Source organism: Haemaphysalis longicornis, unplaced genomic scaffold (genome assembly GCF_048455015.1).
Source record: "Haemaphysalis longicornis isolate Haplotype H1 unplaced genomic scaffold, Haemaphysalis longicornis Haplotype H1 scaffold_2, whole genome shotgun sequence".
NCBI classification, from domain to species: Eukaryota; Metazoa; Arthropoda; class Arachnida; order Ixodida; family Ixodidae; genus Haemaphysalis; species Haemaphysalis longicornis.
This window is the reverse complement of record NW_027526295.1, coordinates 254624117-254734118: the sequence shown is the minus strand read 5'-3', so window position 1 is coordinate 254734118 and position 110002 is coordinate 254624117. Positions and strand designations below refer to the sequence as shown.

At 48.0% G+C, this 110002-nt stretch overlaps 1 protein-coding gene and 1 pseudogene across 1 annotated transcript; both read left to right on the top strand.

The window, feature by feature from the left end:
* Window positions 1-10873: 10873 nt before the first annotated feature.
* Window positions 10874-90246, top strand: LOC144168598 (chitinase-3-like protein 1). Its single transcript, XM_077697548.1, has 7 exons — window positions 10874-10962; window positions 35203-35334; window positions 38512-38809; window positions 39194-39338; window positions 51547-51671; window positions 80719-80878; window positions 90118-90246. Exons 3-7 carry the CDS (start codon window positions 38535-38537, stop codon window positions 90244-90246), a joined length of 834 nt encoding a protein of 277 aa, XP_077553674.1. The 5' UTR covers window positions 10874-10962; window positions 35203-35334; window positions 38512-38534.
* LOC144170954 (uncharacterized) lies at window positions 68240-70829 on the top strand (annotated as a pseudogene).
* Window positions 90247-110002: the final 19756 nt, after the last annotated feature.

Here is a 110002-nt window from a genome sequence, read left to right as displayed (position 1 = left end):
GCTTATGCCGAACAACGTCGGAACGTTTGTTTGGTTTTACATAGACTCAATACAAAAAGAAATCCGCTTTAGACGAACAGCCTTGCACGTACTCTCGGCTAAGACGAACAACTTTCGGGATGACAACCACTGCTGGCGATTCTGGGTAGCGAACACAACTGTCTTGGTGGGACGCGGCGGGACATTCACGTGACCAGAGGGAAAGAAAAGAAATAAAAAAAAAACACAGCGCGAAGCCAATTCGCGCCACAAATGAAAGAAGGGAGCGAGAAAAAATACACGCGGGTAAAGCTACCACTTCTTCCACCCTCCATACCGCGGAGCCAGCGGCGAAGCAAGGAAAAAAACAGTGAGGTGATTATTGTGGCCGCTCTGCTCTGGAGGAGAGAGGCGCGAAACTAGGAGGATAAAAAAGTAATAAAAAGCGACGACGGAAACTTCCTGTTTGCGAACGTAGCAGCTCTCCAGACCATTGCCATTTCTCAGCGGGAGATGTGAGTTCGCGTTGCGAATCCCACCGTGTCACCGCCGAGATAGCAAGGAGTTCTCTCTGTGTCTGCTGCGTTGCCACTTGAGGTAGTGGTTGTACGCTCTCCTTCGGCGCTTGGACTGGATAAAACCACTAAAGAGCACTTGAAGACAGTCTTCTATCAAGTTGCGCCCTCAAATAAATGCTTTGTTGCCTTTTTCCTCCATTGTATGTCTGCTTCAAAAACTATCTTTAAGCAAGATATTTTCATGTACTTGGGCGTGTTGCAGATTATTTTTCTTTTGGGGAGGGGGGACGGCTTCTGATAAGACGAACAAGTTATCATGGTCCCTTCGAGTTAGTCTTAACGGGAGCTCACTGTATTGTTTCTGACATTTTTACTTTGCGAATAAAATCACGTTTTGTCCTTCTCTCGCCACGTTTTCTCGCGCTGTTCCACGAATGAGTGCATACCAACTAGCCCAGTTCTCTAACTTGAGAATCTTTCGAATAACCAGTGGACGATTCAGCGTACCATTGCCACTCAAGGCCTCTTACGCGTACATTAGAAACATAAAAGTTGTAAAATAGTTCGGGCCGCGTGACACCTGAACGTGATGACACGTGAGTAGAACAGTTGCACACCAGCCGCGCAGAACCATGATTCTGATGAAGCTGTGGCGTGCGCCAGTCTGCTTGCTGGCATAGTCAGAGGAATACGAATAAAACTACGGCAAATAGTGACGCACACACTGTGTAGTAGAACAGAAGCCATTCGAAGTGATTCACGCCAAAAGACAAAGAAACGAAAGCCAAGAAGCATGTAGCGGAAAAGAAGGTGTTGCAAGTAACGCCAGGCTATCGCCTTCAAAGAATATAGTCAGACTTAAGTATCCCAAAATATATTTTTTTTCTGCTTCATGTTATCATCCCACGTATCTGCATGCTGACTTTCATTAAGACGAAAGCCAGTCTTCGACGTCATGGTCGTCTGTGCCACTGAATGTCACCGGGTCACGCTGGCGAATCATCCCGCAGCAGATGACAGATGATGGCACATTCGCGACGCTGGTTGTCTCGCGTCCCCAAGCATGGCAGGAGCAGTGAGGAACGAGTTGCAAACCCTTTTTTTTTCTTTTTATTCACTGCACAAGCCCAACCTCCTCCAGACAGCAGCACGTGCCCAGCGCCGCACGCACGGCAAGCAATTCCTAGGAGTGAGGAGTGTGCAAAACAAGACCGAACGGGATACCTCCAAAGGCTTAAATAGGGGCCACCCACCCTTTCACATTCACATGCATCGCTACCGCTGCAACAAACTGATCAATCAAACTAGTCCTGTTGCACCCCTTATCCCAGAATTCCACACACATATGGGAGCTGCCTCTTATGCCTGTGCTACACGGTGACTTTCAATTTAGAGTTAATCGCTTACTTCCAAATGCACCTGATAGATAGTGAACACCCCACTCAATAAATTACTGGATCGAAGGCCTTCGGAAGGCCTTTGAAACTTCAGGGTAGCGCGGTTATTACTCACTGTGCCCTCCACCCTTGTCCGCATCAATCCGTGAGGGGAGGGGAGACCTTCCCGCAGAGGCAGTCCCCGCGCAGTCCCCGGCAGTTCCCGGCAATCCCTGCGGCAGCGCCGCCACTCGACAACAAAAAAGTGATCTCTCTCTCTCTCTCTCTCTCTCTCTCTCTCTCTCTCTCTCTCTCTCTCTCTGCTGCCGTCAGTCTCGACTCACCACGTCCGCGCAGTGAATGAATGGCTGAGTGCCTGGGGTCTTGCGAAGAAGAAAATTCTGTACAGTATCTAATATATTACAGCCAGAATTGTAACAACAAAGCTATGATGTTGTAAACGATAACTTGAACGATATCTGCCCTCTCTGACGCCTTTCAATGCGATGAAAACTACACAAAAATAAAGTTTTATGCGGAGGTACATTGAGCAACAAGTAAAGCAGCAGCAGGAGAAAGATTGCAGCAGATGTCACACGCTCGAGCTCCGGACGTTACTCGGCTCGCCGCTAGTATTCCGCAGTTTGCCGGTTACACTTCAGTTCAAGTTATCAGCACTGAAAAGACGCATTTAACTTTTGTAACGGAATGTACCGAAAGAGAGCGATAAATGAAGTTGCAGTGCCATTTAATGTGAAAAAAAGCAGCAGCCTTCGAGCTCGCGCGTGCGTGTACGCGCCAGTTACACCGCACGGCTGGCATGGACGAAATACCAATCGGCGGTACTTTTTTGAAACGCCCGCTATCAGAATTGTTACAAGCCAAGCCAAGCTTGGCGACGTGCGGATTCTTTGAGGCGTGGCGCTGTGGCTATTTTTCGGCTGAATACAGCTTCTGCGTCAATTTTCTCACACCGACCATTTCTATAGAAATAGTCGGTGTGAGAAATGGTGTGAGCCCTTCGACCTAACGGGCGAAAGTGCATTCTGTAACGCTTTAAAATTTATGGTCATTTTTTACGTCCACCTCCCCTCGCGGGAACCCTGGTGTGATGCGACGCTGAGGGGGTTCAAGCGAATGCTGAGAGCAACCGTCGACCGAAAGGCCGCCGGAGAGCGGCACACCGGTTCTATTCTAGGCACTATATATGCGCAGCGCGCCCGAAGGAGAGGAAACCGCGGAGAGAGAGAGTACTGCACATGCGCAGCACCGCGCGCAGCGCCGCTCACCGGCGGAGTGAGAGCGCGCTGGGCCGCACACGCTCTCACCTGGGCACGCGCCGGCGCCAGTGCGTCTGCCGTGGCTATGACGCAACACAATCCAACACAGTCCACTTTAATCCAATCCAATCCAATCCAATCCAATCCAAGCCAAGCCAAGCCAAGCCAAGCCAAGCCAAGCCAATCTAATCCAATCCAACGCCCCTCGCGAGAGAGTGTTCGCTATCGGAGAGGAGAGCGGGAGAGTGGCTGCGGACAACGGACGCAAGCCGCGGACAACAACGGACGCACGCAGGAAGGACAGGGCCGCCGACAAGAGATGCTCTGACCGTCGCATCTAAAACGGGCGCGAGAAAACAAACAAATAAAGCAGACCATTCGAGTGCTTAAAGCCGAAATTTTCTGCTGCGTTAAAAAACCATTGCTTTAAACGAGCTTTTTCCGAAGGAGCACTTATATTTATTGTGCGTGGTTGGGAATGCCAGTTGTGGACTTGATGTATCACGTCAGTTATTTATTACTTCAAACTGATGCACGTATCTCATTTTATGCAACAATTTCCTCTGTACCAACTATCTTTCCCGTAGTGAAAAGAAGTTATCCAAGGGCACATGGCCTTCCAGAGGGGCCGGGTACAATGGCGTGGAATAATAGCCCTTGTCTCGGGAATCGGAAGTTTCATAAACTTATTTTGTCTGTTTTAAGGGTAATATGAGCGTTAATTACAGGCTACTTTTTACCGAGAAAGGCTACAAACACATTACGTTGCGCCGACGTGCTTCTCGTTTTCAGTTCGTCCTCATTCGGAAAGACACTCCGTGATGTTCTTTCTGTCCCTGCAAACGAATGCCAAGAGCGGAGAAAGCTATCTTGAAAACGGTAGATTGCACAGACATTACAAATGTTAAAAACAGCGCAAGGAACATGATCTTCTACTTACACAGCCACTTCCAAATTTTGTATCGAATATGCGTTCAATCCATGGCAGTATAGAACAAAAATGACATGAGCATGTCACGCTTGATGTAAAGTTGATTCTGAGGAAAAAAAAGGGCAGCGTTGAAAAGGTTCTACCTGACGCGAACGATACCCCAGTGGCTCAAGTTCCCACCATAATTTGTATACATTAGTGTCATTACCCAGTGGTATATTCGCCCGAAATGCATCTGCATTCCACTTTAGTAGTTAATAAGTTTAGTTTTACTCCACATAGGTCAATGGCAGTGCTCTTTGGCCAGCATGAGTTCTGGTGCAGCGCGTGGTTTTGTGGCCAACTTCACCCAATCGCCATTTATCGCGTTAGGTTTTTATCCAGATAAAAAAAATTGTATTTACAGAGCTAGAGGTTTCTGCAGGCGCGCTTCATTTCGGTCACCTAAATACGGTTTCTGCTTCTGCCTTCATAAATACTGCGCTAGGACACGGTTGATCTGCTATTTACGAATTATTAGGAAGTGTCTGATAATGATTTGTACTAGAAGAATGGAATTGGTTTTAGACTGTCTTTATGCTCATCAGCTTAAAATCATTGGTACCGAATGCATTAACCTTGCAGGCAATTTTTCTTTGATTTGATCTAAGCGGGCACTTACCCTATTTACTCTGCCCTAATAATGCGTTCCATGTCAAACGCTCATGAGTAAAAGCGTTTGTCAACTATAGCTAGATCCACGTAACACGAAAAACTAAAGAACGCCGACAATGCGTAGTTCACAAAAATATTTCCCCAGCGCCTGTCAGCTCTTGAAGAACGTGCATAATGTATTCGCCGAAAATAGACCCTGCGAAATATGGTTCTAAATGTGCGAGTCAAGCAATAACATTGAATTAAAACACGTAATACTAAGTTTACAAAAGAGCAGTTGCGCTTTGCTGATGCCACGCTGATGGTTATGCCAAATTATGATTGATTGATTGATTGAAGAACAAGTAACACGGTTTTAAGCGGCTTTTAGGCGGTTTGAAAAGTGTTTAAATTTGTCCTAATAACAGTGATTAATAATTTTTTACTACTGTAAGTGGCCAAGATAGCGGGGTGGCTATTCTTGACCAATGGATGCTTCAAATTTCGCCCGTCCTCGCTTTAGCTATCTGATAACCTTGTAAGGCATGGCAGACAGACGCGCAAACTCGGGAGACTGCCGTGCTATAAGTAGCACAACAGCTTCAAATTTTTTTAAATGTCTTTAGCATTTATAGAAGCTGTCTCCTCGCCTTCCGGGAAGTTTCGCCTTTAGAACGCACAAAAAGCAAGTGCCGAGCTTTGAAGATGACATCAATTACTATAAGGCCACGTGCTTAAAAACAGCCCGTCTGTGTTGACGAAGCCGACGCCATGATCTGCCGGCTTGTGTGCACAAGCCGGCAGATCACTCTCTTTCGTGACAGCACCGGTCTGGAAACGCCTGCGCACACCCGTTAACTCGGTGGCGCCAACGTCATAATGATTACTTTGCTGTAAAGGCGTAGAAGTACATCAATACCTCCCACTATTAGAAGCTGAGCAAAGATTCCAAATTGCACGCTACAGTATGCAGTAAAGCAAAATGTTCAACCATTGTTCATATGTGTTCCCACTGTGACGCCACCAGAAATGACGGCGGAGTTGCTGTGTTTAGTGAATCCGCATTTGATGTGCAAATAAGTTACTCTAAGGCTGAAGAAATACAAATTTAAATTTTGGGGCTTTGTGCACTAAGGCGGCACCTTGACTGTTAGGTGTACCGTAGTGAACGGCTACGGATTAATTTACAGGGGACATCTTGAACGGGCAGAGAAACATCGCCGCACGGAAGTTTTCGGTTTGTACCTCCATAGAGATTTTCCGCGTGTTGGTGGTGGGGTGTGGGTGGGGGGGTGGGGGGGGGGGGTACAAAATTTGTTCACACGAAGCTGAGGAGAAAGAGGCGTCGGCTGGGTGCACCGACACACTGGAGTCCCTTAGTCGCCGGCCAAAAGCCCGTGGTATGGCCAGCAGGATCGCATACTCTTACACTTGTCGGCCCGAGATGAGCAGCATAGCCTACCATTGCTCTGATGTAGTAAGGGGCACGGAAATAGCATAATAGGGGGGGGGGGAGGGGTTGTTAGCATATATAGAGTTTCATACAATAATAGCTAGACAGGAATCTGGCGCTGCGATTGTCCGCCGTGATGGAGGTGATGGGTAGTTGTCGATTCGTATTGGCACTCGGCGGTTCCGCGAAAAGTACTATGGATTAGATCGTGCAACCAGTTTTGTTTTCGTCGTGGTCTCGCATGAACGCGTTTGCCTATGCGGGGTGTCGGAACCAGCGTTCAAAAATACGTTTCCCCTTGAACTGAATCTCACACACGCGCTGACGCCACCTTGAGTGCAAATGTTTTATAATCAAAGTTCCAATTCGGGTGGATTATCAGTTCATTGCGGCACAGCGAGCACAAAAGATAAATGACGGCGCTGTATTCGCGAAGTTGCCCCGCGAATTAGAGGTTTCGGCGCCGCTCATTCGTCACGCCAATGTATTTTCAAAGCTCACGTAGGTTGCGAACTGCTTAGAACAGCCACACTTTTCGTGCGAACGCCGGCTCTTACGGTGTGGACCAGCTATGGTGCCTAGAAGTTCTAGCCACCATAGACCAGCGGTACCAGCGCCTGAGATTGTTGTTGTTGGAATCCTTTATTTCAAAGGGAAGGCCATCCGGCCATAAGGGGGAAGAGGCAGGGAGGAGTAGCCGAGTAGCACAAATGGTGGGTCCTTGAACGCCATGGAAGAGATCACTGCCGTCCGCAGAGCCAGGCTAAGGTTATTCGGATCGTGTGAGTGCAGTCAAATCAACTGTTACGACCGGGGTAGGCCCCGGTTTACACTAATCTCGAGAGACCACTCTCTAGGCTGAACTCTCCGAGGACTGTAAGAAAATTAGCATCTTCGAAAGGGGGTCGTCTTGAGAGTAATCACGTGGCAAAGCGTTGACAAGTATTGGGCGGTACAAGGAAAATGCGGCGCAGTGCCAGATTAAGTGGTTGAGGGTGGCGAACACTGACGTTTCACAACAGGGGCGGTAAGGAGGTGGCGATATTGCCGGGTGAATTCATTTTCTTATAATGTGTGGTGTGAGGGCTGCGTTCGCAATATTTTTCTTGATTTCGCAGAGCGAGGCATCGGAGGAGCCAGAGCCAGGTAGCCAGCGGGAGTAACGGACGCAAGGCGTACCTTCCGAGCATGGCGTGCGCGGTCGAGTTGAAGGCGAGGGTCAGGAGAGGGGCGCGACACGTCGTCATCAGGGGAGGGGTACTAGTGATACACTCCCTTGCTGCATCGTGTGCAGCCTGGTTTCCCCCATCCGAGCCCGTGTGACCCGGCACCCATGCCAATCGGGCAGTCGTCCCATTGCGAGCCAGAATGGTGATCCCTTGTTGGATTTCGTGCACAGTTGGGTGATCACTGGATGGCTTGCGGGGTTCTTGAAGTGCCTGACGGGAGTCCGTGAGGATCCGAAAACGTGGAGGGGGCGGCGTTGCAATACCGTATATAGGTCACGAGATCCAATGCGTTGAGGATGCTGTGAAGTTCTGCTTCCAAGGGAGACGAGTGATGCCCTGGCCGAATGCCAGGCCAGACCCATATGGGAAGGCGAAAGGCTGGCGTCCGTGTAAATGTCCACTTCATCTGGCAATTTTGTCGCAAGGACGCGCTGAAGGGCTTTCTCACGGGCAACTGGTCGGGTACGGGAGATACGAGTTCGCTGATGGGCCACTGTGAAAGGCGGGAGTGACCAGGGGGTGCCGGGGTGAAGCCGAGGGAAGCGTCGGAAGAATGCGCAAGTCCCAGGTGGAGAGTGCAGCTCTCTGGCGTTAGTGTCCGCCGAAGGTCATGTTGTCTGAGAGTTTCCGCGAAGAGCTCTTCCATGGGAGGCATAGGAGCAGCCAGTTCAAGAGCATCGATGCGGGTATGCCTGGGAAGTTCAGTGATGGTGCGGAGCATGGCCCGATAAAGAACTGCTAAATGTTTCTTATGAGTCGAGGATAAACTGTAGGCCGGAGCGCCATAAGTGAGACGACCGACCGCTACCGCCCGACAGAGCGTGAGGCACGCCGATTGGTGAGCACCGCCAAATTTGTTTGAGAGGAGAGAGATTAAGTGGAGCATTGGCTTCCAATTTTTCCGCAGTTGACTTATCCACTGTCGAACGCTGTTGTGGCTGGCGAGGGGGATGCCGAGCAAGCGGATATGACCACAGTGGGAGGAAATTGGTGTGTCGCCGATGTAAATTGTATGATGTATACTAGTGGGTGGGTGGTGCTGACCTTGGACCAGGGGAAATTTGGTCTTCTCGGGTGCTAACTCAAGGCCGAGAGTTGGAAGAGTAGTGCAAAGGCTATTCACCGCCGCCTACAATTCTGTTGCCATGCCCTCCGTGCAGTCATAGTCGGCGGCCTCAACCCATACTGTGACGTCGTCGGCATAGATGGCAAAACAAACTGCAGTGTCCCGTTCTAGTTTGCGGGCGACGCGTGCCATGGCCAAATTGAAAAGTACGGGTCCAAGGACAGCACCCTGTGGAATGCCCCTATCTAGATAACAGGTCCTGGGGCTCCATCCTGGATGCGTGCTGTGGAGTCGAATCGGTCGATTTTCTAAAAAATTCCTGATCCAGTTTTGGGTCCTTTGGCTTGGAAAGGCTATAGCGAGCTCTTCAAGGATCGCTGGCTGACTAACATTGTCAAAGGCTTTTCGCACGTCGAACGTGAGGACATAATCTGGATTACCAACTCGTGACGCGCGGTTCAGAACGCGTCGTAGTAACCAAAGGCCATCGTGAGTACCGAGGTGAGGACGGAAGCCAGTCTGGGACGAATGGAACCACGGGCGTACATATTCCAAATAATACTGAAGGCGGTTGTTGATCAAGCGTTCAATAAGTTTACAGATGGTGGGTGTAAGATAAATAGGCCGGAGGTTAGCCAGCACAGAAGGGTCTTTGTTTGGCTTAGGTATTGGGTCAACCAGTGTCAGTTTGAGTTCACACGGAACGTCACCAGAGGCCCAGTAAGTGTTAATCATGTTTAGCAGTACTAAGTGTGCAGACTCATCCAAGTTACGGAGCTGATGCCATGTCACGCCATCATGACCAGGGGCGGAGCGACGTTTGCACTGGTGAAGAGCTGCCGTAAACTCGCCCATGGGGAATGGGACGTCGAGATCCTTATCCACGTCCGGAACCGTGTTGACCGGCAGCGGAGGGTGGGGGATGCTAGAGGCACGAGGGAAAAAAGTCGTTATCAGTCGATGTGCTACGTCCGCTGGTGGGTACCGGAGAGTGAGGGAAGCGAATAGCGTAGGTTTTTTCTTGGGCTTGCCTGACAAGCTCCGAAACGTGCTCCACAGCTTGCAAAGGCCTCTTTCTTTACCGAGCTTAGCACAGAGACTATGCCAATGCTCGTTGGAAAGGGAGTGCTGGTATTGTCGGATGATCGGGTAATGGCGACAAATGCGGATCAGGTCTCGGTGACGTTTGCCGTTTGCTTAGATAGCGAGTCGTGAGGGTTTGCACGCGCTTCCAGAGGTTGGTAAGATGAGCGTCCAGTGCGGGTGTTGAAGAGTCGCATAAAATTTCCTCCGTAGCGTGTGCTTTCGCAGAGTGCACGGCAGCAGTAAACTGCGGTAGGGTTGCATTCTGAGAGATACGGAGGGTGGTTCGAAAAGTTTGCCAATCAATGTGCGAAAGATATTGGCGAGTGCAGAAGCGCTTCCCTCGGAGAGTAAGAATAGGATAATGATCACTACCCCAAGTGGTGGTATAGGAGCTCCACGTGCGAATCCCTCCTGTAGTAGCAATGGTTAGGTCAGGCGAAGTACTTTCCTGCCGTCGATGAAGACTCACACGGGTGGCTAACGTAGGGTCATTAAGAAGAGAGAGACCGCAATCGTCAATCGCCGCCTCAAGGAACGAGCCTCGACCATCCGTAGTCATATCCCCATGTAGTGCTTTTCGCATTAAAGTCCCCGCCGATGATAACTGGAGTGTGGGGATACTGCAAGACAAGATGGCGTAACCAATTATAGTTGATAGATTTCTGAGAGCCGGTGACTGGGCTGTAATACACAGAAGCTGCGAGTAGTGGTTTCCCATCAGGCAGGCGCACCTGCACTATAACCACTTCGTGATCCTTGGAGCATTGGCCCGGGACAGACATCTTGCAGCAACCAAGGTCTGACCGCATTAAAACAGCCGCTTGTTCACTCATCAAACGATCATTCATGTTCGGTTTTCAGATTGTCCCTTCCATGCATCGGTCTACAACAACATTGGCTGCGTTTCCACGATGGATAATCATGCAGCTGGTATGGAGACAACACAAGAACCCAGTGATCAAGAAAACGGTTGAACAGAAAAGTATACGGTACAGCCCTATTGAAAACTCAACAAAATTGCCTTCCAGGAGGTAACGGCGCAGCTCTCAGACTCGATTAGCCCCGTTGCAGCAGTATGCACGCAGGCTCAGCAAAACATTCCGTCACAGTGATTTCATGTCGTCGCTATTCAAACTATGTACGCACCATTCGTTTCTGTTTCCAACTAATATTTTGAATTGTTTGTATTTATTTTGCTTTAGATGTAGTAAAGCTGTTTCTGGCGCCTATGTGTTTATGTTACATTATTGTCTTTTTATGTAGCTACGCTGACCTAATTAACCTGATGGGCTACACCTGTTCCAAACGTACAGAAATTACACCAAGCACAACAGTCTATTGTTCATAAATGAAGAACTGAACATTCGCTTAAAATGAACAAGACAAGGAATTATCTGTGACGTCTTACGTGGTAAGTTCTCTTTTTTTACTTCCAGATTGCTGGGCGACGTTGGCTAAAAGCTGGGTGTCGAACCGAAAAAAACACCATTTCTGTTACGGTCCGGGTTCGGCTTCGGGTGAATTCATTTCGTTCCGATTTAGTTTCGGTTGGACTACATCACGTACTGAACCCGTTCGCGAACCGGTTCGGAAGCCTGACTCGGCTCGCGAACCGTTTCGATTAGTCGTATTATTAGCGATTAGAAATAAAATGTTCAGTACTTTAAAGCGACAACAAAAACAAAATACGTACAAACATTGAAAATACAGCTTTCCTACAACACCAATTGCGCAGTTTGAAAGACAACTTTAGGCAATATTACCCGCCACGGTGGCTCAGTGGCTAAGGCGTTGCGCTGCTGAGCACGAGGTCGCGGGTTCAATTCCCGGCCGCGCCGGCCGCTTTTCTGATGGAGGCGAAAAGCAAAAACGCCCGTGTGTACGAGATTTCGGCGCACGTTAAAGATCCCCAGGTGGTCAAAATTAATCCGGAGCCCTCCACTACGGCGCGCCTCATCGCCTGCGTTGCGTCGGCGCGTTAAACTCTACAATAATACTTTTGGCAATATTGCCAGATATTAGGGAAAACACATCAAGCAGTGGCGACTCACCAGCCATTCTCTCGCCTCGCACTTACGCCGTCCCAGGCACTGTTTGCGTCTTTTCACTAGAGATGGTAGATGTTTGTTTGGTAGATATTTCAATTTGGGCTAAAATTTGTGTAAAGCTCATTTTGCACGCGTAGTTGGATATAAAATTTGTCTGCAGGAAAACGCTTTCCCTTTCTAAAAGAAACCAAAACGGGATCCGGCCACACCCTCGTTGGACGAATTGCACGAAATTATAAGTTTCACACCTCTTCAAAAGAAACTATTGTAGCTATCCCCACACATTCCTTTTATTGCTGTTACTTTCAATACTTTAAAATTATATGAGGCATTTTTCGGGCTTGCAAGGGAATGTTTTTCTAATACAAATTACGAACATGACATTTTTGAAAACTGCAGAAATGTCACGTCGCGATTTCTGCTTCTAAACAAGCTAGGAAGTTCGCTTTTTTGTAGTTATATTCATCCATCAATTTCTATATTACAGCAAAATAGCGACAGTTCAAACTCGAAGTGACCCCAGGATTTAATTTGAATTATCAGACATTCTCAAAAGTACGACCCGGGGCATCATACTTTTGTAGTAATGAAACACACATACATTTATTAAAACAATATTCGCACACAGTACTGCAGTGCTATTCCCACTATGAAAAGAATCACAAATGGATGACTCTTCGTCTTTGCACGAGAGTTCAAAGCAAAGTTTTCATTTTTTTCTGAATCCATGCACAAGCGGTTATTGGCGCGCGCGGTTTAGCTTTGAATTGTGTACTCAGGTAATCGGCTTTCTTTGGGAGTGTTAGTGATATGCGGATGCAAATGTGCAGCTGGACGTGGCAAATGCCGCAGATATTTTCCGGGAAAGACAAGCGAAAAGTAAAAAGTGACCGTATTTACGCAAGGGAGCAGTTAGAAATAAGTGGCTTTCAAATACATTGAAAACGTAGCGGGCCAACTGAAATTTAGAAATTTGTTTGAATTAATCGAAAGTTTGAATTATTAGAGTTTTAATTAACGCGAGTCTACTGTATTTGTGCCAGTTTTAGTTGATGTTGAAAAAATATGGCTGAATTTCAAAATGCGCTGCATTACAGATAAGCCGCGCATTTTGCTCTAAATAAAAAACCAATAGAGAAAAAGTTTCGTTTTTTTTTTCAAACTTTAACAAATCAAACCCGATAGTTGTTTATTACAGGCCCCTAAAGCACGCTGCATAATTTGTGCAGTTTAGTAGCTACAAATAACAAAATATGACCTTGTTAGCAGTATTGAGGAGGCTGTATTGAGGTATGAGAGAACCTTCTGACGTCAACGTGAGACGAGAAATTCCCTGTACAAACTTCTCCGCCCTACGCACCCCAAGACACTAACGAGTATTTTAGGCACTTCAGGCAATTGCTTGCTTAGAGTCAGAAATGATGTTCATTCCTCGGTTGTTATTTTCTCATAGCCTGACTTCCGGGAGAATGGCTCCGGTTTCCACCTCCGCGATGCTCATGGTTGTCATATTGAGGCCGTCCTGCACGTTGCCTTGGTAGTCCACTACGACAGCTGTAGAGTTGGAGTGAACTCCCAGACTTGCATCTGTGTATACGATGCTGGTAATTATAATTCCTCCTCAGATATTGAATTCTCGCCTGTCTTCTGTCGTTTTGGAGCTTAGGGTCCCTATTCTTGGGCAGTGGGAGCATTTTGATTTGCTGCGTTACTCTGGGAGGAGGTCGGCCATTTCCTCAAGGATCTTTCTCTGGGGGGGGGGGAGACGAACCGTCCGGTCCCAGTGCGGACAAGTCGTTCTTTTTGTCACGAGAGTAGCGAGTCCCTCATCGCCTCGAATGTGTTGAATATGCCCAATTTATAGAGTTTTTTGTTTGCGATATGTATGGGCAGACCTAGAGCGGTTTTGTATGCCGACCTGATCATAGTGTTCAGTCTCTCTTCTTGTTTCTATCATATCGTATGACATATGGCAGACTGTATGAGATTCTGCTCATGGTGAGTGCGATTTACTTGCGCTTACTAGGCTTATTCAGCAAGTATTTTTTCAGCGGGAGTAACACATCCTGTGGGTATACGCATGCTCGTATCCCGACCACCGGATGAGGTATCAAAGTATTTTTCTCCAGGTGCTTGACCAGGCGCTTAAGTATAATTCTTTCCATGACTTTTCAGAGGCATGCTGTCAGTGATATTGGTCTGAGGTTTCCAATTTCTTCGCGTTTTCCGGGTTTCTGGACAAAGATTACTGTTGCGTCTTTTCATTGTTTGAAAAGGACTCCAGTCTCCAACGTATCGTTCATCACTTTGAGTAGAAGCTCATGGTCCGTATTATTGAGGTTTTTCAGTAGCACATTAGACATTTGGTCCGGGCCTGGAGCTGTGTGGCACCTGGTCTCTATATTTGCCTGGATTAATTATATCGGCTACCATTAATGTATTCATTTTTTCTAACCTTCATAATATTTGTAGGTTGTAAGATCTTTTGGTGGAACGTACGTTTTTGCCACATAGTGCATCAAGCCTCCAGGCTTGTCATACTGGGCCGCCACAGTGTCTATGCGCTTGACCACTTTCGTTCTCGAGACCTCGGGTTGCAACAAATGTCTCATTAGCGACCAAGCACGTTTAAATGCAGAGTATCATTGAGATTGCTGCTTATCGTGTGACAATTGTTTCGAGTGAGTTGAGCGGCGGATTGTATTTTTATGTTAATGTCGGCTATCTCTTTCTGAGCTTTCGGTTATGCTTATTTCTTTTCCATCGTTTCGTCATGCTTTGTCTCGCCTCCAACATGAACATGTGGTGAGAGTAGCTGGCAGAATAAGTAACTGGAAATAGTCTTTCCTACATATGTATCTAAAAGAAAGCTACGTGTTTTACTGATATAAGCGCAGTAACATAGTAACATAAGACTTTAATAATCATATTTTTTGTCGTATCTGTGACGGGAAATGACAACTTATCTGGGCCCCAAGTGCGGGTTTAGCCAACAACGCCACTGAATACAGCTAAAACACAACATAGCAAATCCAACCAGAGCGCCAGCTTCTTTTCTTGGCAGGGTTGAACGGCTCAGATTTCCGGCGCAATTTTGCTGTCGCGTGTTTATGGGTCTTAGGGCGCACCGGTGACCACGGCATGAATGAATGAATGAATGAATGAATGAATGAATGAATGAATGAATGAATGAATGAATGAGGAGATCCGCGCCTTCTGGTGGGTTCTGGAGGATGCTCCTTTCTGCCACCGGAGCGGCGGGCAAGAAGGAGCCGCCGGGCACCAGCGTCGTATTCGGCCAGGAGAGCATAGCAACAGCCCCCAAAAAGCTACAGAGCGGCAAATAAAGCTTGGCCTTAAAAACCCTGCGAATTCGCTTACAATAAAGTTCTCTCTCTCGCTCTCTCTCTCTCTCGCTCTCTCTCTCGCTACATATGGGGAGGATAGCCTGGTTGTTGACAAGTGAGCCTGTCAATCAACCACAGTCTATTTACGCTTTTATAAATATTTCCTCTACATGACCATTAAGTGGTGAAATTACAAACCAAAATAAGCAAATCTCAAATGTTTACACGCGACAGGACGTACACTTTGACGTTCGACATTGTTTTTTTCCGGGCTTAGAAAATTTGCATGCACCAACCCCAACCTGTAAAAACAACGCAGTGAATTCTTGTCTTGTTGAACGTTAGGTTTCCTCAAAATACGTACACATGCTACTCTGGAGCTTCGTCCGCGCCGCATTCATTTACGCGATCCTGTTGGAGAAAGTAACAAATGGTGAACTCTCTATTTCGGGTAAGCCTGCACCTCGATCCATATTTTTGCGTTGATTACAATTGGCAGAAAATAACAGCCTTTGTCTTTCAAACAAATCTGCGTATTTGCCAGTACTGTGGTGAGATGTGATGTGAATTGCAGATGCTTTGACCGGCAATCCTACCCAAGAGTACTTAATTTCTGCGATCCATCTGTTAAGGAAAATTTGCTATAATGAAATCAGTAGAATCTCATCGAAAAAATAAGGGTAGTTCCCGGAGTTTGTGCGAGTATGTTCTTTCCTTATGCCTCACGGGTTTGTTCATTAAATGGGCTCGAAGAAGTTGGTGTGGTTAACTTAACCTTGCGAATTTAGCCCCCACTTGATCCACCTCACCGTTTTAGTAATGCAGTGGGCAACAACTTCGCGCTATTCACATACGATTCTTTTTTCTCCATGTCCGGAAGTTTATTTTTATTTAAAGACCTACTGCAGGCTAGAGGCCCAAGCAGAAGTGGCACAAAGGGCAGGGGCATAGTGCAAAGGACAAGCAAAGGGCACAAAACATAATAAGTAAAGGCTCGTTAATTCAAACTCGAAGAAAGCCATAATTTTTTGCGAATTAAGCGAAGGTTGAAATTAGCGGGCGGGCACTGTAATGAATGGAAATCACGCAACACTGCGCGGGCAGAAGACAAAGAAGGCACCTCTGGACACGTTATCGCGAATTAGACGCTACTGCAGATTTGTGGCAGATTATTCCGTAAATAATGCTTCGTAAATAATAATGGCATGCGCCGGAGCACTGGCACCGGTAGCGCGGCACCCTCTGTAGAGCCGAGATAAGCTGTTGCAGGAGCCTAGCGCACGCGCCACGCCGTTGTTGTTGTTGTTTTTTCTTGCTTTGCATCTCTAGTACATTTGGTTTGGTTTGGATTTGCAGCACATTGTAATCACTCTGGGCCGAATTCTTCCGCGAGGAGTGATGGAAACCAGGGGATTCCAGTTCGAATAACCGTTCTAGATACCGACGCGTTCGAATTATCAGCAGTTTTCCCCCATTGAAATGTACAGGGCTGTGCCGGGATTAGGGCGGGAGTCTGAATTAACCGAAAGCTGGAATTAACTGAGTTTTAATTAACGAGTTTTTACTGTACTGCATGCGGCAGTATCCTCAGTAAGCTTCAATGCAATTGTGACGCTATCCGTTTCTCCTGCATTCAACTACTCGCGTACACAGCAGTCGTACAGAGTGGAAAAAGCAAATCTTTCTGCCACAATTTGTCCTGAACTTTTTCCCGTTAGGTGCTATATTGCACGTAGTCAAAGAGAAGGTTTTAAATTTATTCCCTTAACATTACGGGCCGCGTACAACGATGAAGAAGCCCAACAAACCCTGTGCAGCTAGGCAGGGGTATGATGCGATGCCTTTCGGAGTCTACAGAGGAATACGGCCACTACTCATGTTAAGTCTCGCTTCGTTGAACTAAACAGGAGATGCCGAGGGACCAGCGAATGGTCTCATGGCAACACCACCGTTGGGCGTAAAAACAACGCAAACTGTGCAAATCTTCCGCCCTCTTCTCCGACTTCTTTAGCGCTGGTGACCGAATCCGCAGAAGCATTACGTTAAATGACTGAGTCCGCAACTGTCTAACTACATCAATGGCGTTATTCGTAAGTCTATCCCTGTGATAGCCCTGTAATTGGGGCTGCAAGGCAAATTTTAGTTCTCAGAGACTGGAAGAGCCTGTGGCAGGGCCGACGAGATCCTATTAAACGCTTGTGCGATGACTGCAGTCTCACCAAACGAACCAGGAAGAAGGTGGCTACTTGGGCGAGTTAGTGTACCACATGGTGAGAAAAGTGCCAGAAAACGGACACTAGAAAAGGCGAAACGAAACCAGCGGTACAAACCCGAATTTCAACTCCAGGGAGTAGCAAAGCGCGTTCCTCTAATAGCGTACATGCATGACCAACGTTACTACCCATGATGCCCCGGTGTGCCAGTGTATACCTATGGGTATAACACATTGTGTTATGCGTTACTTCTCATAATTGGTTCAACCGGGAATTGTGCACAAATAAGAATTGCCGCCAGCTGTAAATATAAAGGGTTACTACCGGAGTCTTCTGGTTAAAGAAAACAGCTCATTAGAACACCCACAAAACAAATTGTGCGACAGAGATGTGCTAAAACGACTGCACAGTGATTTTCCGAGCGTGCAATTTTCCGTTTTTCTGGAAATTTTCGACTGTAATTTTGGTCAAAATTAAAAAAAAAGAGAATCGTTAATAGATATGGGGAATTTTAGGAGTCGTAGAGTAAAAACAAAAAAGTCAGTAAAACAGACCTCGCATCGTTTATTACTTTTTATTTTAAAACTTTCCTGATTCGCTTCGTCGGATTAATGTTCGTTTATCCGCAATCGCGTCGCCACAAGCCACAGACATCTAAGACCGCTTCCAATCCCGTTAATAAAACAGAAGGGAGCATAGATACATTGTGCTAGACCTACAGGAAAAACACTCCTTGAGAAAAGCTAGTAAATCGAAAGGCGGCGGCGGCTGAATGGCTAAAGCCTATTAGCATGTATTCCTGTGCAATTTAAAAAAATGAGTGCCCTTATACCCGGTGAAAAAGAAAAATTACACCATCTTCCCGCAAAGCAACCCTGAGTAGTAAGCGAAGCAGCCATGGGGTCGACTGAAGTTCCCATTAGTTTTCAGTTCGTCGTTTCCGTTGAGGTTCAGCTTCGCGTGCCTTCGTTGTATCAGTAGCTTCTTGACGTAGTTTGAATGAGTGAAGGACATTAGGCACGTTCGTAGCACATGCTCCTGTCTCTGTTTCTAGCGCAGTGGGAAGAGCGCCACGTACCTCCCGTTGCGGCCAGAGAGTCGTGGGATCGAAACCGGGCGCCGCCTAACTATTTCTTTTTATAATGGACTGCGCTGACGTCAGCCCAAATGCTGACGGGGCTGAAGAGACGCGCATGCGCAGTAGAGTGCGGACGGCGGACAACGAGGGAGGGAGGGACACAGCCCCGAGCATGAGATGCTTCGCATCTAAAAGGATGACCTGCGAAGCTGGACACAGCCACGGAGTGCACGAAACAGAAAACGTTTCTTTGTAATTTGCGAGTGAGCATGCTTCCTATGCAATTAGCTGTATGAAACTTAAAAGGACGAGAGCTTTATTCTAGCGGACAAACATGAAGCTGTCTGTTTCACTCCAGCGTCGTAGGCATCTTACTGTTTGTGTAACGCACCGACCCAATCCGCTGGGTTACCGAGAGGACACTGGACAGGTCGCAATGGGCCGTTTAACGTCCACGTTTAAACCCCCCGCCAGCACAACGGACTTGTCATGAGTAACGGCATGAAAAATATAGCTGCGCGTGGATGCCCCCCCCCCTCCTCCACCTAACCCGTGCGCGCATAAACCGGAAGCTGGTTATGTGCACGTGCGTTGAAGTGATAGATACCGGCGAAAATGTCGCTCTGCAAGCTCTTTAATCTGAAAAAAGTCAGCGCCTTTTCACTCTGTGAAGGAAAATGACCAGCAAAGCCGTGGTGCCGAGCCTCAATGTCAGCGACAATATGCTTTGACCGGGTCGCAGTCAAGGAGTGCACGCGCGTGTTTGTAATTTGGGATTGAGCATACTTCCTAGTTAATTACCTGAACGAAACTTTGAAGAAGTAGAGTTTTGTTCTGGCGTACAATCACGGGACTGTCCGTTTCCCTCCCGTAGAAGCCCATGTAGTGACAGCAGACGAGAATTCCATATGTACAACTTCACTGGGAACTATGTAATTTTGCAAAGTGAATGAAACTCGGCGTAATGTTAGAGCCGTCTTGACGGCCAATTGTCATACAGTTTGTTTTAGAATGGTTGCAATAAAAAAAAGGGTTAGATCCAATTTCTCTAATCATACTCCTTCTGTAGATGGACGTGCTTCACTGTGCAACACTTAGTGTGGGAAAGTCATCGCACAAGCACCAAGGTTACAACGATCCCGTTACAGTCGGCTTCACCTCTAAACACAAGTGCTTTGGTGTGAAGGCATTTATTTAGGCGAGATACGATGTCCTATATAAGATGTCCTATATTAAAAGATAAAGAACATAGGATATTATTTTTATTTTTTATGAGTTTTTCTATACGTTGAAGGTGTAGCGCAGTTTTACGATCCCGAGGATTTGAATGGACGCCCAAACGTGGCGCTACGCTCGCGTGCGATTCTTGTCTACATCGCTATGTTGCCGAAGACGATCTGCTGGAACCTAGCCATAGACAGCTGGAACCTAGCCATAGACGGCGTTCCTAGCCGGCAAGTTCCTGTTCATCCCGGGGGGTGCGGGTGTGGGGTAAGGGGGGTAAGGGGGGAGTGGGATTCAGGGGGAAACGGCGGCGGCAGCGGCTTTCTGTTTTCGCGCCCATTCTGGCTTTTGCTCGCGCCGACGCTTCTTCAATTTTCTCTTTTCTCCGAACGACATTCGTCCGTCCCATAGCAAGTTAAAACCTTGAAGGCCTCGAGCTTTAATCTAGCGGACAAACATGAGACAGCCCGTTTTCCTCCTCCGTCGTAAATATGTTACTGTCTATGTAACACACCAACCCAGAACCAAACCACTCGATTACGGAGGACCGCTGACAGGGCGCATTGAGCCATGAGACTTCAAAGTTTAAATCTCCCGCCTGGATAACGGGCATGTGGTCGGTAGCGCCATGATGGCCAGCTGTGCGTGTACGCCCCCTCCTTCCGTCACCAACCCGTGCACGCATAAGCCGGCAACCGGTGACGGGCGCGTACACAGGCGTGAAATACACCGGCAAAACTGTTGCTGGGGGCGTCTTTCAAGCTGAAGAAGAATTATGGGCTCATGCCCGCATTCCAACAGGGAAAGTTGCTCTTCAGCTGGGAGGGATTCGCGGCTACTCGGCGAAATGAATTTGAGGCGGCAGCTTCGCTGTTGTTTCGGTCGTTTTTACGCATATTCGGACGTCTGTCGATTCTCCGCGGTAAACTGGCAACACCGCTACCGCCGTTGTCAGCCGATTTCGCAACTTGTGAAAAGGTCATTGGTGGTGGCGAGGAGTTAGACATATACTGCTTCGCAGTAAAAATCCCATTGTAAAGGATAGCAGACAGGTTGTAGTCATACCTTACATTCACAACCTGTCCCGCCGCTTAAAAAGAGTGAACGCCGGGGGAATGTCAGCGTGGTGTTTTCGGCTCCCAAGAAAATCTATACCCTGTGCAAGCAGGTCCATTAAAGAAAGAACGAATAATAAACACGCTTGTTCTGAGAACCACAAAAAAAACGCTTCATTATTATACCGAAGGGGTTGTCTACTCAATACGCTTAACTCGTCGCGATAATTAATACGTCGGCCAAACAGGCAGATGATGTAACCATAAGCTTCACGAGCACCATAACACCGTACACGACCCATTGAGTCGACACCTCGGTATTCATTGCCGAAACTGCGGGTTGCACCCCTAGAGTTCGCGCACCAAGATCCTGGCTAGACACCACATTAAGATAATAGAGGCGGCCGAGATTGCCAGGCAGCAAGATCACTGCGTAAGTTCCCCGTCCTTGGCCCTTCCGGAAAAAGACATTTTTACGATTGTGGTTCAGTACCAGGGATCGCATGACAAGCTTCCACGAGATCACGAAGGCCTACAGGATGGCCAGACGAACGCTACTGCCGCCCTGCAAAGGGCTCAGCCGGGACCAGGCCGTCATATACAGGCAACTACAAACAAGAACGATCCCGAGCCCAGCGCTCAAGCACAAGATGTACCCAGAAGCACACCCCGACGACAAGTGTAGGGTGTGTCGAAAGGAAGTAGCAACACTCGAACACATAGTTTGGGACTGCATCAATTTCCCAACGGAGTCAGTATCATGGAAGTTACCGCCGGCGATGGAAGAAGCAACGCGGCAAGGAAACCAAGGCCTACAAATCGAGGCCGTCCAGCGGGTCATCGTGGCACTGGCTCGGCAGGAGTCCGGCGGGCCGGGAACGGCTAGCAGGGCTCCGGCTGCGGTTGGGGTCAGGAAGACGACGTAGGCCACGTCTGAAGTCTGCAAGCAGACTTAACTGCGGGATCAATAAACGTTTTTCCAATCCAATCCAATTTTACGGCAATCTTTCACGCGTTCATGATTATCTCCGCAACTGTCCTCAGCTGATTCAGAATGTGCCACGGGTTGTTTTTCATGATTTCCCGCATATGAGCCCCATGTTTTGCTCTCCAAGAAATGTTGTCGAAGGTCAGCGCTCCTGGAGTGCCCTTCTTCCTTCGCCCTTCGTGTCTCTGCGCTGTTTGTTGTTGACATAAAGCAACAAGCCCAAGAAATTCTTAAAAACAGTTTTAAGGGCGAAGCCCCGTGGGGGCTCGGGCTTTCGGCGTCGCCTGTTGTAGTCGTCGTTTCATGTAGTCACGGTACTAAAACATCGGGACACTCGTTTTCCAACGTCTCGCACTACAACGCTTCGGGCTTCAAATACTCGAGAGGTTTACAGCAAAGCTGCATACCTCTACACCCAACGATTTCATCTCCATGGGCAAAAATGACAAGACGCTAAGAATACGCTTAAGCACTGCATGCTTCGCCCCTCTAATGAACCCATACTGTTAGCGAACTTTCACCCCTCCCCAGATTTCACTTTAGTGGAGATGGCCCGTGATTTTGTTTTCTTCCTTTTTGTTGGTGCTGACCATTCTGTCAACTCTTACCTATTTCACGTCTTAGCTTGCAACGTTGCCCCTAATGCACCCGGCTTGTCATTTAATCTATAGAGTGTTTTCCTATCTTTGCATGACAACCTGAAATTTTTATGTTTGAAACCCTAGTTTTACTGCCATCTTCAAAGAAAAAACGATATACCCTGTACAACCACGGGCACTGGAAAATTATTGATCTGAATTCATTTGTTTTGCCGAACTGCTGGTATCTTCCCATATTTAGGAGAAATTTCCCGTTCTTGGAAACAGAGGTCTCGTTATAAAGAAAAAGGTTATGATTACCATGTCACTTTTATGGGCTGGAAATGGGTTCAGTCATAGCATTTTCATTTTATTACTACTTTAAAAACTATATCGCAAGGTTTATATTTTATAAAAGCGGTGTCAAAACACCTCCAAAATATTCTAAGCGCTGCATCTCTCCTTCCCTGTTCTCCTCGCCTACGTTCTCCTCGCCCATCTTAACACGTCAAAACACAAAAACAAAAAAAAACAGAACAGTGTTAGTTTGTTGAGAAAAAGGGCTTTTCTGGGCCCCATATGTACACGTATTTTTGTGCAGATATTACAGTCAACGAAAGAACTAACCCTCAGACATTATAAAGCAGGAAAATGAGCATTGTTTCGGCGCACAAATTTAATTTTTTACCAGTGATGTATAATACCCCCGAAAATTGTTTCTGGCTACGCCAAAGAGATTGTTCCTAAATTACGGAAGAGGATAGTAAATTTTTGCGTGATTAGTGCCATGCAACAACAAGAAACTTGAATATCTCTCAAACATTGAAGGAATTGACGACACTCTTCTAAAAGTGCATGGAAGGGGTCGTAACCTAAATCAGACTCAATTCTTCTTGAAAGACAATTAGCGCCGTGAAATCCCAGCCACAATTTGGGCGTAAGTTTTCATGATTTCTACTCCTCGCTCCGATATGCGCGTGTTGTCAGGTGCTCCGATGTGCAAAAATCGTATGCGAGGCATTTGGGCGTTAATTGCCATCAACCGTAATTGTCAATGTGAAAAGGTGTCCTTTACAACAATTCGTGACGTACAACACCTTCCAAGAAATCATTTTGACGGGAGCATTCAGAATGCTTGCATGATAAACTTTGTTATGGGGGACTTCGAACTTTAACGAACGTTCAGTGAGCTTCGAATGGCACCCCGACAAATAATGTACGCGTTTGTTTACCGTTTATGCATCTTTCACGGCCATAATTTAATGGACTACAAGTGAGCCTGTGTAGATGTCAGCTTTATGTGCAAAACATGGATAAAATATTGACGAGATTCCTCCCAGGGTTTTTCAGGGAATACGACTCCTATAATTTATATAACGCTTAAAGACCCCTACTTAGAGGGGTGATTATTTTTGTTTGGCAAAATAGCATCATTAGTATGAGCAGACATCCGCGATATACTTTTAAGGCCGAGGCAACAATAGACTAAGCAAAAATAATGACAAGAGGCCGGATTGTTAGGCATAAAAAAGCGCGTTTTAGGAGCCAAAAATAGGCAAACAAAACAACGTTGTAGGCCTCCAGCGTCGCAAATTTGGGCACCATATATTTTTACATAAATTCCAATAATTTCTAACACAGACGTGCGTTACCTGTACCTGCAATAGAAAAACAAAAAGTTTTATTATTTATGATGGCACAAAGGCGTCAACAGGTGAACATCGCCGTTCAATTGCCCCATAAACCGCTGGACTAATGGAAATTTATTGGCTTCATTTAACAAACACATTGCTCCCATTCAGGTTCAATGGCCACTGTCGCTTGCTGCGTCGCCCATAGTTAAACAGGCATAAAAAGAATACTTGAGAGCTGGGAATACTGATTTAAAAAAAAGTAGTGCCCTTCCTCTTTGTGAGTAAGGATGACCTGTAACACTAGGCACACCACGGAGTGCACAGAACGAGACACGTTTGCTGGTAATTTGCGATTGAGCATGCTTTCCAGCCAATTAGCTCAATGAAACTTAGAAGAAGCCCAGATTTATTCTCAAGGACAAACATCGAGCTGTCTGTTTTCCTCCTGCGTCATATGCATCTTACTGTTTGTATACCACACTGACCCAATCCGCTAGTTTACTGAGAGGACATCGGACAGGTCGCATTGGGCCGTTTGACGTCCACGTTTAAACCTCCCGCCAGCACAACAGACATGCCATCACTGAGGGCATGAAACCTATAGCTGCGCGTGTTCAGCCCTCAACCCCCCTCCCAAACCATATACACCTAAACCGGCAAACGGTTATGTGGGAGTGCTTAGTAGGGAAAGACACCGTCAAAAGTGTCGCTCTGAAAGCCCTTTACGCTGAACAAGTAAAATGGGCTCACATAGGCATTACAAGCGGGCAAGTTGCTTTCATGCGGTAGGGATTTGCAGCTACTCGACGAGCTGGAACTTGAGGCGGAAACGGAGGCGGCCGCGGCTTTGTTTTCGCGCCCATTTCCGCTTCTGTTCGGGCCGATGATTCTTCAATTGGCTGCAACACAGATTGTAGGTGGGCCAGTTGGTACATAACTGAGTCACAAACAGCGCAGGAACAGGACGATAGGAGGACCAGAAAAACACGGCGCTGAATAACAACTGATGTTTATTGTCCTTAACAGGCAATAAATATGAAAAGACAAAAACACGTCACATACTAATCTAGGAGTAACAAATACGAAAACAATAATACAAGTAAAAAAGTCAAAAATTAAAAATAAAACTAAAAACAAAATCTTCTATGGCACAGTAATCTGCACTACTGTTATGTCTGCAGCAATCTGTACAATTTAAATCCGAGCGTCCTCACAATGTCCCCTAGCTACCAAGATAGTCAATTTCTTTCCCTGTAAGGGCGACGGAGGGTGGGCTGATGCAATCCTGCTTACGGGTGTGAATTTCTCAGGCTTCTCTAATCTCCCGCCGCAGCCTGTCCTGATACCTGGACTTCCCCTTTTCAGGTTTTGTACCTTACGCCTAACGTAATATGTTCGGTTTTAACATCTCACACCGACACCCAGTCACAAAATTGGTCACTGAACGCCAAGCAGCAGTATCGATTCGCGCCGTACACCCCAAACAGAAAAGTTAGGCCTAAGGAGTGCACCCGCGAGAGTTGCTGTAAGAGGAAGAGGAATAGACTTTATTGAAGCCATAAAGGACTTCGGGTGATCAACCTGAGCTGTTCCCTACGTCCAGGGTCCCATTGGTCCTGCACGCCTCATGCGCTAAGCATTAAACAATTTCTTGGGTCGTATAGGGTCACACCACATTCAGTGACAGGTCTTTCTCCAGCTTTTTTGCTGCATGGACTTCAGCCTCGTTCCAAAGTGGATATTAGCAACTTCAGGATACGTAAAAAGGCAGCAGAATCGGACAATTTCCTGCCTCATGTTCGGAATCAAGTCTTCACGAAGCAGCATAAAGCTAAACAGTACTTTGACAGAAGGAAAGGTGCGCAGCAGACCCGCATAAAGGTGGGAGATGTCGTGAAAGTACAATTCCGTAAGCAAGGATTTCTGAAGTATAGTAAGCCGTTGACAGTGCAAGCTCAGGTTGCACCTTTCACCTTTAAGCTCAGTGATGGAAAGATCTGGAACGCTTCGAAACTCACAGTCGTTCCGAAAGGAATTGAGGTTGGCTCGGCACCGTATTCCTTTGACAATGTTGAACTCTCGTCGAGGCATAAAGAGTTTTTGTACTCTTTGTATAACTTGGACATTTGTGACAGTCAGTCCCCTAGTCTACAGTTGTCAGAAGGGACAAGCCCCAGGGTTCAGACAGACCCTGATCTGTCGGAGGTTTCTACCAGTGCAAGGTCTGAATCCGTTGTCCCTCGGGAACCATTAGAATGTCAGGAAGAAAATAGTGAACAAATAGATCCAAATAACCATGTAGACAAAACAAGGGAAAATGAGGGGGCGTCTGGATCGTCAAATAATGCAAGTTCAACGTCTACGCGTCCGCGCCGTAAGACTAAGCAGCCTCAGTGGCTTCGCGAATATGTGCAGTAGGGGGTATACGTACGGTTCATGCTTTGCGTCATGTTGGACGTGTCATGTCTGTGTTGAATCGTATATCATCATTGAAAATGTTTTTTAGACGGGTTTTTTTTGGGACTTATAGAACTGTCGTGAGCGACTGATAGCCTGTTGTGTGAGTCAAGTGAAAGGAAGATGCAGACATTCTTCAAAGCACGGGAGAATGATGTGGAGTGTGCATTTAAGATGCTGTATGTATTTCGCAGAGTGTGCGAACTTCTTTTGCACGGGGAGATGATGTGGTGTAGTGGCGCCCTCTAGTGGAGCGCCCGCTCACTGTGTGTGCTTGGTTGTATGAATTGTAACTAGATGTCGTTGCTGTGGACGCACGTGATGGGTCACGTGCGTATGCGTCTCGGTGCCGTCTTGTTGAACAATAAACGTTCTCTTTGGGTTCTGGTCTTGGTACGAGCAGGCCGCACTCTTTCTTCTTGGGCTTGTGCGTGGGCCCGGCGGCCGTCCCTCGCTCCCGTCGCCGCCGAGGCCGCTCGCCGTCGCCCACGACACAACACTCACACTAACGCGTAACACTTCAAGCTGGACGCAACAGTAGCGCGTATCCTCTTTTTCGCCTCACGGCGTTATTTAAGCACCGCAGCTGTACGAGCGGCCACGGCTGATTGTTCGTCCTACTCCATCGCACGCGGCACATGGCTCTGCGCGCACGTCGCCTTCCTTTGTCGCCCGCATTTATCGCTGATGCGGCAGCGGCGTCCTCGCCTTCCTCCGCCAGGTGGCGGAACGGGTCCCGCCTCCCGCGCGCTTCTCCGTTCCCTCATCGCCTACTACTACTACTAAGTGGTTCAAGAGAAAAGGAAAGGAAATGCACTGGGGATATTATTGAGCACAGCTGGGGGCTCACCTGCATACACCCCAGTGCGGGGGGGGGGGAGGAGGGGTATATAAAGATTAGAGGAGAAAGGTGGTGATAAAGGGATAGGTAGGCGAGCAACAAGAGCGAGGAGCCTCGACGTGAATCTTCGTGAAGCAGCAGCAATGGCGCGTCCAGCAGACTATTGTCTATAGGCGCTGGGCAAGTCCTCTAGCCTCCAAGTAGGCCAGCAGGAGGCGGAAGACGTCACGGCGGATGCCGTCGGGGCCTGCTGGGTGTAGCAGGCTGTCCAGGCGCTGGTGGGGCAGCCCAAGACGCTGGAGCGAAGTCTGCAGCACTCCCCGGTGTGCCGCAAACTCCGGGCAGGAGCAAAGCAGGTGCTCCAGCGTCTCAGGCTCGGGACAGTGGGCACAGGTGGGGCAGGAGCGGCGGCCTTGGCGGTGCAGTCGGGCTGCCACATCACAGCAATTCAGCCGCAGCCGGAGCAGCAGGCTGCGGACGTTCCTGCTCAGACGCCCCGGGAGGACCCGAGGGGCCTGGCCACTCACCACACGGCAGTCTGGGTGCATGGCGAGGGCCACTTGGGCGAGCTGCTGGCGTGCAGCGTCGAATGCTGTGACGTCTCGGGAGACAGGGGTGACTGGCTGGTGGGCACCCTTGGCCAGGGCGTCGGCCGCGTCGTTCCCCGGGATCCCCATGTGGGACGGCAGCCACTGCAGGCGGACGTCGCAGCCGCCAGAGGCAACCGCATGCAGCTTGGCCGCCAGCGATGTCTCTACATGGCCGCAGGAGCTGGACGGCTGGTCTGCCTTCCGCAGTCGTATCAGAGCTGGCCGGGAGTCCGTCAGGACCAGGGCCTGGCTGTCCTGGTCCGCCCGTTCAAGCAGCAGGTCCGCAGCCAGGTGCAGGCCGGCCAGCTCCGCAGTGGTCGACGACGCGGGGAAGGGCAGGCGGCACGTTCGGATGGCGCCCAGTGCAGGAGCCGTGCAGGCAGCTGCCGCGGGGCCCGTGTGGGGCAGCACCGAGCCGTCCGTGTAGATATGTAGGCGTCCGCTGGCGCCCTCGTGCAGCAGGGCAGCCACCTCCTGGTAGATGGCCGCGTGTGGGGTGGTCCGCTTGCTGCGTACCCCGGGGAGCTTGGCGGCGATCTGCAGGGCCTCTCCCGTGCCAGGCAGAGGCGGCTCCAGACGGGGCCGCTGCGGCACCACGATGTCTCCTTGTAGAGCCGCAGCAGCGTGCCCATCTGCGAGTTGGGCCGGCCACGGAACCGCTGCAGCAGGGCGGCCCCATCCAGGGACTTCTGCAGCCGGTCGATGTGGCGCAGACCCGTCTGGAGGGCCCGCATCTCGACGGTCCAAGTGACCGCCTCAGTGTAGGTGCCCGCCACGGGAGAATACCTGGGGAGGCCCAGACAGAGCTGGATGGCCCGGCGCTGGTCCAGCTCCAGTTCCCCCCACCGGCGGCGCTTTAGCGTCACCAGCGGCAACGCGTACAGCACGGCCGACGTGGCCATGCTGTTGTAGATACGCAGCGCCACCTGATGGGAGCACCCGTTGCCACGGGCCAGCAGCTGCCGTACTCCATGCAGCACCCCGGCGGCAGCACGTCGCTGTTGGGCCCGCACGGCTGGGGTCCAGGTCAGCCGGCAGTCCACCAGGAGGCCCAGGTAGGTGACTTGGAGGCGCCATGGGAGGGGCTTGCCATTCAGGACAAACTCCGGCGTTTGGCGGCGGGCGGTCTTCCCGGAGGGGGGCCGCATGAAGGCTTGTGTCTTTGCCTCGGACAGCACCAGGCCGCGGCTTGCCAGGAAAGCCGCGACCGAGTCAAGTGCCGTCTGCAGGCACGCCTTCACGCGCCTGCTCTCCCCGGTGGGCCCTTGCGTCCAGATGGCGATGTCATCAGCATAGACCAGTATCCCATATAGGAATGCCGTAAACGACACCCAAAACTATTGCCCATGGGACGTCACTTGAATTCACACACGTGGCTTTGCAAAGAAGGAAACCGAAGATTTCTAGCCGTTACCTGGAATTTGCGGGGGCGGCGCCCCGAACTCAGCAGCGTCGGCTACGGCAGGTCTAGAGCGGCGGACGCCTCCGCTCCAGCCCGACCGTGCGTCGGCAGAAAGAAAAGGGGCAGGAGCGTCTATTAAAGGGTGAGACAGCGGAACCTAGCCACCCTGCTATGCTAGCTCGTGGCTACATCCCCCCGTGGCACAAGCGCAGACACCGAAACAATTCGGCATGTGAGCTTAGCGATTCTCATTTATACTGATTTAATATTTCGAGAATTCCGAGAAAGCTAAGGGAACTTATAATCGCTATTTATCACAGCCAGTTGTTCATTTAGTCTTTTTTAATACCTGTTAAAACACAACCCAATCGGTATTCACCAATTTAAAAAACTGAGTTCGATTTGTGGCAAGCAGTGCGCCAAAGGTAGCGTTGCTCTAGCGGCCAGATGTCTGTATGTGGTCTCTACATTTTGTTTTTCCGCCCTGAAAATCAATACTTAACGTATGTTTGCCGTACGACCAATTAATTCCGTCGGGTGTGGGTTACCGTGGAGGTTCTGTCGAACACGATAATCAAGCCGTGCGAAGGAAGAGCGCAATGTACGGGAAGCTGCGCCGCCCAAAACAGCTGTCGCTACAGCGGGCGACAAAGCTGACGGCATGTTCCCGCCGACGCGCCCGCTAGCACATCAGGATGGCTAGTTTTCGGTGTCTCACATTTCGAAAGACGCCCCTCTCTTTTTTTTCTGCCCACGCACGGCCGTTCTAGAGCGGCGGTGTATGTCGCTCTAGCCCGGCGTGGCCGACGCTTCTGCGTTCGGGAAGCCGTTCCCGCGAATCCCACGTAACGGCTGACAGAATCTCTGGTTTGACTCTTTGTAGAGCCACGTGTGTGAATCCCAGTGACGTCGCATTGGCAATTGTTGTGGGTGTCATTTACAGCTTTGCTTTCCAACTACCTTCACAGCATGAATTGGAGTCAATTTTTTTGGATTGTTACAGTCGGTGACAAACCAACTAACCACGACACGGATTTACAAGATTTGTCGTTCCTCTGTATCATCCTGCCTCTCCCCCCGCCTCTTATCTTCGACACAACAGAAGGATTAGCACACCGGCAACAACGGCGACGGAAGCGCGGTACCGCTGCGCTGCTGCTCGCCCCGAGGAGCCAGCGGACTAGTGAAGACGCCTCGATCGTTTCGTCGGAAGTCTCTTTACTGCAGCGTCGTGGGGTCCACCACAAAAACGACTTGAAGATGGATACACGAAAACCTCAAGTAAACTTTGCGATTCCGCCATGAAGCCCGGTAGAGGCCGCTTGAGTCTACAGGTCGAGCAGACAAGACAACAGAGGTCGACTCCAAACGATTCGGCCCATTACCTAAGCCAGTGGTTCTCAGCCATGACTCAACCGAGGACCCCTTTCGGGCTTGAAAAATTGATGGGGGACCCCACGATGAAATAAATGCCGATCGGTGTCATAGTGTCCAACAATTTGAACTTGTAGCTTACCCCCCACCCCCCCACACACACACACAACGCGCACACACTGGCTCGATGCCCACCTTTTGTGCTTGACTTCTATGACGATGCGCGCCACAATGTTAAACAATGTGCTATTGAATCTAAAAGTCGTCTTAACACCTATATGCCGCCTTTTTGTGTCTGTTTTTTTTTTCTCATAGCTGGCGTGTTGCGCAAAACGCCGATGTTAAGTATGCGCTACGCAGAAAAACTAAACGTACATGTCACGCGGCGAAGCCACCTTTTGGCACTGCGAGCCAGTTCTGGCAAAATGAGGGAAAGAATGGCAGGGGGGAAAGTTTTTGATGAGGCTTTGCGGACCCCTAAAATGCTCTCGAGGACCCCCTGGGGTCCACGGACCCCCATATGAGAACCACTGACCTAAGCGAGCAACTGCTTCAGTGCCTCCAGGCCATCATCGTATAAGGTTGTCATAGAGCTCGGAGCTAGCTTCAACATATTGCCAAACCGGTTGCTTCAAACGGCCGTGGACACATATCTGAACGTCCCAAGCTTCGTGGTTCTGCCGCGCACATCCCTGCTGTAAGGTCCACTCGCGTGGTCAGCGGCCAGACGCCCTCGCCTTGCGATTGAAATGATAGAACCCCACCACTCTGTCTGGAGGCGCAGAACTGTTAATACGACGCTGTTGCCGTGGTCAACTCGCTGCGGCCCGTTCGAGAGACAGCTTTTCGAGGTGGGGAGAATGCCGCGGGGATACGCTCCTTGGCGAAGGCAGGCCACCCCGCAAAGTCCCTAGGATTGTGTGTGTGGCGTATAAACAATGGATAATGATTGTCGTCAGGCGGCCGCAGAAGCGGCCTCTTTTGCAACGAGATTCCTCTGTCGCGCATCACCGTAGGAACGGTTGTCTTTCGCTAGCCGTCCCCTTTCTCCTGACACTTTGGAGGCGGTATGCATTCCCGCCACCACGTGCTTGCTCATCTGCTCGTGTAACGCACAGGCTTTTCGCCCATAAGCGGTGGCGCCTAATTGATTATGCGGCTGATGGCTGAGTGACAGCTGTCGGCGTGAATTTTTCCCTCCCCTACGCTTGCACGGAGGCTGGAGGGGATCGCCCGAAAGAGAGAAATACGGAGTTGTTATAAGGCCGAACTTGGCCAAGAGACAGCGTTTTTGTTTGAGCGCTCAGCTACGTTGCAGCGACGTTGGGATTTGTGTGTGTGTGTGTGTGTGTGTGTGTGTGTGTGTGTGTGTGTGCGTGTGTGCGTGTGTGCGTGTGCGTGTGCGTGTGTGTGTGTGTGTGTGTGTGTGTGTGTGTGTGTGTGTGTGTGTGTGTGTGTGTGTGTGTGTGTGTGTGTGTGTGTGTGTGTGTGTGTGTGTGTGTGTGTGATAAAGAGAGGGAGAGGAAGTGTGTGTTGAACGGGTAATATTTACGGGTAATAATTACACGGTGTTGGGACTGGGGCATCCCACCGCTGGTACCACCGTTGGGAATGAGCTCTCTCACCGCAGCCTCCGACTGTTGGGAATGACTATCCCAGGGCGGTCGCCAAGGTTGTGACTCGCCTTCCTGCTCGTCACCGAGGTTGGGAATCAGCCATCCCGACGCTGTCTCCGCTGTTGCGACTGGCCACCCGAGCGCAGTCACCGGCGTAGCGATGTTGCCTTGCTCCGTCCGCTATCGACGCGGCGCAGAGCCGAGCGAAGAAGTTCTCGAGCCGACGAAAACTTAAAGTAACATTTATATACAGTATGTACAAGGTAAGCAAACGTTACATAACTCGCACAAAGGCGACAGCACCCCTTTACTCGGTGCTTCCGAAGAGACTGGTGCCGGAGAGAAGCCGCCGAGGAATGCCGCCGATGAGAGCCTCCGGGCTTCTTTTATAGCCCGGGAGTTCGTTGTGGCCCCAAGAAGTTCGAAATGCTCCAATCAGGGCTCTCGCTGCCTGAAGTTTGAATTCCGACGAATGGTAGCGAAGCGGTGAGTCAGCTGCGCCGCCAATGGGGAAAGGGAGAGCGATGCCGCCGCCGTCTCCGTGACCTCGCCTCCGGGCGTAGCGACATGCCCTTGTTTGGGTCGTTCTCCGCTGAGAGATTCGGCCGCGCCGCAGCGTTTCGAGATGCAGGAGTCGGCCGCGCCGCAGCGTTTCGAGATGCAGGATTCGGCCGCGCCGCAGCGACGAAAGGGAGAGGCGTGACTCAGCCTCGCTGTCGGCGCGTCGCCTCGTGCAACGCCTTTGGGCCAGGCGCTCTGGCACAACAACGGCGAAGTTTTTCTTCTCAACAGAGGGCACAGATCCCGCCGCGGAGGGGGGGGGGAAGGGGGAGGGGGGGAATGGTAGAACAATAAAAGGAAGGGCAGTGAAAGGGTAATGAAATAATAGGAAGGGCAATGAAATAACAGGCAATTAACAGACTGTATACACACTATATGCATGCACACAGACTACACACAGAATATATATACATATTCTGAACGCACACACACACAATCAAAAACGCAAAAACGGAAACCGGGTGGGTGGGTGGGTGGGTGGATTTAGCTTTTTGACAATTCAGGGGCGGGTGTTCAGACCCAACTCCTTGAGCCATCTCATTAGGAGCCTGAAGGCCTCTCGGTGCATGCAGCATGAGGGACCCCCGATGAGGCAGGATGTCCTCTGCGGTACTCGATGGTAGCTCTAGCCGTTAGTACCCAGACACAAGTTTTTGGCGGTCACCAAGATACGTGGGACGGGTGCAGAGAATGTGCTCCAATGCCTCAGGGTCCCCGCAGTGCGCACAGGTGGGTGAGGCCTTGCGTACCTGCCTGTAGAGGCGTACTGCTGTGTTAAAGCAGCCAGTGCGAACCCGGTGGGCGAGGGACCGCTTCGTTTGTGCTATATCCCACGAGTGGGAAGGAGCCGCGGGACCTCACCGGTGGCCACTCGCCTGCAAGGGTGGCGTGTGGCCACCTTTCGCCTGATGACATCCCTGGCCACATCAGAGTGCACCAGGGACGTGCAGACTGGAACCATGGGGGAGTCGTGGGCTGCTTTGGACAGTTCACCTGCAGCCTCGTTCCCCGGTGTGCCAACATGGGGAGAAAGACACTGCAAGCGGAGGCTGCGGTCTTCTTCCAGCAGGTTGCGCAGGTTGGCAACGAGGGACAGCTCGAGGTGGCTGCCTCCCTCCATGGCACATATGCCTCCCTCAGACGGAGGAGCGCCGGCAGGGAGTCGCAGAAGATGGTGGCCGCTGGAGGTGGGTCCTCTAGCAGCATGTCCCCGGCCAAGTGTAGGTCTTCCAGCTCGGCCGCGGTTGAGCTGGTGTGGAACGGCAGTCGGCATTGCCGGGGGTCTCCTCTGGCTCGGACAGAGCAGGCGGCAGCAACTCAGCCCTATGGGGGCGCGGTCTCCGTTAAGGGTTAGGTGAGTGGAGTAGACGTCTGTCCGCTCCTCAATTCAGCCATCTGGCCAAAAGATGCAAGAATTCCTTGAATGCGAAGTTTACAGAGCCAAACCCATTCCGAACCACTAAAGCTGGAAGCGTATTTTATGCTTGTCTACCTTGTGGGGCAAAAAAAAAACACATATATTTAAGGCAAAACATCAATACACAACTGGTACTCGCACTGCATTTTAAATGAATAAATCTGGGTTTGATTTTTTATGGTTGGAAAGAAAATAAAATCATTGAAAACCCAATTTTAACCCTAAATACAAAAAGAGCTCGCACAAGCCTGGGCCTTGTGGCAGTGTTCCACGATGAACGTTAACAAATGGTTCTAGTAGATGGCGCGAGCAGCGGAAAGCCGAAAATTGCATTGACTTTACCAAACCTCCTCTGTGTATACAGTGGGAGAATTGAAAGGGAGGGAAAGAGCGTGACAGGTGCCCGGTCGAGAAAAGAGTGGCATTTGCGTGGGAGAAGCGTAGAGGACCACCGTCTTTCAAAGAAATTTGCAGCGAAGTGAGCATAAATTAAGGCGACCATTTTTTAAACAAATTACTGCGCAAGAATTTCCAATAGTAGCCCCGAAGTCCTCGGGCAAAAATTTTACTCTACATCGTGTATGCGATATACACGCATAAGATTTGCATGATTGTGACAGTAATGCACGCAAAGGTAATGCACGCGGAAGCACGCTGTGAGGTGGGTAATTTCGTCTTTTCTTTCCCGGCCCGGCAGCGCAGACAGCGCTTCTCACGGGCGAAAGTGGGTGCCGAAGCAAAGACGAAGTGCGAAGCGGGAAAAGAGACGTCATGGCGTTGACTGGGCCGCACATACTCACATATGTGACTAACCTCAAACTAGACCTAATTAGAGCAGGCTGCCCGTGCAGACCACAGCAGGCCGCTGGAGTATTATGGATGAGCGTTTTGCGCACCTTACAAATGCTTTTATGTAAGCCCATTTATGCATTTTTTTGCATCTTAAAGGGCTACACGAGTGGATTTGTCCAACTTTTATTGTTTTCTACGTTGTGGAGTTCAGAAAATGTGACCCGCTATATAACATTCAGTGCATTCCCGGAGCCTAAGTTTTGCCTGAAAATCTACAAAAAAAAAGAAAAAGAAAACGCCATGCGCCTTCTGGCGGCGTCGTTTTAAACCAAAGCGATCGCTTAACATTTATTTCAAGCATGGTTTTATGATACCGTATAGGCCCCGAGATTCCTATGTTCATTATTAGTTTTCACGAACTTTTTTGCTATTTCAGCGACCAATAACCCCTCAAACTGCCGGGAACTACTAGTCCAGGACACTTGTCCTTACAATGATACCCAGGAAAATGAGGAAGGAGACTACGTGGACGACGGAGGGAAAGACGGGACAGAAGACGAGGTAAAAGGTAAATGACACTTCTGAAGTGAATTGAATTGAAGTGAATTGAAGGAGGATGTTCTTGGGGCCTTCACGCAGTGAGAGCCATCGTTAGTCTAGAACGTAAACTGCGCACTCTGGATTTTAACCGGAAATAACAAATAAGACCATGTATATTACTTTATTCAGCGGCATTTTAAAGGCCAGATTTTTAACAAGAAAAAATATTGCACGAGTTTTAGGCGCTCGTACGCATTACAATGACCGAAGCTTATACTACCCCTTAGCTATTTATTGTATGAGACGGGAAACGTAACAGCACATATCACTTTCCCCAAAATTACGTGTGGAAATGCCGGCAATGATACGTGCGATTCAAGCTTCGTTATTTCTACCAGTTCTCTTTTTACAAAACTATTACATTTTAGCGGTTCCTAGGTACATCGAGGTTGGGGCTGTAACCTTCGCTGTAATAGAATCTGTGCAGGGGCAACAGCGTAAATACGCACCTTGCGCTCTTGTCTTTGTGCAGATCATATTTCTTACTCAAATCTTCCGCCGGGCCTTGTCGATCGCCGAATTCGTACATTCGGTTACGCTGATTTTTTATTCTAAATCCTCGCTGTGAAGCCGCCCTGAGGCGATTTCTTAAACTATACACAATGTTCTGCGTCTTTTCCTGTGACCTTGTATGTGTTTTTATTTGTTTTTTGTCGGCACATATAATAAAAGAACAAATACGCGCAAGCCTATGATCATACACCACATGCACAATCTATCGCATAAATTAGAACGAAATAGTGGCAGAACGCGTCGATGATCAGGTTGCATTCTCAGCCACTAATAATGAGGCAGGAGCACAATGAACGCAAAGCTGCTTGTACAATCACCGCAACAAACAGGATTCATGTATGAAGCAGAGAAAAACTCAGAAGTTGGAAAGGACGGCCTATAAATAATAAACTACTGGAACATGCGAGCCATGTTCACCGAGGTTCAGGGGGCGACAGGGTCATAACTGCCCCTGCCATACGTTGGTTGTACGCTCCTGTTGTACGCTAACTGGTTGTACGCTAACTGATGATTGTGGGATAAAAACAGAGAACAAGTGGCACATGAAACCATCAGAAAACATTGTTTATTAGCGCAGGTACAACGCACACGGAAAAGGTGACAATGGCGGATTCATAGCAACAAATAGTACAAGCCCAACAAGTTCTTTGAGAGATCAACGTAGCAATCGGAACTGCACAAGAACTTAAGTTTTTTTGAAGCTGTGAGCCAATACTTCTCCACGGAATAAATTTGCATGCCTAATTGCGAGAAAAATGGTGTCACGCAGCCGCAATAGTTGCCTATATCGTTAAGCACTACCAATTATTTCTAAACAAGGTGTCAGTTTCTATATAATTCTGCAAGATGTTCCGGCATGCACATGTATTACAAATGTCCGTTTATTTTGAACATTGTAATGATGGTTCCTAAACCATATACATTATGTTCTTCGTAGAATCAAACGAATTGTAATCCAGCTCCGGTGTACCCCTTCCCAGCGGTGTTTGTTCTTTTATTTTTGCTGTTTGTCCTCGGTTGTGTTTTTCTTCTTGCGCCATGGTGAATACATGCAAGTTGATATTGAGTGTTTTCGAACGTACCCACATCATGCATATTTCTCGTAAAAGAAGGGCCTTTTACAACAACCTATAATAATTGTAATGTATATGCCTGCTCTTTACAGTTACCGCCCCTGTAATAACATGGTGTGTTGTCATATTAAAACACAGGAACGATGAACACAGAGCGAATGCGGGAATACAATTTATCTCAATGAACATAAGATTCATTTTATATCGGATACACACTCTGGAAAGAGAGAGAGAGAGAGAAAACTCGCAATTAAAAGACAGAGTTTTTCACGGCGTTTAAAATCAGTTACATGGTTTTCTGCCGAGTGTTGGGGAGTACGAAAACGGGATATAGAAATATGTGGACCGGTAGAGAAAAGAAAAGAATAATGGCGTGTGCTTAGTTATGATAGGAATCTAACTTGATTTTTTGAATATGGGTAAGAGTATTTGCTCTTTCAAAATTTGGCCCTTGCCGTTGACAAAAAAATAACAAATAATGACGAGCACTGCGCCGCTTCGATACACAAATTCATCGTCCTAGAAATTAATCTAAACTGGAGGTCGTAGGAGGGTTAGTATGTATAGTACTTGTACAAGTTAAACATCGCTTACAACAAGACAAAGAGAATAAGGATGCAAAACAAGTGCTGTCTGCAAATTGAAGGACCTAATTGGAAACCCTCAACGACAAACAAAGTGGTGGAGAGAACACGATACGTGAAATGTCATATGGCGCGTCCAGGTGGCGTATTTCTTCTAGGGCGCAGCCGTTTGGCGGCCGTCTCTGGGCTGAGCCGCGTTGTCGGTGTAGCCGAGGGAACGATGGCAAGACCAACAAGGGTAAGAAAACGTGAACGATGAAAGAAAGCAAAGGAGGAGAGTGTTGCGAAATCGGGAGGGGAGGGCGGTTCGCCGTGGCGGCACGAGACAGCGCCGTCCGAAAGAGTGCGGTGGAGGAGAATAGGGGGCAGTATGCGCTGCCCGCACGAGGCCCTTGACGGCAAGACGCTTGGCGAGAACGTGAGGGGCGCGTGCGTCTGACTATGATGTGCATTCGGTTAAGGTGTAGCCCGCGGTACCTTCCTCAGACGCACTTTGCGCCGCCGACGCAGAGGCTCCTCATCGCTGCCATCGATAGAACCCACAAGTGATAGCTGCCTCAGCGCACTGTTGCTGCGCCCAAATACCGCATTGTAGGGAGTATATACTCGCCTGCCAATTTTTTTTAACTTGACATTTAGAAGTCAGCGTGGAGTGCTGCATCTTATCCTTCATCCCGCCGTATTCACTGTTTTTAAGTGGCATGTGACGGGTGTTAGTCCTAGAATCTCACCGCTGTGAAGACAGCCTGATTCCTAGTAATGTCAACCACACATTCCGATCAAATATGTTTGTCTGTTCCTACAGACGAACAAGTAGCGTAGTAGGGGTACTGGCACTCTTCCGGAAACGAAACTGCAGCCCTTTTTGTTTTAGGCGGTCTACATTATTACATTTTATGTGTGCCATGAGGCTAAAGCCTAAATTTTCGCGCAGTTTCTCACAGACTACAACCGGTGTTGTATTCCATGTTGCAGGGTTCAAGCCTGGTGTGCGGCGTATGTGCTATTTAACGCTGCCTTATTATTTTAATCTCACCAATGAGACCGCGTACTTGTGCACGCATCTTATAGTCGGATTCGTGAAGACGCTGGAGAATGGCACGCTGACGATGGTGCGGACTTCGGACCTTAACCAGTACAAAGCTCTTCTTAAACTCAGGAATTGCAACCCCGAACTGAAGGTCCTTGTAACGACGGGAATCAACAACCACAATAACAACAACGGCTCGTCAAAATTCAGCCAATTGGTCAACACGACGGATGGCCGGCGCAAGTACGCTCTTTTGTGTTCTTCTTTTGTTCATTCAAGGATAAACTCCGGGCGGACGAGGTGTTTGGCGAAAGTTGGCTGCGCCGGTGCCACTATTGCGTGAATTTAATGTAGCACTTCCCTTAAAAAATGCTTTAGGCAAATACCCCTCTCGGGCATATTTCCACGAAGCAGATTTCAACATGTGCCCCCATCAGCTAGATGTTCATGTTGCCCTGAAGCTGCTTATGCTGGTATAGACGGGTTTGTTCAAAAGCTCATGTAAAACTAATACCATGCCTTAGAAAATCTTCTACTAATAATAATGACCGATACTGACGATAACTAGAGAATGTCGGAGTGCACACATTTTCCTCCGCAGCCATCATGAAGTTTTTTCTTTGACAGCTTTGTTAACTCATCTGTGACGTTTGTTCGGGAACACGGATTTGACGGTCTGGACGTAGACTGGGAGTACCCTGGACACTATTTGAATAACCCTGTTACAAAAAATGCTTCCGAAGACAAAGAAAACTACGTCCTTCTTCTCCAGGTGATTCGTCGTAAATTTCTTACGTTGTGTATTTTACGGCGTTTTTCATAGCCTATTTTGTGCCATTTATTTTTATTTCAGGCAGCCTGCACGCAACAGGCTTAAAAATATTGGACAGGTAAAAGGTATTGCGAGACGATAGTGCGTGTTTACAGCGAACGTCTACATTAAGGATTTAACACTTCGTATGAGTTAGTTTTCGATTAAAAAAATCGGATGATGTTAGCACGAAGCTTTTTCAGCGTGCCAGTACATGTGAGAGCAAGCTAAGAACACAGCCTTCGTTTACTCCCAAGTGGCCCCTCAAAACGTTAGGCTTTAGATAACGACGGTGCAATTGCTGATTATGACGTCTGCGGCATTGAGTGCTTTAAGCTTGTTTGAACTCACTGCGGTTTCCTACATACAACAAACTTTCCACAAATGGCTATTTGTTAGTTGATCTGCATACAAAGTAGAAGCGTTGTAGGGAACCGGCGCTTCCTTCCTAGCAAACGAGAGCATAAAAATCATCCTTAGTTATATAACACAGTTAGTACGTTAAAGGCTTGTTATTCACGACATGTCGTACCTGCACAGCCTTCTATTTTCTCCTTTTAGGCCCAGGCATAAGTGCACGCATTAAAAGATTCGAAGCTCACTATTATTAATTCAAAGATTTACTACTTTCGTCCAGCGGTTTCACCGCGAATGCGGAAGTCCACCTTTTCACCGCCGACACGCCCCTTGCGACACACCCCTCAAAGCGCATCGCGTGATTCCCAGGGCCCGCTTTCGCTGCTGCGCACAATGCCCTGTTTTCAGTCATTCTGCTCCACCATGTGCAGCGGTGGCCGCGGTGGTTGCGGCCGATCAGCTGATCGGCAGCCGATCACTCCCGCAGCGTCCCACGCATGCGCCGCCAAGTCGTCTCGGGCTACGTGACTCGTCTTGCACCGCGTTCGTCGTGAATGAAAGCGAGGCCTCGCCTTCTTCTGTGAGCGTTGCACGGGGGCGAACGGCTTTGAGCCATGGTCGGCAATACAGCTTGGTCAACGGTTAACCAAGCAAAACCGTGACTCAACCAGACAAGGCCAAGCTTTTGCTTTGCATATCCAAGGTGCGCTGAGCTAAGCCGCAGCCATTTTTGTTGGGGATCCCTAGTAAACCTACTCCGTTAAATTTCTTCGGGAATCCCCACTTTTTAGCCTTCAGGAGTAGACACAATGCATTTTTTTTTTCAATTTAACATGCACTGATGAGCTATATAAATTTTCATGAGTGTAGAGTCAGGGATTCCGGTAGAGCAGACATGTCGGTTACATTTACCACGATAGACAAAGAATTCTTCAATGACTGAACTTCGTTGCTGAGCATTGTTGGCATGCCTACAACGTTGTGATTTTGCGACACGTGATAGACGCAGACCATTTTGGCCTCTCTATCGAAAACGAACTTGTAGCGTAGTGGGTTAAAGGGACCCTGAATAGGCTTCCTGGCTTTAAGGCATGAAACTTTCACTCTTTTCTCGTGCCTCGAAGCTCTACATGTGGATGCTACGAAGTGATAAGCTCGGAACTAGTCAACTTATAAAGGCCCTTGTCAGGACCCTTGCACTCCGAGATACGCGCCGTCATACAGTTTTATAATAGCATACGCAGCCGCACGCAAACAGTTAACGCAGACATACTGAACGAGAGTGCGAAGCTGGGCGCGTCGGTAGGAATCCATTAATAAAAACAGCGCAAAGGACGGGGCACGAGTGAAAACAGACAGGGACGGGCGCTGACTGACGACTGAAACTTAATGAAAGAAACAGACATATAAAGGGAAATACAATGCATGGGGAAAACAAGAATGACAACATCATGAAAAACTAAGATTGATGTTCCGTGGTATCAGCCACGACGGTCACACCACCTAAACAGTTAATCTCTTTAGCATGCAGAGCGATTGATGGCATGCTGACACAAGAGTCCCCCATTTTGTAGATAGTAAACGCCTCCGAAATTTCACGTGAGCGCTGGTCCGGGTATCTGCTCACTATCGAGGTGCGGTCGAGCTTCGGTAAGCATTTATGCTTACCGCAAGGGATTGCCAGATTGCTACCCTGAAACTTCTTGAGCAACTTTGCATGCTCGCGTAGGCGGTCATTATTACAACGCCCGTCTGCCCTACGTACGACTTGTCGCAGGACAGAGGTACGTTGCACACAACACCTTTCCTGCATCCCGTGTAGGCATTTGTAAGCCTAACCCATTGCGGAAAGAAAAAATGCTCACCGAAGCTCGACCGCACCTCGATAGTGAGCAGATACCCGGACCAGCGCTCACGTGAAATTTCGGAGGCGTTTACTATCTACAAAATGAGGGACTCTTGTGTCAGCATGCCATCAATTGCTCTGCATGCTAAAGAGATTAACTATTTAGGTGGTGTGACTGTCGTGGCTGATACCACGGAACAGCAATCTTAGTTTTTCATAATGTTGTCATTCTTGTTTTCCACATGCATTGTATTTCCCTTTATATGTCTGTTTCTTTCATTAAACTTCAGTCGTCAGTCAGCGCCCGTTCTTGTCTGTTTTCACTCGTGTCCCGTCCTTTGCGCTGTTTTAGGGGCGAAGCTCCTTAAGGCGTGGGTCTGTCCATCCTCGACGTATGTATGTAGCCACCTCTAGTTTAGTTCTTGGATTGTTTACTAGATGGCGGTGCTTGTATATGATGAAAAGATGCGCTTGGATTGTTTACTAGATGGCGTGGCTACCTCTAGTTTAGTTCTTGGATTGTTTACTAGATGGCGGGGAGCGTTGTAATAAAATCCGTTCGCTGTTGGCGCGCGCTCGGAGTCGCCCGATGGATAAGGCTGCAGATGTGCGAGCCCGCGAGGCAGAAGCGCTCCGTGAAGCTGCGCGACGCCGCCGCCAAGATCCTGCCGTACGAGAGCGGGATGCCGAAGCGTGTCGTCTGGCTGCGCGACGACGCCGCCAAGATCCCAGCGTTCGAGAACGAGAGGCCCAAGCGTCACGGCAACGGCGCGAGGACCCTGCCGTACGCGAAGCGGCACGGCTGCGGCGCGAAGAGGATCTCCAAAACGTCAGAGAACGGGAAGCGGCGAGAAAGCGCGCGTATCGGCAGGCAGACCCCGATGCAGTGAGAGCTCGTGAGGCGTCTGCAAAACGCATCAGGCGAGCTCAGCCCCAAGGTGCCGACGCGCGGTTTAAGCGAGACTTTCTAGACGTTACGTTCGGACACAGATGTAGTGGGCGAACTTTCACTGAAGAGTCACGGTTTTACCGATGATTTCCCCTCAGGAGCTTCGCCCACTCATCATCATTCACCCCGTGGATATGCTGTGAATTTTTTTATTAATGGTTAGCAGAGCGTTTTAGAATAACGAACGCAGCCGTACGCAAACACTTAGCGAACGCTATATTTTTGCGTTGTTCCCACTGCGCATGCGCCGTACGTTAAGACGCTTCTGCGTTTAGCGGACGGAAGAATAGCGGATGCTATTTCAGCAAAATAGCTTGCGCACGTGAGGCCGCCGCTTGCGTTTTGCAACATAGCGGCAAGTACCGCGACAACCATCCACGGTTCTGCTCTTCTGTTGACAGTAATTTGCTTCCGATGGACCAAGTTCTTTGCTCCTGTGTTCTGATATACGTCGAGTGGTTAGCACGGCGCCCTCGCGCAGCTCTGTATCGTCGTAACATCGCTGACTGTCCAAACGAAGCTTGCAGCCAAGCCAGCGACAGAAGCTGTGCGTCCGTGCGTGTGCGTGCGCATGTGCGTGCGCGTGTGCGCATGCGCGTGCGCGCGCACACACACAAACACACACACGTGTGCGTGTGCGTACGTGTTTGTGCGCGCGTGCGTGTGTATGTGTGTGTGCGTGTGGGTGTGTGCGTGCGTCTGCGCGTGTGCGTGTGTGTGTGTGCGTGTGTGTGCATGCGCGCGAGCGTGCGCGCGTGTGTACGAGCGTGTGTGCGCGCGTGCGCGTGCGCGTGCGTGCGTGCGTGCGTGCGTGTGCGTGCGTGCGTGTGCGTCTGCGTGTGCGTGTGCGTGTGTGTGTGTGTGTGTGAAGCGCGCGCGTGCGTGTACGTGCGCGTGCGTGCGTGTGTGTGTGCGTGTGTGTGTGTGTTGTGGACGCGTTCGCTTCGCGATGAAATGCGACGTTGTGCTTCTTCGGGTGGATAGTGCTTCCCATACTCTGGATTATCTTTCTCGAGCGACGTACGACTCAACCTCGCATCGGGTATGGGAAGCGTGCGTGATTATTAAAAACCGCGCGCGAGGTGAGTGCCGAATTTACGACGAGCAGGAGGAGCAACCGATTCCCTGTCAATCGCGGTTCAGACTTGCAACGCATGTTGTGACGTTGTGTTCGTTCGAAACTCATCTCTGGATTGTTTTGAAGTTCAATAAAATGTATGCGTCAAACCCGGGCATTCGGTTCAGGGCGTTCTCTGCGATTCTACGAAAGAAGTGCCACGGGTCTTTAACGATCTCTTTATGGAACGTACTCAGGTTACAGATATTCATGTCGTGTTATGGCCGTGTTGCATTCAATACTAACGGGAAAGCGGTTGTTTACACTTGTTGGGGTAGTCGTAAAATTTCCAAGCACTCCGGCACTCCGCTGGCAGATCAGCCGGCGATTCATTTCGCAAAACAGTCGACAGATGGCGCCGTAGGCATTAGCGTGTCGCTACACAAAACAGATGAGACGCTCTCCTAAAACTCCTCTAGCGGTGTTTACGTAGCGTGACGCAAAAATTGAGCGTTTACCGTACGCAAAGCCAACAAACGCTGTACTAAAACTCCCTAACATACGCTATGTCTTTGCGTCGTTCTCACTGTGCATGCGCAGCACGCTACGCTGGTTTTGCATTTTGCGTTTAGTGGACGTAAGAAGAGTGGACGCTATTTCATCAAAACAGCGTGCGTACTGCTTACCCGATGCGGCTTGCGTATCTGTTTTCTAAATGGCAGCAAGTAGCGTGACGACCCAACGCAGTTCTGCTTTCCTGTGAACCGTAATTTGCTTCTGACTGACCAAGTTATTTGTTCCTGGGCTTTTAAATACGTCGTGTGGTTTTCACGTCGCCCGTGCGCAGTGCGATATCACCGTGACATCGCTGACTGTCCAAATAAAGCTTTGCAGCCGCGCCCGCGACCGAAGAAGTGTGTGACTGTGCCTTGTCGGACGCGTTCGCCTCGCGATGAAATGATTTATTGATTGTGGGTTTGAACGCGCCGACGCTACACAGGCGATGAGGCGCGCCGTTGGGGAGGGCTCCGGAATAATTTTGACCACCTGCGGATTTTTAACGTGCGCCGAAATCTTGAACACCCGGGCGTTTTTGTTTTCGCCTCCACCAGAAAAACGATCGCCGCTACCGGTAATCGAACCCCGGTCCTTGGGCTCAGCAGCACAACGCCATAGCCACTGAGCCACCACGGCAGGTACGATGAAATGCGACGTTGTGCTTCCGCGGGTGGACTGTGCTTACCATGCTCGAGATTATCTATATATTATAAAAAAAACATGGGCGAATAGCCGGCAATTCGCCCATGTTTTTTTTTGCGTAAGCACGATGTAAACAATCAGTGACGTGCTGCACCTATAGCTATGACGACATGCACTGTAATTTGACAAGTCGCTCATAAAGATCGCTACCAAGGTATCGAATATTGTGCAAGAAAGATATAAAAATTGGGCCCATCTCCCCGCGAGGGGGACTCGAGTAAATGCGTCGCATTGGGGGTGGGTGTATTGCGTTAACGTTTAGTGTTTGGGGAGTTGGTGGTAGTGAATGCGTTATATCAGCAGCTTCTTGACGTAGTTTGAATGAGTCAAGGATATAAGGCGCGTTCGTAGCCTCCCATTCTGTGTCGGCTTTGTGGCGCAGTGGGTAGAGCACCATGTACATTGCGTTCCGCCCGCACGGTCGAGGGATCGAAACCAGGCGCCGGATAGTATTTTTTTACATAGTGTAGGGGGAGGGGTGCGGACTACGACTACGGACTTCAACGCGGGTGACATCGTGAGTTACTGAAATGCTCTGCATTTAAAACACTTGGCATGTACTATAAACATCAAGACGGTAGCTGAGGCTGACAAGAAAAACACATTTATGGATGTCAATTTGGCGTCAACACCACAAGGCAATCGAGTAACGTTAATCCAAAAGCGAGCGAAAGGCGGATGTCGAGCTAAAGAACATCACACAATTTTTTTACCGTATCTATTTATTTATTTCAATCGCTTCTAGTAACATAGCTGGGCTCTCTGCTTCAATGCAAGCTTTGTTGCGTTATCACCTTCCCTGCCGCCACCGCCGCCACGCCATCGTCTGCTGCTATGTTAAAAGGTTATGGCGTGATCAAAGAAAAAGACGGCCGCGACATGGCCGCGACCATCGCTTCCATGACGCATAAGAGCAGCGAAGCGCTGCGCCTGATAACCACGGAGCGCGCCGATGTCGCCGATTCACTCATTCGTCAAGCTCGACTTCAATCAGCGCTGTAATGAATTAAATAGTCACTTTTCTTTGTTATTTTTCTCTTTAGTTCGATCATGTGACCCAGCAGCTTACTAGAAGAGTATGGACAAATGCCGTGCACTGGGTTCTTTTTGTCATGGAGAGGCTTGTGCTGCCCTCTTATGTTGCGGTTATGCCAAACAAATAATTTTTATTTTTTTGCCAAACATAAAAGCAAAATACTGCACGTTATTTGTATGCTCCATGATCGCTTATTTAGAAGCAGTTGAAACTATAATTTGTTTCGGTAGGAAACATGCTTTAAACAGCGCGCATGCGGAACTGCGCCTGCTGCAAATTGCCGCACATTTCGCGGCGCCGTAAGCCGGGGCAATATTTTCCCCTATTTTGCTTGTATTTTGCGACAAAAACAGACGCCATTTTCAAGCTGTTACGTAGCATTACGTCACTTTTACGCAGGCTGAAGTTGCCAATGCATGACGTAATCGTTCCCGCCAACTGTTTAAATTACGTCACGCCTTCTCAGCCAATCACAGAGGGGGTGTGTATTACAAGCAGTATTGTTGTTGAATAGCAAAGACAGGCTTACGTTGTCATGTCCGCTGCATTTAGTCTGGTTTTTCATTGCCGGCCAAGAATTATGCGCCTTTCGTAACGAGAAATAAGGCAAACTTTAGAAGTGGTGTCCGTAAACGACATGAAACGTCAAAATGACGAAAGCACACACAACCGCTTTGTCAACCGGAAGCACGTGAACAAAATTGAAAGCCAATCAGAAAAGAGTTCCGGCAAATTGTCAGAATTGCCGGCAATTTGTGCAGTCGAGAATAGGGCCCCAGATAAGCTAGCATGGCTACTGCGCTCGCGTTATTTCAGCGTCGTGTTTTGTTGTTTATTTGTTTATTTGATACCCACAGCGCCATAAGGCATTACAGTGGGGGGAATACAACATGATTACAAGACAGAACACAAGCTCAATTTGCAGTAAGTACAGTACAGCCTAACCAGCTACTAGCAAGTACACTCAATACACAATGCAACGCAGATTGACAAAAATGTACGAAAAAATCTAGCGGGTAACATATAGTAAGGCGAAAACAAATACAATATTTATACAGCACAACAAAACACCCGTCATCAACTGAACAATTCAACAGACTCTAACAAAGGAAAAAATGAATCACTACCAACAGCGACAATGATCGCTGAAGGCAACCGATTCCACGGGAAAGCCGTTATAGGGAAAAAAGAATTACTGAACGCTGCTGCTTTATATCGGTACTCCCGCACTTTGTAAATGTGATCGACTCGTCCAGACACGTAATGAGGTGGAAAGATGTCGTGTATAAAGCAACGCGCAAGTTTTCAATCGTTTGTGCGCTTGTTCGGGTAGCTTATATACTTTTCCGATGTATGAGGCATGCCGAAGCCGCAAGAGAACCATAGTTATGCGCCCGTATGCCAGACAGGCTACGTTTTCGTGAAGGGGGCACCGAAGACCTATTTGTTTGGTGTACCAAAAGATGAAGCGCGCCGGGCGCTCTAGGAAAAGAACCTGCACCGAGCCGACAAGCCCTTGGACGACACCAGCGCAGTGTGCGAGTTGCATTTCGAACCACTTTTTATGTGAGCAAGGACTACGTGCACATTATCTAAAGGCATAAGTAAGGATACCGCGTGGGAAGCCTACTCTATGTGCTGATGCCGCGCGACGATCTTGTCAAATCTGCCGGCATAGGCATATTTCTTTCCTCGCAGCCAAGATAATGAGCTTTTACGTCCCTAAGCGACTTCACTTTTATGTCAAAGGCCTAGAGAGTGACAAGGCTGGAAAGCGTCAGAAGGCGAAACACCTGAAGCTGAGCCGCTGCTCTTAATCTGAATTGTACAGGAAAGCGCCAGAAGGTGCAACACTTCAAACCGCAGCTGCTGCTCTTGACCTGAATCGTACCATGGCCGATCTCGCGAGCGCGTCCAGACCAGCCGTGATTGTACATGAGTTTACTTTCTTGTAATAAATACTTTATGTATTATCTTTGCAACAACCCGGTGTTGCCTTCAATAATTAACCGTGTTTTGTAAGGGGCATGTCTATTTAAAAACAAAAAAATCGCGTTCCATCTTCACTAACGTGAAACCGGAGGAGGAGCAAAGCATGCAGTTTATAAGCGTATTCAAAGAATGTACGTCTCTCTCTCTCTCTCTTGCCGCACGGCGCGCGTAGATTGAGCTCCGGAGAATCGCCGGCGGGAGGACCAATCGCTTCTTCAATTCACGCTCTTCCTCCAAACGGAACAAGTAATATTGTCCCACCTCGTCGTTACAAGTGAGCTAATTGCCGTTCATCCGGGAGGGATTCGCAGCTGCGCGACTTGTACATGAGGCGACATTTGTTGCGGCAGCGGTTTTCCTTGCTTTTGCCGCTATTCACGCTTCATTTCGGGCCGACCCTTCTTCAATTACCGCTCTTCCTCCAAGAGAACGACACGCGTGCGCTCCATGCCGAGGTGAACCTTGAAGGCCTGGTGCTTTATTCTAGCGTACAAACATGTAACTGCCCGTTTCCCTCCCTCTTCGTAGGCATCGCACTCTCCGTGTAGCATACCAACCTAGGGCCATACCGGTAGATTACGGAGGACAGCTGACAGGGCGTATTGAGCCATGAGACTTCCAAGTTTAAATATTTCATCAGCACAACGGGCATGTCATCGGTAGCGCCGTGAAGACCAGCTGTACGTGCATGCCACCCTCCTTCCACCCCAACCCATCCGCGAATAAACCGGAAACCGGGGATGGACGCATACTTCGGCGTGAAATACACCGGCGAAAATGTCGCTCGGAAAGCCTTTCAATGTGAAGAATAATTATGGGCTGACGCCGGCGTTCCAACCTGGCAAGAGGGATTTTCAACCGAGAATGCTTTGCACCTACTTGGCTAAGTAGACTTTGAGGCGGCAACTGCAGCGGCGGCTATCGGTAGTTTTTACGCCTATTCGAGCTTTTGTGTATTCTCCGCAATCATCTTATAACGGCGCTACCGTCGTTGTTAGCCGTTTTGCGCAACTTGTGAAAGAGGCGTCGGTGGTGGCGAGGGAATAACAGTTGCGAAACAGGGGTCGGCGGTGGCAAGGGAAGCCCCGAAGCGGCGCCGAGTACAGCGGCTTCACCGGAATGAAAAGTGGGGGGTTAGACATATACTACTTCGCAGTAATAAGAAACTTTAACGATCTAAAAAGCCCATATTGGCACGAACATCAAAATGGGCATTTATAGGCACAATTAGGTATTTCTTAAAAAGTTTCAGTTCCCTTAATGCATGCTTAAATGCCGAATAGGCTTGATACGAACCCGATAAAAAAATTCCATTTTGCGTAAACTTCACGCCTCTTGTAATAAGGTTAAAGCCGAAATATTGGCTTCTGTTCCAATTCTTTCCAATTCTTTTTCCATGTTCCCCCCCTCCCAAAAATAAAAAGAATAACCTGGGGAACAACACCCGCTCCAGCAACGCTATGGCAGGTTGTTCCAGTTGTCTTGTTCAGCTCATCAAAATATGGAACGAATTCTTAAAAATGCGTCTTATGTAAATATTTCCTACACTCTTCCAAATACTGCCGTGAGAAATTCACTACAATACTTCCAAATGTCCGATACAAGCGTGCGCGTTGGCTAAAAAAGGGAGTGTTATTTCATAAAGGTAGCATTTCGCATGCTAAGCTTTTCAACTCCAGCAACAACACTTCCAAAATAGTTTAGAAAACGCTTAAGACATTTTTCCGTAATGCGTTTTCAGCAATTGCTGCTTATCAAGTAACCTCGGTCCTGATGGCTTTGATCTCTGTAAAAATTCAGAAACTTTTCTCGTACACATAATGTTTTGCTCAAAGGGTAGATATTACGCCGCTACAAAAATTCCAAAATACAAAAGTCACGACCTTTTTATTTCCTCGTCGTGAGAGTTTTGCGACCTATAGAAGGGCTGCACATGCTCCTCCCTTTATATTCGTATCTTGTTTTTGTAATTAGTTAACTGGTGGCGGGAGAGGGTGGTAGCTTTACAAGGTGTGCCTGATATCGCTCCGCCTGATCAGAACTTCTCAAACTATTCACGATAAATGACTATAATTCACGTACGTGGGACTGTGTCCTTTAGAAACTGAATGAGTAGGCGCAATATTTCTATCAAGTGTTCCAGTGTTCATTAGGAAATACGATGTCCTCCAAAGAGGCATGCAAGGCGGCTCTCTTTCGCAGTTTTAATGCGTAGCATTCTTGGCCGATTATCCACACAGCCAGGACCATGTAACCTCCTGCATTTTCACAAAAATGCAGATTTCGCAAAAGTCCCGCCTGTAATCGTTATAATAGCGCAAATGGTGCTAATTGGTCGAACAAAATTTTGAAAAACAAAGAATAAGAAAAATATAAAATAATTACGGGAAATGGCGGACCGTGTAACGCCCAAAAAGGCAGATTTTACGCAACTTGCAAATGTAATCGTTATAGTAACGTAAATGGAGATAATTGGTGGAACAAAATTTTGAAAAACTACAAAAATAGAAATTATAAAATAATTACGGAAAACTGCAAAACGTATAACGACCTGCATTTCCCCAATATTGCAGATTTCGCGGAAGCTCCAAATATAATTACAACAGCGTAAATGGGGATAATTGGTCGAAGAAAATTATGAAAAACTAAGAAATTTAAAAAATATTAAGCAATTACGAAAAATGGGAGACCATAGAATGCCTTGCATTTCCACAGTTTAACGCAGATTTAGCGAATGTTCCACTTCTAATGGTTATAGTAACGTAAATGAAAATAATTGGTACGATTTGGCTGTAAAAAACTCACTCAAGACAAGCGGCGTAAGAATGCTATGCATTAGTGGATAATTCTCTGATTTTCTGAAGAATTTTTTAAAATAAAACTAACCACTTCATCGCATGCTGCGGGGCAGCCGATGAAAAGATGGTCACCTACGACGTCATCTGGTTCACCACATCTTGGACCCGTGAGCGATGAGACTAGTTTCAGCTTGAGACCCCACGCCGGTGTTATGTTGAATTAGTCCGGATGCGCCAGCAAAGGCGTTCTGCCGTTTTAATTGCTTTGCTAACGCAAGGTTTGTATCGTAAGCAACAAATAATTTTAAATTTTGAGTAATAATTGTTATTAACATGTTCCGTTTGTCTGAAGCAACTTTCGAAATAACGAGTATATAAAATCGCTATCTGGCCAGCTTGTTAGCAGCGTCGTTTCCTAGTATGTGTGTGAAGGGAGCCACTGAAAGCAAGACGTTGAGGCTGTTTTCATTCACGTTTTGGAAAAGTATTAGACAAGTTGGAAAGTGCGATTTACGCGAATCCCGTGCTGCATTATAGTTGCGGCTTGGCTCAGAGGCCGTTAGAAAAGCCGGGCGCTGCACTCGAATCTTTTTTAAGGCCGTGGCAATCGCAATGCACTCCGATTTTGTGAACGACGTCATATGGTTGAGGCGATCTCAGCCCAAAGCAAACAATAATGCATTGACAACTCCGCATTGAGGGGAGCTTGACAACACTCTTTGATGGTTAATTACAATGCGGCTAAACGATAGGGAAGAAATACTGATAATTTAGCACTCTGATAAACTGCTTTGACAGTACTCGTCCTCTTTGTTGGTTAAGGCGATTTTTACTTAACAGGCGATTTTTACTAACCCAAATTTCTTTTGTGCAGGAACTACAGGCAGCTTTTACGAACAATTCAGATCCGGGATACTGCAAGGACCTGCTGCTGTCGGTGGCTGTCTCAGCCACGAAGAGGCACATAGACGACGGCTTCGACATATACAATATCTCACAGTAAGCTTGAGCAACATTAATGTCGTTTCAAGTTGCGTTCTTTTTGTTCCAAGTAATCCCTGCTAAATAAAAAAAGGCTCAGACTGTACTAGTACTACACCCGAGACTCGTGAGTAAACGCAGACTTGATTTCGTTGAGTAGAAGTGTATTGCCAAAAACAAACGGCTCAAACTCATGTATACCATTATTTTGTTGTTAATTTCGCGGACTCACGTGTTCGCCTCAGAAGTCGGAGATCCTCTTCTTCAGACCCACCGCAGCCAGTCGAAGGCCGAGAAATGATCCGGATATACAGGTTCAGTTACAGGGAAGATGCATTCCTCGAACAGAGTGTATGCGTATTCTCGGTCTCCGCATACAGGAAACGGGAACCAATACGGTCATAATACGGGCCCTGCAAAACACGGCTACTCAAATTAGTAGGCTAATTGCAAGAATAGCCAACAGACACCATGGGCTCAAAGAGGGCAACATCCTACGTCTCGTGCATGGTTTCATTATAAGCAGAATTACCTATGTCACCCCGTACCTCAAGCTCACTCGAACAGAGAAAGAAAAAGTTGAGCGTATTATACGCAAAGCCATCAAGTTAGCAGTGGGAATCCCAATCTCGGCCTCTAATGAACGACTGATGGAGATGGGCATACACAACACCCTAGACGAACTCGTCGAAGCCCAGCGCACAGCACAGTACAACAGACTAGCCGCAAGCGCCACCGGAAGAGCCATCTTAGATCTTCTCCGCATCTCCTATGCAGACCAACACGGAACAAAAATTTTGCTTGGGGACGAGTTACGCGCGCACCTCAGTGTGGCCCCTTTACCTAAAAATATGCATCCGGAGCATCATCAAGAGAGACGGCTGGCCCGAGCCACGGCACTTCACAAGCAGTACCACTCCAACTCAGAAGTCTGCTACGTTGACGCGGCGGACTACCCCAGACGAAGAGCGGCAGTGGCTGTTGTAGTAAACCAGCAGGGCAATACAGTCGCATCATGCTCCGTCACAGAGGCTAATCCCGAAATTGGGGAAGAAGTAGCCATCGCTCTGGCCGTTGCGGGCACGTCGGCCACGACCATTATCTCCGACTCCAAGACCGCTGTGCGAAATTATTTACGAGGGAGAATATCCAAAGCTGCAGCCAAGATAATTCAAAGCAAACCAATCCTGCCCTCACGACATATCCGTTTGATATGGACACCAGCACACTCGTCTCTCCCGGGAAACGAGATGGCACATGAAGCGGCCCGAGGATTAAGCTACCAGGCCGACCTCCAAGATAACGTGCCGTCATCGACGGGGGGGGGGACAAGCTGGCTACATATCAAGAAATTACCCAGCATTATAGATTAGGCCGGCGTACACTTCCAGCGGCTCATCGTACACTTAGCAGAAGGCAATCGGTTGCATGGCGCAGGGTACAATCGAACACCTTCCCACACCCCGCCCTGTGCCACCGAAACTTTCCAGAAATATACACAGATAATTGCAAGTGGTGCGGTGCCGCAGCCGCCACGCTCCAACACATGGTTTGGCGTGTCCCAGTAAACCGGAGACACCACATGTACGCATTACGAGGCACGAGCAATGGGAGGCCGCGCTGCTTAGCTCCCAACCCGACGTCCAAACAGCAGTCGTCCAGCTGGCGGAAGACGCCGCCAGTGCCCATGGGTTCCTGACCGCCGTCTGAAGGGACGAGGACACTGACACTCCGAAGCAGTGACTCCGTCTTAACAGAGACGACTATAATAAAGTTTTTTCATCATCATCATCATCATCATCATCATCATCATCATCATCGTCATTCCCCTTTAATTACGCTGGTCAAATAAGAAGGCGCCTTAACATTCGCAAGGTTCCGGGAAGCTCAGAACCTTCACAAGTACTACTCCAGCGAATACTTAGCTTTTGTGTGTTATAGAAGGCCGAACGACTGTTTGGGGGTCTTACCAGGCTTATCCAGAACGTCAACCTGGCGTAAAATAGTTTTACCTTCACATTTTACCATGCCTCTTTAAAGGTTTTAGCTAGTCCGGAAAAAGGTTAGGGAACTATCTGACGCAGATTCGTTCTGGGTACACAGGCAAGATTAATTTGGTTCGTTTACTAATTAGTAACCGAGGACAAATGGGTCCTGCTCGTTCTCTTGAGCGTGTACACTAGACTCAGCCTAAATACCTATTTATTAAGCGTCGTTCAATACGCATCTTCGGGTGCGTGCTGTTCTGTGGGTATGAAACACTGCGTTAGGCTTCAGAATAAGCGCACAGGTTTCTAGTGGTAAACGCGACATTCGGTTCCCAGATAAGTACAAGCCTGGCAATGCCTCTACCCACCCAGCCGCCATCTACTGGTTTGCTTGAAGCATTTCTGGTATTATTTTTACCAACTGCTAAAGCTAATAAGGCTGGGGGTAGAATAGCGGAGATCTACGCGAACAGCCGTGTTTCCAGCCTGGGGGAGCCAGTATGTTCTGACACGATTAGACATTTTTCTTTAACTTTGAAATGTTCTGTTTGGTCACTTCAACAAGTTCTTTTTGTAAATAAGGGTGGTTTAGAACCTCTCAAGCCCGTTAAGTGACGGAGCGCGACACATTTACGTTCGTTTGATTCACGTTCTTAATCCAGCGGACGAGCGGCATAAAAATGGAACGCATTAGTAGACCATTCTCTGAGTTTCTGCAGAATATTTTTTTCACTTCATCGACCTTACTCAGCTCAATCGCTTTATAAACAAAACAAAGAAACTGAAGCCGCATTCTTCAGGGCGCAAATAGTGATGCAGATCAGTTTTCCCTTCGTGATTGACCTCTGACGACTCGTCGGCGGTTCGGCAAGCCCAGCAGTGCGCGCAGTTATGCCAATACGCAAGAGTAAGCATCATAGGAAACGTCACAGGAAATTGGTAAGGAGGATTCAGAAAGGAGAATAGCACATTCGACTTTATTTTTCTACTAAATAAATTCACGTGTACTACCCAGTGACCAGCTCAAGATCTTCACTGACGTCAGTCGGGTTAGCGAAATATTGGGCCGCCTCGTTGGTTAGCTCATTTCCCCGGAGAGCGGGCCGGTGTCTAAACCAGCCAAACGATTCGAGAGGGGCAAAAAACTTTATTTAGTTGAAAGAATTAGGGCACGGTGGGCGCGACTCCGAGGGTTACGACGACTTCAGCCACTTGAGTCACGAGCTCCTTCTGGAGCATGGGGGTCCTAACGGCCCAGCGCCTCCATCCACTGGTCAGAGGAATTAATGGGAACAAATGGGTCTTCTTCTCAAGCTCTCATTTGGTGTAGGACGTTGCGCTTTCCCCTCAGCGGTAGAAGAGTGAGGATTGGTAGAGGGAAAGCTGGACATGATGAAGGACGGTTCCGTAGGGTAGAGATTCCGTTTCCAATTCCACGTTTGTTGCCCTGTGTTAGAGAGAAGCGCTTCAGAAGGGGCGCCTTAAAAGCACAGTTTGTTTAGACCTCGGTAAAAGGACTTTTCCTCTCCATCATATATGTGGAGCAGAATTAAAAGGATTTCGCTTTTAACCATGCGCCCGCCGTCGGGGTAATATGTCGTGAAGAAGGTTCCACGTTTTTGGTGTGTTCATTTGATTGCCCATGCGATTGCATAGGGTTTCCCATTGATGGTTGGTGTTATACGTAGCATGGGCTTCGATGTACTTATTCAGGCGAGCCAGGCGACGAAGGAGAGAACAATTGTGCTTTTGCTTCTGGGGGTGTTTCTAGATGCTTTCCTTCGCTTACCGAATCTGCCAAAAGTTGGCTTCCACTAGGAACACGTGTGTGGTGAGGACAAAGTCTTCTTCGATGTCCTGTACCCAAGCATCGAGGTCGTCAATGTCTGGAGTAGCTGCCTGCACTACGCTAGTTGCACATTTGATAAACATTGTGTCTTTCAACCATGGCTTTTGTGATCCGTGCTGTTAGAGTAGTTTAAAGAATATAATGGCCGCTACCAAGCCTTCTGAAGTGGTTTGGTAGATGTGGCATCCGCAACATTCTTAACGAAAGTTAGTTCGGGTGTCGGGTCACGCTGGACGCTGTTGGCTCTCCTAGTGAGATATGCGGGGTCCATAAGTAAGTGAGACATAGAGACTGTGTATTGTCCCACAGCATTCGCCCTCTCTTCGTGTGTCTAGAGAGAGAGAGAGAGAGAGAGAGAGAGAGTAATTTATTGAATGGGAGGAAAACACAGAGAGGTCGGCCTGATCGTATAGTCACTGACCTGCTACTCTGTGGGGGGAGGGGGAAAAGAGAATTGGTGGAAAGGGTTACAAGTATGATGATAGACATAGAGTTGATAGTATAAGTATATACAAAATGCCTATGCCATGTACAGGACATGTTCAATAGTTTACCACAACGGGATTGAGCTACAATCTCGCTGCCAAAGCGCTACTTTTCAAGAAGGCCAGCACTGCCTTAAAGGCCTTGTTTGAATACTGCGGGTCTGGCCAGGGCCCCAGCAGGACGTCCTCAGATAATTCCCGATTGTCTAACCGGGCCAACTACGTGGCTAAAATTCCACGGTAATGCGCGTATCAGGGATAGTTGCACAGAACATGTTCAATAGCCTCCGGAATGTGACACGATTCACAATCAGGGTCACTCGAACCACCTGTAACGTGTTGATAGCGATGAGTGAAAGCTACGCCGAGCCGCAGTCGAGGAACAGCGACGAGTAGCTTCGCTGAGTCCCTGGGGCATCCGAAACCTGCAATCTGGGTCCAAGTCGATGGGGCCTTCTGTGGTGGTGGTCAGGGTTGGCCCAGTAATTCAACGTCGCGTCGCGGAGTACAGCGGGGAGAAGAGCGTTCATGTCTGGTCTTGCGAAGGGAAGGCGCACGACTACTGCGCCTGCTGAAGCCTTTTTCGCCTCCGCCTCACCTCATTCATTGCCCGCCAACCCACAGTGGTCTGGAACCCCCTGAATCGTCAAAACATGCTCTTGCTGCACCGCAAAAGAGCGTAGCTCTACCACTTCTACAGCAAGTGCATAATAAGGTCCTTGCCTCATAACACCATTGAGGACCTGGGGCGCTGGCTTGGAGTCACAAACCAGAGTCCAGGCTTGAGGTGGTTCACAAGAGACTAAACGAATCGCCCCCGGATGGCTACCAATTCTGTAGCAGTAGAGGTTGTCGTGTGGTCGAGTGTGAAACGTCGGGTTACTCCCAGGCTTAGGATCAGCACAGCCGCGGTTGACCTGGACTTGGCCACAGAACCATCGGTATAGAGGTGTATATTTCTGGTATATAAGCTTGTAAACAACGCTAAAGTCAACTGTTTAGTTTGAGGGCAAACAGGACTTCTTGATAACTCCCGGTATAGACAGGCGGATTGACGGTCTTGATAGCAGCCACAGAGGATTCTGTGAAACCACCATTGGGGCGTAACCAGAGGGAATTATGCGTTAGCGACGCGAAACTGCTCCCGCAAAACTGCTTCTGGAGCACGTAGCGGAAAGAATCGACGATGGTTGGCGTTCATGCCTCGTCAGACATCGGAGGTAGACGCGGAGTGGTTCGCACGAAAGGAGGGCATCCATCGGATAGACACGTACCTCAGCAATTGTACCCACAGTAGAAGTACATCGTGCTATACCCAAGCAGACCCGTAGGGGGGCTTGTGTTTGCATGCTTTCCAATGTGCGTAGGGATGAAGTAGGCAAGCTGGGGATGACTGGAACGCTATAACCAAGCTAACCCAAAAAAAAAGAGTTCGGTATGACTGCAGAAGGGCGCCGTCGGATGTGCCCCATCTCATTCGTGTCACAAAACGGAGAATGCGCACAAAGCTTCCAAGTTTATCGTTAGCATCGTGACATGTTTTGCCCATGACATCCCGCGGTCCACAACAACGCCCAGAAATCTGTGCTGCATAACGTACGGTATTAAAGTGTCATCAATGGTGATGGGGTATTGTACCATTGACTTTATGGTAAAGGGAGGAATAGCTCATTTTGCTGGAGACAAGCTCAAGCCTTGACGCTGCAAGTAACGAGACGTTATCTTTGCAGCTCGCTGTAGACGCGCTCGCAACTGTGGTCGAGTTACACCAGAAGTTACTCTGACACACATAAAGAGAATTTATTAAACACAGGTTACAGCTAGGACCCGCTGTAGTTAGCTACTACACGGGTCGACAGAGCACAGGATTTACGTAATGTGCCACAGAGGAAAAGGAAGTGAAGATCACGGAAGTTCACAAAACAACTAGTCCACCGCACCGAAGGTCCTTTACAATAGTGTCCGAGGCACGAGACTCATACACCATAGTTCACGCGTGGGAGTGAACATAAAAACAACAGCAGTTCACACGCATCCCTTCTATGTCCGTACAGAGATGCATGCGCAGCCAGGCTGCCTAAACTGCGCCTTGGCCTCAAACATACAACTCCTTTCAGCACGCAAGTTTAACCTTATCAATAAGGCACGACACACCATTGCACGGTGTTATTGGCAACCTTGATGAAGCGAGTAGACCAACGCATGAGAAAAGATTCTTCACCCAGCGCCGCCAGCTCATGCTGCAGATGCTCTATGGCCATTTTTCGAACACGCCACAACAGGGGATACATGGTACGCTGTGGTCGTGCCTGCAAGGCGGCTACACCTCGCTGGCGCCACACAACAAAGGCACCCACACACAGCAGAAAGCTGACAAATGGGTCTTTTGATTTCGTGCGGGCTCCCAGCCTAAGCTCAAACATTCTGCTGAGTAAAACCCAGAATGTGGCGGCCACACGACACTCAAAAAGAGCATGCTCTAGCGTCTCAGTGCGTCCGCATTGCGGGCACCGGGCAGAGCGAACCACACCAAATGCTGCAAGGCGGTCACACGTCGGCAGGGCCCTCCAGCCCCGCAGCCACCCGAAATCACGAACGTCTGCAGGAAGCACCGCTGACGTTAACTGTTGCCAGCGGGCCCCGCGAGACTTCTCTTTTTGCCGATCATTCAGTTGCCCAATAGCCAATTTCTCGCATATATCAGTCGCAGATGAGGCTCTAATATCCAAATCTGGGTTGGCCGACTGAAAGCCTCTAAGTGTTTTAGCAACGTACCTATAGAAAGCTGGCGGCTGCACGGCTGTAGGTCCGGTAATGGGCTCATCATAAAACAACAAGCGAGCAGTACCCAAGAAGTAGCGAAGCAGAGCCTGCCCCGGGTACTCATCATCATCTACTAGTTCCCACACACCGCGTAACGCTAGAACACTTGACATCGTGTTCAGGCATGGCAAGCTAAAACCCCCCATGCTGCGGGGCAGACGCAGCAAAGCGCGCGCAACTGACTCGGTCTTGCTAGCCCAGAAAAATGACCCGAATTTTGTGGCCAGCCGACGAGTTATATCACGAGGTGGTCGAGCTACCCTCGCCACGTAAAAGAACGCCGCTGACACGCACGACTTAATGATATAGCTCCTCTCAGAGAGAGACAGCTTGAAAGTCGACGCTATGTTTATACGTTTGTCAGCCGTGTCTAACAAACCCTTCCACGTCTCACGAGCAACTTCTCCAGAGCCATGGAAGACTACACTTAGCACCCGGACTTTCCTCACCCACTGTACGTCTCCAGCAAGGTCACTGGCAAGCGACCCAAATCGTAGCGCTCTGCTTTTGCCCTTATTCAGCCGGGATCCAGACAGCTCACCATACTCCAAAAAAAGCCGTGTAAACGCTCGGTAGCTGTCCTCATCCCGAGAAAAAAGGACACATCGTCCGCATATGCAGAGACCTTAATCTGACCTTGACCGGGCAGCGGGAAGCCGCGGATGGAAGGACACGCTGCCACGCGACGCAGAAGGGGGTCCAGGCATAGGGCAAAGAGCGAGGGGGACCAGGGACAACCCTGCCTGATCCCGCGCGTAACTGTGAAGCGCTCACTGAGGCGGCCATTGACAAGCAGCCGGGCGGTCACGTTCGAGTAAGCTAGCCGAAGGCAAGATATATACTCCGACGGGAAACCGTAGAGACCTAAGACACCGAGCATGTAGCGGTGCTCCACTCTGTCGAAAGCTTTCGCCTGATCGACCGATATGAAACAACCGGAAATGCCGGTTCTCGATGCGAAGTCAAATAGGTCGCGGGTCAGGGCTAAGGATGAAAAAATTGACCGGCCCGGCACGCTGCACGTTTGCGCGCAGCTTAGTATGCACGGGAGTACATGGCTCATTCGGCGGGCTAAAATGGACGCAACAATCTTATAATCAGTGTTGAGGAGCGTGATAGGCCTGTAGGCACCTGGGTCCGAAGGGCTCCCTCCTGGCTTCGCTATCAGTACGACACGACCCTCGCGAAAGGATTCCGGCCGCTCTCCATGAAGAAGAAAGCCGTTCACCATGGCGAGAAGCGCGCCCCCAACAACGGAAAAAAAAGTCTTGTAGAACCTTGCAGGGATGCCGTCAGGGCCCGCCGCTGATGCGCCGTTTAGGCGTCTGACGCAATCGTGCAGCTCCTCTTGCGAAACCGGCGCACAAAGCCTGCTCGCCATGTCATGGGGTACCTGGGGCAGCGCTCCACAAAAAGACGCTAGGCGTTCCTCAAAGAATTCATCCCGCAACGTATTCTCTGAGGTGAGAAGGCGAGAAAAATGGGCCGTGAACACCTCACAAATGTCGTCGCTATTAGCACTTTTTGAGCCGTCCGGCAACATAACCTCTGGCACTTGAGCCAATCCTGGTCCGTCAAGGGAGCCTGATTTGACGTACCGTAACACGGATGAGTCTGAAACTGGCCGGCCTAGAAACTGGGCACGACTAGCAGCGCGAGAGGACTGCCGTAACAGATGTTCATATCGCGCCCTCAATGCATTGACGTAGTCACGCATGGTGAAGGTTAAAGCGCCACCCCTTTTGACGATCCGAAGCCTCCACAGTGTATCGTTGAGCGCGGCCGTGATGCGGCCTTTACGCGCTCTCCCCTCCCGGACCAACACCTCGCGCCAGCCGGACTTTAACTCATCCCACGGTAGTGAGTTCGTAGAGTCGCGGCGCGGTGAACGAAGCGCATCCCTTAACGCGGCTACACTGACCTCATCTGTCAGCAAACTCTCGTCCATCCGTCACATCTGCTGACGTGGCATACAGTCGCCAAGGTTTAGAGTTGCTAAGACTGGCCTGTGATCGGAGATACGCGGAGTGCCCGCAGGAAAAGAGAGAACATCACAGCGCTCAAGATAATGGCTGAGCTCCGGCGGGAAGTAGAACTTATCCAACCGGCTGCACGATCGTCCCCTTTCCCACGTGGCGGCAAACCTTTCACCATGCAGCTGCACCCACGCGTCGCGGAGTTGGAACTGGCTTACAAGATCCTTTAGTGCCCGCGCGCCGACATAAGGTTTACCCTGTCCAGGACCACACACATCTCGCTGGGGATCGAGAACACAGTTAAAGTCCCCCACTAAAAAGGTGGGGTAGGGCTCCAACATGAATGCATCTAGAGATGCAAAAAACGCCGATGAATCGGAGTGTCGCGCCGGTGCATAAGAGATAGATAGATAGAACTTTATTCGAGCCCTTGAGGTCACCGTTGAGGCGGCCTCCGACGGGGTGGTCCCTTATTCACAGGGCCCATAAACGGCCAACACCTCCAGGCCCCGGGCCACTAGGGCCGCGTGGGTCGTTGCGGTGGGGCTGGACCGTAGGATCTCCCATCGCTCTTTGGGGGAAGGGGGTAGGGGGGTGGTGGTTGGGAATGGGATTTGTGGGATGGGGGCTTTGAGTGACGTACACTCTGCGATGACGTGTCGCAAGGTGCCTTTTTCTTGGCGACAGAAGGGGCATGTATCTTCATATTGTTGTGGGAACATGGTGTGTAGTAATTTTGGGTGGGCCAGCGACTCCGCTTGAATTCTTCTTAATATTGTCTGTTCTTTCCGTGTAAGTGTACAATGGGGTGCCGGCAGTGTGCGCCTGTCCTCCCTGTACATCTCTGTTATCGCTTTGAAGCTAGTGACGGGAGTCGGGTCGTCTTCTCCTCCACTCGCCTCCTCTTGTGCCCGGCGTGCCATCTCTCGGGCGTAGTAGTCGGCAATTGTGTTGCCGATTAATGAGGAGTGAGCGGGTGTCCATACGATCTCGACTACCCTTTCTGGTGGCTCTCTCTTATTCATAATGTGTGCTGCCAAGGAGGAGATCGTGCCCTTCCGGTAGCTGCTGTAGGCCTTCTTGCTGTCAGTGACAACGACTTCGACGCCGGGTTGAAGCAGCGCTAGTGCCATGGCCACTTCTTCCGCTGTGGTTGGGTCTCGTGTCCTCGTAGATGCCGTGGTAATTAGTCTGTTTCGAGACGTTACGGCCACTGCTGCTCTGTCGCTTCCCTGTAGTAGGGATGCGTCCGTGTACAAGACGTGAGGGTTGTCGCCGAATCTCCTCTCCAGAGCTGCTGTTCGCGCCTTTCTTCTTCCCTCGTCCTCTCCCGGCGTCATATTACGTGGAAGGGGCTTCGACGTGATTTTTGCTCGCCAGTGTTCTGGTATGAGGCCCGGTGTTGGCATCAGCTCGATCTTCCATCCGATCTTCTGGAGGACCCTTCTGCCGTGTTCGGTGCAGCTGAGTCGCATCCTCTGGTTGGACAGGTGGGCTTCCACAAGCTCGTCCACGGTGTTGTGGACTCCCATTTCATGCAGCCGTTTGGTGGACGTGTAGATGGGGAGTCCCAGGGCTTGCTTCGTTGCCTTTCTTATGAGTATGTCTAGTCCTTCCCTCTGTGTCTTCGTTAGTTGCAGGTACGGTGCTGAATAGGTGATTCGCGAGATGACGAAAGCCTGAACAAGGCGGATTGCGTCGTCTTCTTTGATGCCGCGATTCCTGTTGGCTACCCGTCTCAGCATACCCAGTACCTGTTCCGTGGTGGTTCTGATCTTGGCAAGGGCTGCGTCCGCTTTACCGTCGGTCCTCAGTATGAGCCCCAGTATACGGCATTGTTGGGTGGGCTTTATCTCGATTCCGTCTATTTGAACAGTGATTTGACTCCTGGTCTTCTTGTTAGCACCCGGCTGAACTACTAAGAGCTCGGATTTTTGGGGGGCGCAGCTCAGGCCGCACGACTTAGCGTACTCATGCACCGTCTTCGCTGCTTGCTGCAATGTTTCTTCTATCCACCCCTCAGACCCTGCTCTGTTCGTCCATACCGTGATATCGTCAGCGTAAAATGCATGGTCGATTCCTTCAATCTGTTCCAATAGTCGTGGCAAGGGCAGGAGAGCGAGATTGAACAGTAGAGGTGACATCACCGATCCCTGGGGTGTACCGCGCTCGCCCAGTCTTATGGGGTCCGACTTGGTTCCTCCTATCGCCAATGTTGCCGTTCTGCCCGTTAGAAAGTTTCTGACATAGTGGAAGGTCCTGCCTCCGCATCTCGTTGTGTTAAGGTTCCGTAACACGCTGGCGTGGGTTACGTTATCAAACGCTCCCTTGAGATCTAAAGCTAGGATGGCCCTTGGTCCGGTTCTCGTAGCTTGTTTGACCACCAGCTCGTGCAGCTGGATCATGATGTCCTGTGTTCCGAGATGTTTTCGAAACCCGTACATGGTGGCCGGCATTTGTCTCGTGGCCTCGAGATGTTGTTGGAGGCGTCGCAAGACCATGCGTTCCATTACCTTGCCGACGCAGGATGTCAGCGATATCGGCCTAAGGTTGTCCACCGACGGGGGTTTCCCAGGTTTCGGTATAAATCTAACTTCAGCTTCTTTCCATTCGTCCGGCAACGTCGAGGTCTTCCAGGCAATATTGATATACCGTAAGAGTTCGTTTGCTGTTTTACCACACATGTTAGCTAGGAGCTTGTACGTAATGTTGTCCGTGCCGGGGGCGCTTTTCTTGTTGCTGTCGTCGATAGCCGCCCATAACTCTGCGATAGTGAATGGGCGATCTAACTCTTCGTTTTCGGGTCCCTCGTATTCCTCGGGTGGGGGGTGAATTCCTTTCTCGGTTTGCAAGTACTTCTTTTTAAGTGCTTTCAGGAGTTTACGTTCCCTGCCTTTATACGTGTTTAGTACCTTGGTCAAGTTTCGATTCGTTGTTGTTTTACTTTGCGTTGGGTCAATTAGATGTCTGAGTAGCTTCCACGTTTTACCGGTAGATAATTGTCCTTGAAGGCCCTCACACATCTTGTGCCATTTTTCTCTGCATAGCTTGGCGGCATATTCTGCTATCTGTTTGTTTAGTAGCGCAATGCGTCGTGCCAGCTTTCTATTCCGTCGTTGACGCTTCCACCTGCGCGTCAGCGAGCGTCTGGCTGCCCACATGTTGGAAAGCTTCGCGTCAACGAACGGTGTGTCTGTTGTTGTTATGATCTCCTGTGTAAATTTCCGAAGTGCTTCCCGTTGTCTTTTGGCCCATTCCGCATATGGCTCTATGGGATGTTCGGCTTCTGCCTCCACTTCTTGCGTGGCGCAACGCTCCTGGGTATGTTTCCTCATCTTGTCCCAATCTGTGACTCTTGCTTTTCCTAGCTCTGCTTTGTATTTGGGTCCGTGTATATCGATGTTAATGATCTTGTGGTCGGAGCCTAGGTCGACGTCGTCACACTTCCATTCCATCTCGAGCGTTCCCGACATCCATGTTAGGTCTGGCGTAGTGTCATTGGTGACACTGTTGCCGGTTCGAGTTGGCACTCCAGGTTCGTTGAGAAGTGTGAGGTTATGCTTCTCCATCGCCTGTATAAGAGCTTTGCCCCTCTTGGACGCGAGCTTGTAACCCCACATCGGGTGTGGTGCATTGAAATCACCTAGGACTAGGAGCGGTCTGTCTTTCGCTAGTTGCTTCGCGTCCCCCACTATTGCATCAAAGTCGTATGGATGCTTAGCACCCGGTCTGCAGTAGATGTTCAGTATAAATATGTTTCTTGTGCTTCCTATGTCTCTTGCGTGTATCTCCACGAGTGTGTGATCACATCCGCGTTGTGCCGTGATGTGTTGCGTTGCCGCCACGGTGTTTCGTACGAGGATTGCTGTGCTCTTCTCTGTTGGGTCCGTATATGTTATATATCCTGGCAAACGTGGCTTTACTTTTGTTTCCTGTAATGTTATGATGACTGGGTGCATAAACAACCACGGCACGCACACGACGATCTAGGAGCAGAAAATTTACTGCAAGCACGCGCCCGTCAAAGCCAAACGTGCAGTGAGCCTTGCGACGAAGGCTCTCGCGCAAGAAAACAACTCCTACCCCCGAAGCTACCCGATCAGTCAATGCAAAAAACGCCTCCACTGAAAACCGCTCGCGAAAAGCCAACACATCGCGCGGCGAGCGGAAATTACATTCCTGCAGGAAGAGAACGTCAACGTTTTGCGCACGTGCATAATGCATTATCTCTCTCTGTTTGTCAAAGCTTCGAAAACCTTGGGCATTCAGTGAAAGAAAATGTACCAGCATGATGGTATTAATGCGCTAGTGAATGTTGACGCTCCCTCCTACATTTCGCTGTCCTCAGAGGACACTTCAACACACAATTTCTTAGTGTCATCCGCGTCACCTGAGTCCGCGGAGGAAGGCAGGGTCCGCTTGGACGCGTCGGGCCAATCCAGGATGGATGGGGAGCGCAGTAGGTCAGCCACCTGGCTGACAGGATTGACTAGGCGGGGGTCCTTGATCTTGGGCGGAAACAGAACACTGGTGCTGGGCGTAAGAAGGCCCGCGGCAGAGGGCTTTGACGCGAGTGCTGTCTTGGCACTGGTTCCGGGCTTGTTTTTCTCCTTTCGTCGGCTGCTGCGCGAGCCGCTGGAGGTTCCAGAAAGAACGGTGTTTTTGACCGGCGCATGCCCTTGCTCGCGCTGAGGATGCTCTGCGGTGTCGCTGCTCTCGGTAGAGCTGAGACTCGTGAAGAGGGAAGTGTCCGTCGAAGACGATGACGTGGCCTCCCCAGCAGGTGCAATCGCCTCCTCCGAAGGCGACGTGTAGCCCTCGAGGTCCATTTCTTGGCTGTCGCTCGTAGATTCCTCAATCGCCGTGCTGTCACCCAGAGCAGTGCTCCCGCTTGACGCCTCTGCCGGCTGGCCTGAGGAGGCCCGGGGTAGTTCGGGAAATTCGCTTGCGCTTCCGAGAGCCTCAATATTCCCGCTTGACGCCTCTTCTGGCTGGCCGGAGAGGGCGCAGGGTAGTTCAGGAAATTCACTTGCGCTCTCGAGAGCCTGCTGACTGGGGGACGCACTAGGCGTCGCGGAGAAATTGCTTGCAGCGTCCGCGTAGGACCGGGGCCGCAGGCAGTCGGCGGTTGCATGGTTGCCCTTGCAGCGCCGACACTTGGCGTTACAGTCGGCTTCGTCGTGGCCGTACTCCGAGCAGCGGCCGCACCACGGGGTCTTGCAGTTGCTAACTTGGTGGCCGCTCTGACCGCAACGGGCGCATACCCGTCGCACACCTTTATACTCAAACTGGGCCTTGAACCCTCGTATCTTCATGAAGTTAGGCACGGCCTTGGCCATCTCCATCTTCACGAGTCGCATGCCGGTCTTGATGTGCTGAAGACTCCTCCACGACGGCTGGCTGACGTTGAGGACCTTTCCATACGGTCTCAGTGCTGCCGCGAGATCCGCGTGGCTAACGACGGGGTTCAAGCGGTACACCGTCACGTAGACGACCTGTGGGCCCATGCAGGCCACAGGACACGAAACGCCGTTCACAAGAACAGCTCCTTTTTCGGCGATCTTGCGAGCAGCAGCAGCCGAAGCAGCCACTGCGCAGAACTTAAATCCACCCAGGTGCATCAGGGTGTCCAGGCCATAACGGCCTACGATTTCCTCGAGGCTGTTCACCAGGTCATCCACGGTGACGTCCTTCGGGGCCGTGAAGTAGAAGACATGGGCCTTGGGTGGTGGCTGAACAGCCTCCCAAGACGCCATGATGACGTGTCCTTAAATGTCCAAGAGGCGGTCCAGTCGGCGGCAGGGTAGATGACGTCCTGAAGTCCGGGATCTCGTCCACGAGGCCGATGAGTGCAATGTTAAATAGGGTAGGGCTCAGACCTCCTCCCTGCGGAACTCCACGACTGTTCTGGTGGCGCCCTGTCTCGCCAGAAGCCGTGGAAATGAAGATTGTGCGGCCAGTGAGGTAACTCGAGATCTGCGTGTAGAGTCGGCTGCCCACACTCATCGTTTCTAGAGCATCCATAATAGCATCGTGGGCAACATTGTCATATGCGCCTTTGATGTCGAAAAACAGTGCACCCACAATTCGGCGACGGTGTCTTTCTTGCTCTGCGGATGACACCAGCTCTATGACACTGTCTATGGAGGATTGGCCCCTTCAAAAACCTGTCATAATTTATTATTTATTATATTATTATTTTATAAAATATTATTTTTCTCCAGAAACCAATCTAGTCGGTCCAACACCATACCCTCCATCACCTTTCTAATAAAGTTGGCAGATGCAATCTGTCTGTATGAGGACAGCTCTAAGGGGGATTTACCTGGATTCAGTAAGGCAACTATACGACTGCATTTCCAGTGGCTTAGAACACAGCCAGAGGTCCACGTTGCGTTGAACCAAGACAGGAGGGCTTTTCGGCTTTCTCTGCCAAGGCTTCGAAAAACGCTGTACAGGACTCCATCAGGCCCTGCAGTAGATGAACGGCGGGAGGACGAAAGAGCGGCATCAAATCCTGCATCGTAAAAAGGATATCTAGCGAGTATCTGTGGTCTGCGGCGTGTGCCTTTCACTGGTGACCATGGCGTGGGATGCATCAACAAGCATTTTACAGTATGCCTCCGCTACTTCCACTTAACTTTGGTCGAGATGGAGAGCCAAAGCTCGAAATGGGTAATCTTGTTTCCGGTGATGCTGAAGAATTCGCACCACTTGCCAGATCCTTGAAAGGGGCTTGCGCGGATATAACAGCGAGCAAAACCGCCGCCAACGGTCTCTTCCCAGATTTTCTAAACGACGTAGTATTTTATACTGGGTGCCCCGACATTCTGATAGATCTGCTGCAGCTTGAGCCCTTCTATAGACCTTTTCACGGGCTCACCCTCGATCCAGCGACTGCGAGCGGGTGCTCTGAGGGTCAGAGTAAGCTCCCAGTGTTGCCCTCTTGGACTGGGCTGTGAAAAAGCTTTCTTCCCCATCGTTGGTACGCGTCGTCTGCGACTCCGCTGGTGTGTTTTCGTGTATTTTTTTCCTTAATCGATGACATGCCATATGCCCATGAAGGATCTAGTGGCCGGCATTGCGCAGTTCACGGCTGCACGAACAACCAGCGCAAAAGAAATGTTCTGGGTGCGATCGTGTGTCCGCAACACGGCACGACTCGCGACACCTGCAAGTGCGAAATGTTCTCTCTTTATCGGTTCCCCGCTTCGCCGGAGTTAGGACAGCAATGGGTCGCTGCTGTGAATAGGAAGGATTTCACGGTTAGCGCCTCCTCTCGTGTGTGCTCCCAACATTTTGTCGGCGGGAAAAAAAACATCTGAAAACGCAGTCCCCGTGCTGCATTTGGGCTACGAGAGAAAGGTAAGTTCAGAATTTTGCTAGGAGTACGCAGAAGATGTAATGCTGCTATTTAATCGTGCTTCACTTCAGGTGATTGTGGGACGACGCCGACTCGTGAGGCATGAGAATGACCCGAAAGCAAAGAAGGTAAGTCCGCAAGTTGCTCGCACGGCTCGCCGATTCGAGCAGCGGAAAAGCCAACCACCTCGCTTGTTTTGCAGAAGCGCGGTCACAACGACCCGGGCCCATCAAGCGCTGTTGACATGGGACACTCCGCTGTGCAACCCTGCCCGGATGCTGTACGTGTTAAGGCGTTGTTTTCGTGGTTAGCACGCGACTCCGTCACGGTGAGCGACGATCTGTGAGCGCGCTCGGCAGTCGCGGTAATGTTTGAACAGTTATCACTGGTCTAAATTGTGACTGCGCCGCGGAAACTTAACATGACCTTCTTTAAGAAATTACTGTTCTTGAAAGTTGGTCTGGTTCGCGTAACAATCGTTCATGCTGCAGCTAAATGTTAATTGAAATCGGCGCGTATTTCTCGTACGCAATCGGTATTAATTGCTCAAAAGTGTACCTTCAGTGCCTTTGCAAGTGCACTCAAAATTTGGCCAGTGAAATGATAACATCAAGGTCAGAGACCCCCCCCCCCCCTCCCCGCAAAACTGTGTTGCCACAGGAAAAAAATTGATTGCATTGTGCCTTGTGATAAACTTACTCAGAATTCCAAGCACGTTACTGCGCTGTGAATTTCCACGTGTTTTAGTTGTTGCAAGAACATTCAATCAGGAGTGGATGAAGTAGGGCTCACGAAGCGCGCTTGTGAGCCCTACCCATTCACATCTTCCATGCAGCATTGCGTACTGCATTCTACGGTTACAGAGTGCAGTCTCTGATAGCCTTATATCATCTCTCGCGCAGGAACCATCTCGGGTGACGAGGCCCCCACCTTTGGATCAACTTGAGAACCCCGAAGTATGCACACAGTTTATTCCTTTTCTTTACATGCTTTAGCTTTGCTTAAAACAGATGCACTTCCTTCGTGCCTGCCTGCATTAGCGGCTACCTAGACGGATTAGAGAATTAAGAAGTTCCCCTACACAGCTTTGCATGCTGCAGCCTATGGCAACTGAGTCCCTGATAGCATCGTGTCATCTCTCACGCAGAGAACATCTGATGTGACTGGGCCCCCAGCCGCAGATCAACTTCAGAACTCTGAAGTAAGTACACAGTTTATTCCTTCTCTCTAAATGTAAACCTCCTGTGCAGTCGCTGCCAGGTTAGGTAAACTTTATTGTAATTTTCCGACTAAAAAGTACCGATTCCTGTGAGAATGGTGTCAACCCCTTCCTGTCAGACGGCAGCCTTTATCGTGCAAGGCAACCGACGGCTGGCTAAAATCACATTTTAGTCCTGCCTTGTTGATCTGAAAGGCTTGTTATCCCCTTGGAAAGCTGGTCGCCATGGATGTTCTTTGCTTCTGAAACTGCTACACATGTAACACTTTTCTTTCTGAACTGTCTGAATCATTTGAAGGTAAGTACGGTACAAGAAAACGAGGACGAAAAAAGAAACGTACAACACAGTGCCAGTTTGGCGCTGTGATGTTGTACGTGTTTCTTCTTTCGTGCTCGTTTTCTTGCACCGTAGTTACCTTCAAGCATCATGTACCAACTTACCCACATCAGGCTTTTGTTGGGGCGGTGCACATATTATTAGAGGGTTCACCAATACCAGTTGCAATAAGGGATTTTACGTGTTTGCTTAAAATCGCACTAATTTTGCTGCAACTGTGTCCTAAATTGAAATCCCACTTCGTACGCCTGAACAGTGCAAACAAATGCCCTCAGCTACACAAATCTTGCTGTCTTTCGGAAATGCTTACAGTAATATGATCTTTGCCCTGTGGACAGATATCAAGAAAGGAACAGTCGACCCAGTGGGAGTGGATGCCACATTGGGACCACAGGTACTGCACTACACGACTGGAGACATTTAAAAGGCGTCATGTGCTTGCGTTAAGCCTGAAAGAAGATGACTGCACGTTCTATACGGACTTATCAAACACTGTGTTCGATCATCTGGCCAAAGCTGCAAGTGCTGATGCAATGAAGACGTTCCTGAGCCTTCCGACCGAAGACCAGCTACTTCTTACTTTAATGAGATTGCGTCTTGGTCTCTCGTACGGGAATTTGGCCAGGATGTTTCAAGTGTCTGTAACGTGTGCACATAACATTTTCAAGCACATGCTATCAGTACTCACGAGCACTAATAGTAGTGCTCACGAGCACTGATCAGTGCTCACGAGCAGTAGAAGATAGTAATCTGGCTGCCAAGAGCAGTCATTAGAAATAGCACGCCTGACTCATTTGTCAACAATGGGTTCGAAGGCACGACTTGCATTATAGACTGTTCAGAAATTATACTGCAACGACCCAAGAAGCTTTGGCCGAGAGTACATACCTAGCAGTTATAAAGCCCGCAATACTGTCAAGTTTTTGATGGCTATTGCACCAAACGGGTACATAATGCATGTCTCACCGGCGTATGGTGGGCGTGCGTCGGACAAGTTTATCACCAGCGACTGTGGGGTCGAAGGCTACCTTGGGCCAGGGGACGAGGTGATGGCTGATCGGGGCTTCACGCTGAGCTAAAGCCTCAACGTTCAAGGCGTTAAGCTGAACATACCTGCATTCACAAGAGGTAAGTGAAGTACGCGCATTTTGTGCTTTGGTGTGGTAGGCTAAGCTTTTGTTTTGCTAACTGCTCGTTCTCTTCCAGGGAAGTCTCAACTCACCAAGAAAGAAGTTACGCAGACAAGAAGAATCGCTTCCGTTAGGATCCATGTGGAAAGGGCGATAAACCGCATCAAGACATATAGGATATTTAAGCAGGCCCTGCCAATTAAAGTCAAAGAAGTGATTTGCGCTGGCCTTTGCAACTTGAAGAGTCCGTTAGTTGCAAGCCGAGAGCCTGAGTGAGAGCCCATTAGTTGTAGGATTGTAGCCTGAGTAGAGAGGCCATCATCATCCCGTTTATGTCAAATGCAGGACGAAGTCCTCTCCCATCTTCTTCCAACCGTTCCTGTCTTGCGATTCCTTAGTCCAATCTGTGCCTCCGAATTTTCTGACTTCATCCCTCCATCAAGTCAATGGTGTACTCCTACTTAGAGCCCCGTCTTCCGGCAGCAGACTTCTACACGTTTCTGAATACAAGTAACCAATGACCTTTTTTTCTTTTGTACCGTTGAAGCTACACATGGGCTATGAGGCATGTCGTGGTGGAGGGCTCTGGATTAATTTTGACCACCTGGAAATCTTCAACGTACGCCAACATCTCGACATGGGCGTTTCCGTTTTTTGCCTCCATCTGAAGAGCGGCCACCGTGGCTGGTATCAAGCCCGCATCCTTGGATTCAGCAGAACACCTTAGCCACTGAGCCACCGCGGCAGATAGCCAATTACTTCACTGTAAGAAGTAACTGACTAAAATTACGGCCTCAAAAAAGTAATGAAGAAGTTACTCTAGACAAATCTATTACTTCCCACGTTACTATTGATAAACATTTTTTTTATTACAGTAGCACATATTAGCGCATGTACATATGTACAGGTTGTCCTTTCGTCTCACTACATGGCCAGCCCAAGTCCATTTTTGTTAATCTTCCTCAAAGGTTGCTGCATACAGTGCCGAAATAACTGTATGGCATTTTATTTCACTGCAATAATATCGCATCTGTTTCCATGCTCAGTAGGAATAGTGTACCGGGCCACACGTGGTTATTTGACATTTCCATGCTCCACAGGTTGCAGTACAAACATGTATAGGTGAGTGATAACTGTTTTACACTAGTGTACAACGTGAGGTTTAGGTGGGTTGCGCAGCACCATTGCAAGTTGAGCTGGGCTACAGTCATACTTCAAGCAATCTTGAGTTCTGGTGAAGCAACATTTGTACTAACATAATTTGTACTCCGAAATTTTTAAACATTTTTAGAGCAATAGCTGTAAATAAACGTCTGGCTCTCAGGGGTACAAAGGGGGGAGAATGTATGTCTGTAAATAAAAAAAAAGCTACCTAAGTTGCTTGAACCTCCCTTCCACCCAGTCATTGAAATGGTTGTCCCAGTAGAAACAGAATATCTGTGTGTGCATGTAACAATTTCTCTCCACCCCAAACTCCAACTAGGAAAACATATTTGCTACCATTCAGCACCATGTAATGACAGCACATGAAAACAGGAAAGGAAGCACATAAAATAAAGCTCTAGAGCAAACAAGTTACAGCATTACAAAAGATCAAAAAGCACTGAACACAACAGTTTGAAACAACTAGCATGACATACATGAAACAGCACAACTAGCACGAAAGAGCTAGTGTGACCAAAAATAACACGAACGAATTAGTCCTCCCTCCATCCCTGATAGATGTTTAAGCAAAAAAAAATTACACCATCTTCCCGTGGGGAACCCTGATGAGGATGCGAAGCATCGTGGCGGTTCCGTGTGGTTCCATTGTGTTGCCGTTATGTTGAGTGATCTGGTTTTTACTAGCGCCAGAGGGAATTCCGCGTCCGGGTCCACACCGGTGGCAAAGGCACGCAAGTGCTGTTGTGTTACGGTGAGTAGGCGGTGGTTCTCGAGGCGCCGAAACTCGTCCATCATGTTCTTGTCGATGTGGTCTCTGTGGTAGAATCGGTAGTCTCCGTCAGCTTTGGTGAGGTAAAGGTTGTTGACATTGGTGCACCGGCTGAGAGCAATGTACATGCCCTCCTCTTCGCAGCTTTGTCTTCTCGTTCTTCTTCTTCGGCGGTTCCCCTACGGGAAGATGACGATGGTGGTTGAACGCGAACCTATCTCGTGATGGATTCTTTGGTTGCTCAATCCCTAGGGGCATCCTGCCACAATCAGCATCAGAGGCGCAGCGGACGGGGCTGGTTGAGCTGCAAGGCGCGTGGCGCTTCCCGCCACAGCTTTCCCACGGGAAATTCAGCATCCCCCTCTAAAGTTTTCAGTTCGTCGTTTCCGTTGACGTTCAGCTTCACGTGTCTTCGTTGTATCAGTAGCTTCTTGACGTAGTTTGGATGTGTCAAAGACATAAGGCGTGTTCGTAGCACTTGCTGCTGTCCCGGATTTGTAGCGTGGTGGGAAGAGCACCGCGTACCTCCCGTTGCGGCCAGAGAGTCGTGAGATCGAAACCGGGCGCCGTTAACTATTTCTTTTTTATATAGTGTAGTATCGCAGAGCTGTGGGTGTAAGGAGGAGAGTTGCGCATGCGCAGTGAGCGTGTGGACGGCGCCTCCATCAACGACGGAGGACCAGGCGAGACTAATAAATGCTCCGCATTTAAAAAAAGAAAAGTAAAAAAATATTGAACAACACTTTCGCACTACATGACATCAGCAGCGACATAGTACGGGGAACACTAAACACAGTTTCCAGGGTGCCAACTACAAGTCAGTATTCGAGTGGCAGGATCAAATGGAACTAGCTGCACCACTGCAATCGCAGTCATGGGTGGCTGCCAATTGCACAAACAAGTCCCTGTGATGTCGCGTAGATCCGACGAGTTGCTGGCAAGTTGCCACCCGCAGGGATGAAGGAGGCGCTCTGCGCAATCATTAACCAAGAAATTATAATGTCAACTGTTCGGAATGCCAAAATAAAACAATTTCAAGCAATACTTTGCCAAAGGCTGCCGGGAGTCGTTTCAACAAATCAGACATCACTGTGCCTTGGCTAGGTGGACATGCGTGCATGGTGGAAGCTGGCCCTAGGCCCACTATACGCCTCGAGCTTCGCGATCGCTACGCCGCCTGCCGCCGCTTCTCCGCAGCGTTGACGGGATTTGCGCTGCGTGACTGATAGGGGTTCGTGCAGTGTTTTGGTTCTATTTCACTTCTTTTCGCCTTTCCGCGCCCTAAAAAAACTTGTTATGGTGACGACTATAGGCAAAGAGTACGTTTAGGTCACTTAAAAAGCTGCTGCATCTTCGTAGAGTACGCGATCGCCTGCAAGAGCTACCCGGGGACGCGGTTCTGCGCGCTTCGTCGCCGCTCTTCCAGTCGTCGGCGACGGCAGCAACATATCACCCATGTCACCTCCAAAACATCAGGCACAAATGAATTCTACTGACGCCTCGTTTAGACCTGATACTGGCACAATGAGAGGTTGGCTTCATTTTGCAGCGTGGACAACGAATGCAGCTTCGTTTCGCATATATACGCCGCAGAAAAATATGTTTCGGGGATTTGATTACCCAATCCCGGACAATAACTTATGCCTTTTATAAGAATATAAACCATGCGAAAATGTAAAGTATATTCCAAGCCCGTGCGTCGTTAAATATGTGCCCACACACGCCATAGCAAGAACCAAGGAAATGAAACCAAAGAAAAATAAATGCTGTGCCAATGCGGAATTTAGAAACATAATAGCTCTAACGGAAATGAAAAAAAAAAAACAGTGCAGCTTCTGGCATGCTAAAGACGTTCGTCTAAACTTAAGCCAGGTAGGTTTCACTAGACCACCTATACGCGCAATGCACGGCTATTTCGTGAGAAATCAAGGGGGGGGGGGGGGGGGGGAGGACGCCGTGTACAAATGCGGAGCGGAATCAAGCAATGAACGTTTTAGTAATCCCACACATAAATCTCGCGTTCACTTTCCTTTTGTTTTTCTACTTCAACGAAGAGCTGATCGTACGGCGGACGCATTTTTGGAAGTATACAGGGCAGGCTGTTCAACAAGCGATGAAATGTGTCGTTGGAAGAGTGTTGTATGTGATAAGGCCCTCTGATTTCAGTTTCTGGTTTATTCTGCAGGCTCCCTGTGCCATATGACGATATTTCGAAGAAGCATTTAGTCTCGGACGCGGATTATATTGTAAGCCCGTCTCCGCACTGCTCGCAGAGGATATATGTAGCAAAGGAAGATCTGCGGGCGCGCACCTCACGACAAGACGACTCTGTCGTGTGCTGATCCCCGCGTATAATTATGCATTGTCCGTCGTACTTTTGTTGAATATTCCCGAAATTAACACAGACTGGCTTGTAAATGGTGGTGATCAATATCTGAGGTATAATATTGGCAAACATAACTGGTGTGCTGTCGGGTATGAGTGCTCCGCTGATTATGTAAGCGCACAAAACCGATTTAAATCGTAGTGTATAACCGTAGCATGAACATCTGAGGAACCGGTGGTTACGGAGACACGGCTAGTAAATTCAGGTCAGTGTAACTACAATCGGCTCCATCATACGCCGGTTCCGCGACGCTGGCCTGTGACACGCACCTGGCGCTTATACAGACCGAAAATACCACACTAAGATCGCGTCGGAAACATTTACACTCTCGTAAACACACCCCATTTGCGAACAGAGTGACTGCTCCACACAAACATGAATTTCAAACGCCCACAAACGGTAAATCTCAGTCGTGAACGTGCCGCAAAAGCAGCGGCGGCACTGGGGAGCGGGGCGCGGACTCCCGCGCCTACTTTCGAAACGGGCCGCTAGGGGGATTTCAGTGGCGCCCCTACAGGCCGCGCTCGAGGCGTATATGAGGTTTGCAACTTGAACCTCCCCTCCATCCAGTCATTGAAACGATTGTCCCACTAGCAACAAAATATCTGCGTGCATGAGTAACAACCTCCCCCCCTCTCCCCAACGAGGAAAACTCATTTGCTACAATTCAGCACAATGTAATGATAGCACAAGAAAACAGGAAAGGAAGCACACAAAAATAAAGCTCTAGAGCAAACAAGCAAAATGCATTGAACACAACTGTTTGAAACAACTAGCATGACTGGCACGACCAGAACTAACACAAATAAATAACCCCTCCCTCTATCGACGTAGGACGTTTCAGCCAAAAGAAAAAAAAAAAACAAGAAATATTGAAGAAAAATTTTTGTGCTACGCGACATAAGCAGACGTAGTACGTGGAACGCTAAGAACAGTTACCCGTGTAAATTACACAAACAAGTTACAGCATTACCAAAGATCAAAAAGCACTGAACACAGCTGTTTGTAGCAAGCTACGTCTTTCAAGTCACACGCCTTTGTGCGCAGGTGGTAATACGTGATATCAGGCCATCTGACGTCTGGCCATTCCCGCATGTCGTCCGACCATTCACGGATGTTGTCAGGGTGGCTGTAGACTAGGGTTTCTGCAAAGAATTAAAAAAAGGTTGTTAGGATGAAATTAAAGGAAACAATCCTTTACATGGAGAAAGCAGAGATGTTTCCATGACAAGAAGTTAGCAATATGCTGCTTGCATACCCGCAGGCCAAGCAGTGATGTCAAACACCGCATTAGTCTCAACCACCACTGAAATATCCCATCTTAAACACACCAGTTAACAATACTGTGCCGGTTGGTTTTTGCTTACGCAAAATAACCAGCAAAGACAATCACTGTGAAAGCTCAAAAAGCAGAACGAACCGAAAGCTAAAAAACAATATTTAGTACGTCAAAACATTATTAAAAACGCACATCTGCTTTCTTTGCCAACACCTGGCTAGGGCGGTATGCACAGAACAAAACTGACAGTTCAAAGAAATCATTGCGCTTCATTTGAGCGCGACGTTCCAGCAACGGCGTTTACGTACATCTGGGGCCGAATTCTCTAAAAAACGGGCGTCGCTTTGAAACGACGGGGTAGCGCCATTGAAATGTATGTGCTCTGGGGTTGGGGCCGCCGCTTTGAGGTGGGCAACGTGAAGTAGGAGCTGCAAGAAAAGCACTGTGGCAAGGACGCGAAGCGACACCCACTGCCCTCCGTCATTTCACTTGTCGCTTCGCGTCCTTGCCACAGTGCTTTTCTTGCAGCTCCTACTTCACGTTGCCCACCTCAAAGCGGCGGCCCCAACCCCAGAGCACATACATTTCAATGGCGCTACCCCGTCGTTTCAAAGCGACGGCCCGCCGTTTTGGAGAATTGGCCCCCAGGTTAAGCAACATTCGCAATAGCTGAACGCGAATGCCTCCACACCATGAAAACCATGCGCTCTAATCTCAAAAATGTAGCCTCCGCAGCGCTAACAAACAAATGGCTAAAGCGGTAACCACATGAAGTGTTTCACGGCACCTGGTCGGCGTCGGCGCGAAACGGACATTCGAGAGGGCGAGTAACCACATGAGACGCACGCTTTGGTAAAGGCTTCAGCACTCTGTTCTAAGTCGCTGTTGATAGGTTGAAGAGTAATCAGTCTTTCATCAAATAAAGAAACGTTAAATGTATGCTTCAACAAATAAAAAGGAATGATGGATGCTGTCTTCACTGCTAAAAATATTTGCAGGCCAATTTTGAAGTACTGAGAAATGTACTTCTTCAAGTCGTGACAGCCAAATCTGAACAAAATCAGACAACACGATAAAAAAGAACGGACTTTGTACAACTTCCCTGCTACTTTATTTGGCGTAGTTAATAGGGCCACTGTTCATAAGAAGGCCCATCTTTAAGTTATGTACCGATTGCCTCGTGAATTCAAAGCATGAAGCTAAGTTCAGTGCTGGAGTGTAATGAGGTTTGTGTTTAACATCACTTGAGGAATGAAAGGCAACGAACAGGGGCACACGCGGTAAAAAAAAGCTTATGAAGATCTGTCCCTAAAGAAAAGATAGAAGTCGAGTCAGGATTCGAACCAACGACCATCAAAACGTCAGCCTAGCATGTAACCTCTGAGCCATTTCGCCGACCCTGAACGGCTTCAACAATTCGGGGTACCAAATTAGGTGATCAACGAATATTGCCAGGTGTGCCTAGTTTTTTGCCGTATTTGAGGAATTCTGGCGGTGATAACGCTAGTTTTTCACGCACCGACCTTGGGGACGAGGCCAATGATGCTAGCCCTGCAAGCGATGCAGCCAGAGCTCCCTTCTTTGACTCAAGAAAAGCTATTGCGTACCCCCGATCTTCCCTACGCAAGCACGCAAGCACGAATGGAATGAAATGCGCCACTACAGTTGTAACATTGATAACGCTTGTTTCTCACGCACTGATCTTGCAGACGAGTCCCGCCATGCTAATACTACAAGTGGTGTAGCCAGAGCTATCGTATTTAATTCATAAAAGGCTATCGCACACGGACGCTGCCGTGCACTTTCGACGCCGCTGATATTGGTTGTGCCGCGCAGCACTGCGGCCGCAACTTCAGCCCAGAAGTTGTGGTGGCCCCGATGCTTTGCTTGACAAATGGCTGGTCGGGTTTCTACGGCGCACGTTCGAAGCTCGATGTTCGTCAGACGCGAGCAAAACGCTCCATGTGGTTATCACTTAAAATTTAGAAGCCCGCGTCCTGAGAGTGCCAGCAATGCTTCGCGGTAGAGGAAGCAGGCATCAGCCAAAATGTACGCTCACGAGCACCACGCGTGAATAACCACTGCACAGAATAACATGTTCGGTCACGAACAACATTAGAGGTATGATACTACTCACCGGTGACAAGCACCTCCCGGGTATTTGGTTGGCTGGTTGTCATGTGCGATGGGCCTGGCAATTCGTCGTCGTCAACGTCGCGATCTGCACCCGCAGTACTCATGACTACTTGTCAAACCAGCGTCACAACAGTGTTCCGAACCGTCAGCGCGGACTGGCTCAAACAATAACGCGAATGAGACGGGGGAAAAAAGAACTTGGACAAAAATACCGGCACCAAGAGGGACCGCACTGGGCACAAACAACGTTCATCGCCTCACGCTTCACAGCTCAGTATGACGGCTTGGTCAAACCTTGACGCTAGGTGTCGCGTCGGCCATAATGGCGTCGCGCAGCGCTGAAAATATAAAAAGTTACAGCCGTTCCACTCTACGTGAAAACTGTTGGAAATGCAGAGCACTGATTCGCCATAATGGGCTGTAGCGCCGTTATCCGCTCACTGCTACCACCCGACGCATTTCAAATTTCCCGCCTTCGCAGTGCTCACGCGCCCCCTGCCTGAAACTGCGCCAGCAGGAGTTCTGTTCTTTTTGTGCTTGTTTTCCCTCCCGCATCGCCGCCCGACGTTCACGAATGGCTGCGGCTTCTCGCTGGCGAAGTTCGGCGTCGGCGGCTCGCTTGCGGCGCTTGCGCTCAGCATCCGCAGCACGCCGCCGCGCCGCCTTCTCTTCCCGCGTAGACATTGTCGATGAAGTCGATGGTGAAACGTGAAACGTGCCGTGAACCCCCTGCCGCGGCTATGACGCAACGTGGAGCGGCTATGACGCAACGTGGCGCGGCTATGACGCAACACAATCCAACACAATCCACTTTAATCCAATCCAATCCAAATCCAAACCAATCCAATCCAATCCAATCCAAGCCAAGCCAAGCCAATCCAATCCAATCCAATCGAATCCAATCCAATGCCAGACCGACGGGGAGCGATGCGGACTACGGACGCCAACGCGGGTGACATCGTGAGTTACTGAAATGCTCTGCATTTAAAAACGTCTATACTTCCTCTCTGTGCGGCGTGGGATGGCCCGTAGTTGTTCGTACAAGGCATCAACTGGCGTTCGATGGTTCGAAGTGCTGACATACTTAGTGCTGGCTCCCAGTGCAGACAATATAATGTCTTCTACATCTGACGCCGTCGTAATATCTGCACATAACTCCTCAACTTTTAGAGTGAAGTTCGGCCAGTCATTACAACGGATCCTAGGGGCATCGGACGGGTGGAACCATTGAAGTTGCACATAAGTTGGTATTTGGTCCCTTCCATGTGATTCAGCATCAGAGCACCAACTTACAGATGGCGATAGACTCCTTGATACCACTGCTAAGTCCAAACAACTGCTGTATGAGAGTTCACGAAGAAAGGTAGGGGAACCATCACTTATAACCGTTAAGTTATTGTTGTGTATAAAGCCCGCCAGATCAGTTCCGCTTTTGTTAATTGTGGCACTGCCCCACTGGGGGTGGTGGGCATTGAAATCGCCGGCTATGATGTGTGGACAAGGGCACGTGTATGGAGTCGGTGGGTGTGGTTTTTAATAGCGGAGCTGTTGTAGCTGGCCGTAATGTGTGCGCGTAACGTGTTAAAAATACAAAAAAAATATGCCCAGCGTTCGTGGGTGCATGCCTCGCGGCAACCGCCGACCATCCCCGGCACGCGCAGTGGCTTTAGCAAAAAAGAAGAAAAAAACTGGCGAAAATGTTCAGGAGCGCCTCGAGTTGCTTAGCAACCAACAACGCCACATCCGGCGCAACACCTGCCCCTAGGAACCTCGACGCTACTCCAGGAACGCCGCGCATGTGTCGTGCACGTACACGCCACCGCTGCGGCCCAGCTGTCGTTAAGCGCTACCGCGCATGTAATGCTTGGCATGAGGAACACCATCATCAATATGGTCGCTTTGCTCATGAAAAGAATTACATGCGTATGCATATGACGACGACTACTACTAGCACAGTGCAAAGCGACGACGGAACATGTAAATAAGCAATTTAAAAATTGCACAGATGCGTCGTGATATGACCTTCAGTGCTCAAGTATACAGAAATCCTGCAGCTTCGCTATGGTGCAAGTTTCGCAAGTTCTTCTAGTTGTAGCACAGGTGTCCCTCCTGCCTATGCCCTGATGTTGCACTTCTGCCTTTTTTATGTTCTTCGGTGCAGGTATGTTGACTATATGAATCTGATGTGCTACAACTATCATGTTTTCCAAGACCACAGAAAATACACGAGGCACAGCAGTCCATTGTTCATAAACGAAAAGGAATTGAACAGTTCACTTATACCGAAGGAAGACAGGGAGTTATTTGCCACAGCCTACGTGGTAAGGTGATTTTTTTTTTCGCGTTAAAATTGCTGAGCGAGATTCTTAAAAGTGGTGACAACACTGTTATAAAGTTGCATGTGCCCAAACAGTTTGACCCATCTTTAAAGCTGACAAACTGACTATGGTGAGGGGATACGATGAATTGCGGCATTTCAGGTAGACGGCCGCAAAAGAGAAAAGGCCAATAACCGTTGCCTAAACAGTAACAAATCATCAAAATCTTACAGAAGTGATTCTTCTTTTATGGTTCCTTGATCCAAAGTAGGGACAGAATGACAGAAAAAAAGCGATGTGAAAGGGAGACCCTTGGAAACACGAAAATATTGGAATTAGAATATAATTATTTAAGTCGTCCTAATTTCTAGCTAGGCACTTACAAGTGAACGTTCTGGCAAGTTAGTCTGTGAATATCTAGTTTTAGTTGGCGCGCAGGTTTCAGTACAGGCGAATAACTAAAAAGGAATAGGCTGACGCAGGCGAAGCTGTTCAAATCGTTTACGCCAATCTGTCCTTTTTCGGGTCGCCTATATAAACGATGAAATTTTCACCTGTCTGTATCTGTCTGCCAGAAATGTTTGGGTTTGAGTTGGGTTGCTGGTTTGGGTGTTTAACTTACTTTGAATTCATGGATATGTGATGATTGGAAAGAACCGCATGTCAGAGGAAGAAATAAAGGTGGCAGAGTGGGATATAAAATGGAGGAAAAGTGAAGAGTGAGAGGTAGCGTAGCAGAATAGGAACGTAAAAGGAAGGAAGGGAAAGAGGGATTTGGAAGGGAATGATGACGCTGACGGGGAAGAATTCGAGTGGAGTGACAGATACTCAAGAACAAAGGAAGGGGACGGCGAAGAAAAATTGACGATAATGAAATTGCGTGCCGTGACCAGATATTATCAATTATATACAGCCCCTCTGGAGGAAGTGTTCAGGGAGCTTGAGTGGGGAAAAACAAGGGTGTGACTAGATCGTAAATGCCTGACCCACCTATGGTTTGAGGACGGTAAAGTATTATTCAGTCAAACCAGTCAGAAATTGCAGAACTTGCCTTAACAAATGTGATGGGAAAGCTTGGTTGCAGAATTAAATATACAAAGAAAATAATCAACGTGTATATTTAAGCATGCATCGGAACGCTTCTTCAAGGTAGGCAAAAATACACTGGAAAAAGTGAGTAACTACATTCATTTTGGGCAATTTATAAGGCCTGACTCCAACCCGAAAAGAAAACTTTACGGAGAATACGTACGGGAAGGAGTGCATTCGGTAAAGATTTAGATATCCTGAGCAGTATGCTTCCACGAAAAAGAATAAAAAAGCGGTTCTACAACCAATGCGTTCTTCCGGTTATAACGAAGGAGGGAGGAATAGCATAAACACGGGGTCGCAGACTCTCATTAAGTACGTCGAAAGAAAACTTTTATTGCCCGACGGGCCATGGAAAGAAAAATGCTACGGGTCGCACTTACAGATAAGGAAAGCAGAACCGCGGATTCGGTAGCAGACCTGGGTTGATGATCTAAGCACGCGTACATCACCGATCGTTCCTTTATGCGTGCACGGGTGGAGCATGGGGGTGAGGGGGGGGGGACTGGGGGGTGTTCAGGCGCAGCCAGACTTCGCGAGCTCACCGATGACATGCCCGTTATGTTGTGGGAGATTTCAAGGGGGACGTCTCACGGCCCAGTGCGACATGACTGCCCCGCGTGGTCGAGCGGTTTTAGTTGGCGTGTTACGCAGACATTGATTGATTGATTGATTGATTGATTGTGGGGTTTAACGCGCCGACGCAACGCAGGCGATGAGGCGCGCCGTAGTGGAGGGCTCCGGATTAATTTTGACCACCTGGGGTTCTTTAACGTGCGCCGAAATCTCGTACACACGGGCATTTTTGCTTTTCGCCTCCATCAGAAAAGCGGCCGCCGCGGCCGGGAATCGAACCCGCGACCTCGTGCTCAGCAGCGCAACGCCTTAGCCACTGAGCCACCGCGGCGGGTGTTACGCAGACAGTAAGATGCCTAAGACGCGGGAGGGAAATGGTGAGCCCCATGTTTGTCCGCTAGAATTCAACTCTAGTCTTCCAACTTTTTTTCCGGTGATGAGCTAGAAAGTATGCTCAATCAAAAATTACAAACAAACGTGTATTTTTTTCGCGCACTACTCGAACTGCCCCAGCTTCTCTAGTCATCTTTCTTCACAGTGGAAGAGAAATGAATTCGTTTGGTTTTTATCGTATTTCTGCAATGCACTTTCTCTACAGTTTGGTTTAACCAATTGTTAGTTGAATGTTCGTTTTTTAATTGTTTCAGGGCATTACTAGTTCGTTCATTTATGTCTATACAACTGCCATTGATTTATGAAGATTTTTCTGTCCAACTTTGTTGCTGTGTTTGTTGCGTGGTCTCTACATGGTGAGCGATTACAAAAAAAAAACGCCGTTAGTTGCATAGCTAATTCATAATTCAAGTGAAACTAAACTTTATTACGCTAATCGTATTTACAGTACGTATACAGGTATTACAGTATATGACATTTGATTTTGTTGTTTGTTTTACTGTTTTCATCTATAGAATGTCGTAACTTCGTTTACAACACTCCAATTTGCGTGTGGAATATTGTTTGTTTTTTTTGCGTTACTCCTTGTTTATTTTATGAGCTTTCTTTTATTATCGGTACGGCAACACTAAGGCCAGTAGCTGTTTCGAGGCACGTAAAAACGTGATTGATTGACTGGTTGACTTGTTGATTGATTGATTGATTGATTGATTGATTGATTGATTGATTGATTGATTGATTGATTGATTGATTGATTGATTGATTGATTGATTGATTGATTGATTGATTGATTGATTGATTGATTGATTGATTGATTGATTGATTGATTGATTGACGTCTACGGTAATACTTTCCCATTATCAAGGTAGCAAATTGGGCGAGTTGGATAGCATTCATGGTGGTCAGCGCGAACGGAAACAATACACAAAGAAGTGTATTGTTTCCGTTCGCGCTGACCACCATGAAAGTTTCCCATTATCACCAGCATCACTGGAAAGAACTCTCCACTACCCCAGACGGGGTCACCCTCAGGTCTCTTGCGGGCACGAAACAATTCCGGTGGCTAACGTTGCTAGAAAACTCACACTCAGCTAGATAGTCCTGAGTTCAAACCACGAGACGCAGGCACAGGCAATTTCAAGCCATGTTATTTTGCTTCATATGCACGTGGGCCGTGTAAACTGCTACAGCAGCCTACGGTAACGTTATTGTTTCGGCAGAAAGCGCTCATCACTCAATTAAAAGCGCAAGAATGGAGGTGATGCTCGCGTGACACAGACCTTAGACCCGTCTGCGCTTGTGTTGCGTCACCTGCATCATTGTTTCGTAATCTTAAAACCTGCCTGTTGCTTTCTCTTCACAGAACTACACTGTTAATTATTTGATTGAGCTGGGCATCAACATAAGCAAATTGAATGTCGGCCTGCCATTGTTCGGCCGGACATTTAAACTAGCGAATGCGTCAGATCACGATTTATTGGCACCAGCCACTGGGCCCGGGCCAGGACGTGGTAAAGGCATGGTTGTGAATGACTGGGTAAGCTCCATTTCTGCATAAACGGTTACTCAGCTTCTACCTTAGTCGCAACTTCCAGTGAAAGGAAATGTTCATTGGAATTACGTTCTAGAAAGGAGATCCACGCATTCCGTCTATGCCTCTTCAGGTTTGATGCCTCAAATAACCAATTAGTCTAAAGAATGACAATCGAGAATATAACATGGGTGCACGAGGGAACACGATGAACATAGCATCATAAAAATAAATTAGTTCAATCGACTTTTTCTATAACTGCTTCCTGCCCGTTGACATCCACCAATGCGTTCGCCCCAAACCTAGCCTTCCCGAGCCGCTCATGGATTAATCCGTTTTAACCTGGCACATTGAATGCTAAGTGGACATTTTTAACGTATTCCTATTTGCGAAAGAGCATTAATTAAGTAAACAACATCATAAAATACCAAAGTAAGCGTCTAGGGTTCTGCACAGACCATAATTTTTTGGTAGCATGTCGCATCTCAACTTCTTTCCGGATAAACGGGTCACCTCAAAACGCACTTCCCCACTCCTTTTCCAAAAGCAGAGTGTGTTAACTTTCTCCAATACCTCTTCAAAGAAAACATGGGCGCAATAATGGACACAAAATCTTCGCTCCAATTTTTTTAATAAAGCGGTACTTTTATTGAATCGCTTTTCCAGGTTTTGCCCGAGCTGAAGTCCCACGTCGAATACTCAAACTTCAACTGTCATAACTAGAGACCGGAACTTTAGGCACTAAATATTACGGTTTTAGGCGCCTATAATAGGCACTAAAAAGTGCCATTTATGCATTTATAGGCACGAAATATTGTCGTTTGCGCACATATAGGCTCAATTCGTATTTACTTGAGCAGCATATTTTGCTACAAATTTATTAATTGCAGCAAAAACTGCAGACAAATATTGCAGTGTGGGAAAGTAATTTTATTTTATTGCTAAAAAAAGTCCCACAAAAGTTACTGTTTTAACAGATCTACGTGAAATTCAGGATATTAGACTACAAAAGAAAAGATTAAAAGCAATGGCAAACCACATGCATCGCAATTATTTGCGGCTTGAAGTTGTACCTCATTTCGGTCGATAATTGTGTGCGAAAAAAAACAACGCTCAATGTTCACTGAAGTTGGAGGAGCGTGCTTGTTCTTAGGGACGCTTCATGACCTAATTGAATCTGAAATATTATTGTTTGGTGCTCAGAACCTTCGGCAGCTCTTTTAGCACAGGGAATTCAGGAATTTTATGACAGACAGAATGGCAGATTGTCAGACAGGAATGGCTCTAACAAGAACCGGTCCTTTGGGGATTGTTGCGGGTAAGTCCTGGACCCTCGCAATCAGCTCAGCATTCTTATTCAGAGTGGCGCCCAAGCTCTCAGCCGCGGAAATGCTTTTTGCTAAGAGTCTGAAATAAGCACATAAATGTGCGAAGTCACGTTCAAGTGTACCATGGTGCAAACAATTTCGGCTGCGATGCTTTTGTCGTCTGCAATGCTGTTAGTAGCACCGGCGAGTGTATTTGTAGCAGTTTTCCACGCTAAGCCGAGATTTTAAGTCGTAGCAATGGGCTGTGGTTGAAGAGGGACAATCGGTAACTGCTGCTTGAAGACACAACTGCAAATCAAAGAAAAGTCTTAACTGCAGTATTTATTCGTCGACAGAGAAGAAGCTTTTCACAGCAGAGTTGAATCCCATAAATTCATCGGTGTCGTGGTTTTTATTGCGTTAGCAATAGATGGGGCACATAGGAAAAAGTTCTCGCCGTTGGCCCGGGGACACAGTGCGTCAGAAGGACATTGAACAAAACAGCTCGTGTGGACAACGGTGACGTCGGTGAGGTTGGCTCCGGTTCGCTGCGTACGGGCCTCTGGCGGCTCGGCCGACGGGATGAGGTCTAGGTGGCGGTTGCTTGTGCACGGTTTCTGTTTCTGGGCTCGCGTTTTTTATTTTTTATTTTTTTTTGCAAACGAGGTGTGACAAACACTTCATTGCGGGCCTCTGAAGCGTGAACAGTCCGTGTAGACCACCCACTCGAATAACCAAAAAAGCATATATAACACGAAAAGGACATTTTTAGGGACCAAAAAGCCCATGTAGGGCTATACATAGTCAAAATAGGCACTAAAACTTACACCATCTTCCCACGTGGGAACCCTGAGGAGATGCAAAGCGTTTCGAAGCGCTGTCGCGTTGCCGAACCGCATCTGGATCCCTTTGGCGACGTTGGTGTGTCAAAGCGGCTTCACGTTCTCGAAGCGCGGGATCCGCTTGTCGACGCTGGCGTTTACGTTAAGCATCGCGAGCTCTCCTCTCCGCAGCCTTGTCTTCAGAGGTGCTCGGGGTTCTAGGAGTGGACTCGCTGGCGCTGGTTGAAGTTGTGCCAGCCAGTTCACTGACAGAATTGCTGGCGTCCATTCAGCTCATCGGGCGGCGAAGCGTGTCTCAACCGAAGCAGCAACTGACGGAGCGGCGCGCGGACCGGGCTTATTATATACTGCAGATGGAGTGGAGAGGAGGAGATGAGAGAGGAGACGCGCATGCGCGCTTATCGCGCAGCTGGCATGGAGAGGGAGGAGAGGAGGAGCAGCATGCGCGCTATCGCACAGGTGGTGAGGAGAGGGGGAGAGGTGCGGACAACGGACGGACGCAGGACATAGCCCCGAGCAAGAGATGCTTTGCATGTAAAAGCCCATATAGTCAAAATAGGCATTATAGGAACACTAAAGTATTGCTTAGAATGCTCCCCTTACCTTAGTTCATGTTTATATGTTAAATAGGCTTGATACGGATTCAAGAAAAAAATAGGCATTTTGCCTAAAGTTCCGGTCTCTAGCCATAACATGCAGTCGAGTGAAGTAAATACAGTGGTTCGAGAATTTCGTGTGCTAAAATCGTATATGGCACGTGAAGCAAGTTCAGTTGTAACGCAGGTAGTTCTTTCTTTTTTGTGTGTGTGAGAAGGCTGTGCCGACCCGGCGGAGAAGAATTGAGGGGTGTTGACGTCGGACACAGGCAAAATATACTGACGAGACAAATACATGAAGTGCACCAATGAAATCCAACTTAATCAAATCGGAACAGCTTTGACAGCCTTATAGACATACATCAACACGCATAGTCCTCGTAATAGCCCTTGTAGCCTAATAGAATAAAAAGGGGCGCTTAGCAGACGAGGACAAAGTAAAAAGGTACACCAAATACAGGCGCCACTCAACCGTTTTATTATTTCCAATAAGCATGAACAAACTCGCTCAACAAGTTTGTTAAGTCTATTTCACAAGCCCGCCTTGAGTCCACGAAAACCAGTGAGCACATTCGTCACGCCTCAGATGCTGGCGTTCCCAAAAATGCGTCCAGTTACAATATTTGAGTCGTTGGTGAAACATTAAGGCGCTTCTAGGAAAAAAAAGCCTGTTACACGGCTTTTGTTTTGAGTAAGCTCACGTTTGTGTAGTGTCCGAGAACGTACACCCCCTTGTCTATTTCAACTAGGAAATCCTTCTATTCACAGTGTTCATCACTTCACTGTTACAGTAGTAACTATCTCATGTCAGTTCTCAAGGGATTGTTGGTGCATTTTTTTATCGCCGGTCTGGAATGTACCATTGCAACAAGTATATTGCTTGTAGGTGGAAACTACATTTTCAACCGTATTCATAATATCTCCACCTTGTTTTGGCTGACTATCAGAAAAAGAGTAGCGCGCGCGCACGGGCAGTGAGAGGAGCGCAGACGACAGGTAGAAAAAACTTGTTGCATTATTTTGTAAACACGCGTCATCGGCGGAAATGTCACAGCGGGATTTATCCGAGGTCGGAAAGGTGAAAGCTCCTCTAATGACCCCCCGTTAAAACCAGTCACCGTGACAAGGAAATGTTCCTGCGTGGCGTGCGAACTAAACTTTTAAAGAAGGGCCATGACCCCGCGCCGGCGCCTGTGCCCGAGGAGGCCGCAGACGCGGCCGCGGAGACGCCAGCGCCATCTCTCACCCCGCCGCGGATCCTTCCGCGGCGAAGTGCGAGGAGGTGGCGCCGCTCGTCGGCACCCCAGCAAAGAAAGAACTGAAACTAAGCGTGGCAAACTGTTCGCATGGCGACGCAGTGAAACATCCCACTCGCGATGGGCACGATCAAATGCAAAGCATTTCCGGGGGCGCACGACGTTAAGTAGTTTGCGTTACGTTAATGTTGTTGCACTTGTGGCAACTGCTGACGAGATAGCGCTCGTCAGCAGTAATTTGAATGAGGCAACGATATAAGGCGCGTTCGTAGCGTCCCATTCTGTGTCGGCTTTGTCGCGCAGTGGGTAGAGCACCATGTACATTGCGTTGCGGCCGCAGGGTCGAGGGATCGAAACCAGGCGCCCGATAGTATTTTCTTTTATACAGTGTATGGGGAGGGGTGCGGACAACGACGGTGCGGACTACGACGGGACAACGCGGGTGACATCGTGAGTTACTGAAATGCTCTGCATTTAATAGCCTCATCTCCAAAAGTTCGGGCTCGCGATCGGTGGTTGTGATGGCACGCTGGCTGTTCGCGCGGTTTTCGCCAAGTGATGACGCGGCGTTTGGGCCGTGCGCTCGGCGGGCGACTGAATACGCTGCGTTAATGAAGCTGGAGAGACCTCGTCGTGAGTCTTCAAGGGGAGAAAGAGGGTGTGGCTCGGCGTTAAGGGCCCCTTGGCGTCGGCGTCCAGCCGAGAACTTTCCAATCACCTCGTTCCCCATGCCTCCGGCTTGCCACGTCTCCTCCGCTTCTCCGCCTCTCCTTATTTCCTTGCTAAGCTTTTAATGCGTAAAATTCTTTGCCGAGTACCCCCCACCCCCCCCCCCCCCCCGCACGGACGGTGTAACGCCCTGTAGTTTCACAATAATGCATATTTCGCCGAAGCTCCACCTTTAATCGTTACAATAGTGTAAATGCAGACAATTGGTATAAAAAAATTTTGAAATACCAAAATATAAGAAAAAATATAAAGAAATACTGATAATGGCGAACCGTGTAATGCCCTGTATTTCAACAAAAATAAAGATTTCGCGGGAGTTCCGCCTTCAATCGTTATAATAATGTAAATTGAGTCTAATGGTCCACCAAAATTTTTAAAAACCAAAAAATAGGAAAATATTCCAAATTGCGACAATGGCGAACCATTGTAACGCCTTGAATTTCCACAACAATGCAGATATCGCAGAACTCGGACTCATATATGCTAGAAAGCACATACGAATTCGATCTGGTAAGCAGGTTCCCAATATATAAAGGAGGTATACGCTCTCCGTAACTGTTCATTCATGCTCCCTGCATTTTTTTTTAACATACAAAGTCTAAAGACTAAGAAATACCACCTGTTTTGATGCTCTCGAATACCCTGATGTTCTAAGGTTGTTTTACAGCAAAATAATCCACTTATTTCTTTTCCGACTCGTAATTAGGTGGTTGGTTCGGTATCCATAACAAATATACCTTTAAAACATGCCGGCCCCTTAATTCAAAGGAAATATTCGATGCTGCTATTAGAGTCGGCGGAAGAATCGAACCTGTATGGTTCAATCAACCATCATATGTGTTTAAGGAATGGAATGTCTTATTTTAGTGTCTTTGTTCGGACTAGGCAGTAATGAATGATATGTGTGTGACATCTTCGAACAGGTGTGCGAGTTTCTGAACACGAGCGGCACGAAATCCATGTATGTCGAAGAAATCGAAGCTCCGTACGCCTACAACGGGACGTACTGGGTGGCCTACAACGACGAGAGAGCAATTACTGCTAAGGTATGAGCTGTTATGCCAATTATATTTGAGGTAACGAAACTAGGACGCGAGTTTACCAAGCATCCGTCAAGTTTGTGGACATTATTTTTGCAGTAGCGAACAGAAAACCGTCTGGTTTATTGTTTATAAATATGGATTTATGAATTTATTCGAGCCTTATAAATATGGATTTTACGCTTGAACCCAGCGTCAATTGCTAGGCATGCTCAAGAGAACCTCTGGAACCTTCGGATAATAAACGACAAAAGTTTGTCTTAGTAAACAACGAAAAAGTAGCGGTAGCAATCAAACAACCTCGGCATGAAATTGTTGAAGAACAGGACTATATTTAAGCTGTATAGTGAACCTAACACACGAGCCTATGGGAACGACAGCCATAATGTGCATCTGTAAACAATTGATGCCATCACTGGAACACTAAAACATGCGGAATCGCCTTAGACCATAATGAGTTTGCCGCCATAACTTTCAGGTTTTCTGGGTCATCATGGATGTAAGTCTTCGGTTCGCTGCGATCGATATGGCCCCGGGTATTAACAATCACCTAACCGTTTGGGTCTGATAACGTAGAGGGGGGAGGGGGGGGGGGGCTTCTCGATAAAATTGAATGCGCGAAATTGTTAAGTAGTTTTCTAGTTTTGGGGGGATTGGGGGATAGGGTTACACCGCTAAATCATCACTTCAGCTACGAAAAACATGTTTTTTTTTTTTTTTTAACTAGAGTAGTGCGCGTCAGGCTTGTCTAGGGCAAGCGAGCGTGCGGCTTACGAGCACGCTGGCGACATCTGCTGATAGTGGCTGGGTTGGAGATAGCTTGCCATTGCGCGTGCGTGGATCTCGGACAGGCTGGGGTCGGTCGTCTTATAGCAAGGGCCCCTCAAACTTAGAGACGCCACGCCCCACAAGGGGCGCTTTTATTCTGCAGTGCCAATCGTAGGTGGTGACACGGGTATAAGCACGTAATTTGACGTCATGCATTATCAGTGCAGCCGTTACTTAATCGCTCAAAAGTTTCGACGGAAAGCGCTGCACTGCGTTCTTGTTGCGTGCTTTACGTTTGCTAAACGTGAGATTCAGAAGATTAGCGGAGGTCCTTTTGTAGTATTACGTAACCGCCTGCTATCTGGCCTGTCAACCCTCCCAGCTGCCACTGTGAAAGACAGGCGCCCCTAGAGGGTGGTGGCGTCTGCAAATTCGAGCGGCACATGCGAAACGACGACCGGCCTGACCATGTCCGAGATCGGCGCACGCGCAATGGCAAGCTATCTCTAACCCAGCAGCTATCAGCAGATGTCGCCAGCACTCTCCGAAGCCGCGCGCTCGCTTGCCCTAGACAAGCCTGACGCGCACTGTACTGACGCTTTAATGGGAAAGTAACGTTGTTATTTATAATTATTCCTGGAATTTTTAACTCTACAAAATTATCTTTTCCTGCGTATGTTCTGTTCCTGGATGTTCTTATATAATGGTTTCAACCGTACTAATAGTTGTGCTGCTTGAACTGGATGATAAGGAACAATCTATGTTCTTTACAACGGAAACAGGTCTTTGTATACTATAGCTGCTGCTGAGTGAAACCGGCGTAAGTAGGATAGAACTCATGCTTATGCTATTCGCTTCCCAACCGCGGCGGCCGCTTTTCTGATGGAGGCGAAAGCGAAAACGTCCGAGATTTCGGCGCACGTTAGAGATCCCCAGGTAATCAAAATTAATCGGGAGCCCTCCAATATGGTGCGCCTCACCACCTGTGTAGCGTCGGCGCGTTAAACCTCACAATGAATTAAACTCAAGTTATACAATTCGATAAGACCACGCGTGTTGCTGCGAGTACAGTGAGAGGGCTACATAGTAGTAGTGAGAGGGCTACAATAGTAGATCTCCGTCCACACACCCTGAACTCACACGCGTCCTTGTAACAAACATGAGGCTGCATGGTCACCACATAGGAGAAGTGTCGCTTATGGGCGAGGGGGATAATACAAATCTTTAACGGAAGAACAGAAGTAGTAGCAGTTAGTAGTAGTAGTAGTAAGAGTTAGTAGTAGCGCGGTTATGACACCACGTTCATTACTGGTGAAGTCATCCCCCACAACGCCCCTGCCGCGCAGTTCAGTAATGCAGCACTATGTGCGGAACTAGCGGATCCTGCAGCCGAACATTGACTGGCACTAGCAGAGGGTACGTCAACTAAACCGATATCATTACCTAAGCACCTGCCTAATAAACATCAAGCAGACTCACTAACGCTCCGTGTTGTACACAAGAGTGATTACGAATTTATGTGTCAGCATTCTTATGCAACTTCCACCCCAAATCTGTTAATCCGTCCGTAACGTGCAAAATGATGTCCTCTATAACAATATACGGGCGCGACGGGCCACAAAGTCCCCCCCCCCCCCCCCCTACCAAAAAAAAATCTTTTTCTTTTCAATAAATCCTTCGGCCTATTCGGAACTCTAAAAGAACTGGCCCTTTAGCAATGGAGGCTAAGTTCTAGGTCCAAGGGCCTATATTATGGTGACAGCGGTCAACATAATATGTGCAAGGGGGTGTAAGAGGGTTGAGAAGCACGTAGATGCCCGTAGACCACTGGCCGGTATATCGGCTTTACGGCGTATACAGTCGTTACAGCTCACCGGTAATCCAAGCGCGGCGGCAGGCATTGGTGTACCTGTTAATTACAGGCTGCCGTTTTTCTTCGCTGATTTAGGATTTCAGGAATCAAGGGTCCAAAGGAGAAAACGGAATTTAGTTAGCCGGTGCGTGTCCGCTATTCACGGAGCCTGCGGTTCAAGCATGACGACAGAACTGCGCATGATAGAACAGCAGGTGAAGAAAGGCACCAACATAACAACACGGGCCGAAACAGCCCAGTGACAAAAGGGCATAAAAAACAGCACAGCGTCGACGGGCTTCTGGGGGATGCATAAATGGGAAATGATCTACACTTTCATGGAGTGAAATTGTTCTGAGTGCGCCAGATCTTCTTATAACTTTCTTCTTCTATTTCGTTTCTCTTTCCTAAAAAAGTTTTGATTTTGTTGGTTTCAGAAAACACGGTGTGTGTCTGTGCCCACTGTGGCTAAGAAGTGGAAACTATTAGGGAAACAAAATTTACCAGTTTTAAACCTTTTTATTACAATTGTGCCATTTTCATGTGTAAATAGTGCGGTGTGGTTTTCCTCCAAACGCAAAACACGTCACATTTTTGCACCTTGAGCTTCCTATCAGAGCGAAAATTACTGTCGTATAAATCACGAAAGCTATTTATATTACGTAGTGTCTATTATCCCGGCAACCGTGAGAATTACCGTCAGAAATTTCTCACGGCAGTCGCCTCTCATTGGCTAAGCACGCTACGCGGAGATCCTATGGTATACATATTCCCTACAAAGCCGAGTTCACAGCTGCCCCTGTAGTATAGTGCTTGGTTTAATTACACGAGAAGACTCAGGTTCGAATCCTACTATGCGATGTTTTTTTAATGCGTAAAATTCTTTGCAGAGTACCCCCACAGCCAGGACCGTGTAACGCCTTGCATTTCCCCAAATATGCATATATCGCGGAAGTTCCACCTGTAATCGCTATAATGGCGTAAATGGGCATAATTGGTAGAACGTAATTTCGAAAAACTAAAAAATAAGAAAAATACAATACAATTACGAAAAATGGCGACCGTATAACGCCATGCATTTCCACAATATTGCACACATCGCGAAATTTCCAAATGTCATCGTTCTAATGTAAATGGAGATAATTGGTCGAACGAAATTTTGGAAACCTAAAAAATAAGATCAATATTTTGAAAATGCAGAGAATGTCAAAACGTATACCGCATGTCATTTCCACAATAATGCAGATTTAGGGAAAGTTCCACCTGTAGTCGTTATAATCTTGTAAATGGACATAATTGGTTGAACAAAATTTTGAAAAACTAAGAAAGTAAGAAAAATATAAAATAATTACGAAAAATGGCGAACCGTGTAAGGCCCTGCATTTCCACAGTAATGCAGATTTCGCGAAAGTTCCGTATGTAATTGTTCTAATAACGTAAATGGAGACAATTGGTCGGACGAAATTTTGGAAAACCAAAAATAAGAAAATATCAAATAATTACGTAAAATGGCAGAACGTAAATTGAGATAATTGGTCGGAGTCTCGGAGAGGATTTAGAAAAACAAAAAAATTTGGATGGAGAAAACTCACACTCAAGACAGGTGGCATAAGAATGCTTTTTTTTTTTAGCTATCAGAATTTTTCGGTCATCGTGACTGCGTTAATATATTTTACTCCGGTTTTTACTATATAAAGAAATCACCCCACAGGACTTTTCGAATGGGTTGAATTACGTTTAATATAGGTTGTTTTCTGTGTCGTTCGGCTGGGTTAGATTCGGTTTGTTACAGTTTGGCTGGATTCGGGTAGGTTAAGACGCGTTCGATTGTTCACGCTAGGTTCGGTGAGGTTATGTTATGTTAGGTTACGTTGGGACGTAATATTATTCAGCAAATTTTAGGCCAGCCAGCTTTTATGAAAACTGCCGTGAAATTTTCTCGGAGGTAATTCTCACGACTGCCATGAGATTAGACGCACTGTTTATATTAACGTTTTGTACGCTGTCTTAAACGTTTCTACCAACCTTGAAAATTTAGCTTTTCGCAAATTGCGGTTAAGGTGGACTTTGTGACTTCCATATCGTAAATTTCCTTTTAGCAGCACCCCGCTGCAAATACATTTTGACACACATCCGTTGATTCATCGTGTTGTAGCTACACGACATTCCTTCGGGGACATCGAAAAGTGCGAAAATTGTCATATTGCTTTAACAACCCTGCTGTAAAAGCAGTTTTTCACTGAAGGATACGCAGTGTGTAAGCAAACCAGTCTCACATTACTTCGAAACTCATTGGATCGAGTGGATTCCTTAAACTACATCTGCATTCTAAAAGAATTCAATAGCTCACAGGTATTCCTACTCTATGTGATCATTTTAGGTCAACGTGAAATTAATTTTTTCTGCTAAATGATTAAAAATAGTTTCATGGGGGAGGGGGGGAGGTTACAAGTTTTTTTTTCATCATTCGTTTTTGTTAATCGCGCTTCCATTGTGATGACAGGGGTCGTAGTAGCAGCCGTCGCGGAATTTATCGTATGACAGTCGTTTGCAGAAGCATTATTGCCGAAGCGGGGTCGCAGCGTTTCGAAAATTCTAATGGTCCCCCGTGATTCGCAATGGTCAACAAAGGCTCGAAAGAATTCGCGATTAACACTCTAACACTAAAGCAGCCCATGCCCAAACGAATTCCCGACCGGGGAGCTGGGACACTGTAAGCAACACACAGGGTTTAAGGTCGACATAATGGTAAATCTAACGGGCCACTCAGATAAGACAACAAAACGGCTAACACAACGGTTCTCTCAAAAGTATCGAGAACGTTCCAGTTCATGGTCAAGTGGGACTCGACAGCGGCCAGTGCTTAACTAATCGCAACAGGTTGCTATACTCCTGCATATTTTTGTTTTGTTTACTGCCCTGCATGCACACGGATGCAAAGTTTGCAAAAGCAGTTCATAGAATGCGTTAGCTAAGCTTGATCACTTTAGACAAAGCGGAATAATATGTCAGCTTTAAGTGCTAAAATGTATGAGATACCACGCAGTCTTTCTAAGTTTCTGTGCGTTCGTTTATTGGTTCTAAAATATCGTACAACATACTTGCATACACTCCCGAAATCCTTGCGTCTACATTAATTTCTGAAAACAAAAAAAAATGAGCTCCGTTATAATAAGAAGAAAAAACCTTTCTGCTAGTGTGTTACGCAGTTTGGAAGCAACGCACGTATCCCCCCGAAATCAGGGGCATCTGAAGTTGTTGCGCGTAAGCGTTTGAAAAGAGAGACGTCCAAACAAACAAACAAAAAAATAGACGCTCATCTGCTCGCTTTGCTGCAAATATCACTGAAGGAGGCTACTTCTGCAACCCTTTTCCCGTAGCTGCCTCTCCTGTTTTATCCGTACACTTGTCACGCTGTTCCCCTACTTCCTCGGTCTACTCACTGGAGGTTTGCTGAATTCAATTCAATTTTCCCGCGATCGCACTGCTGGGGTGTCATCTGTTTGAAGTGCTGGGACTGGTTTAGACATTTCACTCGAGCCACGAGCACGAGGCTCGGCGGCAATCTGTTTTTAAGTGCGAATGCACTTTATAAGCGACCCTGAATTCCGTTGACCGCCGTCCGTCCACATAGCAACAGCTGCGGGTGCGCGCGCTCCTCGTCTTCCTTGGCAACGGGGGGGAGGTGGCACATACCCACGTGGGGGATTGGCCAGGAATCTCCTCGTCTTCCTTGGCAACGGGGGGAGATGGGCGCGCGCTGCCTGGCCGCTGACATGGCACATACCCACGTGGGGGATTGGCCAGGAATCGGGCGTGAGAAGGGCCAATGCATCCGCTTAAAGGAGTACTGACACGAAATTTCAAAGCTGAGATCCGCTCTAGCAATCAAGTACAACGACAACACAAATAGGTGTCTGTGAATAAATGCATCTTTCTTTCTTTGTAGTTGTGTGTGTGTGTGTGATCTCTCTTTCGCGAACATTACCGAACCGCGCAAATTCAACTCCTGCATTCGCACTTTCACATTCTTCCCCTCGGGGAAATGCGGGGAAATTTTTTAAAGCAAAAGCTTTCTTAGTGGGACCGATGGCGTCCTGTCAAAAAACTAGTGCATTTCCTCATAGACCGGTTGGTCGACCAAAAAGCGCCGTTGAGATCTCTAGACACACCGCGTGCGTTAAACCGGGCTTCCGTTGTGTCAAAACGGTTGCTCGAAAATGGCGAAAAATGAGCAGTTCTACATAAGACAATGCATGCATCGATCATGAAGAACGATTTTTATCGTTCGTATAAGCGTTTACTCAGTGCGTAAAAAATTGACGCATGGGTTCGTTCTTCGTTTGCGATTTGGGACTTTGAAGGTTTCTTCCCTTGGAGTGGAAGGATCTTTCGCGATCACCTCAACTTTCTCTAGGAAGAAATGGTAATCTTTTATTTGTTACCTATAACAGTATTTTCAACATGTTTTTTTTTTATATTTTATCACGAAAGTGGAGGACACATCCACTTTTGACAAAAAAAAAGAACACTGCAAATACCAGTTATGCGCTGATGTTTTTCCTCGAATAGGTCCAATTATATCGTTTGCTGAACAATGCTAAAAATATGTAGCAAGTTTCTTGATTTAGTAGATTCAAGATGTGTTGCTTCTATAAATGTCTCGTTCTAGAATTCTTTTAACTTTGTCAGGGTGAATGAATAGAGGGACGGACGTGTGGTCGGACGCGCACAAACACAGACAGACAGGCAAACCAAAATTTGCGCTTTTAAGTAGCCCAAATGAGACTATCCTCTTTAACAAATTTTGGACGCTTGAGTCAAACGTCCACGGAGCCGCGGTCGGGCTATCGCGAATCTCTCACTTTAGTTACGGGGCCTTGTGTGTCCTAATACTTTCGTTTTGTTACATTTCAGGTCAATTGGACCGCTTCAAATGGTTATGGTGGCGTGATGACTTACGCACTCAATTATGACAACGTCAATAACACTTGCGGAAATGGGAGTTACTCCATCCACAGACTGATCCGCAGATTGCTCCCGCTGAGTGTTGATACGCCACTTGCACCAACTGTTACTGAATTATGACGTGTCACCGAAAACAATTAATATATGTGATGTGAAATATGTGTAATTGAAACCAAATGAAGATCAAACCTGAGAAAATCTGTGTGGTTTGGAAAATAAAGTTTTTTTTTGGGTGTGTCAACCTTTATTCAATGCTTATTTTGTGGCTTACCCCCATCTTTCCTTTAATGCACGCGCGGTACTTGCCAGAAACTCTGACGACCATTCTCTCGTCTACTAACCCTACATTGCTCATAGCGTTGAATGTGGTAGTGAATGCTGATACTGTAAGGGAAGCGTAACACCAACGCCCATCGAGCGCAGTCGACTGTGCTTGTTTAATGGGGCCTGTGTTACCCTGCCATGGGCTTAAATAATACCGCTGCGCTATGTTGTACTGCTCTCGTTATGAGTGTGGACTAAATTACCGATATTAAAATGAGGACAAATGATCATGAATAAAATTTGGCGCAGCGCTATCGCTTTTAGACCCGCTGTGCAAAAATCAGAAGTTAACAAATTGAGACGTTTTAGGTACTGTGTACCTAAATGGCACTGCGAATGGAACATGTTTAGTTGTTCGCGAAACACACAGAAACGTCATAAGGAGCCAAACGTCCCACAGTACAGGACTTACTCTTAAAGGAGCACTGACACGAAAATTTTATGTTACACTTTTATTGCTTTTATCGATGCTTAATGGTGTTGCGAACCTGAAACAGCACTTCAAATACTTCAGCGCGCTATAGTTAATTACATTAAACGGCCTGAAAATCGTTTGTTTCAAATTCCCGCGCTTTCATCCCGAACGGCGCATATGACAGCCTCCCGGTTTGACCTCACCGCTTTGTGCGGACGTCACCGGCGCCCGCTTGAGAGGGTGTTGCGCCCGCTCGCCGCTCGTGGGGCCGCGCGCGTGAAGTGACGTCACGAGTTTTTGGCGAGCGATGTCGCGTCACTTCTTTTTCCTCTCCTGGAGTGATGTCACGCTGATGTCCATTTGCTGAGTGCCGCTCCGAGCGTTGCTCCGTCGGCGCGACAAATGAGATCCAATTGAACTATGTTCTTCGCGTCGCAGGCCGCTCATATTTCAGCCAGGGTATTCTGTTGAGTGAAGGAAGCGAACTGTGCAATAATATTAACGCCGAAAATTGGTGTCAGTGCTCCTTTAACATACCGCTCAGTTCCTGCATACGCAAAATCAAGAAGGGATGTGGCCGTGAACGGTAAAGCAGCAAACGCGCCTTCTACGCAGTGCACCCTGCCCCGAGTCACCAACCTTCTTTACGAACACCCCACCACATAGCGGAACTAACACAGCTATTTAATCTAGTACACCAAAAAGGCCTCAATGCCAATCTACGCTATGCGATTCTCACAGATAGTACCAATAAAGTGCGTCAACTGTAGACCAACGCTCGCTTAACTTTTTACCAAACTGCAAATTCAAGTGTCAAATATAAAAAATCCAGCCTTCTGCATAAACAATTACTATCCCAAGGAGCTATATATTTCCCGTTCTGTTAAACCTACTGATGACCGATCTATAAGCACAATAATCAGGATGCTTATTATCTAACACACTATCGACGTGGATGACCTAAACCTCATCATCATCATCATCATCAGACTGGTGGTGTCCACTGCAGGACAAAGGCCTCTCCCAAAGATCTCCAACGTCTGTCGAGTGCAAGCTGAGTCCGTGCTCCCCGCCCCCCCTCCCCCCCCCCCCCAACTTTCGTAGCTCATCTCTCCATGGAGCCCTTGGGCAACCCTTATTGCGTTTGCGGTCATTGGCAGCCAATCCGTTAAATGTATTGCCCACCTGCTGTCCATCATGCGTATGACGTCACCCGCCCATGCCCATTTTCTTTGCCTAATTTAAGCTAGAATGTCTTCAACATGAGTCTTCCCTGTCTCTGGGCACGTCAAAACGTGATTTATTTATTTATTTATTTATTTAGTTATTTATTTGTTTGTTTGTTTGTTTGTTTGTTTGTTTGTTTGTTTGTTTGTTTGTTTGTTTGTTTGTTTGTTTGTTGAAAGAAAGAAAGCAAGAAAGAAAGAGAAAATAAGAGGCAAAGATTGTTGGCAAAGATCGGGCCTGTATTGTTGGGCTTCCTCCGGGTCGTTTGGCGTTTTTATTTTTATCTTGGGAGGGGGGGGGGGGGGGCACGATCCGAGCAAAGCTTAAAGGACAGATCCAAGCCATCCGAAAGCGCGAGGTGGAAGCGGATCACGGAGCAAAATTGTGCCAAGCGAAAATGAGGGCGAAGTCCTTCCTGAACGCGTGGAGGAAGCAATGATTCTGAGGGGTTGAAATGGACAATAATGCTTTGGCTTTCAGGAATCTTATCGAGTTCTTAGGTGTCATGGGAGTCGGTGATTTCAATTTGGCTGTGTCGAGACCAAAGATTGGTTAAACGGACTCTACAAAAGTTCCGATAAACGCTTTCCCTCTCCCCCTCGCGTCGGGAAGCACTGCGAAGCCTATAGTTATCGCCAGCACGGAGCGGCACTGCACGATTTGCTTATCGCAGCAGATACGTTTTCCGTTTCTGCTTTGCTTTTGTGGATTCCGTCTAAAGTGGCTATCGAAAGCGTTTATTGCTGCAACTGAAGGAAAGCCAACCAATGGACGCTACAGCGCTGTAATGACGTAACTCGAGCGCTCGAAGAACTAAAATTCCGCAAAACAGATAAAATCTCCTGAGCAAGTTTCTGAGTTATTTGATGGGCGTAGAGCAGTAATTTTTGGATAAGGTAGTTTGCGACCCCCTAACCTAAGTACTGGGTGTATTGGTTGACTCTGTTCTGCAAGCGTTTAAGACTTTAAAAAATGTTTAAAAATGTGTTGCAGGTTCCCTTTAAAACATTTCGGGCTGGACACAGTTGCATGGCCTGCGGTGCCTCATTTTCCCTGCCCACCCTGGGGCTTACTTACATCGATGCAGTATCCAAGAATGTGTCTACATATAATAGTATGCCGAACATTGTATATCATAGCGACGACAACGCCATTAATTGCCGTTAGTAGGTGACAATGACTTTACAGCTCCACAGGCCGGGCACGCTCGCAGGGCGGGACGGCCTTGAATTTTTGTTAATAGAAAGCACGTGTAATTTTCAGGCAACCCGCTGCTCACAACGACGGGATTTTCACCTTATGGGGCCCATATATGTTTTTGCAATAGTAATTACGCTGGCAATTCTTTATTTAGTCTCCTTTTCGTTTTCCAGTTATGCAAAAGAGTCCGTCACATATCCTGAAAAGCAGCCGACTACACAGTCAATAAAGACACAGATGGGCTGCCAAGTAGTGGGAGGAGTTGAAAATACCTACGCGATTCCCCAGAGTGGCATCTGACGCCTGAACAGGTAGCTTGGCCGATTTTGTCAGTAATGAGAACCTTTTGCGCTGAATACCAAATTTGGACATCAACTGCAACAACGGACAACAGTTCCCGCTTTCACACAAACGAAACTTCTGGCAGTATACTTCTGCTACACCTTCAAAAATTTGACCTAAACCAAAACTGAAACAAATTTCGCACCAACGTGTAGTTTGACAACCATCTTAAAGTGGTTCACTCCTGAATTTCGTCGTTAAATACTACGTGCGCGGCGCGTGGTCCCCACCACATTTTTTTTATTGTGGGGTTTAACGTGCCCAAGCTACATCTTGGCGATGAGGCGCGCTGTAGTGGACAGCTCCTTATTAATTTGGACCACCGGGCGTATCTTTAACGTGCGGCTATATATCGGCACACGGGCTTTTTTGTTTATCGCCTCCAACAGAAAAGCGGCCACCACGCCCGGGAAACGAACCCGCATCCGTCGGCTCAGCACCACAACGCCTTCGCCATTGAACCATTGAGCCAGCGAGGGGGTAGCATATTTATTTTTCATTTACATAAATTTGCCTTACCGCTTTCTTAGAAAAACTCCTAGACGAGTTTCACTAATCTCGTTTAACCATCCATGATTTGTGACATCACAAACGATTGCTCTGGAAATTCTGAGACGGTAATTCCAGTTTTCATGCTTCTGGCGTCTTCTGTCGTGATTGGTGTTGATGGCTCCGTAATCTACCAAGAGAAGCAAAACTGTTTTGACAGTTGTCTCGACATTAACTTGTAAATAAATCTAGCGAGGCGGATTTCTCTCTCGTCGTAAGTGTTTTTGGAACTATCATCCGCGTCCGTTGTGTGTGTGTACATCAGGCTGAGCACGAAGTCTATATTTATAATACATTATCCAATACACGTCTACGGGTACGCCAACTCTGTGGGCATGTAACAGGAGGCTTGAATTATTTATATTAATTAATAATTTATTTAATTGTTTGATTGATTGAGCTTGTTGACTGACTGCTTACTTGCGTGGTGGAATTGATTGGATTTGACTGACTGCTTACTTGCTTGATGGATTGCTTGATTGATTGAACTTGTTGACTGACTGCAATGGAGCTGATAAGCCATTTTATTAGGCGTTGTTTCAAACACTCTAGGTATGCAAACCTCTAGGTATGCAACGTTCTGATAAGCCTCGGAGTACGCGCACACGTTTCAATGTAATCACACCAACTTCAGATAACGCCCACTCATTTCTAGTGGATTAACCACTTAGTGTTTGTGTAATAAAACTAAAATAATTCCAGTCACTCATGCGCACGTACAAGAGCAGACGCGAATCCCACCTTTCAGCTGTTGAAGTATGCTTTAGCTAATTACTTGTCTCAATACCGGCAATCCGAGCTACGTCGTTCGCGTTTATACAACACATTAAAAATTTTACCCTGTCTAAGGACCACCGAAGTTTGTTCTGCAATAGTCATGAAGTAAAGCTTCTGCATTCTTCTTTTTTGAAAGGTTTCGTTTAAAGAAATATAGTAAAATAGTGTTAATTATTGGTACTTCCAAGCTATGTTCGTGAAGTTTAATTCGACATTTGAGCGCGCTGAAATTTTAAGTAGTCTCGCCAACAAGTGTTTTGAAACCCAAAATTGTTGTTGAATTTCTATAAACACTCATTTTTATAAACGAATTCGTGACGACGAAAAACACTCCCAATTATGTGTCTCGACATGTAGATGTTTTCCTGATAGATGGTGTGTGAGTTAGCCAATCAATCAGTGAATCACGAAAGTTTATTTACTTTCTTGTAGATATTGCTTTTTGTTACCACTAGCGTCCTTGTCTACCTAAGGGTACGACGCTAAGAAAAGCATCCAGCAAGTGTTTGTTAAGTATGCACAATTTCACGTTTAACAGAACCTCCTTCCAGACAAACGGTACGCCATTTGCGTGCACCGATACCCACATGCGTGAATCCGACGGGAAATAGTAAGCTTTTTCAACACTGAGTTTCCTCAGGGCTACACGCACATGCTGTTTGTGTTTTCTGCAAGTTATGATGGTGATGATTATGATTATGATGATGATGATGATTGTTTTTTTATGGCGCAAGGCCGACTAAGGGCAAAGATGGCCAAGGGAAAGTTGTTTTATAAGAGCGATGTGACAGCAAATGTAAAACGCTTTAGCTACAAATACACATGAGACGACATAAAAGACAATGTAGACCACTGGTGTAAAGGGCCAGAATGTCAATATGCATGGTAAGTAATGAGGTGTAAAAAGTGGACATCGCTAAGAAACGTAAAAGAACACTTGTGGGTAACTATGGCGTCGTCCCCTAAGAAGTACGATGGGTGTAGCGGGATGTGTTCTGAGTATAGTTGTGCGAAGTGTTTGTGTCATGTTGTTTCTAGTGTCTTGCATTGTATGAGGATGTGGATCACGGATAGGGCTTCTCCACACCAGCGTTTTGTGCAAGTAGCATTCCTATATGGGATACTGTTCATGAGAGCCGTAGAGTATGACTACAGTAATCGGAGGAAGCCGAAGCCTTGTCACGCATTCTTGCGGACATATTAATTCGTATAAAGTAACAGTAATCACGTTTCTCTATTAAAGAACATTTGGGAAGTTTTCCTGGCAGTTCAGGGAGACGCAACGATAATTTCTGGTATACGGACTGGCAGTCTTACGCATAGTTTTGCAATAGTTCCGATTCAACTGTGAACTCAAATATATTGTTAAAGAAAACAATGGCATTTCCTCGATAAACCAAAGCTCCGGCCCTTTGTGCCACCGGCATTTACTCGCACTCATGCCCTACAGCTTACTTAAAAGCTTCTTTTCGAACTTTTTGTTAACTTATTACGCTTTAACTACCAACATTGAACATCTTGCCGGCAGTCACTCTGCTTCAACTATTCCTCATAGCTTGGTAAGTAACACATTTATGCTGACATACTCATCGAAGAAAATTTTCTAAAGGCGGCAAACCACCCACTTTCTTGATTTCTGTCAGCCGTTCCGGCACAGTACTACGGAGAACATTTTGTGTACGGAAGCATTTGAACGACGATAGTCTTTCTTGAGCCAATTAAACCAGAAATCTTTGGTCGGTCGGCCGGCCGGTCGGTCTGTCCCTTGATTCAGCCATCCGGCCAGAGGTTGAAAAGATTCTTGAACGAGAACCGCCGTATATAGCCAAAACCTTTCCGAACCACTAAATCTGGAAAAATACTTCCAACTTGTCAACGTTGTTCAGCAAAAACCGAACACCAGTTATATCTGAAGCAAAACATCAATGCACAATTGGTATTTGCAGTGTTTTTTAGAAAATAAATGTGTGATTGACATTTCCCATAGCAAATCAGAATACGCATAGCAAACAATATCTTGAGCCAAAAATACAAATAAGAGCTCGAGTTCCAAGTTCAATCATAACGAAAGACTCCAGGAAGTGACGAGTGCAGTGGAACGTGACAACACGGACTTAAAATGAGCTTACCTACACCGAGTAGATCATGGGGGTTGTGAGACGGGAGGGGAAGAAAATGACAGGCCGAAGCGGAGAGGGAAGAGAGGCGGCTTTTATGTGGCACAATCGTCTTTCGAAGACATTTTCAGCGCAGTGAGCAGATACGCGGCCTTTTTTTTTGTGTTTTAAAGACGATAGTCTTTCTTGGGCTACTTAAGCCCAGAAATTTTGGTCTGTCTGTCTGTCTGTGACTCGATTCAGCCACCCGGCCAAAGCAAAACAATGCCTGCGCAATAGTCTTATATAGTCACAGCTAAATCTACCCGTCTTCGTAGAGTGTAATGTTCATACTTGTTAACATTGTTGAAGAAGAGCAAGACATTACGCAAATATGAGACAACAAATCAATACAGAAGTGATATTTGCAGTGTTCCTTTATAAAAATTCAAACATGCTTGACTTTTGCGAAATTAAATACTGCATCAACTGCAGAAAAAGAATTCACTCCGCCGTCGCCTGCTGTCGCCCGCGCCACTATAGCTTCTGGCGCCATTTTAAGAAATCAACCGGCAACAGTTACGCAAGGTTCCACTAGATAGTTTCCACGTTCTGCGTGCAACGCATGTGGAGTAGGGAAACGCGGTTCTATAAACGTTGAAGTAGGGTGCCTCGATTAACGCGCGTCTTCGCCGTACGGCAGCGTTCGCATCGAGACACACGGTTTGGAGCAGTGGAACGCGGGAAATTTAAAATGATTTCAGCGAACATTTGGCGTCTTTACCTTGGGAGGAGCGCGACGCAAGACGAACAACATGAGAGGTGAGCGGTAAAGCGAAGGGAGGCATTTACTTCGCAAAAGCCGATAAAGACTATCGTCTTTTAACGTCATTTGCAACGAAAGGAGCAGATACGCGGCCAACTTTTTTTTTGAGGAGCGCACTAGTACAATCAATACGAAAGCAGGCAACGCCAACATTAATATTACAGGCAGAGTAAAATGAAGGAGCACGTACCGGATGTTGTGCAGCAAGCCAAGAGTATGTGCCGATGTCGCAGGCTTTGCGAGAGAGCGTGCTTGGCAGCATCGTTATTGCGCAACACCACAACCCAGCGCAAGAACTTTTTCAAACGCGGCCCCAAAAATAAGAAAAAAAGGGGCTGCGGCTTAGCTCTGCTAGGCCCGGTTATGCAAGCGAAAGCAGCCGAAGCGCAGTCTGCGAAACGAACGATATGCATGGGTAGTCGAATGTAAAGTACAGCGAGCACTTACTACTGCCGTTTCGTCAATTTCCGAACCCGTCTTCGAAGTCGAAGGTGGGGCGTCCATTGCCGCTTGTAAAGCTTGTCACGGACGACGGCGCCGTAAAACCCAACGGGCGGACGTTTATGTCTAGTGAACTAAAATCAGTCCCACGTCTATTTTAACTATAAGAACACTGCTAGTATTAGCCATGTAAACATTTGGTTTAGAAAGGCGGCGGCAATGCCCAGTGGCTTTCAAAAACAATGTGAAAAGTCGCTGAAGGATCTAAGAACCTTACAAATCTGCGAGTCATACGAAGTTTTGGACAGTGCGTTGCACACAGTACCCAAGGTACAAGTCACTAATAACCCCAGCGATGCACCAGCCAAAATATATGCCTTGACTCGGCAGGTCAGCATTTTTGTCCCTGTTAGCTCCAGGTTTATTAAGATAAAGCTCAAGCAACTCCAGAAAATCTGTCACGGTGACAACAAAGGCATTCCTTTGACAAAAAAATGACACCACCTTCCAGCGAAGTAACCCTGAGTTGATGCGAAGCATCTCGGAGGTTCCGAAACGTTCACGAGATTGGGTATACAAATTACGGAAAATGACGGAACTCCGGACGGGCAGCGTGACTCAACCGAAGCAGCAACTTAGGGAGCGGTGCGAGGACCGGGTTTATTATATAGAGCAGATGGAGTGTAGAGGAGGAGATGAGAGAGGAGACGCGCATGCGCGCTTATCGCGCAGCTGCGGTGATGAGTAGCCCGCGCGCTATCGCACAGCTGGCGTGGAGAGGGGGAGAGGGGGAGCAGCGCGCGCGCTATCGCACAGCTGGCGTTGAGAGAGGGAGAGGAGGAGAAGCGCGCGCGCTATCGCACAGATGGTGGGGAGAGGGGGAGAGGTGCGGACGGACGACGGACGACAGAGCCGAGAGCAAGAGATGCTTTGCATCTAAAAGAGCACCGTACAGGTGTTTAAGAGCACGCCTCGGAGGACCATTAAGCAGACCATTGCCGCCGTTGCCTGTGCGTTCCACACGGAGTTCCCCTTTTCGACAAGACACAAGTATTGCGCTGTTTCAAGGACTTGGCCAGCCGTTAATTGTTTGAAGCATGGTGCATCGTGAATGCAGGTGATAACTGTGCAAGCACGGCATCTATGAGGTTGTAAAAAATAGATTATCTTAAATCGGACTTGCCACGCGCGGATAACAAATAAACCACCTGACTTCGTCCCGAAACTTTTTCTGATTGCTTCACCCATGTTCACGCATGCGCTGCATCTGGACGTCTTCTTTTGTGTGCGGTTAATTCTGTTAATACCAAGCACTAGTCATGTGTAGCCTCTTCTTTGTCGTCAAGTCTCTACCGCGCTATTTTAACATGCTTCACAGTTCCAACCAACAAGCCCACATTCATGCATTGGCAATATTCAGTTAATAATTACTGCAAGCCTTGAGTAGATGTTTTATGCTTCAGTTATTGCCCTGTCAACGACCTGCGCTGTAAAGGACAAACTGAACGAGAACCATTCGGCTTCCTCAGCTGGGTGCAAGGGTGCGTAAGCCTCAGCAGAAAGTTTAAGTGTGATAAACACAAGTTTTTGTTTTAAAAAGTTGGCCGCGTATCTGCTCCTTTCGTAGCAAATGACGTTAAAAGACGATAGTCTTTATCGGCTTTTGCGAAGTAAATGCCTCCCTTCGCTTTACCGCTCACCTCTCATGTTGTTCGTCTTGCGTCGAGCTCCTCCCAAAGTAAAGACGCAAAATGTTCGTTGAAATCATTTTAAATTTCCCGCGTTCCACTGCACCAAACCGTGTGTCTCGATGCGAACGCTGCCGTACGGCGAAGACGCGCATTAATCGAGGCACCCTACTTCAACGTTTATAGAACCGCGTTTCCCTACTCCACGTGCGTTGCACGCAGAACGTGGAAACTATCTAGTGGAACCTTGCGTAACTGTTGCCGGTTGATTTCTTAAAATGGCGCCAGAAGCTATAGTGGCGCGGGCGACAGCAGGCGACGGCGGAGTGAATTCTTTTTCTGCGGTTGATGCAGTATTTAATTTCGCAAAAGTCAAGCTTGTTTAAATTTTTATAAAGGAACACTGCAAATATCACTTCTGTATTGATTTGTTGTCTCATATTTGCGTAATGTCTTGCTCTTCATCAACAATGTTGACAAGTATGAACATTACACCCTACCAAGACGGGTAGATTCAGCTGTGACTATATAAGACATTGTTTTGTTTTGCAGGCATTGTTTTGCTTTGGCCGGGTGGCTGAATCGAGTCACAGACAGACAGACAGACAGACAGACAGACAGACCAAAATTTCTGGGTTTAAGTAGCCCAAGAAAGACTATCGTCTTTAATAGCAAATGCCGAGTTTTGAAGATTACATCAATTATTGCATTGTGACGTGCTCGAAAAGAGGCAGTGTTTGTTGACTAAGCTAACGCTGAGGTCAGCTACAAGGCCTGTCTCGTGACAGCGTCTGTCTGGAGATTCCTGCGCACGCCCGTTGACTCGGTGTTGTCAGTCTCATGATTGATTCCTCGCAAAGGCAGAGCGGCATCTTCATTATCTTCAGTGATTGCAAGCTCTGCATACATTCAAATTTTCGTACTACAGCGAGCCTGTTAAAAGAAAAAGTTCCGCCCTTCTTTGTGTCTCTGGTAATGGTGATGCCATTTCCAATGACGGTGGTGCCGCGTAGTACAATGAAGCCGTCAGTTGGAAATAATCGACTATCGAGCTGATGAGATGCTGATTTAAATGATGGAGTTTTGGGCGCCGAAGCGGCCGTCCAAAGCAAAACGAGGCAACCTCCATTTTGCGCCAACATAAATAAGTTCCTGTTGTTGTTTGTGGGGTTTAACGCGCCGACGCGACTCAGGTGATGAGGCGCGCCGTAGTGGAGGGGTATGGATTAATTTTGACCACCTGGGGATCTTTAACGTGCGCCGAAATCTCGTACACACGGGCGTTTTTGCTTTTCGCCTCCATCAGAAAAGCGGCCGCCACGGCCGGGAATCGAACCCGCGACCTTGTGCTCAGCAGCGCAACGCCTTAGCCACTGAGAGCATAAATAAATGGTTGCGTACGCGCTTGCTTTGTTGCCAAGTTTCTGCGACCCACATAACGTAGCGCTTTCTTCTTTCTTCCTACAGCTAACACTTTCAGGTTTTGCAGTAATCTTTTTGCAGTAAATCGGAATGAGTAGTTTTGTGTCTAAAAAAACTGCACTGAAACAATGGCCACTACTACCATCGTGAATTTTTAACGATGTATCCCTTCGTTCGTCTTTTTGCTTGTGCTTAATCCTTACTATGTCCGTGTTAGTGTATAATTATTGAGCATGACTTCTAAACAAAGCATTTCGCCCGGAAGTATGACCTGCAGCAGTTCAAAAAATGGCGTGTTAGCTAACAACCTAGGAGGAGAACATGCAAAGGTGAAATAGGACGTCATGCAATCGCTGCCGCGCAGATGTCAGCGGCGATTGTCTTGGTGTAACAACAGCAAAAAATAGATAATTGCATTGACTATATCTCATCTTGAGAAGAAAAGTGTTTGTCATGGTTTTCGAAGTTCCTCTTTTAACACGAAAATTTCTAACGCATGCGTTTTACATTACTATACGTTTTTCACAGCTAAGAAATACGTAAAGCGAGAAGAAGAAAAAACTACAGGCATCCTTTGACAGACTTGTCAAATCCCATTAGCATTACGGGCAATAACTACCTGCTTTCAATGACGTAATTTTACCGAGGTGAGAGAGCATATTAATCCTTGCATTTCTCGCACATGTTTCTCTGCAAACCCCATTCCTGACACCTTCTTGATGAATAAGTTGACCAGACATGTACTTTGTATCGCGTTCTAGGAGGAACTTTGAAATAGCTAAAGCGAGTGGACCCGCGGCCAATTTTTCATAGAGGATTAAAAGCAAAAACTCCCCTGTCTTGATATTTAGCCGCTCGTTGAAGACCTCCCGT

What these genes read in the sequence shown, in the direction of transcription:
- LOC144168598 (XM_077697548.1), top strand. Translation starts at nt 38,535, where the DNA reads ATGTGCTATTTAACGCTGCCTTATTATTTTAATCTCACCAATGAGACC. An exon ending in ACGACGGATGGCCGGCGCAA is followed by an intron (nt 38,810 to 39,193) that starts GTACGCTCTTTT and finishes TTTCTTTGACAG; the next exon opens with CTTTGTTAACTCATCTGTGA. An exon ending in ACTACGTCCTTCTTCTCCAG is followed by an intron (nt 39,339 to 51,546) that starts GTGATTCGTCGT and finishes TCTTTTGTGCAG; the next exon opens with GAACTACAGGCAGCTTTTAC.